At 38.3% G+C, this 115781-nt stretch overlaps 2 protein-coding genes and 1 non-coding gene across 8 annotated transcripts; all 3 read right to left on the reverse strand.

The window, feature by feature from the left end:
- Window positions 1-1229: 1229 nt before the first annotated feature.
- Trnag-acc (transfer RNA glycine (anticodon ACC)) lies at window positions 1230-1302 on the reverse strand. Its single transcript has one exon. It is a non-coding gene; the product is annotated as a tRNA-Gly (tRNA).
- Window positions 1303-9564: 8262 nt separating this feature from the next.
- LOC134666510 (cholinephosphotransferase 1) lies at window positions 9565-58692 on the reverse strand. Of its 6 annotated transcripts, none has more exons than XM_063523695.1 (8): window positions 58332-58692; window positions 47726-47966; window positions 39803-39961; window positions 32667-32798; window positions 27663-27821; window positions 24630-24755; window positions 23389-23518; window positions 9565-11666 (listed from the first exon to the last, which is right to left on the reverse strand). In XM_063523695.1, the coding sequence occupies exons 1-8, from the start codon at window positions 58541-58543 to the stop codon at window positions 11596-11598; spliced, it is 1230 nt and encodes a 409-aa protein (XP_063379765.1). In that variant the 5' UTR covers window positions 58544-58692; the 3' UTR covers window positions 9565-11595. The 6 variants fall into 6 exon arrangements, 5 of the variants coding, with proteins under 5 accessions (XP_063379765.1, XP_063379762.1, XP_063379764.1 ...); XM_063523692.1 differs by having other exon boundaries at window positions 23365-23518; XM_063523694.1 differs by lacking the exon at window positions 32667-32798 and adding an exon at window positions 36266-36394 and having other exon boundaries at window positions 23365-23518.
- A 1625-nt stretch (window positions 58693-60317) lies between these two features.
- Window positions 60318-96403, reverse strand: LOC134666507 (ankyrin repeat and BTB/POZ domain-containing protein 2). Its single transcript, XM_063523689.1, has 25 exons — window positions 95049-96403; window positions 87262-87437; window positions 86672-86853; window positions 82360-82518; window positions 74235-74364; window positions 73433-73556; window positions 72763-72894; window positions 72292-72418; window positions 71656-71801; window positions 71142-71323; window positions 70296-70424; window positions 69631-69812; window positions 68728-68837; window positions 68199-68306; window positions 67452-67677; window positions 66856-67006; window positions 65970-66112; window positions 65642-65769; window positions 64840-65051; window positions 64366-64493; window positions 63998-64084; window positions 63511-63671; window positions 62852-63035; window positions 62222-62404; window positions 60318-61839 (listed from the first exon to the last, which is right to left on the reverse strand). The coding sequence occupies exons 1-25, from the start codon at window positions 96299-96301 to the stop codon at window positions 61642-61644; spliced, it is 4941 nt and encodes a 1646-aa protein (XP_063379759.1). The 5' UTR covers window positions 96302-96403; the 3' UTR covers window positions 60318-61641.
- Between the last annotated feature and the right edge of the window lie 19378 nt (window positions 96404-115781).

A 115781-nucleotide genomic window follows, 5' to 3' on the forward strand; every position in this document is an offset into this window, starting at 1 on the left:
AAGATAGATAAATTTAGTTAAGTTTTTACGTTTAGTTCATAATATTAATGTCTTTATTTTGTTAAACTTCAAGAAATTATTTATTAATGGAATATATACCTAGGTATTAATTATATATACAACACAACACAACATTACAGCCAATGCGTTGTATAATAAAATATAATATAAATAAAAACACTTATCAAAGTACTTAGTAGGTACAGCCACCTGCAATAATATGTTACTCTTCGAAGGCCACAAAAATATGTGACACACTTTTAATGCTCTACAAATAAGATCGTGTCAGATATTTTTGCGGCCTTCGAAGAGTAACATATTAAACAAGGGTTTCGCAGAACCGTGACGTTAAGTTTGTTGGGTTTATTATCCGCAAACAGATACATGAGACCCGCTCCATATCTACCTTTTGATCAGATTTCTGATAGGCCGGAACATCAGGTAATCGGCATCGGATGTGGGCGAGGCCGCGGTCGGGCCCGCGGCAATATTGACTTGTACCGAATAAACAGCTACCAGATAATACAATCAGCAGCATAAGTTGCAAAGCGGGCGAGGTGTTCAAAATGACCTTGACACGACTTTATTTTGTTATGAGAATAAGAACGTGTCAAGGTAATTTTGAACTCCTCGCCCGCTTAGCAACTTCTGCTGCTGAGTGTACGTCGGCTATCATTATTTTATAATGATAGCCGATATAATATCTGGGAGACAGACGGCGCGATTCGGGAAATGAATTAGAGATGCACTAGATATGAAATAGTAAAGATATGTGACGTTCCACGACAAAAGGTACCTTATGGTGGCTGGCGCTTACGCTATTATTCAGCCGGGGCAATGGTACCTTTTGCCGTGGAACGTCACATATCTTTACTATTTCATATCTAGTGCACCTCTAATTCATTTCCCGAATCGCGCCGAGAGCTTTGCTCAGAAAACGTATAAAAACTCAAAAATGTGCGTTTTCCCAGAGATGAGATCTAGATCGATTTTTCGCCCCGAAAACCTCCGTATAGCAAATTTCATCGAGAGCCGTTTCCGAGATCCCCGATATAATATGTATATATAAATATATATATACCTACCTACAAGAATTGCTCGTTTAAAGATAGTAGATAATATGTATGCTAGTTTTAAGGTAGGTAATTTTTTTTAATAATCAGAAACGTCTGCGTACGATGCATTTAAAAAGCTTAAGCTCAGAATAAATTTTAAAGTGGAAAAATTACTGTCTTGGGTGAGACTTGAACTCACGGCTTCTGGATCGGTACTCCAGCGCTCTGCCATCTGGGCTACCAAGACCTCATCAATAGCCAGCAAATCTTTCCACCATATGGGTCAAGGGGACCCTAGTGACATCTACCGTAAGACTACGTACATACTTTTAAATGTAGTTTTAACACATCAAGTGCCGGAGACGCGCTAGGCGGGATTTCTGTTCGTAGTCGCTTTCCTCTACAATGCGGGAAATCGCTGGAATCGGCTGCGAGCGTAGCGCTACGAAAACGTTGGCAGTCAATACGTTAAGGTATTTATATATGGGCCACTATTAAGGCTAATTTAGACGATGCGAGAACTCGCATGCGAGTTTCATTACATTGCGGTTTTTGATCGGAAGGTTGAACTGGACGTAACCAACAGTCCGCAATAACTAAAATCGCATACGAGTTCGCGCGCCGTCTATATCAGCCCTTATAGTTGCCTGAAATAAAGATCATTCATTCATTCATTGGAGCATTCGTTTGTAATGTTGCAGGCAGTGGGTTGTAACTCTACTAAATATGTAATTGTTACCGGAAATGCCATATAAATATACCAACAATAAGTAAGGTGTCTTCGCGGCACGTGTATCCCTCGCACGTGTAGGTTTAGTAGGTTTGATTTCATTTGTGATTAATGTGTTTAAGTTTTGATACGACACTGATGCACTGCGATCCGTGTCAATATCTTATTATACCAAGACTTACAGGCCAATGACATGATGACATGACAATGATATTTTAATCATGTAACATATTTATTTAGTTATCGTGCGCCTCGCCCGCTTCAATACCTACTTGTACGGAAAAGTACGAGCAAAATTCACTTTAACTGAATGACATCAGTAAGATGTCATTCTGATATCAGTATATCGTTCGTATCTTAAAGTTCGTATTGGGCCATATTTTACGGGATCTACTCGTACCTGCTACGGGTTACGGCGTAGCGTTTCGTAGCGAAGCTACGTTCGTAGACGCCGTTAACTAAAATAAGTACGTAGTTCTATAAATTTTACATAAGGAACAAATCAAATTATTTTATTGGACATTTAGATTTATATTTCTTAAATAGTGTCCGGCTGGCCAGACTGTAGTGGCCGGGTAGTCTAGATTTCTAGGGCATTAGCGGCGTAAGCTGAAATACCGGTTCGAATCCGGCCTCTGCCACTGGAGGCCTCACTTTTACTTTTATAGTAGTAATAAATCTCATACTTTACGATGACCAGTAACGGCGCACGTGTTCTGATTAGGTGGATAACTCCTCAACTTTTTGTGACTAGAGTCTGCGGAAAGAGAAGAATCGTTGAATGTATTGGGCCCCATACATTCCACAACTCTTCTCTTTCCGCACAGACCTTAACTAGTCTTAAAACATACAGGCTGGCCAAAAGTTAAGTGCATTCCTGTTGCCAGGCCAGGGAGGTTTTAGAATTATACTGAGCAACTTCTACTATGGGACTAACTCAGAAATGAATATGGCGGGAAAAGCTCTTGAGTACCTAGTTGACGGATGTTTTCTGGGGGGTAGGTAATTGGACAAAAGATCACTATGGATCGAAGTGTATCCCCGTGTATGCAAGGACCCGAAAACTATAAGATAAGATAACCCAGAAATGGCGAAAAAACAATATGCCTGTTTCATACATTTTGGCTGGGCATCCTCTCATGCGCTGTGCCTGTGCGTTATTGTAATTCGGCTTTAAAATAATAGATACGGGTGTCGCGCCGAACCTACTCATTAAAACTTGGCATTATAATGGATATAAAACTGTACGACCCACCTCTTTGCCTTCACATTTATCATTCATTCACTCATTCAGGACAAGGTCGGGGAGCGCCGAAAAATTTTACCTTTTCTGTTTAGTTAAATAATAAGGCTTTTATCGTTTTTATACGTTTACTAGTGTTTTTTTACTTCGAACAAAAAAATACGTTCACCACTAATTGATTAACTGTATAACTAGTAATTTCGTACACAAACAGAAATATTAAATATTAATACAGTAGGACAAGAGATAGTCCCGAAAAATGGTTAATGATTTTACTTCTTTGTCGTACTCTTATCCCCGTGACGACGTATAATATACCATCGTCGTGACTGACGACTGTGCCAGGGAGGTTTTGGGACTATACTGAGCAACTTTTACTATGGGAACAACCCCGAAATTGCAAAAAAAATTCCCTCCCATAAGAAAATGGACCAGCCAAAATGTATGAAAAAGTCAAAAAATTTCGCGATTTCAGGGTTGGTCCAATAGTAAAAGTTGCTCAATATAATCCCAAAAACCACCTGGCAACGGGAATGCAGTTATTTTTTAGCTACCCTGTATAGGTAGGTACAGTCAGAGCATATTAGTAGCATCCAAAGTACCTATTCAAATATGTATTAGTAGTAGGTACACCATATATGCTACCTACTACATATATGACGCTGACTGTATACTTACCTACCTCAGTGTGGCTACTTAAAAACACAAATCAAAGTTAGTTTAAAAAAGTTGTAGGACAAGGCATACTTACTAGTTTTACCACGTGTAGGTGCCTGTATTAGCATGACGATTATACGCACACAACACACATTAGGTATACGGCTTATAAAGATGAAGTCGTTTTGCGACCTTTACAACAAGCCTTGATATTTTCTGACATTCAGAAAAATTGGACGTAACTTCGTTTATTCGCTGTCGCGTTGTCAAGGACCGTTGCTCACGACTATGGCTAGTATGGCTAAACGTACGATATACCTATTGCATTGTCTCTTTATGAAGTCGAGGGTATATGTGCTTGTGTACGAATTATAGTGTAGGTAATCCACTCCTTTATCTAAAGAATGGTTTTTGTCAAATAAGTGAATTGTAAAAATGCGCAAGAACTGTTATTCTAGTCTTAATTTACTTACTACATTGTGTTTTGAAAATCAGTCAGTTTCAAAATGCGTTACCTACTATAAATGTAATTAAGAATGTACCTATATTGGTGTAATTTGTAAACAAATGTAAAAGTTATACATAAATTTAAGCAATACGATACAATTTACGTTATGTGAGGTTGGATTTTGCAATTTACCTACACCGATAGCCCTAACGGGCTTCTCTTAACAAGAAAGTTATGTTTTCAGATCATGTTCGCACACTCAGCTACTTTTGCTCTTGTCTATGTACCTATAATATCTAGTTATTTGTTTTAAAAGGGGGCAAAGTTGTTGTTCCGCTCGTGCAATATTGATAGCCGAGCAAGCGAAAGATTCCCAAACCACTTTTTCAATGAACCCCGTCAAAGGGTTTTTCTAGGGACAAGTGGACCCGGTTTCGCAGAACACATGTGTGTGTGATTCAAATGAAAGAGATGTAGATTAATTAGAGTAATGTGTGCTTCCATATTTTAATTCGCGTGACTAATTACAGTAATTAGGATAAAAGCTTTAGAAATATTCCTAACCTGCTCACAAAATTCCACGAGAATCGGTTCAGGATTGCGACCGGTAGAGAAATATCCGCACATAATACGAAAGCAGTATTTCCCATCTGAAACGAAGACCTTCGCTGACGCTCAGTCAATAAATGATTTTTTTAAGTATGTAAAAATATGGCTAACATAAAAAGCATTTTCTTTTATTTTTATTACCAAATAGAGGTAGGCTAGCTTCGGAAGCCGGTGTTGCTCGAAGTAGGCTAGGCTTCTTAACACGTTCGCGGACGCGGATTGCATAGCATCCGTTTTTGTACTCCTCCTGGTGACGCGCCTGCTATTGCATCCGTTATTCTTTTTAAATTTCTTCGTTGAAATGCTTATCAATCCGCTTAACCACAGTATAATATTATTCATCAACTTTTCCTCTACCAGTCACCAGAGTCAAATAATGCGTACTGCCATATTACATAGTTTTATCGAAGTTAAAAATTATCCTGTGACGTCTCCAAATTGGCCCCCCTTTCTGTGACGCGGATGCTATAGCATTCGTCTTTGTATGGCAGCTCCCTTAGTAGCCCGGCAGGTGCGTCTGGGAGTGGACACATGTAATTTGGGTCAATTTCGTGCGCGATAGCGATTTTGACGTATTTAAAAAAAATCGTAATTAATGTTTTTCTTACAATTTCTTCAAGTTTTTCATTGTGTTTTAATAAACAAACGTGTTTACTTGCTGTTAATTACACTACAGTAAAATTTTGATAACGATTAATGTGAAAAAGTGAGGCATGAATGTGTATACCTATTATAGAAATAATTACGTTACTAGTTATAGTTTTGGTCATATCATTGTGAATTATAGCCTGTTGGCGCTCGATGATCACCTCCCACAAGGTAAGCACCTTATGACACGCATTTGTGGTATCATGCTGTGTATATTTCATGCCTTGTATTTGGTGCAGATGCATCCGAAAAAGAATATAAAGTTGGGTGAATCATCGCTTGGCAGGAAAAGTGGTGGACGCATTACGTCCAGAACTTAACGCGGCGGTGCGTTACAGGGAACTGAAAAAGTGTAATGCGGTACATATTGACACTATTGAGAAGTAGTGTTGGCGTAAAATGCTGCGTATACCTTGGACAGCTAGAAGAACAAACCTCTCATTTTAAGAGAGCTCAACATTGCAACTCGGCTCTCTACAACATGCTATGAGACCCATGAATGGGCCTTTAGATTAGAGCCGGTCTCCAACGCATAATTTGTAGGTAGTATCACATAATTTGAGGTCGAATGAACAGCGAACGTGCTTGGCATGGGGCATGTATGAGATGGACTCAATATTACAATTATAAGCAAAGAGGGAACAAAACAGAAGAAGAAAATTGTTTGAAGAGGTCAGCAAATGAGTCGTTAGAGCAAAAATCGCGCTCTTAGGAAGTCAGAAGTCTCAGCCATCAAGTCCATCGAGCACGATGTATGAATGCTATAACATGCGATGTCATATAAAATCCCATCTTGACTGCGTCATGTGACAGACATGCTTATGCATCCGAATTGTATAGCATTTGTTGTCACATAGCGTATAAAAAATATACTTCATACTGACGCGGATTGCATAGCATTCGCCTTGCATAGCATTACGCGTCATATACAAACCTAAAAGATATATTTGTAGTGACAGGAATGCTATAACAGTCCCAATATTTCCATACAAAATTTAGGTGTCCAACTGGTGTGACTGAGCGTCCGCGAACGTGTTAAGTTTAGTGAGCTAGTACTAAGCTGATAGTACATGCCGGAACAACAAAAATAATTTCCACTCTTTTAAAGAACACAATCCAACCAATAAATGGACAAACTGTATTAAGCAGCAGGGGTTAGTAAACATTGGTCCGGCGCGTGTCATCGGGGCCGACGTTTGGCGACGCCTGGCGGAAGCTTTTAATAGCGTTTACACTGAGATTAACGAAGGCTTGTCAGTAAAATAAGGTTTATTTTACAATGGATTAGTGGTACAGTCAGCGTCATAAAGTAGGTAGCATCCAAAGTGTGAAAGTATGCAAATAGTTATGTATGTCATGCACAATATAATATATGGTGTACCGAACTATTTGAATACTTTGCTACCTACTTTAGACGCTGACTGTATGTACCAGAGTCTTGTAAATAAAGAAGACTGACGGCCCTATAAAACGCCGCGAGAATCGATCGGTCAATTTAAGTAACAGAAGTTACAATTATTAATTTCTATATTGTTTAAGGTGGTAAACAAAACAAACAAACCTTTAATCACTTGGTACTCGCTGCAGCAGGCCCTCCATCGCAGGAGCGACGCCGTAAGCGCTTCACACACACACTTGCACTCACGTATCGTCCACATTGCAAATACCATTTATGCGGAAGCAGTCCTTGATAACATGTAGGTAGGCACAGTTACCATCACTAGAACAACGCACCAAACATCTGCCATCCTATTATACCTACACAAAACGATACTAAAGTTCGTTTTTTTAGAATTAGAAACATTGCGCAACGCGATCTTGTCGTGTCTTTTAATTTAAAACGCTTTTTTAAAATCAGTAACTTTTACTTATGAAAGCAAAAAAATGGAAATAATCGTATATGATTCATAACTGTTTCATATTTGCCGTGACTTAATTTTCAAAAGAGTGTTTCAAGATCGAGTAGTTTACCTTTTTTCTAATGCAAAAAAAAACGAACCGTAGGTATATTTTTATTTTTTATATTGTTTAAGGTGGTAAACAAAACAAACAAACCTTTAATCACTTGGTACTCGCTGCAGCAGGCCCTCCATCGCAGGAACGATGCCGTAAGCGCTTCACACACACACTTGCACTCACGTATCGTCCACATTGCAAATACCATTTATGCGGAAGCAGTCCTTAATAACATGTAGGTAGGCACAGTTACCATCACTAGAACAACGCACCAAACATCTGCCATCCTATTATACCTACACAAAACAATACTATAGTTCTTTTTTTTTCTAATGAAATAGACTACGCGATCTAGACGTGTCTTTTAATTTAAAACGCTTTTTTTTAAATCAGTAATTTTTTTTAAGTCTTATGAAAGCAAAATAATGTAAATAATCGTATATTATGATTCATAAATAATTTTGCCGTGAATTAATTTTCAAGTGTGTTTCAAGATCGAGTAGTTTACCTTTTTTCTAATGCAAAAAAAAACGAACTACAGGTAAGTATATTTTTATTTTTTATAAAATTAGATACCTACATAATTTTCCTCTCCTTAATAGTTTTACAAATAGAAAATCTCATCCTTTTATAATTTTACGAATAGTAAAAAATTAAAGTTGTATTCTCAATTGTTCTTTGTTTTGAGATAACTAAACTTAACTTGTTATCGATATGTTAAAAATATTACGACTAGCAATGCACGGAGCAACTGCAAATATTATGCTAGGTATTATAGTTACGTAACAATTACAAATCGCGATTTAAATTCTTATGATGTTTAACAACACTAATGGACTCTATTAGTTTAGTGGTCACTTGATTGATAGGTTTGTATAAAAATTAGAATTAACAATACCCGCTCTCAAAAACAACACTTCACACATTTATCTCTCTGTCACTTGACACAAGCACTCGTTACTTTAAACACTTTCCGAAATCTACACTAACTAGAAACCAATTTATTCTATACTTTGACGAGGAATTAGTAGAATGATGCGATGCGACGCCAACGTGTTTACAAATGTGACTGTTTGTTTGTGTGGGGGAGATAAAGTGTTATCACGTAAGTGACAGTAGTTACCTATAATCGTATGCTAATGGATGTAGCTGTAGGTGAATGACATCGTTTTATTTTTGAATGCTTATGAATAATAAAAATGAATGCTTATGAATTTTTAAATGTTCCGGTTAACCACCCAATTATAGTCACTTACTCAACTATATGGTCCGAATACGATAGGAACAGGAAATTTAAAAAAAAAAGCCGAATAGAATGTATTGATAGGTAGGTAGGTAGGTATAGGTACCAAATTAATTACGTACCTATTGCAGCTTTGGACAGGGGGCCGATTTTTGAAATTCGACCACTCGGCGTTTAAATTCTACTAACAGAATTGAAATCGAGTGGTCAATACCACTAAATTCCAAATTTCGAACGCTCCGCTCGTATTTCAAAAATTAGCATTTCGCCGTTTTCCACCGATTTTCGAGTGACGAAATCGAGTGATGGAAATTCAAAAATCGGCCCCCAGGTTATAAAGTACGAAAGCTTATAAGTAATTGAATGGTCTTTGAAATCAATAATCTATCTATTTAAATTAGCCGTCTTCGACGTAATTCATTGTGTAAGTCATCCTTTTGTACAACAGTATCTTTGTTACACCAACTAGATACACAAAGGAATCAATTTAAATGTAAACGGGAAAACCGCTTAATTAAGGTCTTAAATTTCTTACAAAGATTTTAAATCTGGCATATTTTGTCATATCGTGGGGCATATAAAAAAACAGCCAAAACTGTATGAGTAATTTAAATCTAAAATATCAGATGTTAACTTGGGTAAATATCAGCGTCTTAGCTTTATTAGAAGTATTAAAAAATAGCCTCACGTAGGCTAGGTAATCAAACACTTTTTCTGATTTTGCACCCCATGCATTTTTCAGTGTTCAATGCAGTGAACACAGAAAAATGCAACTTGCATTGAACGCTGAAAAATTCATCGAACCTATGTAAGTTATTTTAGCGATTGTTGTTCCATGTGCACTGTCAGCCAACGATTCAGTGGGTTGCAAGTGAAAACACTTGTACCTACCTAAACTAGAACAACGGAATCTGAAAGTTGGGTGGGTCAAAAAATTAAACAATAAAATGAATAATTTAAGAGTATTTTATTTGGCTCTCTTAACTATTTATTAGGTTAACAACATTAACATCACGCAATTTTTCGTCAATGCATTTTTGGAGATAAAAAAAACTACATAATTTTAAGCATTTGTTGTGTATCTATAATCTACCTAAGTAGGTATATCACGATCGTTTTTCACTGAAATTCCATCTTCAAATTGACTTTTCAATATGGAAAAACCGGGCAAGTGCGAGTCGGACTCGCGCACGAAGGGTTCCGTACCATAATGCAAAAAAAGGCAAAAAAAAATGGTCTCCCATCCAAGTACTGACCCCGCCCGACGTTGCTTAACTTCGGTCAAAAATCACGTTTGTTTTATGGGAGCCCCACTTAAATCTTTATTTTATTCTATTTTTAGTATTTGTTGTTATAGCGGCAACAGAAATACATCATCTGTGAAAATTTCAACTGTCTAGCTATCACGGTTCGTGAGATACAGCCTGGTGACAGACGGACGGACGGACAGCAGAGTCTTAGTAATAGGGTCCCGTTTTACCCTTTGGGTACGGAACCCTAAAAACCACAATTTTACTGTAAGTACCAAGAACACAGCTAAGCTAAGCGCTTTTCCACTAGTTGCACTAACAGATCTAAATGGAGTATTCCTATTTAGCTCTATCAAACACTCGGTGGAAGTAATGGAGTAATGGACTTTCTTTCCAATAATTAACACAACTGGGATAAAACCGGACATCGGGTAAATGCGCTCTGTCTCTATCTGTGTAAATAAAATATGACGTTTACTGTGCAGAGTTAGATAAGACGGACTCTACAGTTACTTAGATAATTTGGCCCACTCTGTTCTCGAAGGTACGCCATAACCGGTGTTATTCTGAAGGAAGCCGAATGCCTTCCCCATGGACGCAATTATCCCGGATAAGCTTAACTCTAATTCTGAAGTTAAAACAGTATTAGGGTTCCGTACCCAAAGGGTAAAACGGGACCCTATTACTAAGACTCCGCTGTCCGTCCGTCAGTCCGTCTGTCACCAGGCTGTATCTCACGAACTTTTCACAGATGATGTATTTCTGTAGCCGCTATAACAACAAATACTGAAAAGTACGGAACCCTCGGTGGGCGAGTCCGACTCGCACTTGTCCGGTTTTTTTTACAGAACGCACCATTACTATAGTTAACAATGATAATGAATCGTCAAAGTGTAAAGAGCAGTCCAACGAATTGCGGATATCTGAAGTTCACTCGCAGATGTTTTCTACTTAATCTAAATATTTCACATAACAGGTAACTCAGGGCAAGCGGAATAAATAGTTGCTACAATTAGGTAGTAGTTGCTAAAATATTGTTATGATTTACTAATAAATGGATGTTATAGGTACAATCGTGTATCCGAGACCAATGATTGTCATTACATTTAGAAACCATTTTATTAGTACCTATAGCACCCATTTCTATTAAGTATCGTAACAAATACAGTCGCAGAAGTGAGAACAGAAAATTGTTTGATAATCCACCGAAATAAAAAAATATAACCTCGTGCCGCCCACCATACAAAATTATAGCCAAGGAAATTAGAATCTTGTTGTATTTTCAATTGGATTCATTTTCATTTGTTCAAAAATTTTACGAGACAAATGAAATGCTACCTACTATCTTTTTAATTAAGGTTGACATTCCATCGAAACTGAGTGTTCATCCTAATGTACATTGGGCGGCACGAGGATAAAGTTACCTTTAATTCTAAGCAACAGATACCTACTTCATAAAAGTGGCTTTCATAGCTTAATCCTTCATTATTGTTTACACAATCTTCATGGAAATCAAGTAAGTACGATTCTGTTGTAATAATATGTATACCAATTTGTTACGATTTTAATTTTGTGTTTTGTTTTGATATCGCGTTGGCAACCTCGCTCACGCTGATAGGTCCCCGCGCGCGGTTGTCTTCGAGCTGAATCTAGGTCGTATCATAACAAGATCAAAACCATAACAAACTGTTATTTAGAATCGGCTATAGAGAGACTTATATCAATGCAAATATTTTATCTTTGCCTGAAGGGACTTTTAGCTAATAGAGTTGTTGTTTAACAGCGGCGCTGAATCCTCCGTTTCCGACTTTTCACTGTCACTCGTCACTGGAAAAATAAAAAATACTATAATAATACTATAAAGTAAATGTACCTACAATAAAACTAATTATATTGATTAGTAAGCTTATGCATGCAATAGAAAGTAAATAGTCATGCAAAGCAATATATCTACGAAAGAAATATAGGTACTTAGTTACAGTCATACGTATGAAGTACTCGTGTGACAAAGATAAAAAGCATTGGCTCAATACTGAAAAGGTTCACACACGTAGGACCTACTTACTAAATTACTTGCTCTAAATTGAAAGGTACTTTTTAACATCATATTTTAAAGAACGTTACTAGAACTCTGAACTCAGCTAAACATAAAAATTCTTATTCCAGCAAACAGCATCTAATCAGCCGAAAAATATGGCCGTATATATGTAAATCTTTTTTTTCTTAATTTTAGTAATGGTGGTTTTTCACACTTTTACATAAGCGTTTACCCAGCTGTGGGATATCTCAGGCAATTATAAAAGTAAATCTAGTAACGTTCTCAGACTAGATAGCTTGTCTTAGCAAAGTCACTAGCGGTTCAAAACTCAAAACACGAAGTGCAAAGCGATAACTCCACTGACCTTGCCCGTCGTGCAGTCAACAACCATCCACTGGGATGTGCTGTATTTGACTACTATTTTAGGGGTTTTCTATATAAACTGTACAAAAATAGCATATGTTTATTGTATGTATTTGCTAGCATAAAACACGCTGTAATAAGTAACTACTTTTTAAATAATACTTTATTGTTCTGTATAAAAGTAAGAATTTCTGAGGGTAAATTAAAGGTATATGCTAGGTAGGCTTGCTATCGAGTTTGTCAGTATACCTACTTCAATCTCGGAATATTGTTCTGCTTGGTGTGTTTGTGAACATTGAGTAAACATAGACACAGATCACTTACAATTGTGTAAAATATTGCAATATAGTGTTGTTAAATAGAGGACTACAATGAAACAAGACTTCGAAATGTACATTTGCTTATATTTCACATAAAAAACACGTCATACGATACAGCCGGCTCGTGACATTACACAATATATAACATATGTATATACAGTTCTCCTACCCTACCGGAAACTTGAGCGACCCTGCCAAGGGATCCGATTTTGTCTGTACATAACTTAGCAAACCTAAATGTCTTGGCCGTACAGAAGACATGTCAGTTGTAAAGTAACAATACCTTTGAAAACAATAACCAATAGAACCCTAACAATTTGATTCTACTAAATATTCTCACAACGAAAAGCAATAGCCGTGCTATTGCAACAACTGGTAACACAACTATGATACATTATCAAGTAAAACAGACTTGGATAACGCTTGGTAAGCCACCGACGAAATAAATATTGTAAGACTAGACAGAGAATGGGCTGAAGACCTCATCGCAAGCTGCAAGCATACATTGATGCTGGCCTCGATAATATAGCGCTATACATAATATATAGAATTCATAATAAACACTTATAAAAGCAAAAGCTGTTTAATATTACACACTGAAGTTGAGCAAAATATCCGAAAAAAATAACGAAATTGTGTGGCAGCCCTAACGTTGAATGCCAGGGCCGGTAAATAGTAGTAGCTTCGCTTCTATGCGTGTTTATTACGAGGGATGCAGCCAACACCAGTGTCTTCAATATTTAATTAGAAGATAGAATAGCAGAAAGATGTCCGCGTCCTCATTTTCATTCATTAACACGTTCGATGCGGCTATCAACTGCAGAATTAACCATATTTATACGGGGTCGAATAAACCCCGTACCGCAGTGAACGTTACTGGGATTAGAAAACAATGAAAGCGCGAACATTAAAGTTAGTTTAGCAACTTATAGGCTAGAATTAGATAATTTACAGGCATTCTCCTAGGTCACTCTCATGAAATTTAATTACCTAGATAAACACTACAACAGGGCTCAACCTATTTAGATAGCTTTTAATAGGATGTTACTAGATTTAGCGTCTAACTAGCCAAGTTACTACATAGAATTAGCTAGAATACAGACAGATCTGATTTTTTTACTATGTTTGATTCAGTTTACCTATACAGTTATGACTACCAACACGTTAAGTTTCAGCTAGATCACACGTACTTACTGCTCGTAGCTCCCTATGAATATTTCGCAACAATTACTACCCTCTACCCGCTGAATATCTAAAACAACCGTAGATTCGTTCAGTGTCAAAAGCTTACAATAGAGTCAGCATATTTCTCACGAGTATGTTTTTTTCATCTCTTCGCGGGAAAAACGATTTAAATTATTTTACTTCAAGATACATTTTCCTTGACAGTGAAAACTGACTAAGGTTAATTATCGTTTGAAAAAGAAGTTACTTATAACGCTCTCTACGTTTAATATTGTAGGTATTTACAGCTAATTATACAAAAACAACAATGTAAACATCAACCTACGCTGGTTCGGCTCGTAGCAAAAATATTTGGACTTTAATTTATCGGCTATCTAATATACTTATGATATAATATACAGGGTTCTTCCGATCTATTATGTTAATATCCGTGGATATAGCACTCAGAGAGCATTTGTGCGAGGTAGTTCACTGAGTTGCTAGCGTCTATTATTTTTCAGCATTAAGGAATCATGCAATGATAATGTAATAAAGTATCGTTTCGCTAAGTCTCATTTTAAAATGTTATTTAATAACTTGTCTTCAAAAGGAACAAAATACTAAAAGTGTTTCCGTTATTCGAAATCAATTATGATGAAATCTATAGATTTGGCATTACCTGCAAATGAACGATAGATTTAAGGTGGTTCTCCTTGCTCGATTTTCATACAACTTTCTTGGCACCCTAGCTCCTATTATATAGGGTTTCTTCACTTGTATATGTAATGTTTGGGTAGTATATATATTTCTGTCTTCGCAGAACGTAAAAAAATACTAGATTTTGATTAAAATTATTAAGAAAAAAGCCTTTGAATATTGGTAAAAATTTGCCCCATTGCTTGTTTGTGTGAGTGATGCTTATAGTGTAGGTGTAATTCTAACATGGCGACTTCATTTGACAAGCAATCATTTTTAATTTATCAAAGGTGTAACAGATGGCACTTTAAAACCGCAACACAGATTACCTGTGTATTTTGTTTTATTTTCACTCAATAGAGGGAGATATATTTAATGCACAAAGCATGTTACGAGTATACTCATTTAAGAGTCTCCTTTCTGATATAATTTCATTCCCAGATTTAATATAACTTAATAATTATTATGATTATTACACAATAAAATACATTTATATAACTATACATTTAATAGAAAGGTCAGTCCAAACAATCATTCGCGTAACGGTCGTCCACCGAAAAGCCTTGTGAATTCTGCTTTCGGTTCGGCAGAAATATAAATGTTCGCTGGAAAAGCCTATATTTATTGTAACAATGATTTTTAAACTAAAATACCTAGCTATATTTTTCTCAAAAATATATAGGTATGTGGAAAAAAATGTCATCTTCTTGTAAATAAACAAGATTCTATATGTTCTACTTGTGCATAACAATAACATTAGTAGATTATTAACCAAGTGATCATTTCTTGTTGAAATTTTTTTCAAAAATGTTGCCTTTCACCCGAGTTAAAACACTCTACTTTTCATTTCGCATATAAGGAAAGTAAAATGCATGTGTTTTTTAAATACATTTTTATACTAGGTATTTTTGAGAGTAGGTACTTTCAATTAACAATTTGGCCAAAAGTAATATCGTTATTTATGGAATGGGGAGTCAAATATCAGAATGGAAATTGTTATACATCCATTTATACCCAAATTTCAATTCCTTATTGTAAAAAGAATAATAAAATCGTACTTGGAATTGGAACCTAAACTGCTCTAGTGCAGAAACGTAGGGTAAACCGGGTGCAATAGTACCACGGGGCAATAGTACCATCGTTATTATCTTCACAATTACAACGAAATATGAATATGTGGGTATATACGATAAAGCCCAATACTTGTCTGGACCCGCTCACTTAGTGTAGTAAATAAAGGTAGTGGACCCCGCAGTAATTCCTCAGCCAGAAAAAGCTTTACAGTATGATAAAGTATCAATAAATAAAAAGTATTGTATAAATTTCCAAAGAACAATAATAATAGTATTTAAGTAAATACCTAAAGTCTTAAATCGTTAATATCTTTTTAAGGAAAATTGCTCCGTTTAAACTTTCTTTTCCGGACATGTTCATGTAACGTATTGCAACAATATATGAAATATCAAAAAAAAATCCCCGCAGAAATACCAATATTAACAAAATATATTTTTTTGGCGTGGCTTGGACCGGAAAATTGCTCAGTCTAATTTTTTCACTGGAATGCCATTTTATTGCCGATTTATACATACAAATTGAAAATCTAAAAAATTTACCATGTAACTATACTTTTTTTCAGAAATTGCCTTTTTACTCGCTGTGGAAAATTTCTCTATCCATTTTATTTATTGAATTAAGTTCACAGTTTTCTTTCCATTCAACTATAAAAACATCCAAAAAAATAACGAGCGTATTCAAAACTAAACATATCGGGAGCAGTGTATAGGAGCGGGGTGTACAAGGGATGACAGTTCTTTTGGATATTTTGGATTTAAGTATATACGTGACTACTTAGTATATATTAAAAAAGAAATCAGGCTGAGAAATTTTCCACTCTCAGTTTTTTATAGTTCTAAAATACATAAACTTGGGTATGCATTTTTTTTGGATTTTCTTACCCACTACGCCAAATTATATTCTAAGATCATATAAGAAGGAAAAAATGGCAGAGCAATTTTCCGATGAAAATGAGCGCCAAAAAAGGAATTATCGTAAAAAAAATATTCTCATGTTTGACAAAAGTTGTAGATTTTTTTCTAGTATCAGATACTGATACAAATAACTTATTTGGTAAAATAATTTTGGACGGAGGAATTACTCGGTTCAATATATAAACAGATTTGTATTTTTACGTATAAATACCTAACTTAGGAGTGGTTTTTTTTTGGATATTTATATGTTAGTTTCGGCTCATACTATACAATAACCAAGCAAAATTTCATCGACTGAGAAATTAATGCATGGGTCTCCATACAACAACTTGCTTCGTTTACTACACTACACTAGTCGGCCGCTCGCTGCGACGCGGAACGGAGGTGCGCGGAGACCATTTTTGTTTTCGAGTGATCAAAGTAAGTATTTTCGAGAAATATTTTGTCATATTATTCAAAACCAAATAATCCTAGAGTTAGATTGGTATTAGATTATGATTAGTTAGTTATCAAAGTTTCTTTTGTGGGACAGTATGGGGATGAGTTAGGTAAAGGAATTGAAATATAAGTACTTTATGTAATTTTGGGTACTCGGGGGCATTAGTAACTATGTGAGCCGGGGACAATTGTACCGTTACAATTGACACCGCGGTACAAACGACTCCTTAACAACGTTACCAAAAATATTAAAAAAGCATTAGGAGAAACCAAAAATAAAGGAAAAATATGAGACGGAAAAAGCAAAAGGGAAGGGAAAAGGCAAGGTAATAGACAAGGGGAAAGGGACCGGAAAAGGAAAAAATATTCAACGACAAGGAGGATTCTGTAGAAGAATACTATTGCCTAGTCTGTGGTGAGCCTTATAGTATAAGCAGATCCAATGAAACATGGGTGCAATGTGATAATTGTCAATTGTGGGCTCATGAAGAGTGTACTGACCAGGGCCCTATTTCACCAACTACGACAGGTATGGCAATTGTCAAAAAATGACAGACCTCTGTTTTACCACACCGACATTTGTCAGTGACATATGTCGAGTGACAATTGACAAGTGACAGGTGACAATTTTGTAGATTGTTTTGTATAGAATTTCATATAAACATGACAGGTATTTTGGTACAATTGTCCATCTTAAATTTAATAACAATTATTTTGTGAAACAAGGGTAATTTTTACTAGTCGATATATTTGTCAATTCTTGACAAGATATCGTTAATTGCTTTCTGTGTACCGTGTTGTCATCACTAACATGATATTGATTGAGATCCCAATCCCACCTAATGCAGCGTACCTACATTATTTGTTGACAAGGCGTGAAAGCATTATTTTTTTGTTACTTTTAAGTTATTTTTTCTGCAAATGCAAGTGCAGTGACGTCAAAGTAGAAATCTATTCTTACCTACTTTATGTATTCCCTTGTATAAGAATGTCACCTCTGTTACTTTCGCGTAGATTCATTTTCTAACCAAAACCCTAACTTTACCGTTAGTGCCCAACTTCGCCCAAGTAAATTATAAAAAAAACAATACCTACCTATTTACCTAAACATACCTAATTTCGCTACCTGTCCCCAACTCAATCAAAACTATACTGAAACTTATTCCAAATCCTAAATGTTGAAGTACTAAACGCCTTCGTAGGCAACAATTACTATTTATAGTGTTATTATGATTTCATGCTTGTTAAGAAGAATTTAAAAGCGATTTTTATTTGTACCCTAAAGGCGAATTTAGGGTACAAAGTTTGTTTTGCCAACGTTTGCCAATAACGGGGTTTGCTAACAACGAAAACACTACAATTGTCACCTAAGCCTGACACAGCTCCGATTTCATGTCAAGAATTACCGACAAATTGACAAACATGTCGACTTATAAAAACTACTCTTGATTCATCAAATCATTGTCATTAAATGAAAGATTGACAATTGTAACTAAAGGCGTGTCAAGTTTATAAGCATTTCTATACAAAAACAGTCTACTAAATTGTCACTTGTCACCTGTCACTTGGCAATTGACACTCGACATATGTCACTGTCGGCTTGGTGAAATAGGGGCCAGGAATTGAGTTACACTTGTCATAATTGTGAGTAGCGATTATCTTACTATGAGATATGTTAGTTTAAGGTTCCTTAAAGAGCATTCGCTCATCAGACACGTAAACGTACATTTATTTATGAATTGGAAAAAAAAAACACCTCAAGCAAGCGGTGTGACTTGTCATAACGCACGCACAATATTAACTTTAATAAACGTAAAGTATCAGAATTTCACATTTTTTGTTGGATTTTACAAAAAAAAATAAGTAAAATACGATAACCCCTAATTCCGGAACCAGTTCCGGAATTCCGGAATTCGAATCCAATATCGAAAATCAGTTCCGGAATTGGAGACCATCCGATATTGCAAGCCCTAATTGTAACACAAGGAATCATTGACCAAAAACGGGATTTTCTACCATATTCTTACCGTTAACAACAATTACCCTCAAAAATACGTAAATCAATAACCTACTATTTCATATGTAGGTACGTACAGTTTTGGTTCAACTCCTATACATTCTGAACTAGGAACCATTATCCAAAAAATGGTACTATTGCCCCCGGTCTACCCTATCATTTCCTGCACACCTTTTACAACAACAATGACCGTCTTTCATAGCATGCGAAATGAAACGGATATTTCTTGTTTTCTTTGCATTAGCATTTTTCTCTCGATAATTTAATCAATTTGCAACATAAGTATTAGAAGAATCGTCATAAATTCATAAATAACAAAATATAAAAGGACATACATTTATAGAAGGTTTCCCCGCGCGACGTTGCCAATTGGTTTAAAGGGCAACATGCTCGCAACGTTTGGATGTCAATAATTCGACAATGAAAAATTATATTTCAAATCAATTCAAACTTGATATTTTTGACAGTAATGGGTTACTTACTTAAATAAGAAGGCATATTTCGCCCGGGTCTACTATGGTCAAATGGTCTAGTGGCTTTTAGCTAATGAGTATAAGTCTAATAAGTTGAACAGCATGACAGGGTTCAAACCACGAACAAAGACTCATTTCTTTTTGTATTTATTTTATTTCATTTTTTTGGCTTTTTATGACCTTATTTTTTATCACATGATTATTTTACGATTTTTAATCATTATCAAACGGGACTTACCTAATCGCGTATAATTAAGTTTATAAAATTTACCTCCGAGTTCCAACGTTCCGATGGCGTAGTCTCCGTGGTTGTCGGGTCGGGCTCTTAGTTCTCTTAGACAACGGGGACGGAAAAGTTGGAGGTACATTTTAAAAACTTAACTAAAACGGTTAAGTACTGTTTTTCTAAATAATAATATAATGTATAGTATTTATTTTAACTCTAAATTAGTTTTAATAGGTATATATATATTAGAAAAGGTGGAAAGGCTGACCATATAGTCATCCAGCGTGGAAATGCTCTCAATATCCTTTAGCATTGCATTTTCTAAAAACCTATCTAGATAGAACATTAGGTGTTTATGTAAAATGGTAACTATGTATAATTTCAATAAAATGTAGGTAAAGGTATACTTACTTACTTTATAGTTCGTTTTTTTTAGCTTTAGAAATAAGGTAAACAATCTTGATGCGTCTTTTAATCGAAAAACACATTTTAAAAATAAGTTACGGCAAATATGTAACAATTATGAATCTAATACGATCATTTATAATCTTCTGCTTTCATAAGTAATAGTTACCGATTTTTTAAAAACGTTTTTCTATTAAAAGACATGTCAAGATCGCTTACCTTCTTTGTAGTTCTTTCTAATGCTTAAAAAAACGAACTATAGTTAGGTATAGTTTTTAGGACTGACCAACAATGACTACGATATTTACGATAGGTACAGAAAGTAAGGCTGACTGCTGTATAAACGTAAGGAAACATAATTATAATTATGTACAACAATATATAAGGTATACCTAAATGAACGAGTTCACATCCCATCATAATCACAATATTTTATTGTGTTTAAAGAACGATATATTTTGATTTTTTCTGTTTCTCATTTCTTCCCCAACAATGTGACTCACACGCCAGCTTAGTAGTGTTACGTTACTACTAAGGTAACGTTAAAAGCGTTTTTTTAATTTTAGGTACCTAATATAATTTGCGTCATTTTCAATTGATAATAAGAATAACAATATATAAATTATAAAACTTTTCATAAAATAAAAATAAAAAACAAAAAAAATAAGCACCGTCGTGATTTGAACCCAGAATCATTGTAACTAGCTTAAATTTATTCAAAACAGATGTTGTGGGTGCCACAAGCACATGACAATTTACGTTTCAAAATTCCAGTTGGTTCCAAGTTACTTGTCAATGTCACAAATAAGAATTTAAATTCTAAATTGTTTTTACAAAAAATAAAATTTCATGCGCTGCACTGCGCCCTCTAGGATACTTTATTGTAACATTCCAAATCTACTGACATTTGACACTGACTTTAGGTATGTAAGTGTGCGTGAATGCAAGAAATTGCAATATTTTGCAGTTGGATTCCGGTAATAACGAAATGAGACAATGTTGAGTTGAACATGTCTCGATTTGGATGTAGTATTTTTTATAGTTTTCGCACATATCAACACATCTTATGAAACTTTGTATTTTGGGAGAAATAGTGAAAATCCACAATTCGTGCACAGTGACGCCATCTTTTGGCTGATAATCGGCATCCCATCCCTAGACATCCACCTTAAACTACTTTTCTTTTCCTAAGTACGTCAGTAACATACATCGGGTCTAAAGATACGAAGATACACGTAAGTTTATATATTATAGCTAGTTATTGCTATAGAGTTGTCCATAGTTTGAAACGTTCTCCGTCCCTTGTCAAGTTAGGATCGGGAACGAGCAGCTTTTTTGATATTCTATATGTAATAAATTAAGCATTATAATTAAACACCAATAATTGTCGGGTGACAACACCTTAGCCTTATACAGAGACCAAAGGTTAGACAAAAGAATCATGTTGTTAATGTACAGACGAAACGACTGCTAATAGCTAATGTAGACTGTGCTGCACTTAATTTTTTGCATATTATATTTTTGTCTCTGATAACGCGATATAACTTGGCGGTTTTTCTAGCTGCATATTTTCTTTTGGGACTAAAGATTACTAGTTTAAATCGACGAATGATTTGTCCATAATGATTTTGGCTTGGCGTAAACGTGCAACTGGTGACTGAGTTTTTATAATATTTTTTCATGATATTTATAGATTATTATACACTTTTGCCCGTGTTATTGAAATAAGTTCAAGTTTAATAGTCGTTTTGATGACATTATAACGATCGAATGGAGTCCGTCTAAGCTAACTCTGCACTAACTTCGTCCACACACTATTGCTACAAGTCTATGCTTGGCTCGGTCCGACTTTAGTCTTCAATTTTATATAGATCGGAGCGGCAAATCTTTACGTTCGGCCGATTACACATTGCGTCATTAATTCATTATAAAAAGTACCGCACCGCAACTTCTATTGTACAAACAGCAACACTCCCAACTGTACATTGGTGGTCCTTATTACAAAAAGCATAAAGTCCACCTATGTACAGTTAACAGTGTGTGCGATGGTACAGTGACTACCCCAGGCCGATTACAGCTTTATTTCTAACAATAATCGACGGGCGAGACAGGAACGCCCGTCGCTGCGGCGTGCGGTGTTGATCAAGGCATGATTTAAGAACTTTAACCCTTGGAGGATATAACCAACGGAGACGCCATGTCTAAAATTTTCGGTACAAAATAGTCTGCCGTTTTTTGCGCATCAAATGTATAGGTACGTCATGTCAGATAAACGTCAGTCCATACATATGGTTGACATGAGGTTGACCATTGGCCGCCTATTTTCGACAGAGGGGAACGCCTGTTAATGGCGGCTCCATTGTTAATTACTCCGAGCTTTAACCTATTTTAATTAAACCGATTAAATTCGATAGGCAGAGTGGAGGGCGGGTGAGTGAGTAAATGTAGGCTTTGCAACAAGCCTCGGCTGGATATTATCTAGACACGCGGTAGTGTGTCCAGACATGTTTTGTTTTTAACCAATTTTATTGGTTCTAACAGGTTCTAATGAAAAAAATTAACCCCAGAAAGTTCCATTGCCATTTTTAAAATACAAAAAGATACTTAGAGCCACTTGCATCATTCATTAACCCTGGGTTAACCGGTTAAACCTGGAGTTACCATGGTTACCAGTACAGTTTGACACTGGGTTACTGGGATGGTGCAAGTGGCGCTTAGGGTGGTTATTTTTGCGTTACAACATAGATTGTCTTTTGTGTCCTACAAAGAGTTAAAATAGTTTTAATTAAAACGGTTTTAGAACGAGACTAGGGTTGCCAGATCGAAAGGCGCTATTATCGGGAAACAATATAAATTTTTCGGGATTTTGGGACTTAAGTCGGGAAAAAAAATACATTCAAATTAAAGTAATTGTATTAAACACAACGATATTTTACATTATTGGCACTACGTCAACTCGCTCGCTCGACGACAGTTCGGAACTTGAAATTGTTGTTTTATAACGTGAACCCGTTTTTCGGGACAGTTTACACTTTGTCGGGAATCGGGAACACATGCTAAAAATCGGGAGAATCCCGCTAAATCCCGACCATCTGGCAACCCTAAACGAGACGGATATGAAAATGGTTTACATGAAGCCGTAATAAGTAATACTTCTTCCTCGCGTTATCCCGGCATTTTGCCACGGGTCATATCAGCCAGCTTGACAACTAATCCCATTGACGTAGGCTCTAGTTGTTACGAAAGTGACTGCCATCTGACCGTAATAAGTAATAACGTTATTAAAATCTGTCATCCGAGGCTTCTCATTTACCCCCGCACACCGCAGCGAGCGGCGTCAAGATCAATTGAGCACGAGCCTAGAGTGTGTCCTACGAGTGTTGTTGTGTTCTCTTACGCGCGGACACGCGGCGGGCCGTACCGTTGGCGGGCGCGGCGGGGGCGGGCGCGGCGGGGGGGTAGGGGATGCGGAACAGCGCGATCTTCAGGTGCGCGCAGATCTCCATGCACACCTGCCCGCAGTAGCGGACCAGGTCCACGCACACCCATATCTGGAAACGAACGGTTCATTTTTAATTTAGGCCCACTTGCACCAGTCCATTATACCGGGGTTAACCGGTTAAACCTGGAGTTACCATTGTTACCAGTACAATCTGACACTGGGTTAAAGGGTTAGCAGCTTAATGAGCTTAACCCTGGGTTACGGGGATGGTGCAACTGGACTTTAGTTATTTAGACGCGTATTTTAGTGTTATGTAGAGAATTGAAATTGGAATTCACAAAATGTGGACAAATTGAGCCGATCTATTCTATTCTAAATCGATATATATTTAATTCATGAATATGACTAGCTTGATCTATGGTAATTTGTATCCATGGCATTACCCCATTCATGTCAGTGAATGACTGACTGACAGAATGACTAAATCACCTGGTTATTTAAGCTTCCTACTTTCAATCCGAAGGTCGTGTTCTAGCTCGTACAGTCCCCATCAGATATATCGGAGCGGCCAAGGTGTTCACAATATCTGAACAAGCACTCTAACGCCTTGACAATAGAGGCGTGCTCAGATATTTGTGAGCACCTTGGCCGCTCCGATATTTATGATGGCGACTGTACCAGTGAGTGTTTCAGATCTTATGTACGAAATATCGTTTGATTATGACGATAATCACCTTTTTAAGGTGTATTTGAACTCTATAACCCGCTTTGGGTCAGCGTGTACCTATAGGAGGCCCTTCTCGTGTATGAGAGGTCTATACTAAGCAGTGGGACGTATCATCATCATCATCATTTCAGCCTATATACGTCCCACTGCTGAGCACAGGCCTCCTCTCATGCGCGAGAGAGCTTGGGCTATAGTCCCCACGCTAGCCCAATGCGGATTGGCGACTTCACATACACCTTTGAATAACTTCGCAGATGTACTTATGCAGGTTTTCTCACGATGTTTTTCCTTCACCGAAAAGCTAGTGGTAAATATCAAATGATATTTCATACATAAGTTCCGAAAAACTCATTGGTACGAGCCAGGATTTCCGCGACCCCCGGATTGAAAGTCAGACGTCATATCCACTCGGCCACCACTGCTTACTGCACTGCTGTGGGACGTATAATCTGAATTGATTATCATCATCATCATCATCAATTGATTAACTTACCGTGCAAAGCCATAGCACGTAATACTCGGGTATGGCGTTGTTGAAGTACTGGTTAAGGAACAGCATGGCCGGGCCCAGCAACGACCAGTCGTATAAGTCCATCTCGCTCTTCGTCATATGCGCCACCTGCGATAGAAGAGGACGGACGATTAACATCTTAAATACCAAATTCGTGTAAAAAATAACGGTTACAGATAACGATTGACGGTATCCAACTCTGTTGGAAACGCGATAACGAGTTCAAAAGGGCGGTGTATTGTATCAAATCTAGAGGTTTATAGGTATTAGGTATAAGCATCTATATCTAGACATGCGCGAAACAGTGCTTCGAAAAGTGATGCTATATCACATCACTTTTCCGAACACGTAATGGTACACTGAGATATCACATCACTCATCACTCGAAACATGACCCGACCGTGAAACAGCGCTCGGGCGCGCGCGAGATGGCCATATTACAGCTATCTCTTACATTACACAGCGCATCTACACAGCACTCTAGTGATTCTAGGCGTCTCGGATCCGTATCGGCGATCGATCTATTTATTACGCGTTGCGTTTTGTCACCTTTATGTGAAAGATTTTTTGTTAGTTCTTATAAATTATAAAATAATGTAATTATGTAATATGTATGTAAGTTTCGGAGGTAGATAATTGCCTATGGAGCTTCCCGATATGGCGAGTATTCTATATCAATGCGTACATTTTGCTCGCTTTGGTTCTGTCTCCGTAAAGTGGTTCGTATATAGCCATTTTTTTTAATAGGTCAATCAAGTTAAAGTCACCAATAGTCCGTAAAAAAAGCGATTACTCACCAGCACTAATACATTATCAGAATATTGCCATAACGAAACTATTATTTACACCTTTCACAATTTAATTTAAATATATTTGCAATTTAGTTCACTCAGTCTTTATAAACAACTCGAATTTCTAGAGTCAGTCTCGATATGCACTAATTAACAATTAAATTAAAGGATAAACAAGTATTAACTCGTACTTAATTTGCCGCGAACCGCGAAAGTCAAGCAAACTATCAAACATTTCACAACAATAATAATAAACGGTTTTCTTTTCGTCAAATTCAAAATCGCAAATAAATTACTCCATTTGACCGCGTCCTTCTTGTATTATAAGAAAACATTTTAAGCTCTACGCGGACGCATTAGAGTTCTAAATCGATTGCAGAAAATCATATTCGTTAGTGAGTGACAACTTAAACCGCGCCGATCGGCCGAGCGGACCTATCCGAATGGTTCCGAAGGTAGCCGAAAGCATCGCAGAGCGAGAGCGAGCGAGCACTGAGTGCGAGTGCGAGCGAGATAACAAAGCAATGATGGCATGGCATGGCGAACAAACATGACACTCTCACAAGTGACATTACACATTACGCGCTCCGTGCGTAGACTTGAACTGACCGTTCATATCGGCGAGTCAATGTATTTGGAATTGAATCCATTTCGCGCGCTTCGGCCGGTCGTTGGCGCTCGCGCGCTCGGTGCGGCTCGCGTGATGCGTGATGTTTAAAGTACTGGTTGATTTCGCGGAGAGATACGTAATGCCATATTACGTGTTCGAGAGATATCTCATTTGTGATATTACGAGCATTACTTACACATGTCTACTATATGCTTGACAATTTCAATACTAACAACTTTTTTCTCATGTCATGGTTACACCAAAAATTGTTTCAACTGACTGCCCTCAGGAACTTACACACACATTAATTGATAATTTTATTAGGTGTGTCAAAATTCTTTTTTTTTTGTGTTGTTTTTGACCTCTCGTCACACTTCTATTTTTGTCTTTTATCAAATAAATAAAAAAAAGTTGAGTGCTATATATTTGATCACTTTGTTCGTCACTATCTAAGTATTCGGTGCTGACTATTTTACGCTGACTGTTTTTAGACGTTTCGTACGCAAAAATGCACTACAACACGTCCAGTAATACCCTGCTAAGGTCTAGGCCATTGTAATACTATTATACTTCAATCACAGAATAAATAATAGTACTAAGTACAGAAGACTCACTCTCTAACAAAACGCGTCTGTCACGATCAGCACAGATATGGCCGCTAGGTGGCGACAGCGCCACGAGCGGCTTATGGCAAACCCCAAAATTGGGGCCGAACGGATGTAGTTTTAGCTACCTGTAGCAAAGCGACGAAATCGCGGAGTGAGACACGCCTGCCTCAATGTAATTTATAGTATTTTTCAAATACGATGGCTACAGTGACACATGTAATTAAATAATTACAGGATTGTGACAGTGCACATTTGGAACGGTTTCTTACGAATCTCGATTAAATCTTCAAGGGCATATAATCGATTTTATCGGTGATGATTTATATTTCTAATTAAACATACCTTCACAATTGGACGCGACTGTAACGATTTGAAACGATGGCGTAATTGATTCAGTCGATAAGTAGAGTCAAACTATATTGCAATAGAGTTCAGTTTTATAATGAAACACAACGACATTAAAATTTACCTTTTTTATTCTTATAACATAATATTTGTGGTATTTGTGTCTATTATTATGAAATAATATTCTAAGCTACAAAGATACTTATTTACGATACGTATTTTTCGTACTTTTGGGATTCAATTTTTTTTGTAATAATGAATTGGTTTCAAACGTCAATGGCATGGAATGAAATAAAAATCAAATGTTACCATACCCATCGTCTTTGAAAAAAATTTCAATTGTAACCAAGATTCATTTCTTTTATTTCGTTGGATTTCAAAACAAGAGAAAATCAATTACATTTCCTTTCCTACATTTCTTATTAAACTGCCAATATACAGGCTGGCTAAAAAATAACTGCATTCCCGTTGCCAGGGAGGTTTTGGGATTATACTTACTGAGCAACTTTTACAACGCGATTTCTGGGTTGGTCCCATAGAAAAAGTTGCTCAGTATAATCCCAAAACCTCCCTGGCAACAGGAATGCAGTAATTTTTTAGGCATCCTGTATATGTATGGCAAGCTTTAATAGGGCGCCGGTAAAAGTAAAAAGTAACTCACCACCAATCTATTAGTGACCTTGGCGGCGACCATCCCAAAGGCGAGTATGTAGAGCGCGGGGTGGTTCTCGTAGACGTGCGACTCGGACTTCTGGAAGATGATGAAGGCCGGCACCACCACCAGCGAGAACGGGATCACGGGCGACAGGATGCTCGTGCCCTGGGGGGGTGGCAGAGGTGTACCGTGGCCTTTGGAGGGGGGAGGGGGACGACGTAAAACTGAGGTGATCATCTTTCACAGATCTTTACCAAAAATACTTAGAATTGGAGCACGAACGCTTACATATCAGTTGTATAAGGCTTTGAAATATATTTAATCTTCATTTTAACCAAGTACACAGATGTATACCTGCAGGGCGTTTTGTGAACAACTAGCCATATCGTGCGAGGAGATTATATAGGCCATACTGATCAACTTTTTCTATGGGACCCAGAAATTCCAAAAAAAATTTGGCCTTCCCATAGAAAACGTCGACATCCACTCGACCAAAATGTATGAAACGGCCAAAAAAATTTTTGTGATTTCAGATTTGGTCCGATTGAAAAAGTTGTTCAGTATGGCCTATAGAATCACCTCGCACAATATGGCCAGTTGTACAAAAAACGCCCTGTATACACTACGTGTAACTTTAAAGTTACTATAAATTACATCCTATTTCACTTACAATTTAAAATGCAATACATAATTAATTATGAAAACTGTTCGCACCTGGGAAAGATTTATCAGCTCCAATATTACGTCAAATTTAATCAAGAAATTAAAAACTGATAGCAACTTTAAAATCAGGGGATTTATAAAATAACTTATATCTAATAAAACCATGCATTAATAAACAAAATCATGCGATTAGAAGCAATGGCGACGGCGAGATGAGTAAGCGGGACAACGTTATTGACGACTACACAACATACTATATTCTAAGAACCATGGTTATATTTATATGATTGCTATGATAACTACGAGTAGATACACTAACAACCTACTCATACATATCTAGAAAGAAACTAGCTTATTGTACGAATTTGTCAATGATTACTTACAGATATTATAGGGGTCTACCCTCTGAGTAGGTACGAGTATAAAATAGAATCACAAAATCGCGAAACAATCAGCTTTCAATAATTTTCTAAATTTTTTGTTGGTTTTGTAGATTAAGTATGTCATTCAAAATAAAATGCACGTTTGCCTCAAAAATAGAATAAATAAGCTCGTAAATTTATTTAACTATGGTAACAGGCTTTCCAACTCGAATTCATGCAATGTTAGGGCGAATTGTCAAAACCGTAATCAAAATAATATAACCATGGATCCTAACCAAATTGTACAGCAGGAGTAGCAAAATCAATGGAAAACTCGTGCCATGAATATACCTATAGCATTTTCCCTATTATTTACGCATTTTGATAGTAGCTTCTCAATTTAAGCATTCGTAACAGGGTGTATAAAATGCATTAAATGAAATCTTCACGGCACGATTTTTATCTTGATTTTATCAGACCTCTCCAACCTCGGCCCCCAACCGAAGCCCCAACCCGACCTGACACACACACACACATGAACACAGCACAAACTACAACTAGCCTCGATCTTCGCGCGGCAACAGAGACGAGACATTAATTCAGACTGCTAATCTTCAGACATAGTTGCATCCATTGTAATTGTATTAGTATATAAGTTAGTTTATAGGTATTTATTGTAATGTGATTGATTGTAAAAGTAAATTCTTTATTAAATGTCATCACTTTGGCTGGGTCCACCTATTGTATATGGCGCTGTTATCACTTTGATTCATTCAACGCTACATAAAATGCTATATTAAAAGAGTTTTAATAGATGACGTTTCATTAAAGGCCCACTGATTAACAGTGGGCCCCTTAAAAGACGGATACGGACAATGTGGAATCGGGACACCGTTTCCGGAAAACCGGATTTTGATGATTCTCGCCACGCAAGGTGCTAAAACATCAAAAGTTTTATGACCAAGACTTAAAAATGGTGTTTTTGTGTTTCATTACCTTAAAATCTGATCTTCCTGATACAAGTATTATTAACTTTATCAAAGTTTACAGATAGTTTTAAACTATTTGTATAAAATTGTAAAAATCTTAAAATGTGCAATCGATGAGAGCCTCAATATATTTATTGAACTAGTAATAATTCCCATCTTATCAGCCAATCACAGCACTGCACTACTGACAGTTACTGGCATTAAATCAATTTTGACAACTCAAGGAGAGTAACAGAGCTCTGATAGGTTTTAATGGAATCTAATTAAGATTTTGGCTATTATAATAAACGCAACTATGTACGTGGAGATAGCCACGGTTTTGTACGCACATGGCTTTTAGGCTTTGGTCTTCCGTTGACGCTGTGCGTACGTACAGCGTTCCTTTCTATAGTAATGTTGTCTTCCCATACAATGTGAAGCTCTACGCAGCGTACGCATCAATAAGATACCGAAGCTTAAGGCCTTGTCTCCTGTTGATACTGCCTGTTGCATACACTGTGTACGTGTATGTTGACGAGTGCCAAAGAGGCAGACTACAAATAAAAAAGTAAACATTTTTGAGCGTCATAGCGGTTGATTGGTAAAAGTAAGGTTAGAAAATACGAAAAGCTTTGTTCCGGAGATAAATTGGGTAATCATATCTTGGAAAGTTGTTGGAATATACTGTTACAAAAGCAAATGATTTACGTAATTACATATTATTCCTTGTCTTGTAGTCAGCGTCACTGGAAGACCAAGCCCGAATTATTCCTCGAATCTGGCGTTAGTAAACAAACTGTGCGCTGTTATGATCGTGTTAACAAGGCGTAGTGATTAGTCTTACTGCAACGGTGGAGCCGTTTTTCCCCACTCCGCCCCTCATAATGACATTAATGTATCCCAGTATGAGGTAGAGAGACATTAGGACGACCGCGATATTGGAGGCCAGACGCACGTCGAGACCCAGCGGTAACTGCGTCATGCGGCCAGGACAGAAACAAAATATAGAACATGCGTTAATTATTGGGCCTTTCCTGACTACTCGGTGCGGAATCGGAGGGTTTTCAGAAAAAAAATCCAATAACTTTATTCGAAAAACTATTTACTTCTGGGTACCTATTTCTACTCAGAATCACGAAGTCATTGATTCATAAAGAGTTTCCGAAGTTTTCCGTGCATTAGGTGTCAGTTTTGTGACATTCAATACAAAATGTACCTATGTAAAAAATAAAAATGCGTTGCAAAACTGACCTTTTTTAAACACTTTTTTTTGTCCCTTTTTAAGTCATCGGTCCTCGTGATTCTGAGTAAATAATAACCTAAGAGGTAAGCTAGTTTTTCGAAAATAATTAATGGTACCTTTTTTCTTAAAATGTCCGTCGACACAGTACGTACTATTTCATGATTAGCGCATTACTCATGATTACTGCATTAGCGCCAATCAGGTAGCAGTACTGATAACGTACTTTCCTTACTGCCAAGTCAGGTAGGTCCCTAGACTGTCGTCGGTACAATGTGCTGTCTTCACTCATTGTTCGCTTAAGCTCCTAATGAAATGGAGGTAAAGGATAGAAACAATATCCCGTGCACAGTGGTGTTTTTTCCAGTCACCGTGTTCAAAACAATGGTGATCGATTTTGCATGGAACCATCGCAGCGCCGTCATTGAATAACTCAGAGCATCTCAAGAGTCTTAAGACTGCTACTCTATATACAAATGTGCGTTTTTTCGAAAAGTTCTGCCTGTCGCTATATACCCTGCCATTGGTATGGCGAAAAAAAATGAACATTTTCGATTAAGTGATAAAAGAGATCATGCGATTATATAATGAGCTGAGACCTCTTATAGGTAGTAGCGACATCTGTGCTTCGGATCAACGCAACTTTATATACAGATTAGCAGTCTTCATTTCTTATTTGTCGCTGTAACAACCTGTATTTATATTATAAAATATCCCCTTTACATGATTTAGGTGTTTAAATGACTTGCAAAACATACGACCGTGTGTCCTGCCATGTTCATTGCGCTACATTTTCGGCCCCCATGACTTTTCCCAGTATATCTAATGTTTTTTGTACAGGGCTTGGTATGTACAATCAGGAATACTATTCGCTTAGCACCTATGCATACAAACTTCTATGTACCGTGTCTCTGCAGCTGACTGTACAAGGATTGCACCGAAACCACGCGGGCTACTAGTGTACATAAATATGTGTAGCTACAATATCTTAAAGGTACTTTACACGATAGCTACCCAAGCGCTCAGATTACATTATCGCTTACTTCTCTTGCGATCACGGCAAGGTTAAAGTAAACATTTCACCTTGGCGGAAGTTTTTTTTTTTAATTTACTCACAAAAGTGTTTTACTGCCACCGGAATGAAGGGGATTGTTATTTTGCGGGGTTGAGCTAACCTAATCGGTATATTACTTAACTAGCTAGAGCACTTATACAATTCCCATCGTATTTGTTTTAAGCATTTGTGGATAAAGAAAACAATACATAATAATAAAATATTGTATAGAAAACAAAGCGGAGTTTAGAGAGGTTGAAAAAATACTCCGTAATTATTCATTTAATTTTTGGTTCTGAATAATTAATTCGTCGTTAAACGACTGCGTCTTTTACTTATTTATGTAAAGTAAATGTCGTGCTTATTATTAAATATCTCGCAACATATCGTTTAACCTACTATTTATTAATTTAAAAATGTTTTGTGTAATATATCGAGTTAGGAAAGGTGAGAGCAAATTATAATTATATCTTATTTCACCGTACTTTATGGCCGAAAGTAGTAAACTTAGCGGTAGTTTTCTCGCGCACCAGGTTTCGGAGAGCCTAGTTCTCCACTGATAGTACTGAGCTGATGCTCAGAATCGAAGTTCACGTTGCCCGCGCGTCGTGTACCGTTAAATTAGTTTAGTGTTAGTTTTCTCAATAAACTTATCAATAATTTGTATTGTTTCCTTTATCCGCTATACACCGCACCCCCAACCCTCCCATCCCTGACCCTTACAGCGACGGTGGATCCGTTTTTCCCCGCGCCCCTCACGCGGAAGGTGGCAGCGAAGCCCAGCACAAAGTTGAGCTGCGCCAAGAAACACGCGCTGGTCACTACCAGCGCACACGGCACCGATGTATACGGGATCTGCGTCGACCAATCACATGATAATACGTCATCTTAGGGCTGATTTAGACGGCGAGCGAAATCGCATGCGATTTTAGTTACATTGCGGACTGTTGGTTACATTCAATTCAACCAACCGATCAAAACCCGCAATGTAATGAAACTCGCATGCGAGTTCTCGCATCGTGTAAATGAGACCTTACTGTCTAAACTGCCATTGGGAGGTAGGCTCTCATAGAGGGAATAAATAAATATGGAGTTTTGTTGTCTATTAGTATCATTGATGGGCACTGGCATCTGAAAAGAGGGCATGAGATTCAAATGATTCATGTTTAACGAATTGAGTTAAAAACTAAGTTCGGATTTTATTGTATGGTTTGTATTATTGCTGAAAACTGGGCATGTGAATAATTTTTTAACGCCAAATTTATGTTTAAGGTCAAATATATATGCAAACACAATCGAAGTTTGCGTTCATTTCTAAGATATTTCTGTGGCAGTTGCAGGAAAAATGTACGTCCTCCGGGGGGAATACTAAATAATTATGGGAGTCCAAATCGTTCACTAAATTAAATGTTACCACATGATAAGTGCAATTGCAAAGTTTATTTATATCCGTGTATCATTAGCGCCCTATAAGGTTACTTATATGACACTTACAGATATTGTAAAATCGCTTTCAATATAATTTTATTTAGTCACATACTATATTACTTGTGGATAGCCACAGATACCTAACCATGTAATTACTAGTGGTACGGTATTTGAATTACGTACTTTCATACTTTGTCGCAGTAACAATAATATGAGATCTCTTAGAGATTTTCGTATTGATTGTCACTGTGACAAGGTCCAAAGTGGTACAAAAATCAAATTCCTAGACTTTACCACAGTTTTCAGTTTCTCAATGAGTGAAGACCCACAATACAAGAAAGACGAGATCAAAACCGCCGATGGGTAATTATTATATAAATATTATAAATAACTAACACATGACATTTGAATACCAGAACCTACATATAACGAGTACTCAGGCATGCCACTACTTTTGACACGTGACAAAAACTGATGATAATGATGATACAGACGCAATTCGGTCATGTATCCGCAAAACAGATTCCGAAGCACATACGTTTAATTTTGATTGTAAAAGACAGATGTTGTCACGTTTCAAAACATACTTCTATTCAAAAGAAAATGTCTATGGAAAAAAGGCACTACTTTTCGTTTGAATAAAATGTACAGGCTAGCCTGCTATAGTGAAAATTCAAATTGTTACCTATCATCAAAAACAAACAGGATTAATTTGAACATTCGACATTTGAATTTTCCCTGTATTTTATACTTGCTCATGTTAAAAATCAAAACAGGAGCGCTAATAAACCAACTGTCGGACAAAATGAACGGGACATGCTATTAAAAAAACCCACATGATAAGAAGCGATGAACTATAATCTTAATCGACAAATAAAATAAGCGATTCCTAAGATGCCGTCTACACACAAAAAATATTAAAGTAAGGAATAATTAATATTAACTATGCCTCAGCATTAAACTAGATTATCACTAAACGTTACCGTTACAGATGTAGTGCATAATTATTTTCCTTCGTATTTTCACGGAAACGTACGAACGTGTCTTTCTATTTCAGTCAGTCTCGGTACAAAAAGTACTGAGGTTCATTGAAGTAGCATGACAAATACGAACGTTTCCGAGAAAATACGAAGAAAAACAATTATGCGCTACATCTGTACCATGTTTCGTGTGTAAGCGTCAATACTTTTACATACTAACGTAACTATCCTGCCTAGCTAATAGATTAAGTAAACCCAACGCATTCTCGACCTTAACTGGTTGGTGGCGTGGGAGATACATGACTATACAGGAACCATATTCTAGTGACAGTGTCCGTGACTGGTGTTACGGACGTCTGTTAGGGAGTGGACTAGCTGTCTATCTGTAAGAGAGTTCGTTTATCCATAACTGTCAGTTGCCCGTCCGAAGATCTATGCATCCGTATGTGAGTGAGTACAGATACAATATGCAACCGTATATGTGAACCCCTCTATTCTGTCAAGAGTTCGTTCAACAGTGTCTGTAAGCGCCGTTACCTGTGTTAGTTCTCCGTAATTGAATTCACTCGTCCGTATGTGAGTCTGTATATTTCAATCCGTTCGTCCATCCAAATAAGTCCGTGAGTGTCCGTAAATTAATCCATCCGTCTGTATGTCAGTCCATAAGTATATCCTTATTTTCTAAGCTAGTTCGTAAGTCCAAAAATGTCAGTCAGTTCGTTCATCCAAATGAAGTGTCCGAGTGTAGAAATTGTCCGTCTGTACCGTCCGTAACTGAATCCATCCATTCAGAGTCCATTTGTAAGCCGTCTTCTTAAGCGAGCTTTAGTCAGTCCATCTATTACGAATCATCTGTCTGACCGTCTGTTTACTTGCCTGAGAGGATTATATATTATCATAACCAAAAGTATAAGTTTTACTATAAGTAGTCGCAAGTTCAATGTATGCGTCAGCGTGGTTTTCGTGACCAGTGCCCTGTTGATCAAAAGCTTGCAACTTGTAATACGAGGGTTGCACTGAAAATGTCGGGAATAGAGAAAACTGTCGCATCTAGACAGTCAATCTTTATTTTAATGCATACTTAAACTCAAACTGACCACGCATATAAATTTTCTTTTGAAAGTAATCATTCTGTAATGCACACGGCTCATAATCCCAAAGTCCTTTTTGTATGGCGATTTTGGGGCCTTAGTGGTTTTGTATGAAATTCGTAAAGTAGCCAACGGAATTGAAGTTTTTTTTACATATATCTATATATAAAAGATTTTTTTACTGTTGTCATATGAATATTTAGGAATGTCGAAATCTGCCGATATGCAACTTTTTTGGCAGTCTTTTTAATTAACAACACAAATGCGATTTTAAATTTTGACGTCGCTTTGGAATGACATGCTTCTTTAAGATCACCCATGGGATAAAATGAAAGCGACTTTCATATATAATTTTAACTGCAAACGAGCGTACGATGAACTCTAGTTCATAAAAAAATAACAGAAGCCCATTGTAACTTTTATTTGTTCGCTGAGGGCATATTGAAAACCGTTTAAAAATGTGATCCGAAAAATCACTTGGCCAAAAATTCAAATAATGTTCGACATACAATTTTCAAATTGTCAGTAATTTTTAAATATAAATGACAACCAAATGGAATATACCTTAAAAGTTTTATAAAGAGTTACATTTTTATAAATTATATGCCTCATTCTATTATGTTATTTCTAAGTGTCCCATTCCCGAATATTTCAGTGCGACCCTCGTACATGTGGAAGTCCCTTTCTAACAAAAGCTGTCAAAAAGGGACTTTCACTTGTATTACAAGTTACAAGTTTCTGATAAACAGGGCACTGGTTGTGAGACTCGTGAGGTCATGTATCTCCCTGCGCTTGTCCGGAGTAGAGTGGAGGGTATGCTCACAGCGACGGTGGAGCCGTTCTTGCCGACGCCCCCGCGCAGGATGGCGGCGGCGAGCGCGGCCAGCGTGAGCGCCACGCCCGCCACCGCGCACAGCGCCAGGCTGTAGCGCAGCTCCACGCCGCCGCCGATCTGCACCACCACACCCGAGTCTCTCGAGTCACGAGTCACCGCTCACAGTGACCCCGCGCACCGCGCTCAGCGCGCGAGCACATCCACACTTCACGCACCAAGTCTTAGGACTCATTTAGGGCCAGTTGCACCAACCACATTTGACAGACTGATCAACGTCAGCCGGCGCCCCCCGGGACTTTACTATGAAACTTTCCATACATAAAAATTTTGCGAACTCTTTAACGATACGAACAGTTTGGTGCAACCGACCCTAAGGGTCCCTAAGGGACCCTAAGGGTATGGAAAGTTTCATAGTAAGGCGCCGGGGCGCGCCGGCCGACGTTGATCAGTCTGTCAAATGTGGTTGGTGCAACTGGTCCTTAGACTATGCGAGAACTCGCGTGTGAGTTTTATTACATTGCGGTTTTTGATCGGTCGGTTGAATTAGACGTAACCAACAGTCCGCAATGTAAGCAAAATCGCATGCGAGTTCGCGCGCCGTCTAAATCAGCCCTTAAGGGCCAGTTGCACCAACCGCAATCACTGATTAATGTCGTCAGAGATTCCAATTATTTTGTACTAGTTGTACCTACTTTGTTACTATATTATACCTACCTGTACCTACTTACTGTAAGGTAAAAGAAGTACTATGAAACTTCCCATACAATAAAAATGTAGGTACCGTACATTTTAAAGGTCACAGACGGCCTGGTGACCCTGGTGTGACCGACCCTTGTTAGGATCCTTCCTGGAATGTCTAAGCGAACCTACGATTCCTGGGACTTAGTGCGTGAACTGTGGGTATTTAACCGAGTAAGAACCGAGGCTCGGAACCGGCGTATTTCGAATTCACTCCAAACTTTATTTGTAAACGCGCACATTTTTATTTATTAACTGATTTGATCTGAATTGCAGAAATAATAAGTGTTCCGTAAACAAAGTTTTGTACGGAACACTAATAAAACTAAGTTTAGAAATTGTACCGCTATCCGAGCCTTTAGTCCAAACGCGTTCTCTTGAAACGTACGTTCTATGTGATTCATTTCGTAGACTCTAAGGATCCACTTTTATACATATGAAAAATCATTTTTTTACCCCTTGGAAAATCACAGACTATGTTGGTCTTTGGCCTAACTTGAAGGGTTCCTTTTACAAAACTTCAATGTTCTGAGACCTAAAGTACAAAAGGCTTCAGATGTGAGTAGGCATATCTCTTAATCTCAAAATAAACGCAGCTTTACCATTGGTTTACGACGTTAATTGTTTTAAGCTTATGATTTCATACAAAAATGTAACACTATTTGTAATCATATACATTTCTAACATTAAACGTTTATTCTAGGTTAATAATACATTGTTATAATAATTACTTGTTTAGATTTCATGAATACTTCTCACCCAAAGACATGTTATTTTAGGAGTATAAAAAAAGTATGTTGATCCTTGCTCACACGTTTAAAGATCATTTCAATACATTTTATGTCAATTATGTACGTCAGTTTCTGACACATCATGTATTAAGCAGGAAGGGGTATGAGAGAGATAATAAATTAATAATGTATTGTTAGCCGGTACTGTAGCACTTTCTGTGTGAAATGTTACATTTCACCTTTATTTCTATACCTATCGATTGTTACCTAAAAAATATTTCAGTCGTCTATGCTAATTGAGATCTATAAATTCATTAAGTGTTGCCTAACTTTTCATATAACACTTTTTCTACGGAGTCAGTTCATATTATTTTATACACACATATTAATTTAAGATACTTAAATACTTAAATACAATAATATATGTCTGCTTAGTCCGACTGCGTACGACAATCGTCGTGAACACAAATATTAACTGATCTCATGTGGGTATTTTTAAACTAACCCTATTTTGAATAGTTATTATAAATTAACATTTTCGACACACACTTTTGTACTATATTAAGTATCTATTTGATTTAATAAATGATTAAAAATTTTTGAAACAAAAAAAGGACATTTCACAGATCAAAAATCCAGTAATGACACTGATGACAATGAAACTGAGTGAGGTTGTCAGCATCTATTAATGTCCTAATTTTTATTCCTAAAAAAATAATTGCCAGATATAACATTACCATCGCTACCTTGTCATGGGCTCAGGGGTTTTCTCATGTATGGCTGAAGGCGGACATACGATTTTATTTTTAAAAATCACCCCCATCATTTTGTTCTACCGCCATTTACATGGATGTCATCCTCGCAAGCGGAGAAGTGGGTATAATAGTGACTTTATATTGCTATACCCTTTTATTCCTGATTCATATCATATAGTAAGTAATTAACTTTTTACTAAGGATTTTTTTAGAAAAACAATGGTCGATATAAAAAGTAAAGTTACATCCAGCGACAATATGAAGGTAAATGTCTAACACGAAGGAACAACGTTCGAGTGCATAATGGAAAGAGATGGAGGAAAAGATCATGAACTTGTTTGTTCGCTGTTTCATGTTGACAATTTGACTCTATTAGATGCTTCGAGACGTCTTAGTTACCTACTTGTGAGACAGTTATCTAAATTCGCATATAAGTTATAGTCTAGACTGAACCGATAGAATGCATGAACAGTGTAAACAAATCAAGTTAGGTACCTTCATTATATCGTAATTTCCACTATTTCAAATATTACGCGATGATTAATTTATTACTTACCTACATAAAAAAAACACATTACGAAAATAGGTCAAAGTGAATTCGATATGCTTGAACCTCATTTATTCTGGTTAGGAATAAACGCAAAAAGAGGGTCAAAACTTATGTTAGGTATTGCTGACCTATTATTTATTTATTTATCGTATGGCTTCGTTACATGTCACTGGATACAAAAATTGCTGACCTATGTAATTCCGTCATATTGCTTACCTATTTTAATCTTTCTATCGGTCCAGACCTATACTCAGCGAGTGGTGTCACAAACTATTTTTAAACTCTTCATATCGCAACATTTTCTTATATCAAATAAGCTGTCATTTCATTCCATCATAATCTTATTGCCAGGTAAGTAAATTTTTTTCAATGTTAGTTGTATTCGGGTATAGTAATTTCCTAATTACGAATTTACCCGAAATTTTGAAATGCTTTTGACCCGAATACACCGTTTTTTGTGACACCACGAGCTGACTATTTACCAACATTCAAGATAGGGAGTGCTCCCGGTACTGGTTTTCTATACAAATACAGTACCGGAACCGGGAATTCCCGGTTCTCGCCATACAAACTCAGTACCGGGAATGCTCCCTAATTCAAGAACAGGTGTAATCCGAGAGCCATGGAACGCACGCTCGACGCTAAGGTCGACCTGCGCCAATCTGGCGGCCGGCGTCAGAGTCTAGCCTGTGTTCCGTGACCGACGCGTGAGTGACGTTAGAGTGACGTTAGATCAAAGATGTCACATTACCTGCGTCGACCAGAAGCGGGCGCCGAGCGTGGCGGACACTAGGTGGATGGCGATGATGGAGTACTGCGCCTCCGTGACGTCGACGCGGCCCATACGCAGAGTGCCCGTCACGTACGCCTGCCAGTGCGCGCAGTAGAACAACGTCATTGCGCAGAAGCACTGGAATAATCATAATCGTCATTTATTAATTAAAAAAAATACATGTCAAATGTAGGTATTACGTAATATTATTCTATTCTATTACCTATCTATTTTCTTGGAAATATGTCGAGTTAGTTTTTCTTTAACCCTTTGGACTCTAAAAACGACTAAGGTCATCGTGAGCAAAGTAAGGGAGCCTTTTTAATTGCAAAAACATGCAGATAGGTGGCGTTACTACTGTTGCCTTTTTGATTTTGATAATGTGGCAACATCATCATAAAAGCCAAACTTCCTATGAAGATAAACATGGCGGGATTAAGGACAATACGTGGCTATGTCAGAAATTTAATGGGCCATATTATGTACTGTAAAACGTACAATAACCGTGCGAAAAGGCAATTCGTAACGAGTGGCGACAAATTGAAACACGACCGAAGGGAGTATTGTACATACAACGTTTTACAGTACATATGGCCCATTATTATTTTTTTCGTATATTTCGCACTTGTATCGTAATACCTACGTAATCTAGACCATAACAACCGCCATACAAATAGGTAATTCCGGTTTTGGTAATAACCAAACACTGACTAATACATTTGGCCGCCAGCCAGGCAAGTTTCCGAAGCACAGTGACTGTATTCCAAGCAGTCTTTTGTTTGATTTATAGGTTTTTTTAGGTTCGTTTTAGGGCCTATTTAAACATGTATTAGTGTTATTAGTGCGAGGTCATACATTTGCTTCTAAACGTAAGTAGAAAATGGACCTAGCACTAAAAACGTGGTCTAGATAGGTATTGATTATGAAAAGTCTAATATACTTATTCGCGTGAAGCGTCCTATTCGTCCAGCCACAAGGTGGCAGACAGTGCAGCGTGCCATAATTAATGCTCTCGTGCTGCCATGTAAGTGAAATTTATAGTACTATACTAAAGGTTCCGTCACACAGGCGCGTTTTCCGGACCGGGCGTGAGCGTTTTATATGTAAAAGCGGCACGCCCCGCTCACGCCCCACTCGGAAAACGCGCCTGTGTGACGAAGCCTTTATATTAGTATCTACTTATTAAAATATATAAGGTTTACAAAGGGTCAGTCAAGAACGTGCTGTTAGTTTAGAATTTTATGTGCGTGGTTACTAACACTGAGGTAACTCCCGCGTTATTTGAGTTAAAATGCTGGTTGATGCCGTTTACACCGCGGCACTGGCATCTGTGCTTGGCACTTGGCACCAAGCCGCTGAGAAATTTCCAAAAGCGCTGTATTGTGTAACGATCATGCTTGCTAAACTGTCTTGAAAATACGCTGATATTATTTTGTCCAAATCCCTTGTAAAGTAGCTTAGGGGTTTAGTTTATTGATTGGGTATTTCACGTTTTAATCCATTGAGCGCTTATCACAACACGTTGTCGCTGTGCTGTGCTCTATGAAGCATTTTCGCTACATACCGGGAAATGTTATATAGCGATGAATATGTTAAGAAAAGACTAGCTTACGATTACATAACTTTCTATCTTATACTAATACTGGAGTCAGTTACGGATCGCTGCCATATATGACCCAAAATTTTTTTATTAAGCTATGAGCTTCATCACATATGATCTCTGAGTAATTCTAAGCATTTCTAGCCTCGGAGGCGATAAGAAGCGTGCGTCTAGTCGAGGAGGGCGGGGTACAAAGATGGCCGAAACCCGTCATCATTCAAAAAAATCTGTTCTAGTCTTGGTGGCTACTAGGGCAAGTTTGGTATCATTTTCGTATAAACCGAAGACGTAGAATTCATTGCTGATATTTGTTTTTTTCAGTTTCATAGTAATTTTGCAAGAAAAACGTAAAAAGATAAAAATTTGGGATGGAGGTTTTTGATTTGAGAGCTAATAACTTTTGTATAGTGGCCAAAAGTATCATACAAAAAATACTATAATAAAGCGCAATTCATGAAGCTTCTAAACATATACATGTTTAGTAATATCCTACTGCAAAAAGTGACGTTATTAAATGACCGCAGCGCGGGTAGTTGGACTCTCGCTAGGCGGCGTTTATCTTACAAAATGGTCGAGTACGAGTATCTACGTAGGTAACTATGCTTACTTTACTAGATTTTATGATGACGAATAAAATGCTTTCTGTATATTTAATGTCCGCAGTTTCCAATACACAGGCATAATTCTGGTATAGGTTAAAAAAAATAGACACAGGTATCCCCATGTCTAAAGAGGAGGGCGGCTCGCTTAACAAATAAGATCATGTACAACCGCAATTTCAGGTTGGGTTAGGTTAGGTTCGTTAGTTACCTTTTATCCCTCAGAGCAGAAAATAGAAGCCCCGCGAGGCGGGGCTTCGTTGGTTTGTCACCAAGTCATACTTGCATAACCTATATTAGTATGACAAATATACATAGCATAGATGTTATGATTTCTAAATGTAAGCTCTCCGCATAATAGTTATTTGTTTTACAAGGGGGCAAAGTTGTTGTTTAACCGCTCGTGCTAATATTGATACCCGGTCAAGCGAAATATTTCAAAATTGAACCACAAGCGTAGTGAGTGGTTCGAAAAATGGAATCTTGAGCGTTGTAAGGGTTTCAAAGAACGAGGGTTAAACAAAATTTGCCGCCGAGTGAAACACAGAATTTTTCACCACACCAACCTGAAGCAAATATTAAATGTAAAATATCAAACAAAATCAAACCAAATCAAATCCAAATGAATGTTATGTGCAGGTTGAAGTTATTTATTAAAAACAACAAGTAAGTACCTATAAAATTACTTAAAGTGAGTTATAGCATGAAAATTATCGTGAAAATAAATATTTTGCCTCTTCCTAAGTAGTACAATTTCTCTCATAAATAATCATAAAAATGTTTTAATATTATCAGCAAAAATAAGAGCGCTATTTTATTAGAATAATTTCATTTATAATAGTTATTTCTCGGACCCAATATTGGACCCGGGTATATCCTTAAACTACGTTCAAAAGAGAGGTATGGGCACTCTAAATGTCATCTCACTTTGTGTGGTAGGGCACAGCACAGCGGATGTCATTCCAGATCTATCCGAGCAGAGACTCACCTTAAGGGGCCCACTGATTATCAGTCCGCCGGACGATATCGGCCGGTCAGTTGTTCGGAGTTGTCAAATTTTTGTTCTAACCGACAGGCCGATACCGTCCGGCGGCCTGTTAGTCAGTGGTCGGCTTTACAGAAAACACCGGTCAAATAACACTAGGCCCCACTCAAATCGTTGCAAGTGCATTAAAATTAAAGTGCTTAAAATTATGTCTGTATGATGAATTATGTCTGGATGAAAGTATTTTATTCGTCATCATAAAATCTAGCAAAGTAAGCATACCTACGTAGATACTCGTACTCGATCATTTTGTAAGATAAACGACGGACCGCAAGATAAACGAAAGTCCAACTACCCGCACTGCGGTCATTTAATAATTTTTTCAGCATCTTTTTGCAGTAGGATATTACTCAACGTGTATATGTTTAGAATCTGCATGAATTACGCTTTATTATAGTATTTTTTATATGATATTTTTGGCCACTATACAAAAGTTATTAGCTCTCAAAGCAAATATCTCCATCCTAAATTTTCATCTTTTTACGTTTTTCTTGTAAAATTACTATTAAGCTGAAAAAAACAAATATCAGCAATGAATTCTACGTCTCCGGTTTATACGAAAATGATACCAAACTTGCCCTAGTAGCCACCAGGACCAGAACAGATTTTTTTGAATGATGACGGGTGGCGGCCATCTTTGTACCCCCCCTCCCCTTATTGCCTCCCAGGCTTGAAATGCTTAGAATCGATGCAAAGATCATATGTGATAAAGCTCATAGCTTAATAAACATTTTTTGGGTCAACTTCATAACTGACTCCGCTATAATAATATTGTCGTATCCGGCAACTGGAGCCTTGTCCCGCTGCTGGCGGCACCCTAGGTTGGGTTTTTATAATATGTTTATATGTATTTTGTATTATTATTGTATAACTTTTTGTATTTTACTTTTATATCCATATTATGAAAACCTGGCCTAAGATGAAAGATAAATGAAGAAACAAGACCGAAGTGATCCCATACGTGTTCCGTAAACAAAGTTTTGTACGGAACACTAAAAATCACATTATAGTATGTATTATTATGTGGACGTAAATCTTTATTATCTAAATTTATATTACATTCACGGCTGTGTGGAATTTTCTTTAATAGGTACTATAAACTTTTTACTACCCGTTAACTGCTCACATTCGCATTTTAGCGATTTCACTGCCTGTTATTATATAATTCTAATGGTATCCTTGCCAATTCACAGTACAATTTTATGTAACATTTTTGTATAGATACTAGAGTTTAAAAAGATAAACTTTTAACATACCTATTGTTTATTGCCCTAATGTATTTTAAACACTTTTATTAGATTCCTTGTGTCATAAGTCTATTAACGGTATGTGGAAATGTCCAGCAACAATTAATAAATTTTTGTGTTTTTTGTGTAATGGTACGGAACCCTTTGTGCGCGAGTCCGGTTTTTAAGTTTGTAGCGTCCTTGGGTGCCAAGGGCTTAAGGACATGAAATGTCTAGACAGCCAGTATATTTATAGCTATCGAGGGCACGAAACATTCCAAATTAGGCTTTCAACGGTTTTCAAGTTTCAGTAGTTTCTGAAAGTACTTTATCGAAAGTTCCTAGTTAATAGCTAGTCAATGAATCGTATCAACAAATACGCGACCTTCGGGTTCCCGTGTGTACGTAAGTCATTGACATAGATATCTAGCTTTACGGGCAATAATAATGAGGCATGACAGGGGCCAGTACCTACAGCGGTGTGAAACCGCCACAACGCGATTGGTTGATGAGTTAGCATCACGCGCGCGATTGGTTGATGAGTTCACATCACGCGCGCGATTGGTCGATTAGTTCGCATCACGCGCGCTAATCGTCGCAACTAATAGAACAGTTGCGTTAGACTGCATGATTGGCTCGAATTTGTGAGTGACACCGCTGAACTAATACCATTTTTAGTGCCCATAAGGCCAGTCACGTCAAAGACGTAAGTTCTTTATAGGTCGACGAAAATTACGACCAGGGGGCCGATTTTTGAAATTCGACTACTCGATTTCGTGTATTTCGTTAAATAATATCTCTACTACTAGACGTTTAAATTCTACTAATAGAATTGAAATCAAGTGGCCAATACCACTAGATTCCAAATTTCGATCGCTCGTATTTCAAAAATTTGCATTTCGCCGTTTTCCACCGATTTTCGAGTGACGAAATCGAGCGATCGTAATTCAAAAATCGGCCCCCAGAGAGATTATCTGATATGTTACAAAATAATAAAAATAGTGTGATCTTATTATCAATACCCACTTTTCCTAAACCCACACTTGTATTTTAATGCCTATCATTATGTAGCAGTCACATAAACTAAAGGAATTGTCCATAAGTTTTGCGGGTGTTATTGCCGTCACCGCGTGGGTGAATAAAGGTCAAAGGTCACGTGCGAATGAATGAAACAGGCTGGTCGTGGCCTTGCTACCGTTCGAATTACGAACTTGTGAAAATGAATTAAGTGTAGATTACTAGATGTCGCGTTTTAGTAAACACAGTTGAAAATTTAAGCATGCGTAGCCATCGAAGTATGTTGAAGTATGAAATAAATAATCGGCCAAGAGCATGTCGGGCCATGCTCAGTGTATGGTTTCGTAGTTACCATTCTGTCAAAATAGGCGAAACGGGGGCTATTAGTAAGTATCAAAAGGGAATTCCTTTGCAGCGCTTTGTACATTACGTTTTTTTACTAAGAGAAGATTTTTTGCAATAACTCACAAACGACTAGAGACCGATCATGTTCGCTGTAGTTTTCAGTGAAATAATTTATTAAGCTCTTGTTTCACAATTTTTTTCATATTTTTTGGACTCGTGGTTCAAGAGTTAGAGGGGGGACACATATTTTTATTTATTTCGGAGCGCATATTTCCGAAAATATTAACTATATCAAAAAATGGTTATAGGAGACCCTTATTCATTTTGAAAGACCTATCCAACGATACCCCACACTATCGGGATAAAGTAAAACAAAAATCGAAAAAAAAATTGTATGTGAGGTACCCTAAAAAAATTTTTTGTACTTTTATTTTACCGTTTTGTCGTAATGCATGATTTATGTCATCATCATCTCAGCCTATATACGTCCCACTGCTGGGCACAGGCCTCCTCTCGAGCGCAAGAGGGATGATTTATGTATCCATGCCAAATTGCAGCTTTCTATAGTTCGTTTTTTTTAGCATTAGAAAGAACTCCACAGAAGCAAGCGTGCAGTTTTTATCAGGCTCTTTAATTGTTAATAATTATTGAATTATCTAATGTAGCATGGTCAATACATATAATTTACTTCAAATTATTACCGCTAAAACTGCCGGATTTGGAACCACAAGCTTACTTCTGCGAAGTTCTTTCTAATGCTAAAAAAAACGGACTGTAGCACTAACGATCACGGAGCAAAGCCTCCGACGAACAGACAGACAGACCTGGCGAAACTATAAGGGTTTCTTGACTGAAACGGATGAATTAGAAAGAGTCATTAGTTGTGCGTGTGTAATAGGTACGTATTAATCACAATTAATACACGCGCTCAACAAATTACTATAATCACAAAACAGATAAGTACAGAAGTCAATCACATGTATGTACTTTACTTTTCATACCTACGCTCGGCGGTCGCTCTAGGGTTGCGATTGTTGCGAACTATGCATGACTTATGCACAAAAAACTATCGTGGTAGTGGCACTCGTATCTATCGTATCGTATCTGGTATCTAGTTGTTTGATTTATTGTTGAGGATGAAACGGGAAGAATGGAAATATAAATTAATAATAACATTAATAACTCAAATAGCTATTTTAATTTTAAATGTCATTGTTATATTACAAATTTGCCACAGAAAATATCTTGCGATGATTTCGAGATTGGCGAAATGCACGATTATTATATTTTAAAGTGTAATAAATTCGCATTCTCATGTACAATGTAATAAATTCGCATACGCATTCTCTCTGAAACCACTGGTAGCTTAAAAAACAACAATTCACCGGTTAATGATGAATTTAAACAACCGTCCACTGTACAGTTATAATAACTTTTTGTTTTGTTTCTCCATTATTGCACAAAAAAGTTCACAGACGCGCGTCTCAAGCGGATAGCACTCGCGCTCGCACTGGTCCCAACTGGTCCGAGATATCGTGTCCGTGAGCAGTGTCTATGTGTGCGTTGCTCGAGCGCGCTTTGTATGTAGATTGATTTCTGTACCTATCTCTTTTGTGCTATAATGTAAATCTCTCTCTCTCACTCTTTCTTCAGCCATTCTCTAACCTTCAGGTGTAGGCCTCCTTCACTTTATGCCAGTCGTCAAGTTTCTGTGCGACCTGGAGCCACTTCTTCCCCGCAATTATTTTGATGTCGTCGTCTCAACGCATCTGGGGTCTACTCTGAGGACGCTCTTCCCCCCATGGTCGCCAAATTTACCAATCGCTATTTGGTGAAAGAAAACATCGCGAGGAAAGCGGATTGTTCCCAAAAAGTCTAGTTTCCCCTTTGGGTTACAAAGTCAGATGGCAGTCGCGCTCGAATATCGATTAGGTTGCCGAGATACCGGAGCGACGCTAGGAAGTTGATGATGTATCTCATCATCTTCCCTCCATGGCCACGGCTCACTTGGGCAGCCTAGGGTTGGGGATGGGGGTCTCATCACGTCATCATATGGGGGGACTAATTTACCTGAAAGAACATCCAGGTGGGGTACTCCCCCAAGTTGACGGCGGTGCAGGCGCCTAGCGCGATGAACACCGTGGAGATGGAGTCGCAGCCGTGGTCGAACAGCTCGCCCAGCGGCGACTGGCTGCCCGTGCGCCGCGCCTGCTTGCCGTCGATGGCGTCCAGGCTCTGGTACACGAACACGCCGAGCGCGCACAGCAGGCACGCCCACCGGGGCGGGTCTGTGCGCGCGTCTGGGCTATACCTGCAACACGGCAATGAATTCTATAGTAAAGGCTCATATAGACCAGCGGTCGGCACCATGCAGCCCGCGGGCCCCCTGGCTATTTTGTTTGTAATATTGTCTAACAACAATGTCTGATAAAGCCACACATACAGTGGAACCTGGATAATTGCAATCGCAAGGGACCGGCCAGTTTTTGTCAATTAACCAGGTTTTTCATTTAAGCAGGTCGTGTCAATTAACGATGTTCAAAAAATCGTTGTGTCAATTATAGAGGTTTTCATTAATAGAGGTTGCGTTCTGACAAATTTCTTTTATGGAGGTGCAAATAACCATTTAAAGTAGATTTACACGCTTACGTTCTGGGTTTCTGGTCTATATATTGCTTTTGTCTATACTTGCACTTTTACACTACATTAATTAGGTACCACTTTATTTTCTTATCATTTGGGTTTAAAAAATTCCCTTGAATTGTAGAAGAAAGTTTTATTAGAATGTAAAAAGCATACTTTGTTTTTTATTGATCAAAATTATTTCACCTACTACAGGCTGTGATCGATACCCAATAAATAAATTGAATTCTGGATGGAGATATAAATAAAATTATCATTGCTATTAAAATATTGTTTCTGCTGTCTACAACTACATTATTTCAATTACAGAGGCAATAAGTAAGACTCGTTTCAATTATAGAGGTAAAAACAAGAGCAAAAATAACGGATTTTTTTAGCACAGTGTCAATTATAGAGGTCTTAAGTTGCGATGTGGTCAATTACAGAGGCAAAATTACGAAAAGCACTAAAATCTAAATTGCAATTATAGAGGTTCCAAAATTTCAATTATAGAGGCCTTTTAGTCTCAAGGGACCGGGACCGCACTTTTGGTTGCAATTATTGAGGTTTTCCATTTATCCAGGTGCCAGTTAACCAGGTTTCACTGTATTAACAAAAGTGCGGCCCGCATCGAATTCCTGAACTACTATGTGGCCCTTGGCTGCTAAAAGATTGCAGAGCTCGCATGCGAGTTTCATTTTCATTACAATGCGGTATTTGATTGGTCAGCTGAATTGGATGTAATCAATAGTCCTCAATGTAACTAAAATCGCATACGAGTTCGCGCGCCAGCTAAATAAACCCTAATTTAAATTGAACTTTTTAAGTTATTAGATGTAATGTTTAGTAAGGATGTGTCCCGAGTTTCTTGCTGGTCCCATATTGGCATACCCTCCTAAAATTTTGAAGGGATTCAAATCTTCTAGGGTCACAGGTGTAGGGTTAGAGGTGGCGTAGCTTTATTTAATTTTCATAAGCACACAATAAGTCAACACGAGAAATAAATTACCTATCTTTTAACTTTATGTAGTATTTAACTTCAAGCACCTATCACTAAGTTATATACCTTCTTTTAGTGAAATCAATATCTAATCCTGTTCTGATTTCATTTTATATTCTATTTACAAAGAAAACCTAACCGATTAAATAGTAATCAGATTTGATGCCTAATCAAATTGATATTTTTTTTGTAGATAAAATGTGACGTCCCACGGTCAAAGGTACCTTATGGCGGGTATGGAGTTATGCATACCCCAGTAATCTACAATAAATAAGCTATCGATAACACAAAAGATCAACCTCCTAAGTTGCGTAGTTACAGAGACATGATTTTTTGAAAATAATGTTGTGAAATGAGCAACTTTACGATAGAGAAGTTTTAAGTTTAGCCGCCTAAAAAACTATGTTCCTGAAGTAAGTTACATAGTTGACTACAAATAATAATACCTTATATATCTGAGATTAAAAAAACGTTGCGACTTGTTCTGTAATGCAAATAGAAACCTTTGATATCGACTGATTTATGTGTATACTAACCAGTCTCTTGAAAATAAAGTTTTATTTCATTTTCACGATTGATTGCAATGAGCTCTCAAGATTTAAATTTTATCTATTAGAAAACGACACTAAGAGACAGTTTAAGCAAAAAACAATACCGATTTAGAGGTGAAAATGTATTTTCTGACTTTTTTCATATAAAATCAGAAAATTGAATATTTTTACTTTTAATGTAACACACAGTCAATTTTTCTGAGCACATATGAAAGATATTCTGTCATTCAAATGAAATAAATCCTAAAACCCCAACTAAATACTATATTTAACCCCTTATGCCACTTTAAACTTACATAACAATAACAGTATTTGCTCCATACATTTACGAAAAGGTACCTTATGGAAATAAATCTAATAATACATCACTACAAAACATCAATCACATTGAAGCTTTTATCTTTTATGAATAGAAAATATTAATTTAAATTAAACTGCTACAAATTTAATTAGTTCTTCGTCATAATAATCTTAAAAAGGACCAATAATTTGTATGTAATGAAAAGGTACCTTGTGGTTAAGTTACATGATGAGGCATGATGATGATGGAACAGTTAGGATAAACTAATAATATTTTGGACTTCCGGTTTGACAGCTGACAGGGAAAGATCGTTGTTGCTTGCTCTCGAAATATTTTGCTAATCTTTCCGGAAAAAACAAGTGTTCCACCACAAAACCTTTTTACAAGTGTGAAATAAGTGTCCCGAGACCTAATTCGCGGAAAATCCAAGTGAATAAGTGTTGATTTCAAGCGAAAAGTGTCGAAATACGGGCTCGATATAACATACATATCCATAACTACAGATAGTCAACAGGAAACAGTGACATTTTTAAAAAACGATACGTTTGACGTCTGTCAAATAGAGCGACTAGTGTTGCCAGGCTATTAATAAATTTCCTACCATTAACCGAAGCGTTCCGTTTCACGGAAAAATGGATTCCCAGACGGAAATGTTTTTGCAGATCGTGAGACAAGAACTTAAAGCACAAACCACCATCTTAACCGCAACAATGGATGAAAAGCTAAAACCTCTTGCTGAAGAGAACAAAATACTTACAGATGAAGTTACAAAGCTTAAAACGAAAGTTCATAACCTAGAACGAGATATAAGGAAAAACAATATAATATTACATGGACTAGAGGAAACTGAGGAAAACAGCTCAGAATTAATGGAATTAGTCATAGAAACCCTGAACAGCGTAGGAAAAGGAACCAAAATCCACGAGTTTGACAAATGGGAAATAAGCGACGTTCGAAGACTTGGTAAAAAACAAGAACAGAAACGAAGACCTGTGCTAATGAAGCTTACCCTTGCCTGGAGAAAAATAGAGATCCTAAAAAATAATAAATATCTCCCTGAGAAGATATATGCTACCGAAGACTTCCCTAAGGATATACTGCAGATTAGGAAGGAGCTGAAACAAAAACAAAAGGAGGAACTAGAAAAAGGAAATATGGCCCTGCTAAAATACGATAGAATCATAATCAAAGGGAAAGAAAACCCAGACAAAAGCAAAGAAAAGAGGAAACGGTCACCATCAAATACACCAAGCAAACAAGCCCAGGAAGAGGAGATTATACAAAAGGCGCCCAATAAAATAAATAAAATAGATGCATTCGATAACATGCACCGCTCCCGTACAAACTCACAAAACGAAACAAGTAAACAATAGCAACGAACAAGCAGCAACCGCCGGAAGAAAACAAACTTAGACAACACAAATATATTAAATAACAATCTAACAGCTACAACAACAACAACTACAACAACAACAACTACAACAACTACCACACCATTCCCCAAGCCGGCTGGTCACCGTGGGGAAATAGACCACCACCCTCACCCTTCATCCAAGGAAAAACAAAAGTTAAAAATCTGCACCTACAATGTGAGATCACTCTCCACCACAGAGCGACTGATAGAACTACTCCAAGCAATCAAGAACATAGACTTCGACATAATTGGACTTAGTGAAGTCAGAAAAATTGGTAACAAGATTGAAGAGCTACAAGAATACATTTTCTGCTACATAGGAGAAACCTGCGGCCACCACGGCGTAGGATTTTTAGTTAAAAAAATATACAAACAAAACATTATCAGCTTTGACGGACTGTCAGAAAGAGTAGCAACATTACAACTAAAGTTTGGAGACAAAGTTATAACTCTAATACAAGCATACGCCCCTACCATACAAGCTAGTGAGGAGGAAATGTGCACATTTTACGACGATCTACGAAAGGCACAATACTCACAAAGGCAAACAGTTATAGTAATGGGCGACTTTAATGCCAAAATAGGGCAACCACAGAGACATGAAAATCTAATTCTAGGTAGTTTTGGATATGGCAAACGCAATGATAGAGGAAATACACTAATCCAATACGCCTATGAACAGAAATTATCTATTATGAACACATATTTCAAAAAGAAACATAGTCGTCGATGGACATGGGAAGCGCCAAATGGCAAAACTAGAAACGAAATTGACTTTATCTTGTGCAATAATCCTAAATGTATAACAAATATAGAAGTCTTGAATCAAATATCTTATCCATCTGACCATAGACTGGTGAGATCAACTGTCATACTACAAACACCAAAAAAGTCCAGAAGATTCTATAAATCCTCACCAATGTCATTAAAAACAAATGAAGAAAAAGCCAAGTACATAACAAACTTAAAAGATAAATTGCAAAAGGAAATGATACAAGATTGTTATGACATACAGAGTTACTACGACAAGTTGGAAAATGTTATAACAAATAGTCTAAAAACCAACAACAGTGCGAGAAATGAACATCAAATACTAAAGAAATCAACAATTAACCTTATAAACAGCCGCACACAACTAATTCGAACTCCAAACAAAACAAAAGAAATGAAAGAAGAACTAAAAGCACTATTCAAACTATGTAACAAAGCTATAAAGAGAGACTACAACGAGCATAGGAAAAAAATTATTGAAAATAACCTAATAAAATATAGAAGCAGCAAAAGGGCTCAAAAAGAACTAACTACAAATAAAGAATGGATACAGAAACTCAAAAAAGGACAGACCGAAACCAAGACAAGAGATGACATCATAAATGTAGCTACGAAATTTTACAAGGAACTTTATAGTGACTATCCGGATATTAGACACAACGAAGAAGATGATTCCTGGGAAAATATACAAAGCAGTGACTTACAATCAATAAGTGAACAAGAAATAAGTGCACATATTAAAAAACTAAAAATGGAAAAAAGTCCTGGGCCCGATAACATCAGTAACGAAGTGTTAAAAATAGGTGCACCACTATTGCTTCCTTACCTGACACAAATGTTCAATGCGATATTTAGAGCAGAACAAGTTCCCAAACAATGGTGTATATCAGATATAGTCCTTCTCTATAAGAAAGGAGACCCACTAGACATTGGCAATTATAGGCCAATCAGCTTACTGTCTAGCATATACAAACTCTTCACATCAATACTGCTAAATCGCATAACACAGCAAATAGACAAAAATCAACCAGTTGAACAAGCCGGCTTCCGCAGTAGTTACTCCACTATAGACCATATACATACGCTACAACAAATTTTTGAAAAATACAGTGAGTTCAACCTTCCTCTGTATGTAGCCTTTGTTGACTATAAAAAAGCTTTTGATAGCATAACGCACAAGTCAATCTGGAAAGCACTTACATCCTGCGGAGTACACAAAACCTACATAAACATAATCAGAAACATCTACAATCAAAGCGTCAGCAGAGTAAGGTTGGAAAAAACTGGAGAGGAAATACCAATAAGAAAGGGAGTAAGACAAGGAGACCCCTTATCACCCAAACTTTTCATAGCAGTACTGGAAGAAGTCTTCAAAAAAATCAACTGGAGTAACCAAGGACTGTGGATACGGGGCAAATATCTCAGTCATCTCAGATTTGCAGACGACATTGTCATCTTTGCCGAGTCATCAAAGAAACTAGAAGAAATGATGCAATCTCTGGCAAATGAGAGCATGCGCGTCGGACTGTACATGAACATAGAAAAGACTAAAGTAATGACCAACTCTAAAACTTGGATAATAAAAGTGAATGGAAGCGAAGTGGAGTACGTAAATGACTATATTTATCTAGGCAAACAAGTGTCCTTCAATAAAAAACAAAATGAAGAAGAAGTCGACAGAAGAATAAACAACACATGGAGAAAATACTGGTCACAAAAAGAAGTACTTAAAGGCGACTACCATCCAAAGTTAAAAAAGATAATAATGGACACTTGCATACTACCTTGTCTGACATATGGTTGTCAAACATGGACATACACAAATACAATAAAAAATAAAATTTCCACATGTCAGCATGCCATGGAAAGGAGTATGTTGAAGTTAAGACGAATACATAAAGTCAGAAATGAAGAGATCAGGAAAAGAACTAAACTTGTGGATGCCCTAAAACAAACACTGCGTCTAAAATGGCAATGGGCTGGTCATGTGTCAAGATATACAGACAAAAGATGGACTAAGACTGTGACTGAATGGACAGGACCACCTGGAAAAAGACATCAAGGAAGGCCACAGAAGCGCTGGTCAGACGACATAGTTCAAATAGTTGGAAAAACAGGAATAAATTGGATGAAATTAGCTACAGATAGAGAACAATGGAAGGGACTCGAGGAGGCTTTTACCCAATAGGGATCAGTGAAAAGAATTAACAAATAATACAACAACATATAAACAAACATTATATTCGCTGAAATAAATAAAGCTGTAATAATAATAATAAAAAATAAAGCCCGCAGGGCAGCTTGTGGCGAGCTGTTGGGGAGTAACGACCCCACGGACCCGAGTGCTCCCGAGAGTCGGTCAGGGTCTCCGTCTCCGGCGTGTCTTCGTCGGTCGGAGTGGAACCCCAAGGGGACCCGCAGGACTCTCAGCTCTGGCTTGCCTTCATTGGCCGTCCAGAGAGGAGTCGTTAGAGCTATATGCTCCAGGGGTGGAAGTGAAAGATGCATAAGACGCGAGTTGGCACAGTGGCTGGTAACAGCCACTGGGTAGAAAGCGGCGCACACCTCTCGACACCCCTGAGCCGCTCACACCGATGTTGCTCCTGGTCGTCTTTACGACGGCAGTTTCAGGGGCCCATCTAGTCAGCGGCAAGTCACCGCCTGCCTCGATGACGGTGTTAACATTGTTATGGCAGGTGTCCGGACCTCTTTACAATAGCCCAGTCTCATAGTCCACCTAAACTTCAATCCATAGACCGGTATACTGTTCTCTTTTTCTACAATAGTCCCAATGCCTGCTGAGACCGGTTCATGGGTGTCTATTGTTGCACCTGTGAACGGGTTCCAGCAGGCGTTCTACATGACATTAAAGCTCTCCAAAGGGCCTCTACGTGTTGGATCTATATCCCCACGCAAGCCTATCAAAAGACCGGGATTTACAGGCCCGTGATTCCAAAAAAGGAGATAAAAAATAATATTTTGGGGTAAAGATGTTATAAATCGTCTATTTCTTATCAATAATATATTTTGGTTGCCATTGAAGACAAGCGGCATTGAGGTTCAATGACCTTAGATATTCCATAAGGTAATGCGTTGGGTATTGGCATTTTTCAGCAAACCAATGGCTGATTTATTGCATGCGACCAAACCAAATGAAGATTATTCTAGTTAAGAAAGACTTGACGAGAGTAACTTTAGTATAATAGCAGGCTACTTGGATTTATAATGTCGGTCGATGTACGGTTATAATATTTGCTAGGCGCCCCAACCAGAACTGAAATTATCAAATTAGTTTTGCAGAATGCTAATACAGTTCTCTACCAAACTTCTTTTCCCGTATTGACTAGTTTTTTTGGAAATTTTCAACCTTTTTTCCATAAGGTACCTTTTTACTAAACTCTAAGACGACGTTACTAGGCTTATAACTAACTTATAACAAAAATAAAAACAGGTAAACAAACGTTACGCATTAAGGTTTGAGATCACACAATAAAAAGAAATTTAACATTTTTTCACCTCTTTACAAAACATTTCATATCTCCGAAACTAGAAACCCTCATAAGGTACCTTTTCCCGTGGAACGTCACAAATAACCACAAACAATGTACAACAAAGGAAAAAAAAATTGTTGTTAATGAACAGTAAAGCATGCGGTTTCAATACCAAGAATTGAGTATTCAAATTGAGTACCCGTCACACCAATGCCTTTCTGTAAAACTATGTACCATCAGCAGCAAAAGTGCATGGTGACTTTATCAATGAATTCATTCACAATTCTTGTACAGTCAAAATTTTAGTTTGACTAACTAATTGGAATTGCAAGATGTACTATAGACAGACTGCTTACCATGAAAATTAATTGTATGAAACCTAATTCTTTGTATGTTTTGTTTCATAACATTATACTTGTTTACCTATTAACAATGCTAACAAACACTTGTGACACACCACTTATTTACTCTTTTGTTAATGTAAATAATTGTTTTGAGTAACAATACATTCTTAGGAATGCCTGAGAGCAATACACTTCAATACTCTTCTTAGAAATCTTAATAACCCTTTAGGGTTATGCCAAATGACTAATATCAATTGTACTAGGAGAAACAAGTTAAAATCACACTTAATTTATTGACAACTGTACTCAACAGTCAACACATTCACTGCTAATGTTTTCGTAGTACTGCACTCGTAGCAAATTCGAGCATTTTCTGCTTTGTAGAGGAACACGGCTGCAAATAAAGAACCAGCCAAGAGGGTTCCCGGCCCTTAATGAGTTAATGCCTAAAAAGAAGTGTATTTGTCAAAACAAATCATATGAGATATGAGCCACATCTTAAGGAATCTACTATTAGCCACTGAAAATTTCCACAATTCATCTTCTGGCTCCATCATTAAATAATCTACATGATACCAGATATTGTATAGTCATCTGCATTATACAGTGTGGAAAGATAAGTCGGGCCCTGGAGGGAAACTACCTTAAATCCTTAAACTGGCTAATTTTACTTAAAGGAGACATTCCTTTATTATTAAAAAGAAACAAAACTGCATTTACAGATTTTTCTTTTTTTTTCTTCAATTTGGCTTGTCAAAAAACGTCTTGAGTACTAAATATTAGATTTTATGGATATTTTATACGACAGACGAGTGTAAGATCTAATGTTTCTTGGAGAAATGTTATCATTAACATTAACTGTATCGACTAGTAGAATAAAATTGCGAGTGTTTATTTTTTGGTATTTTTAGTCGGTTCGAGTCCCGGGCGAGGCAAGAGAGTTTTAGAAAATCTTTGAATGCAGTTTTGTTTCTTTTTAAAAATAAAGGAATGTCTCCCTTAAGTAAAATGAGCAAGCTTAAGGATTTAAGGTAGTTTCCCTCCAGGGCCCGACTGTATATCTTTCCACACTGTATATCGGCACAATGAAAGATTTGTATCTCACACCTGTATGCATCCTATACATAGCTACCACATTTTTCTTTTGATTGACAGAACTAGATACAAGTTTTTTTCATTGTAGTGCCTTGTGTATTGTGTATTTGCAGTTATAATAAATAAAACTGTAGTCTTAATTTAAAACACAAGTGTTAACTGTTATTCAATTAAAGCAGGATAACTAACCAACAAAAAAACTGTCAATAGGTGAATTAAATCAGACAGAATGCAATCAGACACAACTCTCAACTCGCACAAAGACTAATACACTTTAGTGGACCAAGTGGCACGAAGGTCTCTGTGTGAGCTTGGACAAAAATGCTTTCGTATGTCTGAAATAGTCTGAATATTCTCCTCTACTGATTACATTTCTCAACCGATTCTAAAGAAATTTTGTAAGCCGGTTTGATAATTATGTAAATAATAATAATGATTTCAAAATGGCAGAGCCATGGGGATTTGCAAGGTCTACAGCTCTCAGTGCCACCAATTATAGTTGCATTACTCAGTAACATAATAATTATAATCATTAGCCATGATCTTGCAAACAATCAAAATCATAACTAGCTGCTACTACATTCCAGTAGGTATATGTCTTAAGATAGACAACAAAATATTCATCAACAACTTGAAATTATTAACCAAGCCAATTATTATGACAAAATTGTTGTTTTAGTCAATCAACCACATATTTCTTAGTCCATCACCTATGACCTAGACATAACCTAGCAAACATATGATAGATCAATCTAATTACTTTTGCTACCTATATCAATATAATACCCCTAGAGATATATCTTGATTACTCATGTACACATTCAATTACGCCAGACACATGAGACGTTGTCTTGTAGTGTATCTTATCACGAATGGTCCGACACGACCGACCAATCGTAGGGACACGATACCACTCAGGCACCTTGTAAACAATAATCGAAAGCTCAAATCAATGAAACTGAGATATTGGCACGCTAATAAACCACTTAACGTGCCTAATGAAGACCTAAGTAGGTTAATAGAAAGTGGCCAATGCAAAAACGAAAGTCGTTCCGCTGGCTTGGCGCTAGAACTTCCTCGCACTTACCAGATTAATATGAGTGTAGTGACGATATTAACTATTAATCCTAATATTGTAATGAGATTCGGCGCTAGCCATAGCGGAGTCTTCGACACCAGCCAGCACCACCAGGGCTGGAGCCATGCATCCAATATACTGCTACTCGTACACGAATATTTGTGTTCACTGAGTTTCTTTAATTGTGCGGCATTTAAAATCCTCTCCTTATAGAACTGCATTTTCACTGTCACGACATTAAAACCTAAAACTGCACTGAACTAGTTACACTTAAACTTTGTCTCCAACGATCACGATTTTTTAATAAAAGCGAAAACGCACGACGTTCATTATCACATCACACCATGAGAGAGGTGAGTGAGTGGCATAGACAAAGTAGAATAACTTTTTTTATTCCGCGTTCTGCAAGGTTTTGACGTTTGCCATAGACAATAGGGAGGGAAGCATGAGGGAAGAGTACCTACACGTGTGACGTTCTGGGCCCAGTTTTATAAAGTTACAAGTTACAGGTTACAAGAGTACAGGCTACAGGCACCTGTAATGCACTGTGAACGGCTACAGGTGTTTTATAAATACACATAAATAATTACAGTTGTAAAGAACCACGGTCAATCTCGATTACATGTGAAATCTACAGGTGTGAAGGACATCACTATTTTAAAAAAAACGTGTGTCATAGATACTCGGTTCTCTACTAAATTATGTGTTTTTGTTTGCTGTAAAATATTAATTACTGGAAAAATGGCCAGAAATGAAGGAAAAATCGAGTGGTTGAGAGCGGCATTCCATGCCAAGGATATACTTTTTGGGCCGTTTTCAGATTCAGATTAAGTTAGATTTAATTAAATATTTACGTAATAAGTAAATAACATGTAAATAAGTAGGTACTCTTTCACATTCTTACATTAAAATGTATCGTTTCGGTTAGCGGCTCAAAGATAAATACGGTGTGTATCGAAAATTATGAATAGTACACTTTACCATAATGTGAATGCACTATACTTATATAAAGAGACGAATGCTAATAAATCAACGACAAATATCGGCAATAATCCCTTTCCATTTCCTAGTAGATAAAATAAAACGAATCGTCAATAAAATCAATATCAAATATATTGTCACTTTATTTCCTATTTACTATATATTTCAGATACATTAACAAAAACTGATAAGGTCAGTGCATGGAAAAGTATGCATGCCCTGGCACAATCGTTGGCGTTGGTGCTTAACAATAAAGAGTAAAGTTTAAAATCTCTCAGAAAACGAGTCTACAAGTAACTGCTGTTGTGATGTTACAGGACTCAAGACGTATGTAAGTTTTTGTTACAAGTGTACCAATCTACACTTGTAATTTACAATTTTTTTATAAAACGCCTGTTCGATTATGAGTTTAAAACTATAAAACTCCCGTATTTTCGTCTATGGTTGAGCTACAGGCACTTGTACCTGTAACCTGTAAAATTGTAACACAGTACTTTTATAAAACGCAAATTGTAAAAAACGGAGCAAGTGTTGCCAGTAAACGCCTGTAAACTTGTAACTTGTAACTTTATAAAACTGGGCCCTGACGTTTGGAGTAAAAATGTTGCAAGTTAAAGAAAAAAACTACATAAGTGGGTAATTTTAAACTCGTCGTACTCGTCGTACGAAAAAGTACTGTCTTAAGTGAGGCTTGAACTCACGGCCTGATCGATACTCCAGCGCTCAGATGGCAGAGCGCTTTCTCCACCTCGTGAAATAAAATGACCGCAAACCATATTTGGATCAATATGCAGGTACTCAGAATTCGGTATTCGTCCATTAAGTACCACTGTTACCCATTTATTTGGTAAAATTTTGCCTGGAACTCAATAAGGGTCGGCTGGTTTTTTATATGTCAAATGATGTCTATAGTAAAAAATGCTCAGGGTTCATTCAAGTTTTGGATTAGAATAAAAACTCAAACTAAACATAAAGCTTTATTTCAACAATAATTACACTTTTTATTACAGACTTACAAATTGCGTTAAATATTATTATTTTATTATATGATGAATATTTTTTTTTTCATGTGATGTATAATATAATTATGTTTTATAGTAGGTACTTGTTCCTTATAAACTACTTATCTACAGTCTGATTAATAGTCATTTGTGATTTTAATAAACTTTGAAACCAAAAACTAAAAGATCCAAATAAGTGTATTTTTAGTGTTCCATACAAAACTTTTTAAAGACGTAATTCATTTTGCAAATAAAAATGTTGAAAAGGATTATAAAAAAAGCAGTAAGGATTTAAAAGTTAGAAGGGCGCTAAAACATTATGTTGTACTATTTACTGTACTTACAGCACCTTAAATGCTCAATAACTACTATTCTATTATACATATGAGTTTTCACCACACCAGCTCCTAAAGGGTTTATTGTTCTAAAACTGATGAGAAAGTTGCATTTAATTCACAAGAGTGGCAAAGTAATTAGATGCAAATTTTAAGTTTATCTTCATGTTGGCTGGTGGAATTTACTTTTAAAGTTTTAAGTTTATATTATATTCAATTTTTATTTTATATTAATGCTTTACACATACGAGCCCCGATGCAAATTATTTCGTCTAGTTCCACGCAACAATTTTGTTTATTTTAATAAATTTTACACATGTACATAAAATGACCCAGTAATGGGAACCATAATAGCAATGCTTAATGTAGTTTATTTTGATCGTATAATAAAATTGCATGAGACTTTTATTGCTGAAAAAAAGGACTTTTCAAGAACGTTGTCCAAATCATATTGTCCTCTCCTACAGCACTGCTGCATGCATAGGCTCGAAACAAAATTCAGTACATTGGCAGAGTCCTATTGCTTTTCCTAGTAATAGCCCTTTTTTTTCTTTCAGTACAAACGGTATTTCTTGTATTTGGATTTAGTTATTGCAGAGTATTACCATATAAAATTAAATTACATTAGTATAAGCATTAAATATTAGTAATTTTTAAACAAAAACATTATTTTTAAACAAACGCGAGAACCTCAAAAAATGGTCTCACTGGACGAAAACATGTGCATCGGGGCTCGTAGTACCTAAGTATTTTCCTTGGATTGGTGTGGTGAAAAATGTTGTATTTCACGCGGTAGGAAGTTTTTTTTATCCCTCGTGCCTTGAAACCCCCGCGACGCTCAAGATTCAACGTTACGAACTTTACATTTTAGAATAATTTTCTGCTCGGATATCAATATTAGCACGAGGAGCTAAACCACAACTTTGTGCCCTTGTGAACCACATAACAATTATCTTATTTTAAAGATCATAATTTATTTGCCGTTGCGAGTGTTGCCACTTGCTATCTGCTTTTAGCTTGACTCTTCCTAGCCTCAACTCTCTTCTGCAGGGTAGTGAGCAGAGCACCCAGAACGTTGTGGCCGGGCAGTCGTTTGCCGAAGAGCAGTCGCTTCACCGAGTCGTCATACGTTAGAAGAGCTACCATGTTCTGTAGCAAGAAACCTTGACAGTATTCTAGAAGCTGTGTTGCTCCATAAACCTGAAATTAGAAATTATACAAAAATTTACATGCAGTTATCACAAAAAGAGGTAGATTTAGGATTTTGATTTGGGTGGGGTTTTGAGGGTTTTAACACAATGGTGGTCATCAACTCATCACAGAATCTCATTCATAGAAAATTGCCGTTAATACCTATTCAAAATAAAAACTGAAACACTTGTAGGTATTAATACAAAAAATTTAATTTTGACACAGAGTTTTTGTGGAGATCTGATCATTCCAAAATATCACATATAACAAATAAGTACGAGAGGATATTGTAAAAAATGAAATCAGGAGAGAGACCAAAATTGAGTCACCATTTAAAATCGAAACTGTTTCAAAAATAAGGCTAAACAGACTTTTTAATATTCAGACGTACCTTGGCATGGATGTACACGGAGACAAGGTTGTGCAGCCCTACAGACTTGGCGGCGCGCGCCTCGCAATGCCGCTGGAGCGGCAACAGCTGGAAGAAGGACGCCGCGGCCAGCACCTCCAGCACGTCCGTGTCGGGGATCTCCAGCCCGCCGCAGCCGCCCGAATACAGGTACTTCATTACTTGCTGACAAACAAATATTACAACATAAGTATGTTTAACTTTACTCCGTATTTTGGATATGTTTAATCAAAATCCACAACCGATAATTAGTTATTGCTTGTTTGGAAACCACATCTGTAGAGAGTGTAAAATGTCACAAGTATCAAGACTATTGACCATTTTCTGTGGTGTTGTGACATACTGATTTTTAAAAACTACTTTTTATCGCTGCAGACTTTCTTTGGTATGTTTCATTATAAAGTTATTCTGATCTATTTTGTATGAGTCTATTTTGTAAAGTTTTTGATTCGTTTTCTGGTGTCTCATTGAGCTAATTTTCGTAATTTAGGCTAATCAGGCCTCTGGGCTACTTGGGTATTATAGAGATTGATATTAATGTACCTAGGTATATTCGTGGCGGTAGTTACATGCGCACCACTTCATGAATTAACAGTAACACATGACACTGACCTCGAAGATGTCATATCGTATATCGTTGATCTGCACAAGCGGCGGCGCGGCGGGCGCGGACGCGGACGCGGAGGCGGAGGCGGGCGCGGCGTCGCCGGCCGCGCGCGGCGCCAGCATCGCGCGCAGGCGCGCCGACTCCGACACCAGCACTATCTTGTGCCCGTAGAACAGCCGTCCTTCCACTCTGAACAATAGAACATCTTTGTTCATCACATTATTGGGAAAGCTGTCCACACCAGCATAGGTAGTGTTAAGTCTACACAGAAAAACAAGTTCTATCTTTCCTGAGAGGAGAAATAATAGTCCTAAATTTCCGTACTTACATTTTCGACAACCAATCCATTGCAGTCATGCAAAGTGTATTAAATATGTTAATGGGAAGGAAAAAAAACATGGTGCACTTTTTTCATTATAAAACAGATTGGAATCGTTTTTTTGGCCGGGTCAATAAATAGTTAAATATGAAATGTAATTAGAGTCGGACCAAGAAAAGTCTGCAGCGGATTTGATAGCCCACGCAGTGCTTTATACGACATAATTTCATAGAAGTTTGACGTTTAAAATAACACGTGCACTGCGTGGGCTATCAAATTCGCTGCAGACTTTTCATGGACTGACTCTATTTGAGTTGAACTATACAACTATAATTCATACGTTACCTGAATGTGACGTCGGCGAGCGAGGGGTTGTTGACATATGACGGGTCGACACGGGCGGGAGCGGGCGCGGCAGCGGGCGGCGGCTCCAGCACGCTCGGCACCGGCTCCCAGCCGTAGCACGCGCACAGGATGTCCGCTAGCAGTAGCACTGTGCCCTCCTTCTAGCCGAAGGAATGTCGATAAACAATGAAGGAATAATAAGAAAGAATAAACAGCCACTGCGTCAAATTTAGTAAAAAGGTCACACTCAGAAATTGTGACTTTATTTTAAAAATAGCAGCAACACTGACTAGAGTTTGGCTAATGAGCTCCTAGTGAGTATTATATTCTTTGCTAATGAGTCGTTTCGATACTTTCGATTATTATCAATAAATTCTTTATATGGCAACTTTAGCGCTCATCAAATTTAAAAGTTATTTAAAAATTACATGGCCTGTATAAATCTTTTTCAAATTTACCTTGAGCAACCCAATTAATCATTATTTACCTTGCTGTATCGTAAAATGTTGAACAGCAATGGGAGGCACTCATAAATGAACTGCTTGCTGTAGTGACTATCATCCGACGGGCACACCTGTAAAGATATTGGAATAAAATATTGTTACCAACAATTTATTATAATGTTACAAAAAAATCAGCCTATATACGTCCCACTGCTGAGCACAGGCCTCCTCTCATGCGCATGAGGGCTTGGGCTATAGTCCCCGCGCCGCGCTAAAAGAATAGATAGTTTTATTTTTCCTGGTAAAATAACTTAACGGTATAGGTACTAGCTTTTCCTTGATCGCCGCTGGTAAAACAAAAAACACTGACCTATGCTGACCCAAAAAATAGCAAAATAAAAGGGAACTGTACCTGCAAGAAGTCCTGCAGCAGTTGGTCTATGACATGGTCCAGTGAGGCTTCCGCGGCGGCCGCCAAAGACAGCGTCCACGCGTGGAGAGACCAGGGCACGCCTAAGGCTCGCAGTTCTAACGTAATATCTGAAATATTGAAGATGTTTTGTTTTTATATGTTATCTACAACCATAGAGAAATTAGTAAGGTACTTATTTCTCGGCGCTACAACTTAGAGCTGTAAGCCAACACCGACAACCAAATCTGAATTCAGATAATTTACAAGGAATCTTAATTAAATAGATTTCCGTGACCTTCTTTTACGCCCTCTGCCTCGAGTATAATCGTCGCGGTTCGGGGGAGGGGGGTTGGATCTCAAAGTTCCTCACTTTGTATTGAAGCTCGATATCGAAGCATGGTGCGCTCCATGATTCTCGTGGCGACTCGGATATTACGCAGTCTCCTTAGTGAGAGAAATAAAGAGGAAAGCTACCCAAGTGGTCAGTCTCAGCCGCGTAGTACATAGCGTCCTGCAGGGCGCGCTGCTGCTGCTTGGTGAAGGCGGGGCGCGCGGCGGGCGGCGCGCCCTCGGCCAGCACCTCCTCCAGCGACAGCACGGCGCCCGCGCGCGCGCCGCCGCCGCCGCCGCGCACGCATGCGCGCAGGCAAGAGCGCGCCCCGTGCGTGCAACACACCGCTACGGCGCTGGGGAACAGTTCACATATTGTTACATTTTTAACGTAATCTAATTCAGGGCCCTACAAATATCTGGGGATAGATCTGCCGAAAGACATCTGTGCCGAATTCCCGACGTGTATTAAATTTGTTTGCCAGAGAAATTTGACGGACGCAACTGTACGTATACCCTAGAGTCAGACCAAAGATAGTATGCAGCGGATTTGATAGCCCACGCAGTGAAAGTGTTATTTTAAACGTCAAACTTCTATGAAATTATGACGTGTAAATGACACTTGCACTGCGTGGACTATCAAATCTGCTGCAGACTTTTTTGGTCCGACTCTAGTTAATTTCGGCCCAAGGGTTGGATCTGGCTTGCTTACTTGGAAACAAACAACTTAAACAGGAAACAAGGTACCGGAGGGCCATTCTATCCGTCCTGCGAAAATAATAAGAGAAGCCAAAGGCCCGGCTATGTCTCCCAAAAAAATTGGAGACCCCAGAATAGTTAAATGGATAAAAAATCAGATTTTTTTAATGATCATAATACAAAATAATAATAAACAATACTAAAACAATTTTATGGTAAGTAATTATAATAAAATATAAAACAATACCTATAGCATCCATATTGAGCTGCAGCACTATAGCACAGAGCGTCATTCAGCTGCGTGGAAAGGAACGGGTCCGCTCCGTGGGACAGCAGGAGTTGCACCAACTCTTGGTTACCAGCACCACATGCCACCTGCAACGTAATATGAACATTTTGATGCGAGTGCGCAATGTATTATGCACGTCGAGTCTCTAGTAGGTTTTCACTCAGGGTCCACACAACCACATGAATGTAAACAAAATGACAATAAACCTATTAACAAAATTTGTTTACCTCGTAGTATTATCATAGCTAAGTTTATGCACTGCAGAGCCACCAGCATGTAACGTTACCTGTAGAGGCGTGAGCGTGCAGACGTCCTCGCCCCGCGCCGGCGCACCGTCGACCCTCGCGCCGGCGCCGAGCAGCTTGCGCGCGCACTCCACCGCGCCGCCGCCGCCGGCGCCGCTACACGCGTACACAAGTGCCGTCCAACCTGTAAGATATAACCAGGTTGATTAAACTAAAAAAGCGGGAGTAGCGCTTTTCAAACCCACAGATTAAAAAAACGCAGGTTGAAATGCGAAAAACAATTATTGCGCGAATCCGCGATACAATAAAATAATGGGGTAAAATTAATTTATTTGTGGCAACACTACCCCAGCCACAGATGATAAAAATTTAAGAATATTTACATAATGTTGGTATTCCACATGTATTCTACCTGTCAAATATCTGGGCAGGGGTGCGAAACTCCTGAGATCGGTCAAACTCGGCTCCGCTCGGCTCAGCATTGCTCCGAGCAATTATTAGGGTTGGCACCACTTGACTACCTTCTGCGTGCACGACCACAGATAAGATAATCACTTGAATTTTGACAACCCTAAATAGCCGAAAGGGATAGTGTCATATATTAGAAAGGGATAGCATGATTCGACCCTGAACCGCTGTCAAACTTCGGTTTTGTAGGAAGTTTCCTTTCTGTACGGTAGTACTATTATTTATTCTGTGATCTGGGTTTAATGTATTGCGTCTCACTCTCTAACTAAGCAAAATGTCAGATGCAAATACACATTGGTCAGGTGGAATACCATCCAGACGTAGTATCGATACCGATAGGTATACAGGTATTACAGTAGGTAAGTACCTAAGTACATATTGTTTCGTAGTTTCTTTTAGGCATAGCGAATTGACATAAAAGATGAAAAACTATTAAAGGCATATCAAAGGTACACAAACCAGCAGTAGGAGGGGTGTAAGCAGGCGACTGGTTGCCGGCGGGGGAGGGGGTGGTGGCCCCGTGCGGGGAGCGCGGGGACAGGAGTGAGGCGTGCGGCGCCGCCACGCCCGGCGTCTCGATGTTCGGGTCTGCACCAGACTCCAACAGCATCTGCAAAAGTGGAAAATTATTTGACAATAGCAGAGATATAACTAGTGGACGACCGACCGCTTTATTTAGTGAGTACCTAACTGGTGGTTTAGGTGTATAGTACCTACATATTGTAGGTATCTTTTTCGTAACCAAAACATTTTGGCTATTTTATGCTCTCTAAAAAGGAAACACCACCACAATCAGATAGACCCCAGCGAGCGTAGATTAATTAGCATCGTGAACGTCGCAGCATCGGTAGCGTCGAGCCCTGCTTGTGGCAGCAAGGCGGGCCGGCCAGAATATGAAGAAGAAAACTTACCGCCACAATGATCGTCCCCAGCAAGCGCCGCTTCCATAAGCACCATGAGCCACAAAGTCGGTGGCGTCGAGCTCGCCTGTGGCAGCAGCGCCTTGACGCCACCCAGCAGTTCGGGCAGCCCTGAATATTATGAAGAAAACTTACGGTCACAATCTGATCGTCCCCAGCGAGCGCCGCTTTCATGAGCACTGTGAGCCCCGCAGCGTCGGTAGCGTCGAGCCCCGCTTGCGGCAGCAGCGCCTTCACGCTGCCCAGCAGGTCGGGCCGGCCGCTCAGCAGCGCTCGCTGCGCCAGTCCGAGTGCGGCGCGGGACAGCTCATCTGCGGCGCGCGTGCAGCGGGACCACGCTGGTTCTATGGCTTCTTCCAATCTGGGAAATAATCGTACATTACTACAAAGATATACACTCTAAACAAATTTTGCATTTTACAGCCTGCAATGGCGCTCATAAGTGACAGGTCTGGGCGGGTAGTCGGCATGGCGGGCGTGGGCCGTAAGTGCCGTAACCTATGTACACACATGGGTGAATACACTCACTTGACAGGTCTGGACAGTGAGCGTCAGGCACCGCACTCGGGGGTCGTAGTCTGTCTACGCTCATGGTACTTACGTGACAGGTCTGGGCAGTGAGCGTCAGGCACCGCAGGCGGGGGCCGTAGGCTATCTTCGCTCATGGTACTTACGTGACAGGTCTGGGCAGTAAGCGTTAGGCACTGTAGGCGGGGGCCGTAGTCTGTCTGCGCTCATGGTACTTACGCGACATGTCTGGGCAGTGAGGGTCAGGCACCGCAGGCGGGGGCTGTAGGCTGTCTGCGCTCATGGTACTTACGCGACAGGTCTGGGCAGTGAGCGTCAGGCACCGCAGGCGGGGGCTGTGTCACCAGTACTTACGTGACAGGTCTGGGCGGGCAGTCGGCGTGCGGCAGCAGCAGCCGGGCGGCCTGCAGCACGTCGTCGGCGTCCGGGACGGCGGGCGGGGGCCGTAACGCCGCATGCGCTCTGAGAACATGGTCAAGTTTAGGAGTTTCATGATAGAGTTAGACCAAGATAACTGTGCAACGATTTTGATAGCATAGACTGTGCAAGTGTTATTTATACGGTATAATTTCACAAAAGTTTGACGTTTACAATTGCTTAGACTGTTCTAGGCTATCAAAATCCCTGCAGACACACAACTATCTTAATAGATTGACGTGTGCAATTAAGTGTATATATAGTATATAAGCTACACACATCTATCTATCTATTTAAGAGCGTCCCATGTTTCAACCAACCATATCTCACAAAAAGATTACCGGCTTTGGATTTGGCTTTAATGGAGATTCTGGGCTTTGAAGGTAAGCAATAACATAATGTCTCTCATAATTTGAATTATTGAGTTTTTACTATACCTATAGTAGGTATAGTAAAACAAACACACCTGATAACCCGGACCCATTCGCCGAGCGGAGGCAGGGCGCCGGCGCCGCGCTCGCCCCATAGCCCGTTAGCACAACTGGCTGTCGATGCTGCGTTCGAATTGTGTTCCAGCTGTAACAGTCACAACAGCTTATTAGAGTCTCGAAGATAGGTGGATGCACGACTTTCTTCGCCAAGAGGTTTCGTCTGCTGTTTGGCAGTAATAGTGGTGGTGGTTTAGTAGTGGGACCACAATTTCCTTGAATATGTTCAATTCAATGGACGTCCCTATGCAATGCCTAGCTTGTCATTGGTCTTACGTGGTCAGGACCCTAGCCAAATTTCAAATCAAAATCAAAGATACCAATCGAAACTTAATATACTTACAGATGTAGTAGTGCATTTAATTGTTTTCCATCGTATTTTCTCGGAAACGTTCGTATTTCTCATGCTACTTCAGTCAACCTCAGTAGTTTTTGTATCGAGGCTGACTGTAATAGCAAGACACGTTCGTACGTTTCCGTGAAAAAAAAAACGATGGAAAATAATTATGCACTACAATCCACATCATGACGTATGGACATCATGACGTGACTTTTCGATGTATCTGTCATCCCAATACATTATTACTTTACGATCGGAGTTTGTAAAGAACAGAGGTCATCTTGGCTATGGAGCTAGCACAGTTGAATGCTGGATAGGTAAATGATGGTAGTAGCACAGCGTGCACTGTGCACAGTAACACATCCGAAAACAACGTGTATAAGTAACGTTAGCGCCGCGTTTTCTGAAACATAACACAGGGTGGAGGGTTTTAGTCCGTAGGCAGCTGGAGCAATCCGAGCCGAGTCGGACATCCTGCCAAAACCGGGCTGGCAGTATCCAATGAGGATTACCTCCACCTCTGAAAAAAAAAAGACGGTACCTGCGAGCAGCGCATGAAGTAGTAGAGCGCGCGCTCAGCCGCGGGCGAGAGGGGCGCGTGACGCGGCGCGACGCGGCGCAGCACGGCGCGCAGCTCGGCGGCGGAGCCCGCGCAGGTAGTCAGCAACACCGACGCACCGGATCCGGTGCTGCCGTTGGAGCCGGCGGAGGTGCCTGAACCGCCTGCGAACATAGTGGCAGCTTTAGCCCTTATCTGGTTTCTTTTGTGACCATATTTAATGATACGTTGAGTGCATATCCTAAAGTATATATAAGTGATGTTTACTCCACGATAAATTGGAACAATGCATGGTCATGCAATGCAATGCTGCTGCAAGAATGTCCAGGGTTAGAGTGAAAGGCAGATATCAGAGCAACTAAGTATTCGGTGTTTCTTTAGCATCTCTAGCGACTTTTCGCCAGAATTATGGTTCCTGAAACTGAGGTTACCTAATACCTAACTAGAAAAATATTTTTGATACAAATAAGACACTCTTAACGTTACAGCTACGATAAAAACTGAAAAAATTAACTAAAAGAGATCCCCGACTAACATAATAGACACCGCCTGCCGTTATCCATGAGCGAAGTGTCGACTGTCATATTATTTTCATTCCCATAACCAGCGGTTTGATGCAATCTGCTCTAAATGTTAAGATGTCTTACCAGAACCATTGGTGGTAATGCCCGAATCGTGGCTGAGTCCCAACTGCCTGTGCTCTGGGCGGCAGGGGCCAGACGATGAGCCCGAACCCATCGAGCTCATGGACTCCCAGCGAGAAATAGACAGTGCTCCTATAAACAGAAAAGCATTGCTCTATAAGCAAGGTGTCAAAAATCTCTTGTGACAGTAGACGCTCTTACTGTGGTTTTAGACAAATTTCTTTCCGCAAACGCCTCAGGTGGAATGAACTCCCTGCCGAGTTTTTATCGATTGACTACAGACACTACAGTGGCAGTTTAAAAAAAGCGGCCAAGTGCGAGTCGAACTCGCCCACCGAGGGTTCCGTACTTTTTAGTATTTGTTGTTATAGCGGCAACAGAAATATATCATCTGTGAAAATTTCAACTGTCTAGCTATCACGGTTCGTGAGATACAGCCTGGTGACAGACGGACGGACGGACGGACAGCAGAGTCTTAGTAATAGGGTCCCGTTTTACCTTTTGGGTACGGAACCCTAAAAAATCAATTAAGTGTACTGGTTATCAAAGGGTCGGCACATGTATGTTTGTTTGCCAGGGGTGCCACCCGCGTGATTAAAAAGGTGGCCTTTCCCATCCTATCGTCGTACCTATGTACAAACTTACAGTTAACATGACTGGGCGGTGTGAACTCCTACATTTAACGATTACTCATCAGCCTATACCTAACAAAGCTGATAGATTCGATTCTAGACTAGAGTGTTGATGATACCTAGAATCGCAACGTTCACCTAACGTTCTTATTCACATTGCTGAGCGTTGTTTATAGATGCTGGTATGGTGTCCTGTGTCAGAACGATCTCCAGTTACCTGAGGCGACGCGGCCGGCATTCAGGTGGCTGTAGGGCTGCAGTAGGCCCCACAGGTCCGCGCAGTTGGCGACGGCGTGGTCCACCGCCGCCGGCGTCACCGGCCCGGTGCCGCCGCCCGCGGTCAGAGCGATCTCTTCTAAGAGCGTCTCCATACCGGCGCAGAGATAGATCGCCGCGTATCTAAAAGATTTTGTTAAGTACTTTAGAACTTCCAAATTCATAAATACTGAACTGTATAGGGCAGCAGGGCGGCGGTTGGTAGTATGGAAGTATATTGACGAAATATGTTGCCGACCAATTGGGTTTCTGTTTAGGGTTGAGTACCTTGAGGTCTTTGACGAGGCTTGTGCCGATTACTGTTTTAAGCTAAGATAACGAATCTTGTGGATGAATAGATTGTATGTGAATACATTTCATTGTTAAGCATTTTTGTTAGAACCGGGATTTGAAGGGAGTTCCGGAGGCATGGAGACGAAAGATATTAATTTTATTAAGAAGAAGAAAATACTTACTCGTGGACGAAGGAAGCTACGCGCACATCGAGCATCCAGCGCTGGAAGCGGCCGGGGGCCAGGCTGGTGCGCGCGCGCGCCGCCGAGCCCAGCCGCCGCGCCGCGCTGCCCGACGTCGCGTACATCGTGGCTGCGCGTTGACAACCCTGAGGAACATAGAAAAGAACTTTAGTGACCTTAATAAAAAGTTTCACAAATGCACAAAGGATTAAATATAGAGGCAGATAACAGGAGGTCTTATTGCTAAACAGCGAACAGAATAAGACAGACAGAGAGAAGTTAGTAGAATAATTCATTATTTTGGCGTTTGTTTTGAATCACTTAAGTGGCAATACAGTCACAGGAATAGTTTCACCGACTGTATAAAGTGGTAAAGTATAAGACAACTAATGAAGATAAGATAATGCTGTATGTTCTATGTACATTATGTAATAATTCTGGTCAAACGTTAACATTTAACAGTCCAGCGATTACAAAATAATATTATACAGAATAGCTGCTACAGCTCATCTATTTCAACTTACACTTTCTTTGTACATTCAATGCCCTTTGCCTAGGGTAATTACATCCGGTACTTATGATTTGACCATTACCTGCGGATCCTGTATTCAAGAGTGGATAGATGATGATGATTACCTTGATGCAAGTATCAGCGAGCGACGTGCTGAGCACAATCCTGAAGGCCCCGGCGACTTCGTGCTTGGAGCAGAAGCCGAAGTTCTGCGACAGTCGTTGGGCTTCCCGCGATATTCGGACTAAGGCTCTAGAAACAAAAAAAGTGTAATATTGGGCGTTAGAACTAGAATTGTACCTGACTAACTCGTCCTCTACACTCGTAGACAGCACAATAAGTAATAGTATTTCACACAGAATGCCGGTGCATTGTGCCATGTATGCCCATACTTTAATGATTGTCAATTTCAGTAAATAACAACTTTTCTACCACGTTGCCATTATGTTACGTCAAAATAATTTCAAAAGACTTACAAACATAAACACATTGATGCGTATAATAAACATACAGACATATGCGTTCATAGACACTCAAAAGATGTCATTTGATGGCGTGTCCACCCTGTGGTCTCGGTATTACTAAACTACACATACCTCTGCAGTAGGTAGGCGAGTCTCGGTGGCGCGTCGGGAGCGAGCCTCGGGGCCAGCTCCTTGCAGCGGCCGCTCTGCAGCGCGCGGCTCATCTCGCTCGCCGTCCACGGTACACAGCGCAGCTCAACTAATCTGGATCAGAAGAAACATTTTTATATCATATCCCACTATGTTGCCGCTCTTGTGGATAAAATGCAGTTTTCTCATCAGTTTTTGAAAAATAAAATGTTTTACTAGCTGGTGTGGGGTGTGGGTGTGGTAAGAACAATTAATTTCGAAGCATCTAAAATTTCATCTGTCTTAGGTTCCGATTAAATGCGCCTTTTAAAAACATAGACGAGGAAAATCCCTTGCATGTTTTTGTTTTTGGAAGACTAACGAAAACGCTAATTCCTCGTGAAGTTAACATATTCACTGCCCAGACGCACATGTGCGTTCACCGTCATACAAGTTTGTTCCTAGGCCACGCCCCCTTGCAGTGAATGCGTTAAACTTGTACGTGCTACATGGTAGCAAGCAACCATGCAACCATCAACCTGATCTTGCTCGTGATGTAATACAATTTGATTTCCAACCACTTACTACACGATCAGAACCTACCAAGATTGTCAAGGATACAGTGGTCGGAAGCCTCGTTGCCGACCGTATGGTAAGGGCGTCAGACAATCACCTGTTATGTGAATCCACCCACACGAACTCGTCGGCGCTGGTGACGTTGGTGCACACGGTGTCCAAAGATGGCTGCCGCACGAGCGGCGCCCGGCGGCGGCGGGCTTCTGCTGCGCTGCCGGTCTCTGAAATTAGTTTAACGCTTTCGTGATAAAGAGAAACGTATGAAGCTCGACAACAATTAATAAAAAGGTAGCCTGAAGAAATTACACATTTTAGGCGCCGGTGTAAAAAAATAAATAATAACAGAAACGTCAAGCTAACGTTAACGTCAAGGTAACGTTAATAGTTACGTTAACTTGTGACCCTCACATCGGAAAATCGAAGTCCCGTCAAGGGGCTTCTATAATGAATTGCCAGGTTCTCTGAATTGCCAACCTCGCTTAACCCCATCTTTCACTAACTTCAACGAGTCGGTTAGTAGCGTGCTGGAATTTTATCAAGCCAAGCCAACCGCTTCCCGAATGTTCGCGCTCATATACGGCAGTCTTCACGTTCACTCTAGTGCGCGGGCGCCGTGGGACATTGCTGTCATGTGTTTTGCCCACATACCGAAGAGGCGTGCAGATCCGCATCAGAGCTGTTTCCCACTGACGTCCAGTTTCCTGCGAGTATGTTTTTTTGCACCATCCCGTTTTAGTAGTATAGGTGCTAATACTTATAGTAACTTTCACACGAGGGTTCTGATTGCGGGATCCTGCTTGCATACAACAGAAAACTGGATCCTGCAAAAAACCGTACCAACAAAAAACTGGACGTCAGGGGGAAAGAGCTCTCAGGTATTCAGTGTGATAACCCCATACCCTGTGCTCCGTTGCCGCTGGAGGCGCCACTGGTAGCAGTGCTGCTACTGTCTCTGGAGCGCAGCGTCAGCTGCTTGATGGCCGACCTGATGTCCTCAAGCCCCCCGCCTCCCGGCCACGGTGACTGTAACTAAGGTTTTCGGCAGCATCAGTCTTGTAACAGTCGGGTCTTGTGGTCAAGAAAGACTTATTGACAAATTGATAATGTACATATTGTTAATAAATTTAGAGGACTCATGAACGATAATAATGAGGAGTGCATGAATAAAGGAAAAGACAAAGTGTACGGATAGGAACAAGGAGTAGGATAAGAAAATCTGTCGTAGTAAAATTTTAGTACACTAAAACATAAGTCATAACGCCCAGTGCTGTTGATCCTCAATTTAAAGTCCGATTAATCAAATTAAAATCATCATTTATTTCCATCACAGAAAGGTCCTTACCCGTGCTTTAATAAGGACGTTTTCATCTGAAATTCTAACAGAAATTCAGATAGAAACGTCCTTATTGCAGATAAAGCATAAAAACTCTTCTCTGATGGATTATCAAATAAACTTTTAAGATTAATTAATAATCTTAAAGCCAAACATCATTTTGGCGACATAACAGTTTTAATTCTGTTGCGTCACCTGTTCCGGTGTAGGATTTGGCAGATTCCCACGGACTACTACTTCGTTACCTAAGTCCTAATACTTCGTTCCGGCTGTCAAAGGTGAGGTATGCCCGGGGAAAATTTTCAGATTCTGTCAAATTACCCCATTTCACACACAAGCACGCGTCACGCACACTACCTCACTTTACCGGGACAGGTCAGTGACCCATCCTGTTTTTTTTAAGATGCAAATGAGAGTATTTTGAGTATCGTCTTAACAACTAGCCTCCTTTGAGGAAGAGAAACTCTAAAAAAGTTCCATTGAAAGAAGGAAGACAAAACAATACAGGGCGTCCCACGGCGATGCCACATGGAGGGAAAGTACCTTAAATATCATAGATAGCATATTTTGCTGAAAGAAGACTTCATTTTATTTTTAAAACTTAGTAAAGTTGCATTCATACTTTTTTAATTTTTTTTGAAAAAAAAATGTATGGAAAAGAATTATCGCGTCATTGGAGGAAAAGTACCTTAATTATTGTAAATGAACATCTTACTGAAAGAAGACATTATTTCGATTTAAAAAAGCAAGTTGAATTGCATTTTAAATAATTTCATGGTTAAACCGGGAATCGAACCCGCTACACGAGAAAAAAAAATACCTTGTACCAAAAAAACAATTCTCACATTGAAGCCTTTCGATCGGTATGACAAAGCTACAAGGTATTTTTTTTCTCGTGTAGCGGGTTCGATTCCCGGTTTAACCATGAAATTATTTAAAATGCAATTCAACTTGTTTTTTTAAATCGAAATAATGTCTTCTTTCAGTAAGATGTTCATTTACAATAATTAAGGTACTTTTCCTCCAATGACGCAATAATTTTTTTCCATACATTTTTTTTCAAAAAAAATAAAAAAGTATGAATGCAATTTAACTAAGTTTTAAAAATAAAATGAAGTCTTCTTTCAGCAAAATATGCTATCTATGATATTTAAGGTACTTTCCCTCCATGTGGCATCGCCGTGGGACGCCCTGTATATTTTATCTTGTTCTCCTTGTCTGTTCATGTCACATGTGACGTACTTAAATGTAAATTAACTAAATAATCGAATTCATTAGATACTCGAACTAAATAAACCGAATAAATACAGAAGTCGTCAAATGAAAAACGTTATTTAGGTACTACTCTAATCAATAGGGCTTTCGATAAGGCACAAATCAATTCAATGACAATTTCATTAAAATCATATGTGTATTCCGATGATGTTATTATTATATAACTTACCTTAGCTTAGCTTCAGTTTGTATATATTTAGTTATACTACCTAGCTACTAAGAAAAAATTGCATGCTTCTTCAAGTGAAATGTAGGGGAGAGCGGGGACAAAAGTAACTGCGGGTGGAAAGTAACTATTGCTCTGTAGGTTTATCTAATAGACAAAATACCACTCCGCTGCTATTAAGTGATAGACAGTGGTGCCCCCTTCACTCAGTCAGCGCATTCAGTCGAAACGGTCGCCACGTGCTATTAGGTTGTGTGAGAGGACGCAACGTGATATTTCGAATCTAAAGTACGTTTTTTGACTTTTAGTTATTTGATGTTTATGTTGTATTAAAATTCATACATTTTCTGAATATTTGCATATCCCCTAGAGTGGCATTGTCTGGCTCCCAGTCTCTATGGTGGCGGGGAGCCGGGAGACGGACAGTCATAACAAGCCGTTGAATGGCGGCGCCTCAGATTTAACGGTGGCTTGAGGTTGAGTGGCGCGGCCAATTTAGAAAAATATACGTCTAGTGGCGTGGCCTCCATGGGTGGTCATCGCGAATTTGGCGTGTGTTAGAAATATGACCATTTCTTTAAAAATATGTATGAATGATATTAATTATGTATCATTGAATTCAGCATAAAATGGCTTATTTGATTGTATACCAATGAATTTCATTATATTTATGTGAATTATGCTGGACTTGATCAAATCTCATAATACCATTTTTTTTTTTTCATGTATAAAAATACGTATAATTAGGAAATAAAACAATTTATTGTAGAAAAAGCAGCCTTTATGACAAAACATTACATTTAACACGAATCACACAGTTTATTTCACTTTTTATCACTGCGTATTCCATTTGTATACCTTTGTAAGGACAATGTTTTTAGCAAATAAATTTCTGGTTTCTAAATGTTCGCGGCTCGAGAGTCGGGTTCCGTAACTCAAAAAGAAAAAACGGAACCCTTATAGGATCACTCGTGCGTCTGTCTATCCGTTTGTCACAGCCAATTTGCTCCAAAACTACTGGACCAATTAAGTTGAAATTTGGTATACATATGGAAGTCTGCTACCCAAAGACGGACATGTAATATAAACAAATGAATTTTAAGTATAGGCGGCTATTTTAAGGGGAATATGAGTAAATTAGAAAACCAAGTTTTGCAAACCATATCGTGTTACATAATAAAAGGGCTTATTTTGAGGATCTATATATATTTTTTATAATTTTATATGAAACAGTTTAAAAGTTATTTAAGAAAATAGGCAAAAAATGACCGTCCCCCCCTCCCTCTTATCTCCGATAAAATTGGGTCTAAAATTTTGAAAAAAAATACACAAGCTTCTACCTCTAGATGACAGGAAAACCTATTAGAAATCTAGAGTCCAGCGTGAGTCGGACTTAAGAAAAAAAACGCGGTTGGGCTGTTTTAGGGACACAGCCGCAATTGTTTACGTGAAACTGAAACGTGGTGCGGACAGCTAGTGCGAAGGTCGATGGCCAAGCTCTGCGTTGGGCCGAAGGCCTGAAGCATACGAGAGAGCCCATACAACCATTTCCAGTCGCCGTTACGACGCGGTGTAGACACATCTTGTGTCGACACCGTCTGTTTCGGTCACAATTCCAGTCGCAGAGTCGTCGCCGTGTCGACACAGTTACCAGAAATGGGGAAGGGTCGACACATGACACAAAGTGACATAAAGTGTGGTCGCCGTGTGCACACATTGTTTCGAGTTTGCGACTACTTTATGCCAATATCATTCGTTCATTCGTTCATTTTGTTCCTGTCAAATGGAAACTGTCAGATGGAAAAATTGTTAAATAAAAATAAGTGACATTAATACGCCATCTCTAAAACGGATTACAAGACGTAATTATATATTGTTTGCATTTATATTACAATAGGACTAAAATTATAATGGGGAATTAAACTGCTCGAGTGATTTGATAAACTAAGTGTAATATAATCAACGCGCCACCACATTGTTTTAGTTTAGCCGGAAATAAAATTGTTTACTTCTCAGTGCCTGTGTTCATAACCATATTATTTGATGCATTTTTAGTACTTCGATGCGTATACTATACTTAAATAACAGAAATAACGCTTTACATACTACGAAACTTGTTAATTATGATGTATAAATATGGTTTAAGGCTGAGAAATATTGCAGTCACAAAGTAGTCGCAAATGTTTCGACTTTGTGTCGACTCTGTGTAGACACATGACACGCGCTGTCAAAAGTAATAACAAAGTTACTGGATTTGCAAAATGGCTCCTTGTGTTCATTTGTTTTCAGATATTCTCAAAGTGTAAAAATGCCGTGGTCAGAGATGGGACTTAATAGATTAACTGTTTATTCGACTAATTAATGGAATAAAAAAAGTTCATCCTCAAATTTTAATCGCAATTAGTTTAGTCGACCTATAGATAGAAATTGAATTAATCTGAATATTAATCGAATAAATCTCGGTTGGAAGTTGACAGGGGGCCATTTTTGTACGTAAAAATAATAGAATAATAGAAATGTCTTGCATGCAGATGGTAGCCAAACACTTTGTCATAAAAGTCGAGATGGGTGTCGTTTTATACGTTTTAGGGGGCCCCAATTTTGAAAATTCCCCCCTCCCCCTTTATCTCCGAAACTACTAGGTTTAAAATTTTGAAAAAATACATAAAATAGGTCTATGATGACAGGAAAACCTATTAGAAATGTACAGTCAAGCGTGAGTCGGACTTAATTACAGTTTTTGATCCGACTCCTACGGATTTTTTAAAGATTTCACTCACGTTTCGCATAAATAATGTTTAGTTTTAAGTTTATAAAATACATATGTATGTTAGTCTGTAAGGTATTTGTAATATGGGCCTTGTTCCCTGAATTAAATATCTAAATAAATAAATAAATAAAATAAAAAATACATTGTTAAAAATTGTGTAATATACGGAATCCTTGGAACGCGAGTCCGACTCGCACTTGGCCGCAATTTTTTAATTTTTTGAATATATATGTATGTACATAAAAAGTAAATGTTATTGGTAAACTTGTCAGTTAACATGGATTTTTACTTTTTTTTCGGTAAACATAGTTTTTGCAACGTGTTACTTAATTGTCACTTTTTGACATATCAATAAGGATATTTAGACTAAATCCCATAGTAACAACATCGCCATCAAAAAGGCGTTTTGAACTATGTAACAATCATCATCATTTCAGCCTATATACGTCCCACTGCTGAGCACAGGCCTCCTCTCATGCGCGAGAGGGCTTGGGCTATAGTCCCCACGCTAGCCCAAAACGGATTGGATGTAACAATAGAAACTTGTTTTTTTTTTATTGGTATTAACTCTGAAACTAGGCGAATTTCAAAAAAGTTTATAGGACATTTTTGTCTCTAAATGTGATCAGGAATACGCTGTTAAAATTATTCGGTTTCCTCATGTTACACCGTGTATAATAAATGAGTTTCGAACCCTAAGTAAAAACTATGTTATTTCGAATTTTGACAAGCTAATACATGAATTAGGTGCATGATATAAAAAAAATGAATATGACCTTTTTTATTAAGAATTTATTAAGGATTATTTCTTTCATTGACACTTTTTTCCTAAAATATATTCTTTCCTCAAAAAATGTAAAAAACTGTGTACCGGGACATATTTCATGCAAAAAGGGGGGGTTGCGTCAGGGGGAGGGGAAGGGACGCTAGTGTGCGTAAAGCACCATACCCTATGGTATCATACTACAGTCATAAAAGGCTGGCTATAATTAGTTTGTCTTCCCCATACATTAGAACACAATTTAACCGAATCAATAGCATGAGAAATGAAACGGATATTTCTTGTTTTCTTTGCATTACCATTTTTCTCTCGATAATTTAATCAATTTGCAACATAAGTAGAAGAATCCTCATATATCCATAAATATCAAAATATAAAAGGACATACATTTTCAGAAGAATTCCCCGTGCGACGTTGCCAAATGGTTTAAAGTACAACATGCTCGCAACGTTTGGATGTCAATAAGTCGACAATGAAAAATTATATTTCAAATCAATTCAAACTTGATATTTTTGACAGTAATGGGTTACTTAAATAAGAAGGCATTTTTCGCCCGGGTCTACTATGGTCAAATGGTCTAGTGGCTTTTAGCTATTGAGTATACTAACAAGTTGAACAGCATGACAGGGTTCAAACCACGAACAAAGACTCATTTCTTTTTGTATTTATTTATTTATTTAGTTTCATCTTTTTGGTAATTTTATATGCCTTATTTTAAAAGTTATTTTAAGTAAATGTGTTGTATTTGATTATTTCATGTAGGTATATCATTTCAATAAAATTTTGGAAACTTTTATTTTATACCTGGTCAAGCAAATCTTGTCAGTAAAAAAACCGGGCAAGTGCGAGTCGGACTCGCGCACGAAGGGTTCCGTACCATAATGCAAAAAAAAAACGGTCACCCATCCAAGTACTGACCACTCCCGACGTTGCTTAACTTTGGTCAAAAATCACGTTTGTTGTATGGGAGCCCCATTTAAATCTTTATTTTATTCTGTTTTTAGTATTTGTTGTTATAGCGGCAACAGAAATACATCATCTGTGAAAATTTCAACTGTCTAGCTATCACGGCTCGTGAGATACAGCCTGGTGACAGACGGACGGACGGACGGACGGACAGTGAAGTCTTAGTAATAGGGTCCCGTTTTACCCTTTGGGTACGGAACCCTAAAAAGGCGCGAAATCCAAATGTTCTATGAACGATATCCCTTCGCGCCTACATTTTTCAAATTTGCCGCCTTTTTCTACTGACAAGATCTGCTTGACCAGCTATACTTCGTCGATAGTTGACTTCTTATATACCTATTCTGCGATCCTAATTAGCCTCATGCATGACTTTTTTTTAATTATTTTAATCATTATTTATATCCTTTGAAAACCGGAAAATAAAAATACTTTTATAAATCTTCCCATAATATTATTAAAAAATAATTAAAATACTGAAAATATTTTACTCACGTAAGTTTAGTTTCGAAGAATAACATACGCTTAAAATAATTCAAAAGAGAATGCTAAAATTATAAAATAAAAAAAAACTGGCATTGTCGGGGTTTGAACCATGTATCTTAGCTACAATCTGATTTTTTTCAAAATAGAGGCTACGGGTGCCACGAGCACATGACATTTGATGGTCGAAAACATTAGTTGCTTCTGAATGCGTTGTAATTCTTAATCGTTGCTCAAACAAGAATTTATTATTTAATTTCCAATCTTTTTTCAACAATAAACATTTCATCCGCTGCGCCCTCTAGGTTACTTTACTGTAACATTACGAATCTGCTGACATTTGACACTGACTTTAAGGTGACTTTAAGTACGTAAGTGTGCGTGAATGCAAGAAATTGCAATATTTTGCAGTTGGATTCCGGTAATAACGAAATGAGACAATGTTGAGTTGAACATGTCTCGATTTAGATGTAGTATTTTTTATAGTTTTCGCACATATCAACACATCTTATGAAACTTTGTATTTTGGGAGAAATAGTGAAACTCCACAATTCGTGCACAGTGACGCCATCTTTTGGCTGATAATCGGCATCCCATCCCTAGACATCCACCTTAATGTCGAAATAAATGCGAAAACCAACTGTCATTTTAATTAAATTCGCGATACGTGTACTTTGATCCGAGCCCAGCGGGCATCTGATCAAAGAAGTTGCGTGCACGGAACCGCTGATATCATATTTTCGAACTTATTTAGTGAATGTGAAATTAAAAAAAAAAGTAATCCTGGTAGTCGTTCAAGCATACAATTGCGCGTACATAGAAGCAGTTTTCATATTTCTATCTTTTGTGCACAAATTGTTACGAATCTTTAAAGTCCGTTTTAGACCTATGTTCGTGATCGTTTTCTATCGAGCAAAAGTCAAAAACTTAGGATTCTAATCACTCCACTCACTAGAAAAAGCCCTCAAGTTTGCTAATTGAATGTATGGCAGCCGTATTGTGATCCAAAAAAGAGCTACGGCTTTTAAAAAACTCCGTTTTCTGAACTCACTGCACCTTAAAAACCGTCATAAACCCAGGGCTATAACCGCGAAAATCGAAGTTCGCAAATGGCGGGCATTTTTCTCTGTCGCTCTTATTACTCCTTCATTGGAGTAAAAGAGAAAGATCCCCGCAATTTTCGAATTTCGGTTTTCGCGGTAGCCGCTCTGATATCAGTGAACATACCTAAAAAAAATAATTAAACTGTTTACCTTGTTGTGCGGCCTGTGCTTGCCCCGCACGTGCGGTTGCTGGCGACTCCGCCGGGGCTCCTCGCGCCCCGCGTCCCCCGCGCCGCCGCTGTCTGACATCGACGCGTGCCCCGAAGACCTGTTCTCATCGGAACTGCTGTTGCAGTCGCGGACCCCATTCTGAAAAAGAAGTTGCCTTGTGAAGTTTAACCCAAAATCAAAATTAAATTATTTTAAAATTAAACATCATTTATTATCAGACAACTAAGGCCCATAGATACATACCTTACAAAATAACATACATACAATAGTAAAAATCTTACAAGCTAAAAATTATTTCGGCGACACGGCGGTTTACGTTATGTGACGACCCTAAGGGTTTACTTTGAAAATCTTAATTTCGTAATCTCTCTGTCACTATTGCATATTCCAGGGTAAAAGAGCCAATACATAGACGAACGATCGAATGAATTGGTTCACGGTAGGCCCTCGAAAGTTGGAAGTGTTCATGGAGGTAGTTGTATAAAAATAGGAAGCTTATAATTGATCAATTACGGTTTGTCTCAGACCAAGAAGCCAAAACCACACGTAAATCAACACAAATTATTCTACATTAGTTAGTCATATTATGAAACTCATCCACAACTTTAAAGATACGCCCATTGTCGCTCGCTTTCGCTTTCAGCTCAACTTTTAATGTTTCCCACCGATTACGCTTTTCCCTATCAAGAGATCGTGGGAGTTGGGTAAAGACAATGCTTGTTTTTGCTGGCAACACTTTCCCTGTTACATAGGTAATTGTTGTAATTATTACGTTGTTTAATTAGAATCAAATGAACAATTGGACGAATCAAAATAAATTAAGGTGACGGCAAGAGGCATGTGGTTTGTGGTACATTTTAGTAGAGTATATATATACATACATTGAAGACTGAGTGACTACTTAAAAATGAAATCACGTTTTGTTGCATTACTTCAGAGTAAAACTTGTGTTATAAGCATTTTAAATTATGGAAACAGCTTATAACTGCCATGAAAATGCATGTTGGTTTAATTTAAATATTTTAAATACTTATCTTTCAAGTCTTTCAACTCTACTTATATGAGAGTCTCTTTTTTTAGAGTCACGCGATCCTAGCCGCCGCCATAATTATATAATTATGATGGTACCTAATATATACTGTCGAGGCAAATTGTAGGAATCCGCCTTTTACAAAATTAAATGGCGCCGTCATTTTACAAACGTGAAACCTTATGGAAATTGCCGAAGGCAAATTGTAAAAAGTCGGCATTTAGTAAAATATGTTATGACATTAACAGCGACGTTTGCAATTTGTCGCGGCATTTTAGTCGAATTAGTTCTTCACCATGAGTGGCCGGCGTGATGGCGCGGCACATCAAAAGTATGAAAAGCGCTGAGCTGCTACCGAGAATACCGAAATTCGCAAATTACGGGGATCTTTCTCTTTTACTCAAATGAAGGCGTAATTAGAGTGACAGAGAAAAATCCCCGTAATTTGCGAACTTCGATTTTCGCGGTTATAGCCCTGGGGTGTCCATCAAATCTGGAGTTCGTAGGACTTATTAGAAGCGCGGGGGTGGGGGCGGCTTATGGGTCTGGGTGGCTCTGGCGCTGCAGAAGAGCAGCCTTTCCCTTTGACTGCGACGTAGGTATATTAGATTAGGTATCAATGTGTTATACTAACTTCGTTAGTAAGTTATACTAACTTCGTCGTAAGTAAGTTATGACTTCGTTTGTTAGGAGCGGCGTTTTGGCCGCAGATTCGTGTGATCCTTATGGAGACTCTATCGTAAACCGAGCAGTTTATTATTTAATTTTATTTTTTTGGTTCGCAGGTACCTAGTAGGTACTACTTATAAATACCACAACGTTTGTGCATAAAAATTTTCTCCCCATAATGTTACAGTATAGCTCAACCGCAGTAACGTAACATGCGGTTTTGCCTCTGTCATTTACTAGTTTCAATCACCTGCCGATAAATTCGTTCGGGTAAACCAGTATAACATTAGGTACATTTACGTCAACCACCGGAGTGAGCTGAACCGCGCTTTATTAGATGCCGAAATAATTTTAAGCTTATGTAAGTATAGGTACCCGTATTTAAATTCTGCGCGGAAAGAGAAGAGCTATATTCCACGAGTCTTCCTTTTCCGCATAGACTCTAGTAAGATTTTGATATTTTATCTCCCGAGTCCCCCTTGTCATTATTGCATTTTTGAATTTGGAACCTTCTTATATTCCATTTTAATTTGGATTTAATACTTTATAAAGGCCTCAGGGACTCAGGAGGTTAAATTACACTCCACAGCTAGTCATATATCCGGATAATGCAGGGACAATGCAACTGGCAGTGGACAATGACAATTTAACATCAGAGAGTTTCACTAATTTCATGGTAGCATCCCCTTGCTGAGTTCTAGGTTGGGTGGATGTGCTGTGTTGGGCAGACACCTCGACTAGTGTTGGTTAGGACTCGAGTCCTATGAGTCGCTTCAAGACTCGACTCAGTTTTTCAGACTCTTATAATTAAGTCTAAACTCGAGTTCTTTTCAACTTGTAGAGACCCGAGTGTTTTGTAGAGACTTGAGTCCTTTTTAGAGAACTCTTATTTTTTTGTACAGTCGCCATCAGATATATCGGAGCGGCCAAGGTGTTCGCAATATCTGAACACGCACTCTAGTGCCTTGACAATAGAGGCGTGTTCAGATATTTATGAGCGCCTTGGCCGCTCAGATATATCTGATGGCGACTGTACAAACAATTTCGAAATGCATTGTCTTTATGTAAAATTTGTGGATTGCTTACACAAATCATACAACAAAGCTAAATTTTTTACTATGATTTAAGACAAACCTATTTATAAAGTTGTTGACGGAGTGTTCATTCGGAGGCTGTAGCAATATTAAAAGCTACGATAAGTAACACGCGTATTCGGGAAACAAGATCTAGAAACGATATAGAGATCAACTAGATTTACATCAGATATCGACTAGATGTCACTTGGATATCTAAGTCATAACTTGTCGAAATCCTTCAAGAGGACCTCCTGGAATCGCGGAAACGTCAAATTTGACATATCTATCTTACAAATATCTTTAAATTATCCATATCGTAACTTGTTAAGGTCTAGTAGAGATCTATTTAATTTTCCGAATCGAGCCGTAAGCCTTTTCATACTATATACTCAAAGTCTTGTTATAATGGTGCTTACGAGCCAGCAGCCTGCGTCCGCTCTACCATTAGGAACACAAGGCTAGGCTTTTTGAGTTGCTGTCATGACTGGCATGACCATAAACGCAGTAACTGTGAGCTATAAGTAGTCATAACCTGTAACGCTTGCGGTCATGTTCAAATTAGATACTTGTTTGTTTTGCATGGCCTTTGCTTTCGTAAGACCATTTCGGTAAATACCTGCAATCAGTTTACGTAACTTTACAACTGTGAGTTGCAGATCCCGCAATCCTCCATAGACTTGTGCCATAGGTACGGGATTTTTGCATGTGAAGTTTCAAAAATGTTTGATTTGGATTTAGGTTTAAGGTGCAGGTAGGTATATATGTAGGTACTTCAAAAATGGGGTAAAACGAGGTGCTAGGACGCTACGCTGTGTTTTTGAATTTGTTACGTGTCTCTTTCACATTCATGAAATCTTCATATACCTTCCTACTACTTCAGTTCCTACCTCCCTACGTGATGGCTTCCTTTTTGCACACTTGAATTATCTTTAAGCGTAACGACTCGGCCACGACATTGCGCAACTGGCGACGGCGGCGGCGGCAATCATAGGTGAGAACGAAAGGTCCGACCTCTGTGTCTCACACCAACCTATGGTTGCCGCCGTCGCCAGTTGCGGAATGTCGTGGGCGTCGTGGCCGAACCGTAAGCACAGAATGGTATTATCATACACAGTAGTTAAACGTTCTAGATCTGTGACTTGCGGCTCGATTCGGGAAATGAATAAGAGATGCACTAGATATGAAATAGTAGTGAATTAGAGATTAACTAGATACGATATAGTAAAGACATGTGACGTTCCACAGCAAAAGGTACCTTATGGCGGCTGGCGCCGCGATTCGGGAAATTAATTAGAGATGCACTAGATATGAAATAGTAAAGTTATCTGACGTTCCACGACAAAAGGTACCTTATGGCGGCTGGCGCTTACGTCGCAAAGCGCCGCAATAATATTGGAGCGACCTTAATAATCGTAAGCGCCAACCGCCATATTTACCTTTATCCGTGGGACGATCTTTACTATATCGTATCTAGTTAATCTCTAATTCACTTTCTGAATCGCACCGTTGGACTGACCTGAGCAGGTTGCGCGTCCGGCGGGCGATGGTGGTGGTCGTGGCGTGGTCGCCGCTCGAGCGCGTAGCTCGTCTGCGGCGGCGCGCCGCGCACCGGCGCCGACGCCGCCGTCAGCGGCGACACGCCGCTCACGGTCTTCAGCGCCACGGCGCCGTTTGCCGGCTCTTTGTGGCTGGTCAGGGCTGCAATAAACAACGAGTTTATTTGTTGTTTTTGTAATTTGATTATTGTGTAGGTATTTATTTTCTTCATTCAGTAATTATGGAGTGAAGGGTCGAAGATCAGTACAAATTTAGAATTTTGTGCCTATTCTATTGACAATTTGTCAAGTTTACCAGACTAAAGTTGATAGACTATACCTACAGGACTAAGAAACAAAACATTCTCTAAAATGTCTAGAACAATAATCAGCCCTGGATCTGTTAGGTACGATAATTCTCGGGAAGGTAATCTTAGCATACTCTCTGTGCAACTTGCAGAAAATTTGCATAAAGTATTATTTGGTAATATTTATAGCAAAAAGTCGAATTTTCCCAATTTTGAGAGATTTTTCCAACTTTTGGAGACTGATGTAGTGACGTCATACTTACGCTTGGAGTCGGGGTCCACCGGCGGCGGGGTGGAGGCGCGGCGCGCGGGCGGCGGCGGCGACAGACGGCGCGCGTGCGCCGGCGCCGGCGCGTCGGCCGCCGCGCACACGCGCACGCGGAGCGCGCGCGCGCCCGCCACGCCGCACCACTCGTCGGGCCGCCCGCCGCTCGACGGTCTGAGGACACACAGCTAAATTAACCCACTGAACCCTTCTTTGAACCCACTGAACTTTCAACACTAATCCATTTTCTGATTTTTGACATAAATTTACGCAGTGTTTTATTTTATTTTATTTATTTATTTAAGAAACAAACAGTCTTTCATAGTTAATTTATAAAATATACATTTGTTTAAAGAAAAACCTGGAAGTTTATGATTTTTAGTAAGTATGTGATTTTGGGCAGATTTTTCAGGGTTTGTAATTATTTTATATTTACAAACTATATCATAGGAATATCACAAATAGTGTACCTTTCTGATGGCAGTAAAATTTTTCTGACACCCCTTACTAATAGTTATATATGTATTTACAAAAATATGATTTAGCCTATGCGAATTCTGACACCGATTTCGCAGTGAAAATCGATGATGTAATTTTTTTACTATTTTTCCCAGAATCAGTATTAAACAATTAAGTACGTGACACATATATTAATTACCAGCAAAAATAAAAAATCATGCAAAGAAGGGTTAAAATACCGAATGCACCAGCAAAAATAGGTAATTTATGTATGGGCCACTAGTTGCCTGAAATAAAAAATTTCATTTATAATAATTTCATTGCAATACATGGGGCCGATTCAGATTAACAATTTGTTACGGTTTTGACACGATCAAGGGATGATAGCTTACGTAGCTTACGCTATCAGAGGGAGCGAAATGTACTGAAACTAGGTTTTTAGCTTACTGGGAATTTGGCTCTGAATTCTAGATGAATCGTTTCCGTGATTCAATGTGCATTTTGTCATATACGATAAAATGTATATTTATATTTATTTATGCAATGTGACTTTGTTATTAAATAAATAATTAACAATGTTTATATGTACATATAATTTTAATTATGTACACCAACAAAAGCTATACCTTTGTCATTCATTGTCCATATAAATACTTAGCTTGACCTAGTTTAATCTGACAATGTAGGGTAATTCGCCAGTAACTGGCCACTTTTACCCTATGTCACGGAACAAACCGCAGTAAGTAAGCTACAAATCTAGATAGAGTTGTAACGGTGGCTTTGCGTGCGCTAAGAAAAAGTCTTAAGTTTAAGAACATCGGCTAGTTTTCGGGCATTTCGGAAAGTCAGCGACTCAGCGTGCCTACGGCGTGGCCAAAGCGAGCGTCGGGCAAAGGCTACCGGAGCGGGACTAATCTATGAGTAGCCATGCCTTGCTAACACCTAATTACGTACTTTAGAGCCTGCGCGCACTGCGATTTAATTTTTTCGACACTATTTTAGAATCGCGCTGTAATACATATTTTCTTGTCGCATGTGCGCGCACCGACATACATAAACACATACGTTGCATTTCTGCGGCAAAATTATCGCACGACAAAAAATGTGGTGCGCGCTTGGCCTTACAAGCTTCTATTCAGTTTCACCCAAAGAGTTATTTATAGTGGAAGAAATGCAAAGGCTAAGAAAAAGATGCCCCCAAGTTTGACAGTTGAGTTATGTAGATGGCGCGTACTGCTTCATATATTATGCGGCCACGGGATTGTCAATCGCTAATATTGTATATTTATCTAGTCGTTTTGAAATCAGAGGGCCTACCGCGAACCACGTTCGACGTGTTACCTCCCTGTCACACTTATGTACGAATTCACAAGTGCGACAGAGAGGCAACACGTCGAACGTGGTTCGCGGTAAGCCCTCTGGGCGTAATACGTATGGAGAACCGAGCTTGCTGGGGACTCTTAAGGCAAGATGCCCTATACATGAGTTTGACCAAGAAGTCTGCAGCGATTTTGATGGCTCACGCAGTGCAAGGGTTATTTATACGTCATAATTTCATGGAACTTTGACGTTTAAAATAACACTTGCACTGCGTGGGCTATCAAAATCGTTGCAGACTTATCTTGGTCTAACTCTAACCTACTCCTCCCCTAGCATAGGTGCCTAAGTTCAGATTAAACAATGCAGCTCTGAGTATAGTTAGACGGCCATTCCTCCGTACAAACGTAGTCCGCATTTTCTTCCCTGGATATTGACATTATGGAAAATATTTTAACATAATTTATTAGGTAAGTACCTACCATAATATTTAGCTACGCCCCTTCGTTTGAATTTTTTCGTTTTCTTAATTTAATTATAGACTTTAAAGAGCGTCACTTCAACTGTAAGGCGGCGCCAAGATTCGTGTGACTCTTAAGCAAAGGAAGTAAACAAGACATAAGCAATGACACGTCCGGAGAAAGCACTGGAAGCTCAACCCATTATCGCTCTTAACACTATAAGAATAAGCCGTTAATCTGCTCGAACACAATTACATTAAGGAGAATTTACAGTGTGGGAACGTTGAATAATTCGCGGTTAACACGTTAATAGTATAACTAGGCAAAAAACACAAGTTATTTTCATATTAAAATCAAGTTTTGAGTTCGGTGTTGAAGAGTTATGACGTCCATAACGTACGTAATTTAATGGGATGGTTACATACTTGATGAGTTCAAACTTGAAATGCAAATGATTTGCGGTGTCGCTAATATCTACAATGTTCAGCACGGCTACCACGAGTTGCCATTTGATATTTACGTGAGCGACGGGGTGAACTCGATCGCATTCCCTCTTTTTGCGCACCAATATTATACATCAGTGCGAGTAAGATGGACTACAACCTAGTTTACGCAGTCGCTAACGTAAACGTCAAGTGTCATGTCACGCTAGCTTGGAATGGCCCTAAAGGCTCCTCTTCACATTGGGCCAACGCCAACGCCAACGAGGGACGCAGCCATGCGGTAGAATGAGATAGCAATATCACTTGCTCCGTCTAACGCATAAATGCGTCCCTAGTTGGCGTTGGCGTTGGCCCAACGTGAAGAGGAGCCTTAACTTACATCAAACCAAGTGTAACCACCGCGAGTTGACACTTATGCGAGTGGGTCTCTCTTAAGGGTGCGTTCACACAGTTGGCGTACCTATGTGAACTATGTGAAGTCCCCAATCCGCATTTGGCTAGCGTGGGGACTATAGCCCAAGCCAACTCGCGCATGAGAGGAGGCCTGTGCCCCAGTGGATTCAGATTCAGATTTACATTCATATTTATTTGCAGAAAAGGGGTTAGTTACGACTTAAAGTTAAGTAGTGGGACATATATAGGCTGAATTTGTTTCTCCACTTTGGAATTCACGGGCCTACAAATCCCGGTCTTTTGATAGGCTTGCGTGGGGATATAGATCCAACACGTAGAGGCCCCTTGGAGAGCTTTAATGTCATGTAGGCTGAATTATTATTATTATTATTTTAAGCAAAATCCAAATATAGTCAAAATAACCCTCTGTTTCATCATCATCACGGAGAGGTTGTATCCAATTCCGCAAAGGCGTTGCAAAATTGTATTGTCTATTGAATTCGTTAAAATTGTCTTTCAAAACTGTTTGGGTGGGTGTTCAATGCTAATTTTATAGCGCGTTTCAAGTAAACTTCCTTTAGCAGTAGGATTTGTACCCATGTTGAAATTTTAATCAATAAATCTCATACAAACATGTAACAAATGATTGCCTGTAGGGTTACCTTTGACATTATTTTCGAAAGATATATAAATACATACCTAATAAAAAATACAAAATTTTGTTGCCAGAAACTCGGCGGCGCTATCGGTATACGTGACGTTATCTATGAAAAGGGACCTTATTGTCGATGGCGCTTACGCCATTATTAACGATGCTCCGATATTAATACAATGTCGCGTGATGCTGAGCGGCGTAAGCGCCATCGACAATAAGGTCCCTTTTCATAGATAATGCCCCATACGCGTAGTAACCCACACGCACCAGTCTTGGTAAACAAACTAACGTGGCGTGTAATAATTGTCACCCATGCATGAACACAATGTGTAGCGCACCGCGTAAAACATGTTTACGCAAATTTCAACCTTATTCATAGGCAGAAGAGTGCAAAATTGAGTTTAGTATTACTTCCGCTTGTCCTTGGTGGTCCTTCACGGCCTTTTGGTCTTGACGAGTTTGACCTACCTTACATGTGTGATAATTTCCATCAAAAAGGTATTATTACTCGTCTTGTTGACAATGGGTCGTCGTCGCCGCTCGTCGGCGTCTACCGTTCGCTACCACTCGGATCGGCCGGCAAGCTCTTCTTTCCCGGCTACTGTAGTAATGTAGGTACTAATGACTTACTGCCGTATTCGAACTTCAAGATATTCACAAGAGACGACACTTACTAGATCCATTCTAAATACGTTATAGTTTAGATATCAACTAGTTCTCGTTTGCAGCGCAATTCGGGCAACCAATGTCACTTTTACGTTAGATAGAGTCTATTAGTCTATTACATGTGAATTGGATTTCTAAGTCATATCCTGTGGAAATCGTTCAAGATTATCTCCAGAATCGCGCAAATGTCAAATTTGACAGGTTAGATCTTAAACATATCGTTATCGTATCTTGGTGATGTCTAAAAGATATTTAATAGATGTCTATTTCAAGATCCGAATCGGGCCACTAATCATTCATAACAAAAATTTTGTTGCTTAAGTGTTTGTACGGGTTTTGTACGGGTATTTTAAGGTGTGTGATTTTCACGCCGATAATAATCAAATAATTGTAGTTACACAACCTATGTTGTTGCGGCTATTAGGTAATAAATATGTTATGTTGTTTTTAATTGAATCTGCAGATGGGCAAATCTATAAAATTTTAAATACCGGATATATAGTGGTAAGTACAGATGCGACTATGATGAAACTACGTTTTAAGGTATCTCGTTACATCAACACAGCTTTTATTACTTTAAATTTAAGAATTTCAAATACAAAATCAACTGTAATCCTTTCACCATTTTTATACACAAATGAAGAAATATTTTTTAGAACATTGTTATTCTCCGAAGTGATTAGAAGGTCACCAATAGGGAGCCAATATAGAATGCTCCCTATACTGATTAATGTGACGACGACCAAAATTTCCCGGTACTATCATTGTATAGAAAGCGAGGTCTGAGAGCACACCCTGTGCTAATCATAAAAATATATCGAAATCTAATCAGTTTATATGATGAACCAGACACTTTTCGCCAGGTTTGTTTCTTAAATATTTTTTTTTTATTGTACCAATACGATGACCAAAAACGCATTGGCCAAGCTAATCCTTCATGTAAAAAAACTACTACACTACTATGAATGTAAAAAAAATAGAATCGTCCTTACAAATCTTAAAAACAAATAAATATCTAAAGTTATTAGTCTACTAATTAGAGAATGCAATCCAAACTCCCTACGAGCAAGGTAATTAATTCGTAACAGCATTAATTAAACAAGAAAGTGTTGATAATGAATCAGACGAAGATTCCGTAAGAAATGTTAAAACAAGAAAAACTAAAGTAAAGTTGTTCATTATAAAACGCTCTCAAGGAAGCTATCGGCAAAGTGGCGTCAGGAAATCATGTAACAGATTGACAGAACAAAAGAATATCTCAATATTTTAGCAGGACATTTAGTGTTGAACTTGAGGATCGAAAGTTTTATAAAATAAGGTTGAGAGTTGCGTAGTTTTTAGTGAAGTACGATTGGTAGGTATGTAAAAAAGTAGAAGCTCGCACGAGTTCAGCGACCGTCGATTGTTATCAAAAGAATTGCTAGCAATTAATGCTTGCTTCCCGCAGACGCTGCGAAGAAAGGCCAAGAATAACTGTCTCATAGTCCCATTGCAGCTACTATTCAAGCGGGTGAGGCCATGAGTTATTAACGCAAATGTAATGAATGTCTTTGTTATTGTATTATATTGTTAGCACTAATAATGTAGTGAATAAAATCAAGCATTTACATTAAAAACCGGGCAAGTGCGAGTAGGACTCGCGCACGAAGGGTTCCGTACCATAATGCAAAAAAAAACAAAAAAAAAGCAGAAAAAAAGTGTCACCCATCCAAGTACTGACCACTCCTGACGTTGCTTAACTTTGGTCAAAAATCACGTTTGTTGTATGGGAGCCCCATTTAAATCTTTATTTTATTCTGTTTTTAGTATTTGTTGTTATAGAGGCAACAGAAATACATCATCTGTGAAAATTTCAACTGTCTAGCTATCACGGTTCGTGAGATACAGCCTGGTGACAGACGGACGGACGGACGGACGGACAGCGAAGTCTTAGTAATAGGGTCCCGTTTTACCCTTTGGGTACGGAACCCTAAAAACTGTCGCATTTGATGAAGTGGAACTGCTGAGTGCTGATGATGTAGTGAATAATATATAATGAAACTAGCTAGACTACCCAAAATGTACGATCTAGTTCGTGATGATACAGGTTTTACGGTAAACTAAAAACTTTTACCATGATGGATGAAACAGATAAAGCTATAAGAGCACCTAGTTAGAATACTTAATGGTTACATCTCATACAACTTTTACTTATACCCAATGGTAGCAAGCAATTGTCTGGTAAGTATTAGACGTAGTTTTTACATTTTTTCAACTCTGAAAGTGCCACACCAAGGTACCAACTAAGGACTTATCTGATGTAATTGTTTAGCTTTTTTAGTGTCAAATATTAATAGCTTTTAATACTTAGTAGGCATTGGAAATTACCTAGGTGTGCAAACATAGAAAACTGATTGCAAACATAGTAAAAAGATTATTACTGTTTCGTTCAACACATCTAATGATATAAATATAGTAAACTGCAGAGATAACTGATCCCCCTGCAAACAAGTTTCTATGCAGGTTAGGGACAGTTATATCTGCAGGTGCCACTACAAAGCAATAAATGGACAAGTGTAGTAAATAGGTACTTCACTTATATTATACTCACTAGCAACCCGCCCCGGCTTCGCATGGGTTAACAAATTATACACTTAAACCTTCCTTAGAATCAGTCTATCGAGAAGTGAAAACCACATGAAAATCCGTTGAGTAGTTTTTAAGTTTATCGCGAACAAACAGACAGACGCAGCGGGGGACTTTGTTTTATAAGGTGTACCTAGTGATAAACCTACAATAGAAAAAAAAACTCGAAAGTAAAGAGAGAAAAAGAAAATAAGTCGAAAAAAAAACAATGTTGTTGAACGGATACCTACTAATTTTACTGAGGACTACTACTTGTTTTTTAATGGGGATAAAAAGTTTATTACAGGTCAATATAATAAATTGGTATGTACTTAAGTACATTCAATATTTAAGCATTTTAGAGTTTCCTAACCTTGGTTTATTATTCTATTAGAATTTTAAAATTATCTTTTTATGTCATGTTGATCCTATTGTTTTTATTGCGCCCATATTAGGCTGCGGTGGCTGGTTAACATCAGGCAGGCTGCACGCCTTTTTGACACCGTCGTCACGACGGCGTCGTGGTATAAAAAAATGAAAATGGTAAGTGGTGTTACATTATGCATATTATACCCTGTTTAAAGACTGGAAATCGGAACACTAATCTAATGACTTAACAGCTGAGTTTAGCATTATCTACACAAAAGATCGTAAACGTTATCTCGTCGGCGCGCGCGCTTCCCGAATGAACAATTAACCGTTCTCCACTACTAACTGTTCCGCACCACACGCGAGGGAATATACTAACCTTCCAAATCCGGGTCGAACCATAAAACAGCTAACTTACCGTTTACGCCAATCTTGGATGAAGCTCCAGTCACAGTTTTCGTCTTCGTCCAGCACTGTAGCCTCATGATGGTCGGTCCCTCCGTGCACCATGTCCACTAACTGCCGCGCCCTCTCGAAGTTACCCTCGAACTCGACTATCAGGAACCCGTCCGAGCTCATAGTCCCGAACGCATCTTTCTTGTACGTCGCGTCATTGATGGTCACAATTTCCGAGGGATCCCTGTTTTCACTTGATTTAATCTCTGAATAAATCGCCTCTGGCACTTCTACTTCGGAGACGAGCTGCGTTCCTCCTTTATCAACTTCCCTGCTGAGTCCTAAATTCCCAGTCTCATCTAAGAGACGATTTGCATAAATCACTTCCTCCTTGTGTGGTGTTTCTTCATTATTATTTTTTTCTTCTGTGATCCTTTGCTCACCGTGTTTGCGGATGATGGAATCTCCAAAATATATAACCACTTTATTATTATTCTGTGTTATTTTATTAGCCAAACCACCCTCAGTAAGAGGAAGGTTTGGTTTTTTCATATTTTCCTGTGAAAGCCTTTGTGCTAACTCCTCGTAGCACGCCGGTCGACTACTATACATTTTCCTATCAGCAACCGATCCTTTATCTTCCCTTCTTTTCTCAACACTTTGGTACACTGGAGGCCGGCAGCAGTCGTCAAACTGGGAGCTCCAGGGCCTTGGTTCACTGTAGATGTGTTCCACTGGAGACGCCTGCGGGAGAGGAACATACTTCTCGTGAATATTTTTAGAGTTAGGCGGGTCATTCTTCCTGAAATTCAGGACACTACGTCGTACTTTAGATTCAGATGCATCACTGTTGCTTACTTTTTTGTGACGTGAGTTGCCAAGCAACTTGAATACACTTTTGTGCTCGGATTGTGGTTTGACGCGATCCGTGCTCGGAGCCCTTCTCATCCCGAACATTCCCTCTTCTTCTGAGGGATGCGGGTACAGCTGTTCGCAGCTGGTGGACTTGTGGGCGGCGAGCCTGGTCTTGGCCGGGGTAGCCGGCTCCCTATTCTGCCAGTGTCGGACCGACAGCCTGGCGGCTCCGCGTATAAACTTCATCGGCTCCCACGCCTCCGCTTTCTTCAGGATGAAGTTGTCGCACATCTTGTTAGGTGGCTTGCGGGCGTCGGCGGCGCGGCAGGACTGCAGCTCGCGGCACAAGAAGCAGGAGCACCGCGCGGGGCACAGCATATTCGCGCGAGCGTGCCGGGCGCACTGTCGCCGGCGCACCATTGTTGCCTCCACTGCTGCCTACGTCCCACCACCGTGCGCGGCCGCGGCGCCGTTCAAAGCTTGTGGTTTTCGATCGTGACCGCATCGCACAAATTTTGGAACAGATACCGATTTCACGGTACCGTGAAGATTTACGACAGGTTAAAATCCGGTCTTCGAATAAAGTTGTAAAAATAATCTTGTAATATATTTTATGTGCATCTGCTCATTATCACATTAAGTGCATCTGGTCTGATCGTGAAGGCATCGACTCATGCATGGATATTGATATGCAATGGGAGGTGAACGGAACCATCAGTCGTACGCTAAATATAGAGCGCACTCGAACAGGGGCAATTACGAATCGCTCGACAACATAATCATATGCGACTGTTGAACTCGCATAAAACTAATTGTTCGCCGTTATACTGCAATGTTCATATCTTTATATGAACGAAAATGTTTTGAGTTCATTGAAATAACTTTATCGCCTGTTTCGGGATCGTAAATTTATTGCAATTTGTTAATTGGATATCAAAATGTAAATAAGTTCTTACAGTAGAGTCAATGGGGACGTCCGATTTAACGTCCGCCGGACGGTATCGGCCTGTCAGTTAGAACAAAATTTTGACAGTTCCGAACAACTGACTGTTAATCAGATTGGCCCCTTTACAGTAGACAGTGTTGCTTTTTCAAGTGTACAGACAGCCAAGAAAGTGGTCTACCACTTTTAGACTTTATCATCTGATTGATAGAGTCGAAAAGTGGTAGGTAGACCACTTTCTTGGCTGACCGTACCTTTTACGTAGTGTTATTTTGTCTGCACATAGGGCAAACCTTGGCCATTCGGTGATACGTAGTTATTCGGTGATAGTCAGTTTTATTGTCTTTTAGCCGAGTTACCCGGTAATTTTATTGCTTAAAATAATGTTTAAGAGATACCATGGATGTGACTAATGCGATGTAATATGGTTTCAATTAATATAATTACCAGGTAACGCGGATAAAACACATTAAAACTGACTATTATCACCGGATAACCAAGTATCACCGAATAGCCAAGGTTTGCCCTACTTACTCGTAAATTTCTGCAACTATAATAATACTCTGGTATAAAGTTTGGCTGAATTGTTAAATTTAATTTTGTTCCTAAACAATGAGATGAGAGACGAAAATTGAGATTGGGAATTCAAGAAAATATGTTCCAAAATGTCACTCTTATTTTACACAAATAATAATATAAGGTCAATACGGATAAATGTGGCTGCGGGGTAAGTATACCTAAGGGAGCTGGGTTAGGCTCTGAACGGACTTTTCAACGACAAACTGATGTTTAAAATGACACCTGCACACTTTGTTCAGTCAGAGTTAGCTTAGATGAACTCTAAAATGAGGATCGGATTAAATATTGTAGTCACGGCAGCAATGCGATAACGACAGGAAATACATTTATCAACGAGATTAACAGTGATTTTGCCCGTTTCAATGCTGCTGAGGTAAAGTTGTGCCGTTCTCGAGAACGTTCTCAATTTACTACGAGAAATTCTCTAACGAGAAAATTTTCCATAAAAAAGGGAGAATATTCTCGAAAAGGGCACAACCCTGCACCCTGCAGCAGAGGTAACGTTGCTGCTGCGGTTGCCTCTACGTATAATCTTCAGATAAACAAGTGAGAGTCATTAAACCGTCAACGCATATCGAGAAATTAAGAAAGTAATTTTCCAAAAGCTCCTCTCTTACACAATAAGCGAATGCGAAGTGACTTTCATTGCATCAAGTCCCAGGCATTGTTGTGAGGTTCTCATCCCAAGGTTGGCGAAAGCGCATCGCACAATGCGCGCGGACCAGGTAATTTAATAAGATGCGCGAGGGCAGCAGAGTCAAGTTTTCTGCCGTGCCAGTGTAACGCGGCCTTACCGTGATTCAGTACCGTCTTTACCATAAGGGCACACGGGGCCCCCATCCTCAGGGGGCCCGGAAGGACAGACATAACAGTATATTTGATATATGATAATAAAAGATCATAGTAAAAAATGTTAGTTTAATTTGCTTTCTTTACTTTCCACTAGGGCCTCAAATTCTTATGTGCCCAAAGGCCCCAGCGTAGTTTAAGACGGCCCTGCCCTGATTGTAATAGTTCCAGGCGTCAACTGTCATTTGTTTTGGTACCCTAAAAAAGTCTGTAGACTACAATATATTTATGAGCCACATTTACAAAGCATGATACAACATTCATTTTGAGGGTTTTTTATTGCGTTTAGCAAGCAGCTTAATTGCAGCAGTTTAATTAATTTCTTATCCATATAGGTACACGTGGGCGGCCGATCGCAAAATTAGGCAGATCATGAAATTCCTAGGTATATCGTAAAACGTCAAAATCTTTTTCTCGTTTCCTGAGTAGACGGGTTCTTAGTACAGGACGGTTTGCGGACGCGGGCGTCTGAAGCTGTGAAGCTACCTAACGAACATATATCCTACCTATCTATTGGTTAAATGTGACTACTGTCAAAATATTACTTAGGAACTTTAGGATTTTGTGTTCTACCGTCGACATACATATTGTTTATTGGTAGCAAAGCCTGGTGAAACTCCCGGCTACGAGGTGGTTGCCCGATCGAAAGTGCGCTAATAGCTAAGTGGCAAGTCTAATTAGTAACTAGGCTGGCTGGTTTTCTAAACAATAGTACCTACACACTATAAAACCATAATGCAGCAGTGATAGAATTTTGTGGCACATTATTCGTAACGCTCAGATAAATTGCGGCTTTAAAATTTAAATATTGATATCGACCTCAGCAGGCTCAGCAGCATACAGCATTTCTGAGGCAGCGTTAAGGTACCATTTGGATTCAGACTGCACCAGCGTTACTGATGCAGTATTGCGGCTCGACGTCGCTGCCGACGACGTTGCTCTCCACTCACACCACTCTATTAAATAAATATGTACTCGTATCTTAAGTATTATTTCAGATTGAAAACGATATGTGTGTCAGACCAAATACATATCTGTTCAGCCGTGTTTACGTGAAACGGTAACAGTCATATTTTAACAACTTTACTCACAAAACATCGATAAAATCGATCGATCGATAAAAAAGGGAGGGAGTTTTCCTTCTAAAGCCTCCCTGGCTTAACTAAGTTCATGTTCGAATTAAAGAATTTCCAACATGTAAATAATAATGCGGCAGGTATCCGAGATCGGGGCCGGTTTACGCCTGCGGCCTGCGGCGCACGGTAGCGGAATGCTGCAAATGACTAACTGCCGTATTCGAACTTCAAGATATTCACAAGAGACGACACGTACTAGATCCATTCTAGATACGTTATAGTGTAGATATCAACTAGTTCTCTTTTGCAGCGCAATTCGGGCAACCAATGTCACTTTTACCTTAGATAGAGTAAGATATCTATTAGATGTGAATTGGATCTCTAAGTCATATCCTGTGGAAATCGTTCAAGAGTATCCCCGGAATCGCGCAAATGTCAAATTTGACAGGTTAGATCTTAAACATATCGTTATCGTATCTTGGTGATGTCTAAAAGATATCTAATAGATGTCTATTTCAAAATCCGAATCGGGCCCTAAATGATGCGTCTGCACAGTCAGGGTTGTCATAAACACTTTGTAACGGCAAAAAAATTAAGATAATTTATTGGCATTAAACATTACCAGGTACAAGGTGTTAATAATAGTAAGCGAGATGTTGCAACATTTTGAATAGAGATCATTTGAAAACATAGGAAACTAAGACATGCGTTACGGAAATTATTTTGTACACCTAAACAATCTGTGTGTATCTAAACAATCGAGTGAAGTCCATAATTAACAATTACGAGTATTATGTCTGTGAATATAGTTCGTTTTTTTAGCATTAGAAAGAACTCCACAGAAGTAAGCGTACAGTTTTTATCAGGCTATTTAATTGTTAATAATTATTGAATTATCTAATGTAGCACGGTCAATACATATAATTTACTTCAAATTATTACCGCTAAAAGTGCCGGATTTGGAACCACAAGTTTACTTCTGCGAAGTTCTTACTAATGCTAAAAAAACGAACTATAGTGTGATGAATGTTCTTTAAACTTCTATAACTTTCCTTGATCTTTTGCACTTATACTTGCATTTTTTACGATTATTATTTCTACGGTACTTATGTTGTTAATCAGCCCGTCACACTTCAATAAAAACTTTATTTCATATTTATCATACTTAGCTTTTGCCCGCATGCATGGAGCCGCCGACTTCGTATGCATGGAATTTGTAAATTGTGTAGCTTATTTTAACGAAGGGGCATATCCATGGTTAAAACACCTGTGGCCTATTTTATAAAGCTACAAGTTACAATTTACAAGCGGAAGTCTCGTTCTAACACATAGGGTTAGAAAGAGACTTCCGCTTGTAAATTGTAACTTGTAGCTTTATAAAATAGGCCACAGGTGGTTACGTCATATTGTGAAAAAATATATTTTCCTGAATGTCAATATCAAGGGGGTAAACTGGGCATAGGTTTGTATGAAGCCCCAGTCGCATGCGGTCGTCCACTTTCCCCTTAAATAAACCCATATAGAGTCTTATCCCCTTATTCATAAACGCAGCATAAGTCTGCAGCGATTTTGATAGCCCACGCAGTGCAAGTGTCATTTTAAACGTCAAACTTCTATGAGATTATGACGAATAGGTACATAACACTTACCAATTGGGCACTTGGGCTATCAAATCCACTGCAGACTTTTATTGGTGCGACTATAATAATCGTTTGTCTTTATCCGTCATTTTGGCTTATAGAAAGGCATAAAACATAATTTTCTCAAAAATGGACGGCAAAGTCGACTATGCCGTCTAAAAAAAAGGTCGCGAAGCGCGGAGTTTATGGTCAGTCAAAATTTAAAAAGTTAAAAACATTGCAGTCTCGATTTTGGGACTGCAATGTTGCATACAAATTATATTATTTGTCGAGTTCCAAACTTTTTAAAAGTTCAAATGGCCATATCAAATGAAGGCACAGGCCCATTAAACAGCCAAACAGATGATTAGTACCGCGACTATTTAGTTGTCTCAAATAGGTTGGCGTATTTTCGGCAGAAAAATACACTTCTATTTTTTTATTAAAAAAATAAAAAGGCGGCAAGGGCTTTCCTCTGTGAAAATATATACGTAAGAACGTTGCTTTTGTAAAATGTTTCTATGATATTTATGTTTCTTGCACCATTTTTGAGAAAAGCACTATATATGACTCGGCTGGAAGGCTACTTGCTGGCTTCGGATTCAATTAAACGGACTCCCAAGGTCGTCCGTTTAAAACGAATCCTCAGCCTGCAAGTAGCTACTTCCGAGCCTCGACAATAATGTACTATTAACACACAGGCGCGTTTTCCGCGCGGGGCATGAGCGTTTTAATATGTAAAAGCGGCGCGCCCCGCTCACGTCCTGCCCGGAAAAGTATAACGAAGCCTATCGGCCCGATTCTAACTTTAAGATACGTCAACTAATAGATCTAGAAACGATATGAATTAGATATGTCAGTGTCAAATGTGACGTTTCTTCAAACAAATATGTCACTTTTGACACTGACACATCTAATCCATATCTTTTCCAGATCTATTAATTGACGTATCTTAAAGTTCGAATCCGGCAGTACGACTAACAATAAGTTTACGAATTAGGGGGTTTATACGTAGAAGGTAGTACCTCCTGGGCTTGGGGCGCAGGATCTCGTGCGGCGTGGACCGGCGCGGCGGCCAGGCGGCGCAGGCGCAGCCCCCGCCCCCCGCGGCCACCGCCCCCGCGCCCGCGCTCAGCGCCGACGGCTCCGCGCGCGGCGTGCTGCCATCCTCACTGGAAACAATTTGGTTAGCTATGGGTAATTGATTGAACTAAGGACCAGTTGCACCAACCACGTACATTTGACAGACTGATCAACGTCAGCCGGCGCGCCCCGGCGCTTTACTATGAAACTTTCCATACATAAAAATTTAGCGAACTCTTTAACGATACGAACAGTTTGGTGCAACCGGCCCTAAATGGATCTAAAGTAACTTGGACTTATGAGGGGTTAATGCATAATTTTAGTTTCTATACTACATTTTTGCGCTTGAGACACAAGGGAAGGTCGCCCTTCATTAGCGCTTTCATGGACCAGAAGCTCTTCCAGGCGTTCTAGCAGGCAGGGGCTCCTTGACATGTGCATCCTGCCCATTCCAACCTACGGTGCACAAACTTGGTCATTAACTGAGGCTCTAAAATCTAAACTCAAGGTTTGCCAGACCGAAAAGATGGCGGGACGACTTGGACGCATTCTACCCCAAATGGTGGGAAAATGCCGATGACAGGGTCGAGTGGAGAAAACGAGGGGAGGCCTTTGCCCAGCAGTGGGACACCAAAGTAGGCTAGTAAAAAAAAAATACTACATTTTTACACGAATTAACCAAGGGAAAATGAAATGAAAAAATTACAGGGAAACTAAACTAATTATGTAAGTAGCAAGGGTAGACCCTAACTAAAACCTTAAAGGCTCAATCACCGCAGTCATACTTTATAATTAGATGATTTTTATACTATTATCATAGTGTATTATGCTCGTACATTAACTAAACAGGTATTATATGCGAGCGAGTTGCACCGCTAGTACAGTATTATCTGTAAGTATAGTACAGTATTAATATTAAGCATGATCAAATTCAGATAAAAGTAAAATTTATTTCACAAAATAGTTACACAAACAAATACATTTCAACACATCTAAATCGAACCTTATAAAATAACTTACAATTAAATAAAAACTAAATAAAACTAACACAAATAGTCCCCCAGATCCGATCCCTGCGGAAGGGTGCCCATAATGCTGGCCACATTCCCCCGCTTGATGGCAACTCCAATTCTTTGGCCAAGGCATGAGCCAGCCCTAGGATCCCTGAGGGTGTCAATTCAGATTAAATTTTAAAAGGTCGAATGCCGCTTTTCCGCTGTACCAGGCGTGGCTCACTCCACGATAGCTACAGGTAGCTAAAAGCACATCCGTTCGACCCCAATTTTGGGGTTTGCCATAAGCCGCGCGTGGCGCTGTCGCCACCTAGCGGCCATATCTGTACTGATCGTGACATTCGTGACAGACGCGTTTTGTTAGAGAGTGAGTCGTCTGTATCTAGTACTATTATTTATTCTGTAGCTGAACATCTAATGAATGCCGTTCTAATGCAAGTGCAACTGGGTTGTATCTCAAGGGACACTCAAGCGCGGGACTTGTGGTTACTAAGGTCGAAACGACTTAAGAGACAAAACGTTTAGTAATACTTAAGTCATTTTTGCAATCTGTCAACAGACAATGAATACTTAACTTGATTAATGGACCGTGCCCCCGTCGCAATGGCCAGGGACCATTAGTACCGTTTTACTGAATAGGTAATCTACGATTGACTTTTAAATCCATTGCAATAGAAAACCCCACAAATTCTTAGTTTCAAAAAGGGATACTATGAAATCGAAGAATACTTAGGAGACAAGGAACCATGGACAAGTAACCGGTTTCGTTTTCTATCGGAGTTATAATATTTTACTTATCGCAAATATCGTCAAAAATTTAAAAGTTTTTTTTAAAGAAATTATGGGTTTGAGTCGATGTAACAAAACGCGTGCTCATTCTTTTTTCATGTTCTCAAACATATAGGTAGGCAGTTTAAAGCCCGCGGTTGTTATATGCGATATACGCGATAAATACCTCACTACGAAAGCAAAGATGTAACATATTTAATTTTTTTACATAGGTATGTACCTATGGTATTTTTCCGAAATGTATTTATTACATTTTGTCAAATAATTACGTAACTTGAATCTTAAAAAAACTAATACCAGCCAAGTCAAATTCTGAACTTTATTATTCCAAGTGGATTAGAACTTGGCACCAGATCTCAATTATTTTGCCGGCGAAGACAACAACGACGCATAGTTCTTAATACACAATGAATTTGGCTCTCATTTCAAATTTTATGTTTTCGATGGGGTAGCTTTTAGCTCAAGCTCATAGAGTTAAACCAAGAAAAGTCTGCACCTGCAGCTATTTTGATAGCAAACGCAGTGAAAGTGTTATTTTAAAACGTTAGACTTCTTTACATTATGACGTTAATAACACTAATTCTGCACTGTGTAAGCTATTAAAATCGTTGCAAACTTATCTTGGTCTAACTATAGATCCCTAATTATGTAACTACCTATACACAGTTTTCAAAATACGTAGGTACAATCTTAGTTCGATTGTGACGACTGTAAAGGGGCCCACTGATTAACAGTCCGCCGGACGGTATCGGCCTGTCAGAACAAAATTTTGGCAGTTGCGAACAACTGACAGGCCGACACCGTCCGGCGGACTGTTAATCAGTGGGCCCCATTAAGTGACTAAGTGTATCATTGAAGTTTGAATAAAGCGCAGTCCCCTGTGAAATTACTCCGGAAGTTAGGTAGGTACCAATTTTCTTTTTAGGTGTGTCAGGAAGCCGCGCCTGCGCTGCGTGGTGACGCGTGAAAACAATGGCATCAAACATATCACTGCTAATAATTAAAGTACAGTTTGTATACTTACAACAGAGGGCCAAGTCAAGTGAGCCCAGTAAAGAAACGGTTGCGCGAAACAAAAGATTAAATTATAATAGGCCGATTATTTATTTCATTCTAATGAGATAAGAGAGACAGATCCTTCAAATATTCTATCCGGAGAAGGTAAATAGATAAAAATAAACGCCGATTTTTTGAGCGCAGGTGAAAATATCTTAATTTATTAGAAACTATCTAATATGTAGTAATAATTTAAAGTATACCTATAGTAGTACCTACTTTATTTCTGTGCTCATTAAACGACCTAGAAAACATATTTTCATAAACAGATCTACAAAAAAAGTTTTAATATAGTATGCAACTGCATGTAATATTGTGTTAAATTTTAATTCGTACCTATACAATATTCAAATCATGATATATCTTGTAAACCAAATGTATCATGATTTGATTTATAATTAGCTGGCCTTAATCGAATCAGATAACTAATACGAAAAGGTACTTAAACTGATACTTAAAGCTGATTCCTCTTTAATTTTGAAAGCCATGAGTTTCATGCATATGATAATATGGAATAGGTACCTATACCATATTATTATATGCAAGAAACTGGTATTAACTAATGCCTACAAAAGGAACTTCTTTCAGTTAATACCCATAAAATGATATAAACGGCATATTTAAAAAAAGTGATCAAAGCCTCCAGACGTCATAATAAACATAGCCTATTACCTTTTTTAATATCTTTCGATTCGGTGAGGTACTGTACAGAAAAAATACACGATATGTTTTTCAGCTACATCACCGCCACTGTCTCGTGGTGTAATGGCGTTACATAACATTACATATTTGAACTCCTTTTGATTTTATTTATATTGGTTGGTTACTGATGAAAAGCGATGGTGTCAGGCGTCTGACTTTATCCGGAAGCCGTGCGTTCAGAGCCTGGCTCGTAAATTGAAATAAATAATAATATTTATATTTATTTTTATTTTACTAGTAAGTATAACATTTTTCTCACTGTTTTTAAGCAGCAAAGAACCATTGTTCGAGCTGCTGAGGTGAAAACAATATTTCGATCGAACTCCGATACATCGTATTCTCAATCGAGAATAATACCTTTGGGAAAATTGTTTTCATGGTGTACGTACGTGGTACTTAGTCGTTTTTACTGATTTCACTTTCTAAACAAGATGAGTATATAGGCTCAATAGGCTGTAATGTTGATGATGTTATTTGTACGCTTGTCTAATACTCTTAAGCATATAAAGGTACATTGTGTATTTGTATCGGATGTAGGTATATATTTATCAGATTTTGGGAAAAAAATACTGTATGCGACAAAATCATCATTTTTTTATGCCCATCAATTCCATTTCTATTTAATATCAACATTTTTACACTATTCTGTTTTGAGATGTAGGAATTTTGGTATCCAACTAAATAAAATTAAATGAAGGTGCAATGAAACCAAAGCTAAAGCTGCAACTAAAAACAAAAAAGTACACGGGGGATCATATGTAAGGTAATTGCGTCAGTTTTCCGTCCGGTGTCAGTTTCCGTCCACTTGACGGATTGGTAAATAACACATTTGATTTATAATTTGCTACTTGCGAAATATATTTTTTATGTGGATATATAAATTGTTTAGATATTAAGGATGCAATAAGTCCAAATTTGTGCAGCTATGAAGGTTTATACTCAAATTTCGTCAAGTGGACGGAAACTGACACCGGCGAAAACTAGCACAATGACCCTATATTAGGCATAATATGATTATACTACTTATTATTACTACGGCGGAAGGGTTCTAATAATATGTAAGACTAAACGTGTCAGGGGAAATGATACAGGCGCTTACAGAATCAGAATCAGAATCAGAATCAGAATGCTTTATTTGTGAAACATAGGTATACATGGGTCTTAGGTATATAGGTACATTTGAGCGCTATGTTTTGCCGGTTGGCATACAAATGTCAAAGAGAGCGAAAATCTAAATTAATATTGCAAATGTCATAAAATAAATTAATTACAGTTAAAATTATTATTAAGTACATTACATATAAATTTAAATCCAATAAAATATAATTCAAATATAAAAGCTTTTTACAAAAAAAAGAAAACCGACTTCAAAAAGGATGAAATAAAATATTATCCATTTTAAGTCTATGCGTTACCAACTGATATGTTTGAAGTCGGTGCCAAGCCAACTTGGGAAGCATACCATGATTTTGGTGCGAATCGATAAGGATGTACGTTGGTTTGCCTTACACGACGACAATTAACGTATTTTCTGTAGGTACAGTTGACGTTAAAAATATGTTTACACTTTTCGTCTTATTACAAAGGAGTAAGGTGCAAAAGTGTAACCATATCTTTGACGTCGAATGTACCTAAGAACACACCTCAGAACACACGATCAAACCTTCTTAGCACAGTCCGTACCATGTTAGTCGGCACGCAAGCGTGAGATTGGGACTGAAGTTATTTCCCGTCCCTTATTCAGAGAACTACGTTTCATTATATAAAACAAATCAAGGAATTTACTTTCTTGCCAAATGTCACCTGAAGCGGTTCAGTTGTATAGCTATGAAAAGGCGACAAAGAAGCAGACAGAATTACTTACACATTTATAATAGTTATTAATACAGTTCTAATGGGATTTATAGTCATAAGGCTGATTATTTTTGACGGGTATTGTTACTACTTGGCTTGGCACCGACTTCAAACATATCAGTTGGTAACGCATAGACTTAAAATGGATAATATTTTATTTCATCCTTTTTGAAGTCGGTTTTCTTTTTTTTGTAAAAAGCTTTTATTTTTCCATTTTTAGTTTTAACGCATTGTTAAGAACGCGACGCATGAATGAAAAACAACATCATGATTAACACTAAATTCGTGTATCTACTTTAATAAATATGTAATCAGGAATTTTCTCGAGTCCGTCTGGGAAATTACAATTCCTGTCACTACACTAAATCCATCGCCACTGACCCAATCTCTCAACCCCCCCGATCACTCTACCTCACAGCGTATCAACTCCTGATTCATGTACCCCTCGGCCCTGAACCAGCAGCCCTACAACCACCATTACCCGACCCCTTTATCCCCGACCCTATATCCTAACCCTAACACCCGATCAGTAGCCTTACCAGCTTACCAAGAGTTTGACATTGATTTATTCGCTAGCGTGTGTGTAACTTACTTTCTTTGCATCTCGCTCGTACTGGCATATTAGTGCGAGCGAGATGCATAAAAAGTTAGTTACGAAGACGTTAGCGTCGCTAACTTAGCGAATATGTCAATGTCAAACTCGTGGTACGGCTACACTTGCACTACATCAAATTGGCGGTGTTCGGAAGCAAATGCTTGAGTTACTTTAGAAAACACCGAAATCACTTTACACGTGCCTTTAAAAACTGAGGAGTTCCCTCAGTTCCTCATGGATTCCATCATCAGACCAGAACCAAAAATAATACGAAAACACCTAGGAGGCAACTCCTTCCAAACAAAAAAAGAATTACTCAATTCGGATCACAGGTGCCGGAGTAATCGCTGAACAAACTACATTTAAAAAATCATCATCATTATCATCAAAACAATCATCATCATCAAGTCTACTTCATCAAAGTGGTGGTTTTCGGGAGAAAATGCTCGAGTTGCTTAAGAAAACACCCAAATCACCATGCATGTGCCTTTAAAAAGTGAGGAGTTCCCTCAATTCCTAATGGATCCCATCATCAGAACAGAACCAAATTAAAATGGGACCAACTCGGAGGTAGTTCCTTTGAAACAAAAAAAGAATTACTCAAATCGGACTACGGACGTCGGAGTAATCGGTGAACGTACTACATTTAAAAAATCATCATCATTATCATCAAAACAATCATCATCATCAGGTCTACTTCATCAAAGTGGTGGTTTTCGGGAGAAAATGCTCGATTTGCTTAAGAAAACACCCAAATCACTATGCATGTGCCTTTAAAAATTGAGGAGTTCCCTCAATTCCTCATGGATCCCATCATCAGAACAGAACCAAATTAAAATGGGACCAACTCGGAGGTAGCTCCTTTCGATCAAAAAAAGAATTACTCAAATCGGACTACGGATGTCGGAGTAATCGGTGAACGTACATAGAAAAAAAAAAAAAAAAAAATAGCCACAACCGAATACAGAACCTCCTCCTTCTATGAAATGGAAGTCGGTTAAAAATTAAAATCTATCATTAGTCATGGTTATAATTAATGTTTATGTCATATGTCAATTTTGTCAATAAAAAAAATGGCGAATACAGGCGGGATGAGACATAATAATTAACCCCTTGATGGAGCAGAGATGGAGACTGCAACATTTTGAGTAGACTACCCGTTCTTATTATTTATTATCTCGGAACCCAGTCGCTGCCTGCACGCACGAGTTCCATAAATTAAGGACACCCCATTTAACTTATGGACCCCTAACGAATGCACTGACGATAATTTGCCAGTGATTGATGCTACCGGATTTGTTGAAAAAGATTGGATTCCACTGATTTTTTGATAAATAAGTAATAACATTAACAACGCATTAAGGATGCTGATATGGAATAAAGTATCAATCCATAAAAAATAGAAAAATGAGTTTATGGTGCATGGCTTAACGAATTGAGTCCTTCCTTTCAGAGGATAGTAAACGACAACTTCTCCATTTAAACGAAGTCCTCCTTTTTGACATTATGAAATATATATTTTTAACATTTAATTGAATAAGTAGTAGGTATTAACCTTAGCTATGCCCCTTTGTTTGACCTTTTCATATCACGTTGACCATTAAAGAAAATTAAAACGAAAAAAAGTTGCTTAGAATATCTAAACGATCCCAAGTGACTTTAATAAAATTAGTATTCATCATACAAAAGTATGCCACCAGAAGACCGTAGGGAACCGACATAGCCACATGCACGGTGAAGGCAGATTTTTCAAACGAAGTGACTCGTGAATGCAATTGAGTTTAGGTACGCCTGTGGCAGACCTAAATACCTTGCTAGCGATGAATAGCAACGAACCTCATTTAAGAAAAGTGAGGAGCAGGTACACAGTAGGGTGACCCTTATTTTACGATTTTCAGAAATAAATAACGCATACCCCCTAAATATAACGATACTACTCCAAAATAAGTACCCTAAATTTTTTTTTCAGGATATTCCAGTAACAAGGACCCGTGCCGACTTACAACTGAAATTCCCATACAAATTACTATGGAGAAAATTGACCAGACACTAATTTGATAATTTTTCATTGGTTTTGTGTTCGCATCGAGATTTTTATGTTAAATAAAGTTTATAAATATGGCAATATTATACAAAATCGATATGAAAAGAAAAAGAAAAAAAAAGCATTTTCATACATTGTAGGTATGGGAAAATCTCATGAAAGTCGGCACGGGTTACAGTTACAAGAATGACCTGAAATTTTTTACAGAGTGTTTTGGGATAAAAGAAACTGATTTAGGGGGTATGCGTTATTTATTTCTGAAAATCGTAAAATAAGGGACACCCTAAGGTAAAGTGGTATGACGACATTTAGGTACGTCCATAAATTAAAACTTAAGTAGAAACTTAGGGTGTTATTTAGCTGAGTGCACACAATTACTAACATAATATCCCGTAACATAATTTTTAGACACTATCAAACTGCACAACGGGACTTAATCGCGTATTTAAGTTTTAAGATTTACCTCCGACGTTTCGAGGACGGCGTTGTCCCCGTGGTCCGTTGTGCAGTTTGATAATGTTTAATAATCGTGAAAGTTTAAATCAGTATAATTTTTAGACTTTTGCAACTTGTGCAACCCTCGTTTTTATATCACAGGATATACTAAAAAGGATTTGCGATTGTGACCCACGAATGGTCTCGCCGGAAGATCAGCGCTGACTTTCAGGATAGTATTATGCTGAGGCGAATTTCAATATGTGGTAAACTTTAACTCTTATGCATACTCGTAGTTTTTAGTTTTACTTTAGTATGTAATTTTAGTTTTAAGTATATCACGAATAAAATTGTACTTGATTATCATTGATTCTTGATTTAATTGCCCAAATTTGTCCGGTCAACCTGTCTTTTTGGTGCAAAATTCGTACAAAGCATGGACTAGTAAATTAGTCAATGGAACTGTTATTTTAATGTATGGTACCTATATTAAAAAAAGCTTTAAGTGAAGATATTCAGCTATCGCCAAGAGTCTATAGCATTAAACTTCGACGTCGACCCTGGCTAAATAGTTGTCTTGTTCGCGGTAAGTGGGGCAAGCATTTGTTACATTCTACCTACTGATATTTTGCTCGCTCCGCGCCTACAACTGCTATACAGGTAGGTAAACAAATAAATATTTGTTTACAAAGGATGTTTGGCATTTAACTATTTTGCAGGCCAGTCAACCCCGGTTTACAAAAAATACAATTTTGCCAAATTGTTAACTTTAATAAAAATTAACTTGGGGGGTTAGTAGGACGGGGTCTACCTAATTAGCAATTCGTCTATGGAATTGAGTTGCCCGTCTAATTCGCAAATGGTCTACTTATATCGCATTTCATCTTAAAAAACACCTGGTCTACTTTTTTTGTGAATAGCAACTCGTCTATATCTGTATCTTTAGGTACTTAAATAAAAGTAAGGTAGTTATAACATTTATTGGTTAAATAACCGAATACAAAACCACCTGGATCTGTCACTGAACGACCTGGCTTTAACCTATATTATTTGATCATGTAACGTTTTCATCTACCCTCAACGTTTAAGAAGCCATTTGAGGGTAGAATTTGTTTACCCTTAAATACCTAAAGATACAGACTTTATAACTCTTGTACCTGGCCGCGTAGCCAAGATGTCAATCGCTTACGCTCCGTAGCGATCGAAACGCAACTGTCACTGTCGCGCTAATATGGAAGAGTGATAGAGAGACATAATGCTCTGCCGTCAAATGGTAAAACGCTGCAACTCAAGTTACAGCGTTTTAAGTTGCCTTGGATCAAATGATTCCTTTTATGTTCTTCTATCATCCCCTTTTTTCAGATTTTTGATATCTCTTTTAATTAAGTCTGTATAAAACTGTCAAAACGCGGCAACTATAGGGTAAGCATACCAAAACATTGTAACAAGAGTTAACGCGTGTTTATTTCTGTGTCATGTTAATACATCATAACACAGAGTAAAGCAGAGTGCTACCTGCAGCGTTCTGCTTGCATTATAATATTGTTAAATTAAGAGCGTAGAATACGCCAAAACGCGGTAAGACACTGAAAAAATGATACCGTTTAAAAAGAAATACCGTTTATCAAAATTGAAAGTAAAAAAATCCAATTACTTAATTAATTTAACTTTTTAAAATTACATATCCATGTTAAGAATTACACTTACAATGTTTTCTTTTTTCAATTAATCACTTTATGAGTTATAATCTAAAGGCCAAAACGCTGCAACTAGGAAATAATTGTGGCAAAATGATGTAACTATGGAAGTATGGAGTTACAGCGTTTTGCTAAGAACTTCTTTAGGTTATTTTTTGTTAGATCTTATTGGGAAAACACTTTATGGCTAATATTTAAATAAATACACTAATTTATAAAATGTTCATTATTCGGCTATATAAAATGCACTCTTAGGTATATATTGTGTAAATTTCAACCTTATAAGTTTATAAAAAATAGGTGTTTCAAAGGCCGGAATGTTTAAACCTTTAAATGCGTTTTTCTCAAAACTGCGTTTTTTGACTTGCAGCGTTTTACCATTTGACGGCAGTGCTTTTCGTTGTCGAAGCGATAGCGATTGTAACCTTGGCTAGGCCGGCTGGTCTCTCTGGTAACTCTGGCACACCATTTGCGCATTAGACGATCCCCATAGACGAATGGCTAATTAGACTCCGTGCTAAGTACTGCGGTAATATTTGAATACGCTCTTCAGATATCGCGGAGTTGATGAATGTTGTCAATAATTTCGGTTGATGACATTGGCAGACTCGCCATCGCACTGGTTTCGCTTTATTTTATTTATTTTTTCGAAGAATCAGGAAGAAATAGCATAGCATAGGTACCTATTTTATTATTATCTTCATACTACGACGATCGATACAACGGCTGACGGCCAGAGGGACAAATACAGGTCCGTTGCCGTCGCTATGTATCCTTGGGAGTTAGTTAGAGTTGACCACTTAACAACATCACACAGAGTAAAAGGAGGCTAACGCAAAATTGTAATATTATACTGACATATATTGAATTTTTACACGTTTAAAATCAAAGGCAAATATCATGAAAAAATTCACACGAAAATTAGACTCCAACCAAAACCTTACAAGACAAAGTTCGGTAATAGAAGGAAAATCCCGAAAACATCTCTAGTTTTCAATTATTTTCAGTTGTATATCCTGTACTAAATTACTGTAATAATATTAATAAATAACTATGCTCAAAAGTTGATATGGGGCCAAAAATATTAAAATTTGTCAATTTAATAATTCAACTAACTTTTACATTACAACATATTTTTACACACAAGTTCCAAAAAGTAAGTTCAAAAAGCTTATTTTGTTATAGATAGAAGACAATTTATACATAACTCATAGGAAAATATTTTTAATAATATTTGCACTTTTGGTGGCCTCTCGCGTGATATCGTTCAACAATTATTTCAAGTTTCTTAACAACAAGCGAGCGTCGTAATATTACGCTTGGAACGTTTTATAACAAAAGTGACAACTCTCACTGTAACATAAAATTAACTACTACTCGTATATAAATAACATACACAAATCTATGATTTGTGATATGTGAAAGATATAAATATAATTACAATGGTTAAGTTCCAGGGGAAATTTAATCTTACATATTGCATTAAAAATGATAAGTCAGCATAATAGCAAAAAGATTAATATAGACTAGACATAAAAATTCAAAATCGCTCTCCTTCTTGATTCGACTGGCAAATCATATTACTTTTTGGCAACCGGGTTTTTTAACCTAATTAGACCCCGCTGAATCCGAATTTGCCAGTTGCTCGATCGAAATCATGACCGGAAGTGAGATATTTGACATTAAAGGTCCCTTTTTTTAGTTTTTCGTAAATAACTCATAAACGGTGGCCAATATCAAAAAATGTTGTTCAACGATAATAATCTACACAAAATTTTGAACAAAACAAATTCAGTACACTTTTCGCAGAGATCAATATTTAAAAAGATAATAAAGAGGGAAAGTTCTAGTATAATGAATTCTAAGTTTCCTTGTTTTTATTTATTCGTTAATAATTTGAAAAGTATGACTCATAGCAAACAAAATCTTATACCTAAATAATAAACATAAAATTTCCTACAAGAAACATATAGAACATTTTTCGCTAGGATCAATATTTAAAAAGACAAAACAGCGGGTAAGTTAATTATAAATGATTTTAAAGTCCCTTTTTAGTTATTTGTAAATAACTCGTAAACGGTGTCCCATAACAAAATAGGTTTTTAAAAATAAATTATCTACATAAAATTCCCTCCAAAAAACATCTGGAACACTTTTCTCTAGGATCAATATTTAAAGCGATAATAATGGAAGAAAGTTAATTACAATCAGTTCACTGGTCACTTTTCATTAGTTTTTCGTAAATAACTCGTAAACGGTGGCCCTTTGCAAAATAATATTCTACATAAATATTAAACATAAAATTGTCCACAAAAAAGGTACTGTACACTTTTTTGCTACGTTCAATATTTAAAGAGGTATTAAAGGGTGTAAGTTAATTATAATCAATTTCCAGGTCCATATTTTTAGGTTTTCGTAAATGACTCGTAAAATAAGGCTCATAGCAAAATAAGTCCTTAAAGTTCTTGTAAATAAAAAATCGGCATAAAATTTTCTACGAAAACATAATGAACACTTTTCTGTGGGATAAATATTTGAAACGATATTAAAGAAAGAAAGTTGATTACGATCAATTCACAGGTCACTTCTTTTTAGTTTTTAGGGTTCCGTACCTCAAAAGGAAAAAACCGGCCAAGCGCGAGTCGGACTCGCGTTGCAAGGGTTCCGTACATTACCCAAATTTCAACAACGTATTCTTTATATGTGAAACGCGAGTGAATTGCCATTAAAAAACCCGTAGGGGTCGGTTCAAAAACTAAGTAATGTGCGACTCGCGCTTGACTGCATATTTCTAATAGGTTTTCCTGTCATCTATACGTAAACCCAGTAGTTTCGGAGATAAAGCCCCCCCCCCCCATAGCCAAACAATGACCATTCCCCCCCCATTTATCCGTTTACGAGTCATTTACGAAAACCGGAAAATAGGGACTTGGAAATTCATTATTATTGATTATTGAACTTACCCCCTTTAATACCTCTTTAAATATTGATCGTAGCGAAAAAGTGTACAGAACCTTTTTTGTGTACAATTTTATGTTTAATATTTATGTAGAATATTATTTTGCAAAGGGCCACCGTTTACGAGTTATTTACGAAAAACTAATAAAAAGTGACCTGTGAACTGATTGTAATTAACTTTCTTCCATTAATATCGCTTTAAATATTAATCCTAGAGAAAAGTGTTCCAGATGTTTTTTGGAGGGAATTTTATGTAGATAATTTATTTTTAAAAACCTATTTTGTTATGGGACACCGTTTACGAGTTATTTACAAATAACTAAAAAGGGACTTTAAAATCATTTATAATTAACTTACCCGCTGTTTTGTCTTTTTAAATATTGATCCTAGCGAAAAATGTTCTATATGTTTCTTGTAGGAAATTTTATGTTTATTATTTAGGTATAAGATTTTGTTTGCTATGAGTCATACTTTTCAAATTATTAACGAATAAATAAAAACAAGGAAACTTAGAATTCATTATACTAGAACTTTCCCTCTTTATTATCTTTTTAAATATTGATTCCTGCGAAAAGTGTATTGAATCTGTTTTGTTCAAAATTTTGTGT

Source organism: Cydia fagiglandana, chromosome 8, assembly GCF_963556715.1.
Source record: "Cydia fagiglandana chromosome 8, ilCydFagi1.1, whole genome shotgun sequence".
Lineage (NCBI taxonomy): Eukaryota > Metazoa > Arthropoda > Insecta > Lepidoptera > Tortricidae > Cydia > Cydia fagiglandana.

Coding starts and splice junctions, on each gene's coding strand:
- LOC134666510 (XM_063523692.1), bottom strand. CDS start 58,543: ATGCAGTTCTATAAGGAGAGGATTTTAAATGCCGCACAATTAAAGAAA. Junction 47,967..58,331: donor ACTACACTCATATTAATCTG/GTAAGTGCGAGG, acceptor GCCGTGTTGCAG/GTATAGCCCAGACGCGCGCA. Junction 24,756..27,662: donor AGGTCACTAATAGATTGGTG/GTGAGTTACTTT, acceptor CTTCTATCGCAG/GTGGCGCATATGACGAAGAG.
- LOC134666507 (XM_063523689.1), bottom strand. CDS start 96,301: ATGGTGCGCCGGCGACAGTGCGCCCGGCACGCTCGCGCGAATATGCTG. Junction 73,557..74,234: donor CAGCGGCAACGGAGCACAGG/GTATGGGGTTAT, acceptor AACTAATTTCAG/AGACCGGCAGCGCAGCAGAA. Junction 66,113..66,855: donor TTACACCCCTCCTACTGCTG/GTTTGTGTACCT, acceptor TATATCTTACAG/GTTGGACGGCACTTGTGTAC.